The sequence below is a fragment of the Mobula birostris genome, chromosome 5 (assembly GCF_030028105.1).
Source record: "Mobula birostris isolate sMobBir1 chromosome 5, sMobBir1.hap1, whole genome shotgun sequence".
In the NCBI taxonomy this organism is placed as follows: Eukaryota; Metazoa; Chordata; class Chondrichthyes; order Myliobatiformes; family Myliobatidae; genus Mobula; species Mobula birostris.
The window spans coordinates 188,534,798-188,678,976 of record NC_092374.1 but is presented as its reverse complement, the minus strand read 5'-3'; the positions used below and the strand labels follow the sequence as shown (position 1 = coordinate 188,678,976).

The window sequence follows — 144,179 nt, the reverse complement described above, 5'->3', positions numbered from 1 at the left end:
ACTTCACAAGCTCTTGATCTTTTCAATGTTTTCAAGTTCCCTGGCCTTGAGCATTTTATTTTCACTCTGGATGTCCAGTCCCTAGACACCTCCATCCCCCATCAGGCAGGCCTCAAAGCTCTCTGTTTCATTCTGGACACCAGACCCAGCCAGCTCCCCTCCACATCACTCTCCTCCGCCTAGCGGAACTTGTCCTGACTCTCAAGAATTTCTCCTTTGGCTCCTCCCACTTCCTTCAAATAGAAGGTGTAGTCATGGGCACTCGCATGGGTCCCAGCTATGCCTGTCTTTTTGTTGGCTATGTGGAACAGTCTATGTTCCAAGCCTACACTGGTATCACTCCCCAATTTTCCCTGTGCTACATCGACGACTGCATTGGCGCTGCTTCCTGCACGCATGCTGAGCTCGTCGACTTCATCAAAGTTGCCTCCCTCCAACTTCCATCCTGCCCTCAAATTTACCTGGTCCATTTTCAACACCTCCCTCCCCTTTCTTGATCTCTCTGCCTCTATCTCTGGAGACAGTTTATCTACTGATATATTTTATTAACCCACTGATTCTCACAGTTATCCAGGCTATACCTCTTCCCACTCTGTTACTTGTAAAAATTCCATCCACTTCTGTCAATTCCTCTGTCTTCACCACATCTGCTCTCAGAAAGAGGCTTTCCATTCCAGAACTAAGGAGAAGTCCTCCTTCAAAGAAAGGGGCTTCCCTTCCTCCACCATCAACGCTGCCCTCAACTGCATCCCTTCGATTTCACGCATGTATGCCCTCATCCCATCCTTCCACCACCCCACCAGAAATAGGGTTCCTCTTGTCCACACATACCACACCACCAGCGCATAATTCTTGATAACTTCTGCCATCACCAATGGGGATCCCACCACCAATTTTCCCTCTCCCCGCCCCCCCAACTTTCTGCTTTCCATAGGGATTGCTCCCTACGCGTGTCCCTTGTCTATTCATCCGTCCCCACTGATCTCCCTCCTGGCACTTATCCTTGTAAGCAGAACAAGTGTTATACCCGCCCCTACACCTCCTCCCTCAGTATCATTCAGGGCTCCAAACAGTCCTTCCAGGTGAGGCGAAACTTCACTTGTCAGTCTTTTGGGGTCGTATACTGTGTCCCATGCTCCTGGTTGGGCCTCCTGTATCTTGGTGAGACCCGACATAGATTGGGAGACCTCTTCGCTGAGCACCTACGCTCCGTCTGACAGGAAAAGCAAGATCTCCCAGTGGCCACCCATTTTAATTCTACTTCCCATTCCCTTTCCAACATAGTAGTTCATGGCTTCCTCTACTTCTGCAATGGGGCCACACTCAGATTCGAGGAGGAACACCTAATATTCCGTCTGAGTAGCCTCCAATCTGATGGCATGAACATTGATTTCTCGAACTTAGGGTAATAGGGCCCACTTCTGCTTCACCATTAGTTGTTGTGATGAGAGATTTTAACTTTCCTCAATTGATTGGCATCTCCTTAGCGCAAGGGATTTAGATGGGGTGGAGATTGTTAGGTGTGTTCAGGAAGGTTTCATGACACAATATGTAGATAAGCCAACTAAAGGAGAGGCTGTATTTGATCTGGTACTGGGAAATAGACCTGATCAGGTGTCAGATCTCTTGGTGGGAGAGCATTTTGGAGGTAGTGACCATAACTCTATCTCCTTCACCATAGTGCTGGAGAGGGAGAGTAGAAGACAATTTGGGAAAACATTTAATTGGTGTAGGGGGAAATATGATGCTATTAGGCAGGAACTTGGGAGCAAATATTCTCAGGGCATGGCAGAAATGTGGTAAATGTTCAGGGAATATTTTCATGGAGTTCTGCATAGATATGTTCCATTGAGGCAGGGAAAGGTTAAAGAACCATGGTGTACAAAGGATGTAGGATCTAGTTAAGAAGAAAAAAAAAAGCTCGTGAAAGGTTCAAGAAACTAGGTACTGTTAGAGCTGTAGAAAATTACAAGTTTGCTAGGAAGGAGCCTAAGAATGGAATTAGAGAGCCAGAAGGGGCCATGAAAAGTCCTCGGTGAGCAGGATTAAGGCATTCTACAAGTATGTGAAGAGCAAGAGGATGAGCTGTGTGGGAATGGGACCAGTCAGGTGCGATAGTGGGAATGTGTGCATGGAGTCGAGAGAGGTAGTAGAGTACTTAATAAATACTTTGCTTCATTATTCACCAGGGGAAAAGACTGTGGCAATTGTGGGGTTGACTTACAGCAAATGGAAATGCTTGTGCATATAAACATTAAGAAAGAGGATGTGTTGGAGCTTTTGAAAAGCATGGTTAGATAAATTACTGGGACCAGATGAAATATAACCCAGGCTACTGTAGAAAGCGAGGGAGGAGATTGCTGAGCCTCTTACGATGATCTTTGCATCATCAATATGGGCGGGAGAAGTACCGGAGGGTTGGAGGATTGCAAAGGTTGTTCCCTTGTTGAAGAAAGTGAGTAGAGATAACTCAGAAAATTATAGACCAGTGAGTCTGACTTCAGTGGTGGGCAAGCTATTGGAGAAGATCCTGAGAGGCAGGACTTATGAGCATTTGGAGAGACATAATCTGATTAGGAACAGTCAGCAAGGTTTTGTCCAGGTTGTGCCTTACGAGCCTGAATGGATTCTTTGAGGAAATAACAAAACACATTTGAAGGTAGAGGAGTTGATGTAGGGTTTATAGATTTCAGGAAGGCATTTGATAAGATTCCCTATGCAAGGCTCCTTCAGAAAGTAAGAAGGCATGGGATCCAAGGAGACCTTGCTTTGTGGATCCGGAATTGGCTTGCCCACAGAAGGCAAAGAGTGGTTGTAAATGGTTCGTATTCTGCATGATGGTCAGTGACTGTTGGTGTTCCACAGGAATCTGTTCCGGGACCCCTCCTCTTTGTGATTTTTATAAATGACCTGGATGAAGGAGTAGAAGGGTGAGTTAGTAAGTTTGCTGATGACTTAAAGGTTGGGGGTGTTGTGGACAGTGTGGAGGGCTGTCAGAGGTTACAGTGGGACATTGATAGGATGCAAAACTGGGCTGAGAAGTGGCGGATGGAGTTCAACCCGGATAAGTGTGAAGTGGTTCATTTTAGTAGGTCAAATTTGAAGACAGAATATAGTATTCATGGTAAGACTCTTGGCAGTGTAGAGGATCTAAGAGATCTTGGGGTCCATGTCCATAGGACACTCAAAGCTGCTGTGCAGGTTGACAGTGTTGTTAAGAAGGCATATAGTGTGTTAGCATTGATCAACCACGGGATTGAGTTCGAGGTCATGCCGTAATGTTACAGCTATATAAGACCTTGGTCAGACCGCACTTGGAGTACCGTGTTCAGTTTTGGTCACCTCACTACAGGAAGGATATGGATAAAATAGAGAGAGTGCAGAGGAGATTTGCAAGGATGTTGCCTGGATTGGAGAGCATACCTTATGAGAATAGGTTGAGTGAACTTGGCCTTTTCTCCTTGGAGCAACAGAGGATGAGAGGTGATCTGATAGAGGAGTAAAGGATGATGAGAGGCATTGATCGTGTGGATAGTCAGAGGCTTTTTCCCAGGGCTGAATGGGCTAACACGAGAGGGCACAGTTTTAAGGTGCTTGGAAGTAGGCTCAGAGGAGACGGCGGTGGTACATTTTTTACGCAGAGAGTGGTGAGTGCGTGGAATACAGTGCCGGCGACGGTGGTGGAAGCGGATACAATAGGGTCTTTTAAGAGCCTCTTAGAAAGGTACATGGAGCTTAGAAAACTAGAGGGCTATGCACTAGGGAAATTATAGGCAGTTTCTAGAATAGGATACATGGTCGGTATAACTTTGTGGGCCGAAGGGCCTGTAATGCGCTGTAGATTTCTATGTTCTATGTTCTTTGTTATATATTCTCCATTTTCATTTCCCTCTCTCACCTTATCTCCTTAGCTGCCCATTGCCTCCCTCTGGTGCTCCTCCTCCTTCCCTTTCTCCCATGGTCTCTTTTTCTTTCCTATCAGATTCCTCCTTCTCCAGCCCTGTATCTCTTTCACCAATCGACTTCCCTGCTCTTTACTTCACTCCTGCCCCTCTCCCGGTTTCACCTATCAGCTACTACCTTGTATTTCTTCCTCCCCTTCCCCAGCCTTCTTACTGTCACTTCTCATCTTTTTTAGAAACATAGAAAATCTACAGCATAATACAGGCCCTTCGGCCCACAATGCAGTGCTGAACATGTCCTTACCTTAGAAACTACCTCGGGTTACCCATAGCCCTCTATTTTTCTAAGCTCCATGTACCTATTCTGGAATCTCTTAAAAGACCCTACCATATCCACCTCCACCACCATCACCAGTAGCCCATTCCACGCACTCCCTGCATAAAAAAACTTACCCCTGACATCTCCTCTGTACCTGCTTCCAAGCACCTTAAAACTGTGCCCTCTTGTGTTAGCCATTTCAGCCCTGGGAAAAAGTCTCTGATTATCCATACGATCAATTCCTCTTATCATCTTATACACCTCTAGCAAGTCAGCCCTCATCCTCCATCGCTCCAAGGAGAAAAGGCCGAGTTCACTCAACTTATTCTCATAAGGCATGCTCCCCAATCCAGGCAACATCCTTGTAAATCTCCCCCTGCAGTTTTTCTGTAGTTTCCACATTCTTCCTGTAGTGAGGCGACCAGAACTGAGAACTCCAAGTGGGGTCTGACCATGGTCCTATACAGCTGTAGCATTACCTCTCGGTAATATCAGAGTCATAGAGATCTTCTTCAGTCCTGAAGAAGGGACTTGGTGCAACTTGTCGACTGTTCACTCTTTCCCGTTGATGCTGCCTGGCTTGCTGAGTTCTTCCAGCATTTTGTGAGTATTGCTCAATATTTCCTGAACAGCTTCTTCCCATCTGCCATCAGATTTCTGAATGGACAATGAGTCCGTGAACACTGCCTCACTATTTCTTCCTCTTTTCCCATTATTTATTTAATTTTTTACATCTAGTTCTTACTAAAAGTTATTGTTCTTTTTTAAACGTCATGTATTTCAATGTACTGCTGCTGTAAAACAAAGAATTTCATGACATGTGCCAGTGATATTAGATTAGATTAGATTATGAGGACACGTAGTCCTCTTTTATTGTCATCCAGTAACGCATGCATTAAGAAATGATGCAATGTTTTTCCAGAATGATATCACAGAAACATATGACAAACCGATTTTAAAACTGACAAAAACCACATAATTATGGCATATAGTTACAACAGTGCAAAGCAATACTGTAATTTGGTAAGAACAGTCCATGGGCACGGAAAAAAATCTCAAAGTGTCTAGAAAGTTCCATCATCTCACGCAGACGGTAAACCTCCAGCACTGCAAACTTGCCGGTGCAGCATCCTGGAAGCATCTGACCACAGTCCGACTCCGAGTCCGTCCGAAAACTCCAAGCCTCCGACCAGCTCTCTGACACCGAGCACCGAGCACCATCTCTGCCGAGATATTAAACCTGATCCTGTTTCTGATCTTCTTGCAACCATGGCACAGTACATTACTGACATGAGTTTGTTCATTACAAATATCATGGGGCCATAGAGCCCAGAAACAGGCCACTCGGCCCATCACTAAGATAAGTTATGCATAACTGGCATTTAAAAAACATAATAACACTAGATTAATGTAACAGAGAGGTAAAGAATTATAGTCCGAGGTAGTGTTAGGGTTTTTCAGGTCAGTTCAAGAAAACCTGGAGGCAATGAGGAAGGGGCTGCATTTGAATCCTTCTGGTCTCCATGAAGTGTTGCTGGCCACTGACTACAGTGTATACGGACATGGTGCTGTCACCTCCAGAGGTATTATGACCAGACAATGCCAGGATCCAGCAGACTGATCTTAGCGATGGGGAGGAAGGTCCTGCACCAGAGTCCATGTCCCAGGGGAAATAGATGGGGGATGAAAGCCTCTTTTTACTCTGTTGAGGGAATTGGTGGTAATATCATAGTCACAGTCATCGTCATACTTTATTGATCCCAGGGGAAACTGGTTTTTGTTACAGTTGCACCATAAATAATAAATAGTAATAGAACCATAAATAGTTAAATAGTAATATGAAAATAATGCCAGTAAATTATGAAATAAGTCCAGGACCAGCCTATTGGCTCAGGGTGTCTGACCCACCAAGGGAGGAGTTGTAAAGTTTGATGGCCACAGGCAGGTATGACTCATAGACACATAGAAACTCAGAAAACCCACAGCACAATACAAGCCTTCCACCCGCAAAGCTGTGCTAAACATGTCCTTACCTTGGAATTTACCTGCGGTTACCCGTAGCCCTCTCTGTTTTTCTACGCTCCATGTAGCCACTTGGCTTTTTCAATGAAATCACGTCTCATTCACTAACAGCATACCCAAAATGCTGGAGGAACTCAGCAGGTCAGGAAGCACCTATGGAGGGAAATAAACCATAATGTTTTGGATTGAGACCCACCATCCTGATGAAGAGCCTTTCCTCAAAGTTTCACAGAGTCATAGAACACTGCTTTATACTTTATTGTTGCCAAACACTTGATACTAGAAAGTACAATCATCACAGAGATACTTTTTTTCTTTTTCAATCTTTTTATTAGTTTCATAGAATATAAACATAACATAACAATAATACGAAGTTGTTGGGAATACATTGTTATACTTAACATGAGTAATTATAAAACCAAATAGTATTTAATTGACAAAACTCCCAATCATGTAGGATACCAATGAATAATACAGGACAAAAAGAAAATATGTAGACAAAAATCATGGAAAGAGAAAAAAAAACCCTCAAAAAAAAACAATCGAAACAGAATTAATCAACTAAACTAAAAAAAGACCTGGGTAATTTTAACAACGTAAAAATGGAAGAAAAGAAAAGAAAACCTGGTGTCGACGACTCTGTTCCTCTCAGCCAACACTACAGAGAAGTAAAATAAGTTTGGAAATGGTCAAATTACATCATATGAAAATGCTGAATAAATGGCCTCCAAATTTTTTCAAATTTAATGGAAGGGTCATAAACCACACTTCTAATTTTTTTCCAAATTTAAACACAACATAGTTTGTGAAAACCAGTGAAATACAGTAGGAGGGTTAATCTCTTTCCAATTCAGCAAAATAGATCTTCTAGCCATTAAAGTAAGAAATGCAATCATCCGACGATTAAATGATTTGATTCTATCATTGGTAATCCAAAAATAGCAGTAATTGGGTGAGGTTGTAAGTCTGTATTCAAAACCATTGAAATAATATCAATAATATCTTTCCAATATTTTTCCAACAAAGGACATGACCAAAACATGTGAGTTAAAGAAGCAATCTCGGACTGACATCTATCACATATAGGAATAATATAAGAATAATAATGAGATAGTTTGTCTTTGGACATATGAGCCCTGTGCACTACTTTAAACTGTATCAATGCATGTTTAGCACATATAGAGGATGACTTAACTAATTGAAGAATTTTTCCAATTTTTCAATCGGTATAATAAACTTAAGTTCTCTTTCCCAATCAGTTTTAATTTTATTAGAAACATCAGGACATAAATTCATAATTATATTATAAATAATTGCTACAACACTTTTCCGAGAGAGATTTAAATCTAAAATTTTTTCCAAAACATCCATTAGATATGAGTGTGGAAAATTAGGAGAAACAGTAACTAAAAAGTTTCTAATCTGTAGGTATCTAAAAAAGTGAAATCTGGGTAAATTATATTTATTAGGAAGTTGATCAAAGGACATGAAACAATTATCCAAAAATAAATCACGAAAACGTACTATACCTTTGATTTTCCAGTCAAAGTAAGCTTGATCCATAGTGGAAAGTTGAAAAAGGAAATTAGATATAATAGGAGAGCGATATTTGATTCTGCACTTCACGCTCCCTGGAGTACAGGGATAGGCCCTACAACACAGGGACAAGCCCCTCCGCCCACTTCATCTGTGTGGCCTAGTTTTTGCCTTGTGCCATTAACCTATACGCAGACCATGTCACTTTATACCCCTGTTGGTCATTTACCTTTCCAACTGAACCCACACCTACCACTTCCATTGGCAACTCAATCACCATCCTCTGAGTGAAGAAGCTTTACCCCACCATAGCGTATTTCCCTTAAATATTTCATCTCTTACTCTAAACCTGTGACCTCTCTCACCCAACCTGAAGGGGAAAAAGCCTGCATGTATTCATCCCATCTATACCTCTCATCCTTTTGTATACCTCTATAAAAATGTTCACATTTCAAGGTCCAATAAACATTCACATTTATTATCAAAGTATGTATAAATTATACAGCCTTGAGATTCACCTCCGTACAGGCAGCCACAAAACAGGAAACCCGAAAGAACCCAATTGAAAAACAACTCACAAACACCCAACGAGCAGAGGGAGAGAAAATGAAACACGAATTGTGCAAACAGTGAAAGCAAGCAACAACATTCAGAGCCAAAGTGAGTCCATCAACACAAAGCCTGGAGCAGCCGGAGCAGGACACCACCTCGGCCTCAGTTCATCACACAGCAGAGCGACTCGTCGCGGAGCTCGCAGACACGAAGCCTGGAGTAGCTGGAGCGGGTCTGCAGCCTCTGCCTCAATGCTGAGGAAAACTGCGAAAACATTGCATAGCAGTGGGCAGAACCGGCCCCCGATATTGATTGCCGACGGTTTATTTTGCTGCACGGTGCTGCCCGACCTGCTGAGTTCCTGAAGCGTTCTGGGTGTATTGTTCAAGATTTCCAGCACCTCTTGGGCTTTCAATTCAAGTTTTGTTTCAGTCTTGGCACAACTCACCCTGGACCTGAGGATAACCACCAGTCTTGCCCCAGGGTCTGATGAGTATGGGGGCTTGTGAAACAGAGCACAATGCTTCCTCATCAGCTGAAACCATTTCAAGGAGACACATTCTGCTTTGCAATCCATGAACTTCACATGTAGGAGGTGAAGTCAAAGAGGAAAGCCTGTCCGGGCTACAATTATCTGTTAAGAGTAATCAGAAAGAAAAAAAAAATGTTCACACATTCCTCAGCAATGGATTCTGATTAGAAAACCTCATTTTGAAGTAGGTTGAAAGGTCAACACAATGTCGTGGGCTGAAGTGTCTGTACCGTGCTATTTATGTTCTGCTTCTTGTAACATTCACACATTCTTCCGCATCGTTTAAGGGGGGACTGGGGTTCACAATCTACCAGCTTTCTCACATGCACTCTAGAAAGAGGGCTATTACAGCAGCACAGCCATTAGTGTTGTGCTTCAGAGCACCAGTGACCCAGATTCAAATCCTGCCACTGTCTGTAAGGAGTCTGTATGCTCTTCCTGATGGTTGCCACTGATGTCAGATTGGTAGATGGACCGGAGAGACCACTATCCTTCCCCACTATTTCTCTGACATGTGATCGAGCACACACTACTTCAGAGTACTTAAAACTAAGCTCCTATAACTTCTATGCATTTACTTTGAAACCCAGCATTTCAACAACTGGCACATTGTGTGATATCTCTTGTACTTACTGTGACTCACTGTGATCCTCCCCCCTCTCCTCACAGACTCATTGTGATCCTCCCCCCCCTCACAGACTCACTGTGATCCTCCCCCTCGCCACACAGACTCACTGTGATCCTTCCCTCTCTCCTGACAGACTCACTGTGATCCTTCCCTCTCTCCTCACAGACTCACTGTGATCCTCCCCTCTCTCCTCACAGACTCACTGGACCCCTTCCCACTCTCTTCACAGACTCACCGGAGCTCCTTGTCACAGTGCATATAAAGTCAGCAGGGCCTCATCCCCATGTTCCCTGTTGTGTACATACATCTATTGCTGTTTCTGGACACATCTTCAGTGATGTTCCTGGAATCATCGGGTGTTTCGGGTCTTTCAACATCATACAACCTCCTCCAGGTGACCCAGCTGGGGCTGATCAGACCCCAGCTTGTGTCCAGATGGCTAGCTACTTATGACTCCATGGCTCCCCTCTTTTGAGCCACAGCCATCTTGAGGCCCTTTCTGCCGCATTGGTGGTACTGAGGATGGCTCTCCTCTTCCTCTGTAAACTTGCTGTCTTCAAACTCACTGTTTTTTTATAAATCATTTATACTCCTGTGGATCAGCTAAATGGAATGATTTGTGAGTGGGTTGTCTTCTTAGGGAGGTAATGTCACATAGCCTGGAAAATCTGCCCGCGAGTTCTCAACGGTGGGAGGTTACTGCACAATGATATATAATATTCTCTTGACCTGTGATATTTATCTGTCTTTTGCAAGCAATTGTAACGCTCAGCTATATTGGCTTGTATTTATCTAGGGGAAACGTCGACCTCCGCCCACCTCGTCTCCTGGTTATGTCGGTTGCGGTACAAATGCCACCGCACTCAGCTTCAAACATCAATCATCAGCCAGCACACAACGTACGTTTTTCCAATTACACTTTATAGATATTACTAAGTCTATGAGATTACTAGTTGGACACGTTGGAGCTCGGGGGCCTCTTTGGGACCACTCTGACCCCTTCGACTCCCAGTCCGGGACCACCCGGAGTGATCAATCTGAGCTTTCCCGCACGTCCGCCATCCTCACGGTCTCTCCTCTGACTCCCCGCCAAAGCCCCCGGGTTCCCAGTCATACGAGACAGCATTTCCCCCCAAGAAAGAATAACATGGACACCCATTGGTTCATAGTACATCTGTTATCTATATTATAATCCAAGCAAAGTGCCAGCTGGAGACTTTATCAGCATTTAACATAACAGAGAAGCCATTTTAATTACCATACACAGTAACATTAAAGAAGAAACCCCTTACACAATTAATCATGAAACTGTTCTCATTTTCTTGTCTTAATAGAGGTCTAACAGCAACTGGACCGACAGGGGATGTGGTCAGGGAAACAGTGCAAGTATCAAGAAAACCAGAACTCCATTTGTCCAAAGAGGAAGGATGTCACTGGGACTTGAGAAACCTGAGTAAGAAGGAAAGATTTTAATTTTATTCTCTGGAAGGCAAGAGAACCAGTAGAGTGCCTCTGGAGGGACACACAATTATACGGGTTATAGTTAGGGTGGTGGGTTAAAGTTACATCTCTACCAAAGGAGGTGTGAGGCATTCCTTCCCTCCACTAGCCGGCAGGTCACCCGTGCACAAGGCGTTGTAACTGCTTCGACCCCCGATCAGGGTCACGTGTATTGAATTGGCTTTACTTCTCACATCCTCCATTTGCATGAGGAGTGAGAATGTTTATGCTAAGTCTCCATCTGAACGTGGAATGTGCAATTTACAGTAATTTGTAATCGACAGGCCAGTCAATATAGCATAGAAATACATTGTATCGGTGTGAATTAAGCAGTCTGATGACCTGGTGGAAGAAGCTGTCCCGGAGTCTGTTGGTCCTGGCTTTTATGCTGCAGTACTGTTTCCCGGATGGTAGAAGCTGGAACAGCTTGTGTTTGGGGTGACTCGGGTCCCCAATGATCCTTCGGGCCCTTTTTACACATCTGTCTTTGTAAACGTCCTGTATAGTGGGAAGTTCACATCTACGGATGCGCTGGGCTGTCTGCACCACTCCCTGCAGAGTCCTACAGAGCAGGTTGCACACCAGGAAGCTGTGGAAGCAGATGGACGATGGTGGAATGAGCAGCTGGTGCGTATCACAAGTCCTGGTTATGCGACCACTGACGCCAGGCAGACAGTCTCTGAAGAGTATTGATAATGGCTAGGGTCACCCATCCTTTAAATGCACTGCCCAGAAGGAGGAAATGGCAGCCACTTGTGTAGAAAAACTTGCAAGGATCAACCATGATCCTGGAAAGAACACAATCAACATTCGAACAACAGATTGGGTGAATGCATGCAGGATTTTTCCCTTCAGGTTGCCTTCTCTGACAACCGTGCCCATACACTAAACTCACACCACTACCGTCCTATCAGCCATCACCTTGAACAGCAATCATGATGGCAAAAGGTTTGGAATGGGTGCAGAATACAATGCAGCCTATCAAAACAGAAAGCAGTAATTGCAAGAAGGCTAGTGCCAGACAGATGAAAACAATCTTAGTCCAGTTGAATCAGTCAAAGCTTGGCAAGCAGAAACTATTAGAGGCGCTTGCTTAAGCTGTTCTATCACTGTAGCGATCAGACATGCAGAGAACATTTCCTGCTCACTGTTCTAACTTTTCATGCCATGTTTATGTATGACTTCACTTTTCAGTTCTAATAATGTGATTCTGACTCTATGCTCCACCTCTGTGAGACACTATTACGAGAAGAGAGAACATTTCTTTTTTTTTTTCAGACCTAATGGGCCCTGCTTCCTTTTTGAAAGTTTTGAAAAGTTAATGATGTTCTTACAAAGGAAAATGGATCTCATGATACTAAAATAATTAAGATGGGAATCTGAATAAAATGGTAACATACAGGGACTTCGAGGTAAAAAAAAAATCAGGTTCCTATAAAATAAAGAAAATTCTTTAGGTTTTGTCACAGAGTCATAGAAAACTACAGCACAGTGGCAGGCCCTTCATCCTATCTAGTATGTGCCAACCCACTTAAACTGCCTAGTCCCATGGACATGCACCGGGACCATAGCCCTCCTTACCCATCCCATTCAAGTACCTATCCAAACTTCTCTTATACGTTGAAATCAGCCATGTACACTGACAGCGTGTTCCACACTTTCACCACCCTTTGAGTGAAGAAGCTTCCCCTCGCGTTCCCCTTAAACAATTCACCTTTTGCCCTCAACGCATTGCCTCTAGTTTGAGTCTCATCCAACCTCAGTTTGTCAAGCCTGCTTGCATTTATCCTACCAAATACCCCTCATAATTTTGTATACCTCAATCAAATCTTCCCTCAATCTTCTACATTCTAGGGAATAAAGTTCTAATCTATTCAATCTTTCGATATAAGTCAGGGTCTCCATTTGTGGCAACATCCTTGTAAATTTGCGCTGTACTCTTTCAATCTTATTGATATCTTTCCTATAGGTAGGTGACCAAAACTACACACAATATTTCAAATTAGACCTCAGCAATATCTTAGAAAATTTCAACATAACACCCCAACTGCTGTATTTGATACTTGGATCTATAAGGCCATTGTGCTAAAAGCTTTCTTTACAACCCTAACTACCTGACTTGTCCCATGACTGTGAGGAATGTTACTGATTACAATCTTTTCTGTTCCAATGGCTGCAGGCTGTTCTCTGAGCTGCTTGATAGAATTGTAAAACTGCCAAAAATATAGACAATGTAAATAGTTCCTTCCTATTGGAACTATTTTTGGATCGGGACTACAGAGCGGCGTGGGAGCTGAATTCTGAAGGAAGGCAGTTTTTTAAAAAAACTTCTTTGAGTGCAAGAAGGACAAGACTGTGCAGGCGCGTGACGTAACAGGACAGCGCGGAGAATTTAAAAAGGAGACCACCCTACACAGCGAGCAGCTGTCGGAGTGGGCAGCGGAGTGAGTGGTAGCAGAGTGTAGGGCTTTGGCTTCAATGGGCTTCAGCAGTAAACGGGAAGAGGTGACAGCGAGGCAACAACTCTTTTTTTTCTCCCCTCCCCCCTTCGCGAATCGGCCCGGACAGACAGGAGCAGCAGGGCTCTCACAGCTAACGGTACGAGCTAAAGGTTTAAAAAGTTCGTCTGTTTGGCGAGGTAAGTGGGTGAGTAGACTTATTTTTCCTGTTTCATTCCTGTATAATTAGATAGCATGCCTGCAGGGTTAGTGCTTTGTTCAGGGTGTCAGATGTGGGAATCCTGGGAGACTTCCAACCTCCCTGATGGCCACATCTGCACCAGGTGCACCAAGATGCAGCTCCTCAGAGACCATGTTAGGGATCTGGAGCTGCAGCTTGATGACCTACTGCTTATCAGGGAAAGTGAAGAGGTGATAGACAGGAGCTACAGGGAGGTAGTCATCCCTAGGCTACAGGGGTCAGAAAACTGGGTCACTGTCAAGAGAGGGAAGGCAAATGCCCGGATAGTGGAGAGCACACCTGTGGCTGTCCCCCTCAGCAACAAATATCTTGTTCTGGATGCTGTTGAGGGGGATGACCTGACAGGGGATGCCCACGGTGACCGGGTCTCTGGCACTGTTGTGCAGGAGGGAAGGAGGGAGAAGAAGAATGCGGTAGTCATAGGGAATTCCATAGTCAGGGGAATGGACAGGAGATTCTATGAGCCTGGCAGAGACACCTGCATGGTGTGTCGCCTCCCAGGTGCCAGGTTACGGGATGTCTCGGATCGGGTCCAGAATATTCTGAAGGGGGACGGTGAGCAGCCAGTTGTCTTGGTACATGTTAGTACCAATGACATAAATAGGACAAGAGAGGAGGTCCTGAAGAGAGATTTCTGGGAGTTAGGAAGGAAGCTGAGAAGCAGGACTTCCAGGGTAGTAATCTCGGGATTGCTACCTGTGCCACATGCTAGCGAGGGCAAGAATAGTGGGATCAGGCAGATGAATGCATGGCTGAGAGACTGGTGCAGGGGGCAGGGCTTCAGATTCTTGGATAATTGGGATCTCTTCTGGGGGAAGTATGACCTGCTCAAAAAGGATGGGTTACACCTGAACCTGAAGGGGACCAATATCCTGGCGGGGAAGTTTAATAGAGCTGTTAGGGAGGGTTTAAACTAACTTGGCAGGGGGATGGGAACTGGAATGATAGAGCGGAGGAAGGGGAAAACAGAAATAAATCTAAGATAGTGAGCAGTAAAGATGTCAGGAAAGACAGGCAGGTGATGGGGCAAATTTGTAGTCTTTGGGATGAGTTGCAGTGCAATAAAGTTACAGTGAAATCAAAGCGAAAAGTACCTAATACTGGTCTTAAGGTGTTATACTTAAATGCACGCAGCATAAGGAATAAGGTGGATGATCTTGTTGTACAGCTATAGATTGGCAGGTATGATATTGTGGCCATCACTGAGACGTGGCTAAAGGATGCATGTCTCTGGGAGCTGAACGTCCAAGGATACACGTTGTATCGGAAGGATAGGAAGGTAGGCAGAGGGGGAGGCGTGGCTTTATTGGTAAGAAATGATATTAAATCATTAGAAAGAGGTGATATAGGATCGGAAGGTGCAGAATCTATATAGGTTGAGCTAAGAAATTGCAGAGGTAAAAGTACCCTGATGGCAGTTATTTATAGGCCTCCAAACAGCTGCAGTGATGTGGACTACAAATTACAACAGGAAATAGAAAAGGCTTGTCAGAAGGGCAGTGTTATGATAATTGTGGGATATTTAACATGCGAGTGGATCGGGAAAATCAGGTCGGCACTGGATCTCAAGAGAGAGAATTTGTAGAATGTCTGCGAGATGGCTTTTTAGAACAGCTTGTTGTTGAGCCCACTAGGGGATCGGCTGTACTGGATTGGGTATTGTGTAATGAACCGGAGGTGATTAGAGAGATTGAGGTGAAGGAATCCTTAGGAGGCAGTAATCATAACATGATTGAGTTCACTGTAAAATTTGAAAAAGAGAAGCCGAAATCCGATGTGTCGGTATTTCAGTGGAGTAAAGGAAATAACAGTGTCATGAGAGAGAAACTGGCCAAAGTTGACTGGAAAGGGACACTGGTGGGAAGGACGGCAGAGCAGCAGTGGCTGGAGTTTATGCGAGAAGTGAGGAAGGTGCAAGGCAGGTATATTCCAAAAAAGAAGAAATTTTCGAATGGAAAAAGGATGCAACCATGGTTGACAAGAGAAGTCAAAGCTAAAGTTAAAGCAAAGGAGAAGGCATACAAGGAAGCCAAAATTAGTGGGAAGACAGAGGATTGGGAAGTTTTTAAAAGCTTACAAAAGGAAACTAAGAAGGTCATTAAGAGGGAAAAGATTAACTCTAAAAGGAAGCTAGCAAATAATATCAAAGAGGATACTAAAAGCTTTTTCAAGTATATAAAGAGTAAAAGACAGGTGAGAGTAGATATAGGACCGATAAAAAATGATGCTGGAGAAATTGTAATGGGAGGTAAGGAGATGGGGGAGGAACTGAACGAGTATTTTGCATCAGTCTTCACTGAGGAAGACATCAGCAGTATACCGGACACTCAAGGGTGGCAGGGAAGAAAAGTGTGCGCAGTCACAATTACGACAGAGAAAGTACTCAGGAAACTGAATAGTCTAAAGGTAGATAAATCTCCTGGAACAGATGGAATGCATGCTCGTGTTCTGAAGGAAGTAGCTGTGGAGATTGCGGAGGCATTAGCGATGAACTTTCAAAAGTCAATAGATCCTGGCATGGTTCCGGAGGACTGGAAGATTGCAAATGTCACTCTATTTAAGAAGGGGGCAAAGAAGCAAAAAGGAAATTATAGACCTGTTAGCTTGACATCTGTGGTTGGGAAGTTGTTGGAGTCGATTGTCAAGGATGGTGTTACAGAGTTCCTGGAGGCATATGACAAGATAGGCAGAACTCAGCATGGATTCCTAAAGGAAAATCCTGCCTGACAAACCTATTACAATTTTTTGGGGAAAATACCAGTAGGCTAGACAAGGGAGATGCAGTGGATGTTGTATATTTGGATTTTCAGAAGGCCTTTGACAAGGTGCCACACATGAGACTACTTAACAAGATAAGAGCCCATGGAATTACGGGAAAGTTACTTATGTGGATAGAGCGTTGGCTGATTGGCAGGAAACAGAGAGTGGGAATAAAGGGATCCTATTCTAGTTGGCTGCCGGTTACCAGTGGTGTTCCACAGGGGTCCGTGTTGGGGCCGCTTCTTTTTACATCGTACATCAACTATTTGGATTATGGAATAGATGGCTTTGTGGCTAAGCTTGCTGACGATACGAAGGAAGGTGGAGGGGCCGGTAGTGCTGAGGAAACAGAGAGTCTGCAGAGAGACTTGGATAGATTGGAAGAATGGGCAAAGAAGTGGCAAATGAAATACAATGTTGGAAAGTGTATGGTTATGCACTTTGGCAGAAGAAATAAACAGGCAAACTATTATTTAAATGGAGAAAAAATTCAAAGTTCTGAGATGCAACGGGACTTGGGAGTCCTCGTACAGGATAGCCTTAAGGTTAACCTCCAGGTTGAGTCGGTGGTGAAAAAGGCGAATGCAATGTTGGCATTCATTTCTAGAGGAATAGAGTATAGGAGCAGGGATGTGATGTTGAGGCTGTATAAGGCACTGGTGAGACCTCACTTGGAGTACTGTGGGCAGTTTTGGTCTCCTTATTTAAGAAAGGATGTGCTATCGTTGGAGAGGGTACAGAGAAGATTCACTAGAATGATTCCAGGAATGAGAGGGTTAACATATGAGGAATGTTTGTCCGCTCTTGGACTGTATTCCTCGGAGTTTAGAAGAATGAGGGGAGACCTCATAGAAACATTTCGAATGTTGAAAGGCATGGACAGAGTGGATATGGCAAAGTTGTTTCCCATAATGGGGGAGTCTAGTACGAGAGGGCATGACTTAAGGATTGAAGGGCGCTCATTGAGAACAGAAACGCAAAGAAATTGTTTTAATCCAGAGGGTGGTGAATCTATGGAATTTGTTGCCATGGGCAGCAGTGGAGGCCAAGTCATTGGGTGTATTTAAGGCAGAGATTGATAGTTATCTGAGTAGCCAGGGCATCAAAGGTTATGGTGAGAAGGCGGGGGAGTGGGACTAAATGGAAGAATGGATCAGCTCATGATAAGATAGTGGAGCAGACTCGATGGGCCAGATGGCCGACTTCTGCTCCTTTTGTCTTATGGTCTAGTGCAAAAAAACCGAGAGGCAGGTCCAGATATTTGGAGGGTACGGCCCAGATCCGGGTCAGGATCCGTTCAGCAGTCTTATCACAGTTGGAAAGAAGCTGTTCCCATATCTGGCCATGCGAGTCTTCAAGCTCCTGAGCCTTCTCCCGGAGGGAAGAGGGACAAAAGGTGTGTTGGCTGGGCGGGTCTTGTTCTTGATTATCCTGGCAGCACTGCTCCGACAGCGTGCGGTGTAAAGTGAGTCCACGGACGGAAGATTGGTTTGTGTGATGTGCTGTGCCGTGTTCACGATCTTCTGCAGCTTCTTTCAGTCTTGGACAGGACAACTTCCATACCAGGTTGTGATGCACCATAAAAGAATGCTTTCTACAGTGCATCTATAAAAATTAGTGAGGGTTTTAGGGGACAGGCCTGTCGGTGAAGTGTCGTCCCTACTATCTGCCATGGGAATTCACCTCGGTCACACTGACAGCGCTCTACATTCCCCCCCAGAATTTGCTTGGCCACAAAAGGCAAGGGATGGCAGTAGATGGAGTTGTCAGGCCTGCACAGGCAGGTAGCTTCCAGTCTCTGCACAGCTAACAGGAATCACCTGCCACCCTTGTCCATCACCTGCAGCCTATTTAAACCTAACTAACAGCCACAGTCCTTGTTCACCCATTGAACCAGACAGGCTCAACCAGTTGCTCCTAGCCTTAGTTATCTCATTGCCTTATCCTGTTAAGCATCTGTTCTCTCTTGTCTTGTGACTGTTAGTTTGCAGTTGATTAATAAAGTGATCACTCACCGCTAAATTGTCTGAGCTGATCTGTGTTTGTGTCAAGCCTCTTCTACATTTCGTGACAGGTATATTCTGCCTGCAGACTAATAGTTCGGGCTTTTCCATAGGGATCCATTCTTGGTCCCTTGCACTTCGTCATGTCGAGAAAATGACCTGGATGAGGGAGTGAAAGTTTACAGTCGATATGAAGGTTGGTGGATCGTGGAGAAAGTTGCTGAGCGTATCAACAGGACATTGATAGGAAGCAGAGATGGGATGAGAAGTGGCCGATGGAGTTCAATCTGGAAAAGTGTGAAATGATTCACTGTGCAAGGTCAGCTTGAAGACAAAATACAGGTTTAATGGTAGGATTCATAGCAGAATGGAGGAACAGAGGAATCTCGGGATCCACATCCATTGGTCCCTCAAAGATATTGTGTGAGTTAAAAAAGGTGTACGGTGTATTGACCTATATTAGTCAGGGGATTGAGTTCAAGAGTGTGAGATAACGTTACAGTTCTATAGAGCTCTGGTTAAAACACACTTAGAATATTGTGTTCAGTTCTGATTACCTCATTATAGGAAGGATGTTGAAGATCTAGAGAGGGTGCAGCAGAGATTATTGGGACTGGAGTATTATGAGAGTAGGTTGAGCTAGTTAGAGCTTTTCTCTTTGGAGCAAAGGAGGATCAGAGGTGACTTAATAGAGCCATACAAGACGTTAAGAGGCAAGTGGACAGCCAGAGGCTTTTTCTCAGGGTGGAAATGGGGGCATAAATTTAAGATGATTGGAAGAAGGTATGGAAGGAATTTCGGCGGTACGTGTTTTTCACGGAGAGGTAGGTGCGTGGAACGTGCTGGCAGAGATGATGTTCGAAGTAGATACATTAGGGACATTTAAGGAACTTTTAGATAGGCATATGGATGAAAGGAAAATGGAGGGATCTGTGGGAGAAAATGATTAGATTGATTTTCGAGTAGGTCTGAGTGCTACAGGTACCATGTAACCCAGTAGTACCTGTCGCATGGTTGGGTGGTCAGCGACTAAACCGGCTTTTCCACCCTCTCGTAGGGTCAACGGCCATCTAGCAAACACGTGCCGTGAAGCGCAGAAAGGGCATCCTTGCATCGAAGCTTGGTCTGGCCATTCACTGCAACAGAACTTTCCCCAGCCATCTTGGACCCCACCATGCTGCTGGATCCGGGAGGGGATGTCGAGAAGGTGGGTCTGGACCTGTGCAACCCCCTACTCACCTAAAATCCATTCACGCACACGCTGTTCCTTTCTGAGGAGTGGGGTATCACCCCCCTAACTGACTGAAAGGTACCATCATCATCCTATGGGATGGATAGCCAGAGAGAGAGTAGGTTAAAACATCAGCACAACATCATGGGCCAAAGGGACTATTCTGTACTCCCTTGTTTTAGATCTCAATGAAATTAAGAGATATAAAGTTACATCACAGCCGAGTTTGGAAACACCAATAACCTTGATGGAAAATTCAACAAAAAGTACTGGATATGGCCCAGTGCACCACGGGTAAAGTCTTCCCCACCATTGAGCACATCTACACAGAGCACTGTTGCAGCAAAACAGCATCCAGCGTCAGTGACCCCCAGCACCCAGGACATGCTCTATTCTTGCTGCTGCCATCAGGAAGCAGGTGCAGGAACCTCGGAATGCACAATCCAGCTTCAGGAACAGCTTTTACCCCTCAACCATTAGGGACATGAGGGGTAACTTCACTCACCCCATCACCGAAGTGTTCCCCTCAACCTATGGACTCACTTTCAAAGACTCTTTATCCCGAGTTCTCAATATTTATTGCTTATTTATTATTATTATTATTATTATTATTAATAATATTATTTTCTGATTTGTATTTGCAGCTTGTTGTCTTTTCCTCATTGGCTGTTTGTCCTGTTGCGTGTGGCCTTCCATGATTCTATTATCTTTCTTGGATTCACTGTGTATGCCCACAAGAAAATGGATCTCAGCGTTTTATATGGTGACAGGTATGCATTGTGATAATAAATTTATTTTGAACTTTTAACGTTGAAGTTAATGCGACAAAAGTGTGTCTCAGGAAAAATACACAAACTTGAGGAACTCAGCAGGACAGGAACGGAAAAGGGAGTTTTGGGCCAAGATTCCTTATCAGGACAAGGGTTTGAGATAAGATAAGATGGTTATTTTAGTGGTGGAACAAGGTGGAGCTGCTGGTCCGCTCCTCTATTTTCTACCTTCTTGTGAATACTTGAGGTGACAAATTCTGGATATAATTCCACAATAAATGGCATTCAAACTGACTAAACACTCAATGCTTTTGCCTTTCCCATAACACACCCCTGCTTGATGCTAAATCATGTGCTTGATAAGTGTAAGGGGTTTTTTCTTTTATGTTACTGCGTAGGCTAATTAAAGTGGCTTCTTTGTTATGTTAAATGCTGAGAAAGACCTCTTGCTAGCAGTTTGTTCGGGTTATATTATTGGTAACAGAGCGAATGAACAATTGGGATAGATGTTATGCTTTCTAGTGTGTCTGTAAGTTATTGTGATGCGTGGGTTTTTGGACAGAAGGCGTGAAAGAGAGAGGGAGCGAGAGGATGGACAAGGTGCTGTGAGCTGGCTAACGGGGTCGGACCATGTGCAGGAGTCCCAGGTCCAGGATTTTCGGTGAGGAGAGGAGACGGAGACAGACTCGTGTGGAGCGTCTGGTCAACCACCGTGGTTGGTTCCAGGCGGCAGGTCGGGGTGGTCAGAGGGGATCAAATGGTGAAGAGAGGATCATTACTAGAGTTCCAATTGTTTGTGCACAAAGAGATTGAACTTTGATAAGTGTGACGCCTTTTATTTTCTTTTTATATTTTATCTCTATTATAGTCATAGTCATAGTCATACTTTATTAATCCCGGGGGAAACTGGTTTTCGTTACAGTTGCTCCATAAATAATAAATAGTAATAGAACCATAAATGGTTAAATAGTAATATGTAAATTATGCCAGTAAATTATGAAATAAGTCCAGGACCAGCCTGTTGGCTCAGGGTGTCTGACCCTCCAAGGGAGGAGTTGTAAAGTTTGATGGCCACAGGCAGGAATGACTTCCTATGACGCTCAGTGCTGCATTAATTATATAGTTCCAGTAATATCTATAAACTGTAATTCATTTAATCGTATATGGTGTATTGTCTGTTATTTGGCGGGGTGGGGTATATCACACAGCATCTACACAAACTTAATTACCCAGTTTGGCGGGGCCGAGGCCTGTTTCCCTAGATGACAGCGAGTTGAGCGACCCTGAGGCTTGCCGGGCGGGGGGGTACATAAGTATGAAGAAATTTCCAGTGAGTTATTTTAGACAGTGGTGAAATGGAGAATATTATATCATATAATAGAAAATATTATCCTCTTTCAGAGAATATTATAGTTGTGGGTTCTATTTGGTTGATTAAAACTAAAGGACAGAGATCACAAACAGCTCTTTCCAAGTGTCTCTTGACGATCACACTGAATCTGTTCTTCAGGAATGTTCCCTCTTCTCCCACCATCTAGATGTTCACAAATATTCTCTGGACCATGATGAGGTTGTCACAAATAGAGCCTGTTCTGTCACTTAATAATCTGTGCCTCGGGTCTATCCTTCTTAAGTAGGAGTGTTCAGTGCAAGGAAGGACAAAGTGGCGGGGGTCAAAGAAGGACGGAGGGGGGTGTAAGAAGTAAGGAGGTCCACATGAGAGTTGGAAGATGGGAATCCTACTGATGGTTAGGGTGGGGGCACTGAAGGACAAGCAGATTCATGGGGGGGGAGTGGTTTTAAAGGGGCACATAGATATCAGAAGGAGGGAATGGACAAGGGGATCTGTCCCTGAGCCTACCTGTGTGTACCTGTATAGAAGTAGATAAGTAGATAACAGGTGTCATGCCTATCCCTGCTGAAATCCGATGGAAAACACACAGAGGGAGATCACAATCGGAGGAAAGAGGACCGGGTCGAGACAACAGCGACTTTTGGAGAAGAGGAGTTCGGTGGGTAATACCATTCTGGCTGACAGGAAGTGCACTGAGAGCGGTAAGCGTAAAGGAATTGGGAGCTTACTGTTCTGGCTAACAATGGATGGTGCAATCCGGGGTATATTACGATCAAGAAACGTGTTTGCAGACTGGATATTGAACTTTTTACTGTTGGACTTCGGCCACATTCCACCGTGATACGATACTTGGCGGCACGGGAGGTCGTTCCTGTCTGTGTCCATCGAACGTGCAGCTCCTCCCGTGGAGGTCCTCCCGTGGAGGGTCAGACACCCTGAGCCAATAGACTGGTCCTGGACTTATTTTCCATCTGGCATAGTTTGCATTTTGGTGTTTGATTGTTTGTGGTTTTTGTATTGCTATATTTACGCTCTATTCTTGGTTGGTGCGGCTGTAACGAAACCAAATTTCCCCCGGGATTAATAAAGTATATCTACCTATCTATCTATCCACTTATGTGTGAGTTTTAGTATCTGTTCAGCAGTCTGGTCTCGAGTTGCAGCAACCCCTCCCTCCCACTGACACCGGATCAGGATCCACTGTAACAGTCTTCAGAACGTTTCTAAAGGTTTGATATTTAAAGCTCGGCACGGTAGCAAAGTGGTTAGCACAACACTTTGCAGTACCAGCGACCCACCTTCAATTTCCCCACTGCTCCCCGTAAGGAGTTTGTACGTTCTCCGCATGATTGCTTGGGTTTCCTCCGGGTGCTCCAGTTTCCTCCTGCCTACCAAAGATGAACCGGTTGATAGGTTCACACTCAAACTGCTGGTGGAACTCAGCAGGCCAGGCAGCATCTATGGAAAAAAAGTACAGTTGACGTTTAATGCCGAGACCCTTCTCTGCAGATTTTCTCTTGTTTACCAGTTAATAAGTTAATTAGTCATGGTAAATTGTCCCGTGATTGAGCTAGGATTAAATTGGGGGATTAGGGGAATTGCTGGGTGGTGCAGCTCGAAAGCTGGGCCTACTCCATGCTGTATGTCAATAAAAATAAATTCCAAAGAGGGCTGAGCCCACTGCCAATTTCCCTGGAAACTTGGAAGCAGGCACAGGCTGGAGTCTCATCAATGGATTCAGACAGCTTATGTATAGGGTAATGGACGCCCAGCATTGAGAGACAGGCTGGAATCTAATTGAGGGGTTTAGGTGGTCTATAATGGATACCCAGACTGTGCTATGCACTGGAATCTACCTAATGTCCCATATAAAGGGATCAGCTTCTATTGGTTGCAATCAGATTTATACTTTATTGTCGCCAGACAATTGGTACTAGAATGTACAATCATCACAGTGATATTTGATTCTGCACTTCACACTCCCTGGATTACAAATATTAAATATTAAAAATAGTTAAAATTAATAAATATTAAAAATTTAAATTATAAATCATAAATAGAAAATAGAAAAATGGGAAGTAAGGTAGTGCAAAAAAACCGAGAGGCAGGTCTGGATATTTGGAGGATACGGCCCAGATCCGGGTCAGCATCCGTTCAGCAGTCTTATCACAGTTGGAAAGAAGCTGTTCCCAAATCTGGCCGTGCGAGTCTTCAAGCTCCTGAGCCTTCTCCCGGAGGGAAGAGGGACAAAAAGTGTGTTGGCTGGGTGGGTCTTGTTCTTGATTATCCTGGCAGCACTGCTCCGACAGTGTGCGGTGTAAAGTGAGTCCACGGACGGAAGATTGGTTTGTGTGATGTGCTGCGCCGTGTTCACAATCTTCTGCAGCTTCTTTCGGTCTTGGACAGGACAACTTCCATACCAGGTTGTGATGCACCCTAGAAGAATGCTTTCTACGGTGCATCTATAAAAATTAGTGAAGGTTTTAGGGGACAGGCCAAATTTCTTTAGTTTTCTCAGGAAGTAAAGGCGCTGGTGGGCCTTCTTGGCAGTGAATTCTGCTTGGTTGGACCAAGTCAGGTCATTTGTGATATTGACCCCGAGGAACTTAAAGCTTTTGACCTGTTCCACTTGCACACCATCGATGTAAATTGGGTCGTGCGGTCCGCTACTCCTTCTGAAGTCAACAACCAATTCCTTCATCTTGCTGACGTTGAGGGATAGGTTATTGTCTTCACACCATGCAACCAGGTTCTTAATTTCCTCTCTGTACTCAAACTCATCATTACGCGAGATACAGCCTACAAATGTTGTGTCATCAGCAAACTTGTATATTGAGTTTGATAGAAACTTGTCTACACAATCATGGGTGTACAGTGAGTACAGCAGGGGACTGAGTACACAGCCTTGTGGGGCACCTGTGCTCAGAGTGATTGTAGAGGAGAGCTTGTCCCTTATTTTTACAGCCTGGGTCCTGTCTGTGAGGAAGTTGAAGACCCAGCTGCAGATCTGAGTGCTAAGGCCCAGGTTCCGGAGCTTAGGAATCAGTTTTCATGTATTTGGAATGATGGTATTAAAGGCAGAGTTGTAGTCAATGAAAAGGAGCCTTACGTATGCGTCTTTGTTCTCCAGGTGTTCTAAGGAGGAACATAGGGCCAGAGAGATGGCATCTGCCATTGACCTGTTGCTCCGTTAGGCGAATTGTAAAGCGTCGAGGTTGACGGGTAGGCTGTGGTTGATGTGTGCCATAACCAATCTCTCGAAGCACTTCATAGCAATTGATGTCAGAGCCACAGGTCGATAGTCATTCAGGCATGCCACCTTGCTCTTCTTCAGCACTGGGATTATTGTTGCTTTCTTAAAACACGAGGGGATCTTAGACTGAAGCAAGGAGCAGTTTAAGACGTCAGCAAATACTCCAGCTAGCTCGCTTCCACAGGCCCGGAGAACCCGTCCTGGGACGCCATCAGGTCCCGTCACCTTCCTTGGATTTATCTTCAGGAAGGGCCTTCTAACGTCCTCCTCGGTGACGATGAATCTCGATGCCACCAGGTCCGGTTCATCCGGAGGGAGCGGGACGCTCCTCTTCTGTTCAAATCCTGCATAGAATACGTTACGTTCGTCAGGAAGAGAAGCGCCACAGTTATTGATATTTCCAGCCTTTTCTTTGCGCCCAGTGATCTCATTTAGACCCTGCCATAGTCTACTGGCATCCCTTTGGTTAGCCTGGGCTTCCAACTTGGCTCGATATTGCCTCTTGGCACCCTTAATGGCTTTCCGGAGTTCACGCCTGGATTCCGTGTAGCGACTGGCATCACCGGACCTAAAAGCTGCAGCTCTAGTCTTTAAAGGGGACTTGACCTCATAATTCATCAAGGGTTTCCGGTTAGGGAATACCCGGATTGTCTTGCGAGACACACAGTCCTCCATGAATTTCCAAATAAAGTCCGTGACAGCTGAGGCATACTCATCGAGGTTAGCTGCCAAGTCCTTGAATACTAACCAGTCCACCAATTCAAAGCAGTCACGGAGGACATACACTACATCCACTGCTCTACCTTCAGCAATTTGTTTTGTTACTTCCTCAAAGAATTCAATCAAGCTCATGAGGCGCAACCTACCCCTTACAGAGCCATGCTAACTATCCCTAATCAGACTGTGCTTCTGAAAATGTTTATAAATCCTGTCTCTAAGAGTCTTCTCTGATCATTTTCCCACCATTGATGTCAGACACGTAAAAATGCTGGAGGAAATCTGTAAGTTAGGGAAGTGAACAGCCTGACCTGCTGAGTTCCTCCTGCATTTTGGCTCAGGATTTCCAGCATCTGCAGAATCTGTTGTGCACCAGAAACAGCCCCAATACCGCAGGATCAGAAGCGCTCCTTTGTTCATCATCTCCCCACCATGAATTCATCTCTTCTGCCTTTCTTGCTCTGTACTCATTGGCCAGTGACACTGGCAGCAATCCAGAAATTTTAAAGACTTCTTTTTACTGTAGCATTGATGAGTGGACTCAGGTATCTTTGCACTGCCTTGACCTCCTTTCTGTATGGTGGCAAAGTAAGACATAGAAGCAAAGTTAGCCCACTTGGCTCTTTGATCTTCTCTGCCAGTCAATCATGGCTGACTTATTGTCCCTCTCAACTATGTTCTCCTGCCTTCTCCCAGTAACCTTTAACACCCATTCTAATCTAGAACGTATGAACCTCTGCTTTAAATATACTCAAAGACTTGACCTTCAAATTCAACACCCTTTGGCTGAAGAAATTCAAAGTTCAAAGTAAATTTATTATCCCCAACACTAAGATTCATTTTCTTACAGGCATTCGTAGTAGAACCAAGAAATACAATAGATTCAATGTAGAACTACACAAGCAATGAATGTGCAATAGAAGTCAAACTGTCCAAATACAGACAGACAAACAAATAAATAATACTGAGAACATGAGTTGTTGAGTCCTTGGGAGTGAGTCCACAGGTTATTCAATCAGTTCAGTGTTGGGGTGAGTGAAGTTATCCACGCTGGTTCAGGAAGCTGATGGTTGAATGTAATAACTGTTCCTGAGCCTGGTGATGTGTGACCTAAGGCTCCTGTACCTCATTTCAGATGGTAGCAGAGAGAAGAGAGCATAGTCTGGATTGGATGCCCTAGTATTCTGAGTCTGTGCCCTCTGGTCCTGGACTTTTTCTATTGGAAACATCTTCTCCTGATTCACTCTTTCTGGGCCTTTCAGTATTCAGCAAGTTTCAAAGAAATCCACCCCCATTCTTCTAAACTCCATTGAGTACAGACCCACAGCCAGAAAGTACTTCTTATACATTAACCCTTTATTTCCCACAAACATTCTCATAAACCTCCTCTGGACCTTCTGCAATATCAACATATCCTTTCTTAGATATGAGGCATAAAACCACCCACAAAAAAAAAAAACAAAAGTGGTTGACCAATGCCTTATGTTGTGTTCCATCTATGTAAGTAACTCAGGCTGGGTACTGACTTTCCAACAATATTCAATATTGTTGCTGGAAACCCAGAGCAACACATGAAAATGCTGGGAGAGCTCAGTGGTTGGACAGCATCTATGGAAATAAATAAAGAGCCAGCATTTCGGACTGAGACCCTTCATCAGAACTTATTGTGTCCAATAAGAACACAACATTAATCATGGGTTTTATTAATCTATGTACGACTGACAAAACTATTCCTGGAATGTATGGGCATAATTTTTTTCAGGATTATTTGTTGACCAGCCAAATAGGAAACAGGCTATTGTACACTGTCCAATGAGAATGTGTTTTCTGATGTGACATCTAAAACTTTGATAAACTTTAAGATGTGTGGTGCAGAGTCCATTGACTGGTTGCATCACAGCCTGATATGGAAACACCAATTCCCATAAATGGAAAATCCTACAAAAGGTAGTGGATATCACCAAGTCCATCACAGGTAAAGGCCTCCCCACCATTGACCACATCGACACAGAGCGTTGTAGAAAGCAGATCTATCTTCGGGGACCCCTACTACCCTGGCCATGTTCTCCTCTCACTGCTGCCATCAGGAAGAAGCTACAGGAGTCTCAAGACACTATTCAAGAACGGTTATTACCTCTCAACCATCAGGCTGTTGACCAGTGGCAATAACTTCACTCGACTTCACTTACCCCGTCACTGAACTGTCTCCACAACCTGTGGACTCACTTACAAGGGCTCTTAACCTCATGTTCTTGATATTTAATACTTATTTTTTTCTTCGCTTTTGTATTTGCGCAGATTGTTATCTTTTGCGCAATGGCTGTTTACCCATCCTGTTGTGTGTGGTCTTTCATTGATTCTATTATATTTCTTGGATTCACTGAATATGCCTGCAAGAAAATGAATCTCAGGGTTGTATATAGTGAGATATATGTACTTTAACTTTTCTTTGAACTTTGAATTACTTGTTGGGTGATTATGGAAGAACTACCAAAATGTGATAGCACTCATAACTGAGATCGAACATCAGTGGTGCAGTCAAAATTATGGATCGATTTGAGTGATAATTGAACTGGAAAAGGTCCAATGTAGCCAGGAGAAAAGCTTTAATGTGCTCCATGACCAGCCCCTTGTAGTTTGTAATCCTCTGAATTCTCTGCCGCCTGTGCCTCGTGACTTTGGTATCAAGGAAGTGGTTGTATATTCTCTGAGAACGCTCCCATTTTGCTTTCCTGTTGGAGTGGGAAAGCACAGCGCTTGCTTCCCTGAGAGCTGTTGCATCTAAAGGCAGCATCATGATCCCTCAACTGTGCATGGACCTCTACAGTAAGCCATTTGCCCTCACATGGGTGTGTTTCATGGTGGGAACTTCCTCAATACACTTCTCTATATAGCTGGGTCACAGGATCCACATACTCCTCGATATTAATATGGTTGTAACCTCACTGAATATCCGATTCGTGTTTTCAAAGCTGTTCTGAAATGCTGACATTGTCCCCCCCAGGCCAGGTTTTTACCACCTTTAGAGCTGGTTTTGTGCTAAGTGGTATTAATTCATAAAACACACACAAAATGCTGGAAGAATTGAGAAGGACAGGCAGTATTTATAGACAGGAATAAACAGTCAACGTTTCAGGCTGAGACCCTTCATCAGGACTGTCATGATGAAAGGTCTCAGCCCAAAATGTCAACTATTTATTCCTCTCCATAGATGCTGCCTGACCTGTTAATTTCCTCCATCATTTTGTGTGTGGTACACTGGATTTCCGGCAACTACAGAACAAATTGTCTTATTGGCTAGTAAGAAATGCCGGAGAAATTAATGGGACTAAAACAGGTGGGTAATGGTTGTCATCTTCCAAAGTTCTATTTTTTACAGCACAGATCCTATAGGTTGGAGTGTGGTAAATATAATCCACTATTTACAAAAGGCTGAGGCAGAAATCTCAACTATAGACGAGTTAATTAAACTAACAGTCTTTAGAGTCTAAGATATAAATGTGCTAATGATCTGTCAGAAAATGTCAACAAGATAAATTTTACATGGATCTATGAAACAGAAACCATCCCTGATAAATTGCCGGAGTTTTTTGAGAACGTTGTGGTAGAAGTGAAACTGTGGTCTACGTCAAGATCATTATTCAGACTTAGTTGTCTCTTTTGGGGTCAGAGAGGGGAGATAAGGGTCAGGTTAGTGTTTAAGGACAGGAATGTGAAGGAGTTATAGGTCAGGTAGGGGTTTAGGCACAGGAATGTGGGGGAGTTATAGGTCAGGTAGGGGTTTAGGGACAGGAATGTGGGGGAGTTATAAGTCAGATTGGGGTTTAAGGACAGTGATATAGGGGAGTTATGGGTCAGATTGGGGTTTAGGGACAGTGATGGGGGAGTTATAGGTCAGATTGGGGTTTATGGACAGTGATGTGGGGTGTTATAGGTCAGATTGGGGTTTAGGGACTGTGATGTGGGGTGTTATAGGTCAGATTGTGGTTTAGGGACAGTGATGTGGGGTGTTATAGGTCAGATTGGGGTTTAGGGATAGTGATGTGGGGAGTTATAGGTCAGATTGGGGTTTAGGGACAGTGATGTCGGGGAGTTATAGGTCAGATTGGGGTTTAGGGACAGGAATGTGGGGAGTTATAAGTCAGATTGGGGTTTAGGGACAGTGATTTGGGGTTGTTATAGGTCAGATTGGGGTTTAGGCACAGGAATGTGGGGGAGTTATAGGTCAGGTAGAGGTTTAGGGACAGTGATGTGGGGGAGTTATGGGTCAGGTTGGGGTTTATGGACAGTGATGTGGGGAGTTATAGCTCAGGTAGTGGTTTAGGGACAGTGATGTTGGGGAGTTATAGGTCAGGTAGGGGTTTAGGGACAGTGATGTAGGGAGTTATAGGTCAGGTAGGGGTTTAGAGACGGTGATGTAGGACAGTTATAGGTCAGATTGGGGTTTAGGGACAGTGATGTGGGGCAGTTGGAGGCCAGGTTAGAGTTTATGGACAGGTGTGTGGGTGAGTTACAGGTCAGATAGGGGTTTAGGGACAGTGATGTGGGGCATTTAGAGGCCAGGTTAGGGTTTAGGGACAATGATGTAGGGGAAGTTATAGGTCAGATTGTGGTTTAGGGACAGTGATGTGGGGAGTTATAGGTCAGATTGGGGTTTAGGGACAGTGATGTGGGGCAGTTGGAGGCCAGGTTAGGGTTTAGGGACAGTGATGTGGGGAGTTATGGGTCAGATTGGGGTTTAGGGACAGTGATGTAGGGGAGTTATAGGTCAGATTGTGGTTTAGGGACAGTGATGTGGGGCAGTTGGAGGCCAGGTTAGGGTTTAGGGACAGTGATGTGGGGAGTTATAGGTCAGATTGTGGTTTAGAGACAGTGATACGTGGAATTATGGGTCAGATTGGGGTTTAGGGACAATGATGTGGGGGAGTGACAGGTCAGGCTTCCTGAAATCCAGGAACACTAATGGTGATGAGGAAGGCCTGGAGTCCCAGTCTCTGCTCCATGCTCAAAGTCCTGTGACGTGGACATGGTGACGAAGGCCATCCAGAGTTTCACCCTCTGATCCGCCCTGAAAGGCCCCTGACATGGCTGTGTGAGGAAGGACATTCAGGAATGTTGGACTGTCCCAGGTTGATGGGTCCGAGGATCTGATGTCTGTGGGAGCAGGAGGCATGAGGGTCGGTCAGTTGGCAAGCCCTGACTTTGAGCCTGGAGTTTGGCATCCCATTATTTACTGATCTGAGGATCGATACCGAAGATTGAAGCCCAAAGGCTGATCAGAATTCTGGAAGTTGAAGTCCAATCACTGAAGCCTGGAGACTTGTGGCTCATGGAGGTTAGAGGACTGTCTGAGTCTGTGACTGATGAGAGGGAGCAAAGGGCTTTTTATTTTGTGGTTTTAGTTTTGCTTTGCGTGTGATGGTTGTTAATTTATTTTGTTTCCACGTATGTGGGATAAATAAATCTGAAATATGACCTTTGGTTAAGGACCTGCAATAAGATGTTAGCCTGCAAAAGTAAAGCACATGATATGAGTGTACTATATTTGGATAAATTGAATATAGTTGATAAATAGGAAGCAAAGAGGTGGAAGAAATGTTTTTGCTTTGCACGAGTGGTAGTTGCTGGCTAACTGTGTAATGAAGGGACCATTGCTTGTGCCCAGATATTCACAAAAGCATAGATAGAGCAGAGCCATTGACTTGACCCCGGTCTATCATGGGCATTAGCCCCACCACTCCCCAGCACAGAGGATATCTCAAAAGGCAGCATCCATCTTTAAGGATCTCTATCACCCCGGACATGCCCTCCCCTCATTTCTGCCATCAGGGATTTGGTACACGAGGCTGAAGACACACACTCAGTGTTTTAGGAACAGCTTCTTCCTCTCCGCCATCAGATTTCTGAATGGACAATGAACTATGCCCTCACTTTTCTCAGTTTGCACAAATTCAATTTAATTTATATATACATATATTTCTTTTAGCAGTTTAAAGATTTTTATTCTGTACTGCAATGTACTGTTGTCACAAAATAGATTTCATGACAAATGCCAGTGATATTAAACTTGATTCTGATTCTGATTCAGTGCAAATGGCTCTCAGTGCAGGAGCAAGCGTGGCAAACTCATCTGTAGAGAACTTTAGTCAGATCACAACTGGAGCTTTCCATTCTCAACAAAGTACAAAGTACTCTCTCACCACAGAGAGAATGTAACAGGGGAATTTGAGTGGATCTCCACGAAACTTACAAATATTTTACAGTGTTAGGTTGATGTATCACCAAAACATATATTAATACACACACACACACACACACACACACACACACACACACACACACACACCTTACATATATACACCTTATATTCCGTCTGGGTAGTCTCCAACCTGATGGGATGAACATTGACTTCTCAAACTTCTGCTAATGCCCCACCTCCCCCTCGTACCCCATCTGTAATTTATTTATATACACACATTCCTTTTCTTTCTCTCCTTTTTCTTCCTCTGTCCCTCTGACTATACCCCTTGCCCATCCTCTGGGCTTTCCCACCCTCCCCCTTTTCTTTCTCCCTGGGCCTCCTGTCCCATGATCCTCTCGTATCCCTTTTGCCAATCACCTGTCCAGCTCTTGGCTCCATCCGTCCCCCTCCTGTCTTCTCCTATCATTTTGGATCTCCCCTTCCCCCTCCCACTTTCAAATCTCTTACTAGCCCTTCCTTCAGTTAGTCCTGAAGAAGGGTCTCGGCCCGAAACGTCAACTGTACCTCTTCCTAGAGATGCTGCCTGGCTTGCTGCGTTCACCAGCAACTTTTATGTGTGTTGTTATTAATATCCTAATCTGAAATTTGTATTCTCCAGATCATCACGTGACAAAGAAACAGCATGAAAATCAGTCAGAGAGCGACATCAAATCCACCCTCCCCATACAAAAAAGAGCAGCCTCGTGATCACTAACTCCCCAAAAGTCCCTCCCCCCACAGGAAATGGAACAGGAATATCAACCACCAAAAAACCCCTCTTCCACACAAAAATACTAACAGAATATCAACCCCCCAAACACCTTCCACTCACATAATTAAAGGAGAAGGAACAGGTGATAAACAACACAGAATATTAAAACCACAAAAAGTTCACGGTTCATGAACACAACAGTGCAATCCATAAAGGCAGAACCACAATACCATCCTCTGATATCACTGACACGTATCCAAAGAGAGGGAGACCACACGAAGGCAGAGAGGCCTACCTGACTGCCACAGCGAGCCACACAGTGACAGGCCTCACACAGATTCCCTCCCCGGCAGCAATCAAAAGGAAGGTAGTCGGCACTGAAACTCTCGTTTGCCTTCCACATTTGTCTCGATGTCTCAATCTTCCTCGACACCGAAGTGGAGTGATGATTGTCTTTCTGGCCTTGGCACATGGAATGAGAGGCCACAGTCTCGGGATACAAAATATGATATTTAGGACTGAGCTGAGGATACAGTTCTTCACGCTGAGTGTGGAGAATCTGTGCAATTCTAAACCTCGTACTCCCCATTTCTAAACCCATAAGGCAAAAGTAATAAGAGGAACATAGAAGGTTGGCCAGTCCTGTTCATGAACAGGCTCTTCTGACTATAGTGTCTATGCTGAACACGATGCCAGATTTAACAACATTTCTTCTGCCTGTACATGATACACCTCCCTCCACTCTGCGTTTGAAATCCAGCAACATGGATGGTGATGAGGAACGCCTGGAGTTCCGGCCTTTGCTCCATGCTCCAGGTCCTGTGATGTGGATGTGGCAATGAAGGACATCCAGAGTTTCGGCCGCTGCTCTGCCTTCAAAGGCCAGTGACATGGCTGTGTGAGGAAGGACATTCATGGATGTCAGGCTGTCCCACGTTGATGGGTCCGAGGGTCTGATGTCTGTGGGTGCAGGAGGCATAGGGGTTGGAGAGTTGGCAAGACCTGACTTCGAGCCTGGAATCTGGGTCCCCATCTTCTACTAGTCCGGGGATCGATACTGAAGATTGAAGCCCCAAGGTTGATCAGAAGTCTGGAAGTTAAAGCCCAGTCACTAAGTCCAAGGAAGTAGAACACTTCTCAGTTCTCAGATCACCCCACTGGCTTCCTGTCCATCAGATGATTAACTTTAAAATACTACCACTGGTTTATAAAGCACTGAATGGTCTGGGGTCAAAATACATCTCTAATCTCCCGCTGCATTATGAAAATTCCCGAGCTCCCAGGCCATCTGCGGCAGGTCTGCTTACCGTCCCCAGGGTCAAAACTAAACATGGTGAAGCAGCTTTTAATTACTATGCTCCACATATTTGGAATAATATTCCAGAGGATCTGAAGTCTGCTTACAGTCCCCAGGGTCAAAACTAAACATGGTGAAGCAGCTCTTAGTTACTATGCTCCACATATTTGGAATAACATTCCAGAGGATCTGAAGTCTGACTCAACTTTCAGCTCCTTTAAGTTAAGGCTTAAAACTTTTCTTTTCACTGTAGCTTTCAACTAGAATCTCCTGCACTATAACTTTTATTCCTATTTAATCTATTTATCTTATTTTTACATGATTTGATTCTCCTTTATATTATCTGAAATTTGATGTTTGATTTTTCTATCTTGTTCTGTGTAAAGCACTTTGAACTATCTTGTGTTTGAAAAGTGTTATACTGTACAAATAAACTTGCCTTGCCTCGAAGCCTGGAGACTGGAGGCCCATATTAAAATTGGAGGACTATCTGAGTGTGTGTTTAGGTGAGAGAGAGCAAAGAGGCTTGTTGTGGTTTTAATTGCTGTCCACAGCGCATCCTTGGATGTGATGGCTGTTAATGCAAATGACTCATTTCACTGAATGATTCCACGCACATGGGATAAATAGATTTGCATTGAATCTGAAATCTGATCTCTTGCTGAGTGTGCAAAATTAAAGTGCGCAATATTACTCTAATATATTTGACTAAATTGATAATAGTTTGATAAATGGGAAGCAAAGAGGAGGAAGATTCTTTTTTGCAAGAGTGGGAGGTGCTGACTAGTAGTGTAGTTAAGGGACCATTGCTTCTGCCCTGGACATTCACAATATATATCGATGACTTGGATGAGGAAAGCAGGCGTACTGTTTCCAAGTTTGTTGGTTCTGCAAGACCCGATGGGGTTGTGATTTGTGAGGAGGAAGGAAAGCAACTTCAAGACAACTTGTCCAAACTATGCTGGGATTAGAGACACACATAAAAGTTGCTGGTGAACACAGCAGGCCAGGCAACATCTCTAGGAAGAGGTACAGTCGACATTTCGGGCCCAGATCCTTCCCGAAACGTCGACCGTACGTCTTCCTAGAGATGCTGCCTGGCCTGCTGCGTTTACCAGCAATTTTTATGTGTGTTGCTTGAAATTCCAGCATCTGCAGATTTCCTCGTGTTTCTGGGATTAGAGAACATGTTTTATGAGGATAGGTTGAGTGAGCTAGGTATTTTCTCTTTGGCAAGAAGGAGGATGAGATGTGAATTGATAGAGGTATACAATATGATTAGAGGCATAGGTAGAGTGGACAGCCATTGATATGGTTAATACGAGGGTGCATAATTTTAAGGTGATTTCAAAGCTCAAAGTAAAATTTATTTTCGGAGTAAACACATGTCACCACATACAACCCTGAGACTCTATTTCTGCGAGCATACTCAACAAATCTATAGAACAGTAACCGAACTGTAAACTGTAAACAAACTGGGCAAATGCAGATATAGATAAATAGCAATAAATAATGTGTATGAAACTACAATATAATAGAGTCCTTAAATGAGTACAGTCACCCCCTTTTGTTCAAGAGCCTGATGGTTGAGGGGTAGTAACTGTTCTTAAACCTGGTGGTGCCAGTCCTAAGGCACTTGTACCTTCTACCTGATGGCAGCAGCGAGAAAAAAGCACGGCCTGGGTGGTGAGGATCTTTGATGATGGATGCTGTTTTTCTACAGCAACGTTTCATGTAGATGAGCTCAATAGTTGAGAGGGGTTTTGCCCATGATGTACTGCACCAAACCCATTACCTCCTGTAGGATTTTCCACTCAAATGCATCGGTGTTCCCATCCCAGGCTGTAATGCAGCCAGCCAACACACTTTCATCACTCATCTGTACATATAGTGGGATATAGAAGGCAGGGTCTCTTTTTTTTACATATAGGGTGCTGCCAGGGGTAGTGGTAGAGGCAGATGTAGTCGGCACATTTAAGAGATTCTGCGATAGGCACGTGGATGAAAGAAAAATGAAAGGTTACGTGTGAGGGAAATTTAGTTTGATCTTGGAGTAGATTACAAAATCAGCATAGCATTGTGGGCCAAAGGGCTGGTACTGTGCTGCAGTGTTCCATGTGATATGTTCTATTTCCATCTTTAATATCTTTATTTTTCCCTTTCAGGGTTCTATTGAAGACCCTCACCTGGAGTTGCACACTGATTTCGGTTCTTTGCGGGAATGGGACCCGCTCTCGGGGGTTCAGGACTGGCCATTGTTCGGCCCACCAAGGGTTCGGTCTGAGAGTCTGGCTCGGATTTGAAAGCTTAAAAGCTTGGGACTCTGGAGACGGGCAGATCGACGGTCGGTGTCGCGGCAGGAGACGTCTGTCGTCGGGGAAGTCGGAAAATCTACTGATGTGGGCCTGAAGACCTGAGATCTTGGCGATCTTCAGGCGCAGAGCCTGGAAAAAGCAACGTAACAGACTCTTAACATCGTAAGGCAGCGAGTTGTTTCTTATGTCGCCCTGCTCTCTGGGAAAATGGAGACACCTCTTTCCCCCTTATTAGGGAGAGAGAGAGAGAGAACCTGCGGTATGTCAAATACCGGGGGGTAACTGCAAGTCCGTGTCTTTGCTATTGCTTTGCTCGCGCTGAGTGCTCAGCGGCAGTGCCGATGCTCGCCTTTTTTTGCCAGTGGGGGGAGGGGGGATTGTTGCTCACCGCTGCTTACGCGCAGGAGGGAGGGGAGGTGGGGGGACTTTGGGGTTCTTATGTTTAACTGCCCTTCATTCTTTGGGGTACCCCTCTGTTTTCGTGGAAGTTTGTGAAGAAAAAGCATTTCAGGATGTATATTGTATACATTTCTCTGACATTGAATTGGAGCTCTGAAGTTTTTAAATTGAGTGAATGGGCAAATAGAAGTAGCCACTGTAACACAGGTAAATGTGAAGTTGTCTATGTTCAAGCCAAATCAAATCAAATTCGTCTTTAATTATTGTTCAAACATACATGAGTACAGCCAAACAAAACAGTATTCCTCTTGGGCCAAGGCGTAAAACAAACAACAGTTCATGCAAAACAGCGAGCAAAAATAAAATCATAGTCACATCAAAAAACCCATATATAGCCCAAGACCCTGAGCATCATGTTCCTCAACTTGATGTTACAGTGAGCAGACGCAGAAAATCTATACACTTGCTTTGTATAAGCAGAAGAGTATTATTGAGAGAGTACTGTATAGTGAAAGGAGAAACATTAATATGGAAAGGAATTTTGGTGTCCCTTTACACAGGTCACTGAAAGGAAACTAGAAGGCATGAATTGAATTGACTTTATTACTTATATCCTTCAAATACGTGAGGAGTAAAAATCTTTACATTACATCTCCGCTCAAATGTGCAATGAGCAATTATATAATTTATGATAAATATTATGTACAACAGGATAGTCAATATAACATAGAAATACAGTTTCATCAGCATGAATTAAGCAGTCTGATGGCATTCAACACCATCATGCCTTCAGTACTAATCAGCAAACTCCAAAACCTGGGCCTCTATACCTGAATCTGTAAAAGGCCCACCGACTGCACCATCGTCACAGCATGGGGCTGCAGTGCCGAGTGACGGTGTAAGCGGTACAGGAGATGTTGATAATCAGAGCAATGAAAATAAGAAGAACAATTCTACTCAAACAGATGGTGATAATGATGACCAAACTTTGTTTGATGAACAAGCGCCACAGCAAGATGGCAGTCCTACAACTGAGACAGGTGAGGGAGATGCCGCCACCAGCCCACCAGACAGAGAGAAAGCCCCACGAACGTTCACAGAGACCAGGACTACACAGGAACAGGCCCTTATGACCATAGTGTCTGTGCTAAACATGATGACAAATTAAGCAACACCCCTCCTGTCTGTACATGATGCACCCTCCTCTCTGTGTATTCATGTGTCTATCTAACAGCCTCTTATACGGCTGCTACTTTATCTAATTTCACCACCACACTGGCAGCCTGATCCAGATACTCAATTCTCCTGTAAAAAAAAACCTTGCCCCATACTTCTCCTTTAAAGTCCCCCACCGCGAACTTAAATACATGCCCTCTTGTATTTGACAGTTCGACCCTAGGAAATAGATTCTGACTGCCTACCCTATCAAGACCTCTCCTAATTTATTCACTTCTACCAGGGGAGTGGAAATTTGATATTGGAAGGTCAACCACAATCTTGTTCAATTTTCTAGCAGGATTGAAGGGCTGAATGGCCTACCCCGGCTCCTATTTTTTAAGGAATTAAAACATCATAAGGCATAGAAGCAGAATCAGGCCATTCAGTCCATCGAGTCTGCTCTGCTACTCCATCATGGCTGATTTATTATCTCCCAAAACCTCATTCTTCTGCTCTCTCCCAGTAACCTTTGACACCCTTAGTAATCAAGAAGCCACCAGTCTTCACCTTAAATATACTCAATGACTTGGCCTCCACTGCCATGTGCGGCAATAAATTCCACAGGTTCACCACATTTTGGCTCTTAGGGCACTACAGCACAGACGCAAGCTTTTTAGCCCATCTAGTCCATGCTGATCTGCATTTCTGCCTAGTCCTTGTTGCCCACACCCAGGGCGTAGCCCTCCATACCTCTCCCATCCACGTACCTATCCAGACTTCTCTTCAATGTTGCAATGGACTCTGCGTTTATCACTTTCGCTGGCAGCTTGTCCCGCACTCACGCCACCTCCTCTCCTTTAGTACCAAGGTCTCTGTTTGATTTACAACATCACCGCTTTATAGTTCTGTCAATGTTTTGGTGGTCTGCTTTACTACAGCTCTGAGCTGCACGCTCAGACTCTGCTCACCATTACTGTTATGATGCATTACTGAATCACCAACGGCTGATCTTGAGGACTGACACTCTCAGGACCTCAAATACTCTTCCCTCTCTCACAATCATCGCCCCCCCCCCCCGCCCACACACCCACTTTGTCTTTACTTGGCGGGCGTACAGTGTCATTCCAACGGTGACAATGTACGGTGAGGTTTCCCACAGGTCGGTGCGCTCGTTTTAAAGAACTTCCGTGTCATTGTGGTCGTGAGAGTGGCAGTGTCAGGCTTTAGTTCAAAAGAGGCTTCAGCTCGGAGGAGGCATTGGTTCTGGGTAAGTTATCCAGGTAAGTTTTATTAAATTTCCATTTTTTTCTGATGCGGGGGTGGGGAGGGCTTCAGGTTCTTGGATCATTAGGACCTTTTCTGGGGGAGGTATGACTGATAGGAAAGGGTCGGGTTGCACCTGAACCTGAGGGGAGGGTTTAAACTGAGCAGGATAGGAATCGGAGTGAAGGACCCCAGGACAGAAAAGACAACGTGCAGTCAAGCCGTCAGGAAGGGCAGGCAGATGATAGGATGAAATTGCAGCCAGCAGGGTGAGTATCAGCGCATTAAGGATGTAGAACCAAAAAGGGTAGCAAATACAGTAATCAAAAGTGTTACATCTCAATGCGCGGAGTGTAGAAATAAGGTGGATGACCTTGTTTCACTTTTACAGATTGCCAGGTAAGATGTTGTGGCCATCACTGAATCGTGGCTGAAGAATGGTTGTAGTTGGGAGGGGAGTGTCCAAGGATACATCCTGTATCAGAGGCATAGAAAGGTAGGCAGAGGGGGTGGCGGGACTCTGCTGGTAAAAATGGCATCAAATCAGTGCACAGAACATAGAACATAAAAATCTACAGCACATTACAGGCCCTTCGGACCACAATGTTGTACCAACCATGTAACCTACTCTTGTCACAATGGGGGGAGGCATTGGGAACGGACCCAAATGCAAGGCACAGACACTGAAGTACTAGGGATAGGATTAGGATGCAGGACCTGGGCAAGCACATGGACAAGAAACTAAGAACTAGGAGCCTGGGCTTGGGAAGGCGGGACCAGGACTAGAAACCGTGGACTAGGAGCCAAGGCTTGGACTCCGAGCCAGAGACTGGACACGGACCCAGAACCTGGGTCTTGCCTCGGGCTCGGACCCCAGAACCAGGCAAGGACAGGATGTGGCTGGGGTCTAGAGGTTTGAGGCTTGAGGCTGATAACTCAGAGACTGGAGCTCGGAGACAGACTGAACATCAACATACAGCTGGGACTTACCCTTCAAAAAGCCAGGATTCATCTTTATCTCCGCACCAAGGTGGGACAGGTCCATCCGACGAGTAATGGCAGAACGGCCGGACTTACCCCACAGAGGTGAGGACAAGACAAGACAGATCCCCCCACAGGGCAACGGTAGAACGGCCTGACTTACTCCACAGAGGCAAGGACAAGAAGAGACAAACACCGAAGAATGACAGACAGTTCCATCTCTGCATTGGGGTTGCTCCAAGTCACAGTTACAGCCAGCAACCTCGGCTGGCTATGGAAATAGCCGGATCCCTACTTAGCTCGGAGCGGCTGACGGCCACTCAGCTGGCTCGGGAAACAGCCAAATCCATACAGCAAAGTCAGTTCCGACTACCGACAGCAAGACTCCATGAAGCAATGGTTCACCAATGCAGCCGAAAGATGGCAAGTGGCTGCTCTAGGGACAGTACTAGGATGCAGGACCTGGGCAAGGACATGGATAAAAAACAGGGAACCCAGACAAGGAACTAAGAACTAGGAGCCTGGGCTTGGGAAAGCAGGACCGGGACTAGGAACCATGAACTAGGAGCCTGGGTTTGGGAAAGCGGGACCAGGACGAGGAACCCTGAACTAGAAGCCTGGGCTTGGACTCCGAGCCAGAGACTGGACAAGGACCCAGAAACTGGGTCTTGCCTTGGGCTTAAACCCCAGAACCAGGCAAGGACATGACTTGGCTACATGTCAGGAAGTGGCCGGGATCTAGAGGCTTGAGGTTTGAGGCTGGGGTCTTGAGGCTTGAGGCTTGAGGCTGCGGTCTTGGAATACGGAGGCTGGTAACTCAGAGGCTGGAGCTTGGAGACAGACTGGGAACTGAACATCAACACAGAGCTGGGACTTATCCTTCGAAAAGCCGGGACTCATCTTTATCTCCACACCAAGGTGGGACAGGTCCATCCATCGGATAACGGCAGGACAGTTGGACTTACCCAACAGAGGCAAAGACAAGACAAGACAGGTCCCCCCGCAGGGCAACGGCAGAACAGCCTGACTTGCCCCACGTAGGTGAGGACAAGACAGATCCTCCCACAGGGCAACAGCAGAATGGCCTGATTTACCCCACAGAGGTGAGGACTAGAAGAGACAAACACTGAAGAATGACAGACAGTTCCATCTCTGCATCGGGGTTGCTCCAAGTCGCAGTTATGGCCAGCAACCTCGGCTGGCTATGGAAACAGCCTACCTTGCTTGGAGTGTCTGACGGCCACTCAGCTGGCCCAGGAAACAGCCAAATCCATAGAGCAAATCCATATTGCAAAGACAGATCCGACTACCGACCGCAAAGCTCCATGAAGCGATGGTTCACCAATGAGGCCGAAAGATGGCAAGTGGCTGCTCTAGCCTTCCACCGGCAGGTTGCTCCCCGGGAATCTTGACAAGACAAACCAGCAGCCCACACTCAACCCCAAGGCTACTTATATTCCAAGCTCCAAGATGAGAATCAGGTGCCTATGATTAACCCAACCGAAACAAGGGACAGCCGGAAGACCCAGAGTCCACAGACCAGACCATGAACCGGAATGCGGACTTCACAGACTGGACCATGACAACTCTAGAAACTGCCTAGGATTTCCCTTGCACATAGCCCTCTATTTTTCTAAGCTCCATGTATCTATCTAAGAGGCTCTTAAAAGACCCTATTATAGCCATTTCCAGCACCACCACTGGCAGTGTATTCCACACACCTACCACTCTCTGTGTGAAAAACTCATCCCTGACATCCTCTAGGTACCTATTTCCAAGCATCGTAAAACTATGCCCCTTTGTGGTAGCCATTTCAGCCCTGGGAAAAAGCCTCATGCTGTCCACATGATCAATGTGCCTCATCATCCTATACACCTCTATCAGGTCACTTCTCATCCTCCGTTACTCTAAGGAGAAAAGGCCAAGTTCACACAGCATATTCTCATAAGGTACGCCCTCCAGTACGGGCAACATCCTTGTAAATCTCCTCTGCATTCTCTCGAGAGTATCCGCATCCTTCCTGTAGTGAGGTGACCAGAACAGAACACAGTACTCCAAGTGAGGTATGACCAAGGTCTTATATAACTGCAACATTACCTCTGACTCCCAAATTCAATTCCACAATTGATGAAGTCCAATGCACCGTATGCCTTCTTAACCACAGAGTCAACCTGTGTAGCAGCTTTGAGCATCCTATGGACTCGGACCCCAAGATCCCTCTGATCCTCCATACTGCCAAGAGTCTTACCATTAATACCATATTCTGCCATCATATTTGACCAACCAAAATGAACCACCTCACACTTGTCTGGGTTGAACTCCCTCTGCCACTTCTCAGCCCATTTTGCATCCTATCAATGTCCCGCTGTAAACTCTGACAGCCCTCCACACTATCCACAACACCTCCAACCTTTGTGTCATCAGCAAACTTACTAACCCAACCCTCCACTTCCTCATCCAGGTCATTTATAAGAATCACCAAGAGGAAGGGTCCCAGAACAGATGCCTGAGGCACTCCACTGGTGACCGACCTCCATGCAGAATATGACCTGTTTACAACCACTCTTTGTCTTCTGTGATCCACAGAGCAATGTCCCTTTGGATCCCATGCCTCCTTACTTTCTCAATAAGCCTTGATTGGGGAACCTTATCATGGAGTACCCTGTTTTCTCTGGAGCGTCGGATGCTGACGGGAGCCCCGATAGACACACACAGCCAGCATCTTTAGCGCATACATGATTACGCTAGGCATTGATATACAGCCAGAATCAGGGTAAAACGATCTAATACTAAAGGGCATGCATTTAGCGTGTGTGTGCTGGTGGGAGGGGTGATGGAATTTCAAAGGTGATGTTTTTTTTACACTGTTGGAAGCCCGGAATAAGCAGTCAGGGGTTTTATAAACTCTTCGGCACGGGCAGAGAACGGGCGCATATGGGCATTGTGTAGACAGAAATTAGTTCGGCATCTGATTACTAGTTTAATTTTTGCCACAGCGCTGTGAACTGATGGGCCTGTCCTATGTTCTGAAAGAATTAAAGGCTCGAGCAGGAGTGGAGAGAATGGGTAAAATCAAAGGTAGGGGAGGGTGTGGCGATGACACAGAGGGCGGGAGAACACGGCCCTCGTCCCTTAGTAGCTGCTCTACTATTTCCCTGTCGAGACACTTCCTCCCCGCGCCACCTGCTTCTGCTTAGCCGCTGGCCCCGGCGTGTTTCTCCTGCTTTCAGTTTATGCCTATTCCCTCCTTGCAAAAGTAAACAGAACCCGCGTCAGCAAAGATAAATGTAATTGCGCTTGAGTTTCAAATTTGTGATTATGCAATCGACGTATAACTGCAAATGTATGTATATATATAAGCGAGCGCATTAAATGCCAGTAAATGCTAGTAACTGGTGTATTATCTCGGTCATACAAGGAATATTAATAGCCACTAGCTTTGAAAGACTGATGCTCATCTCATTTCAGTCACGACCATTGGATACCTCATATAATTAAACTGGTATATATCCGGTAAATCTTGGATTTACATCTGATAACTCAGCCTGCGACAGCCGCACTGTGTTATCGGGAGGCTTCAGCACCGCTGAAACGTGAAGGAATTTGCAAAGCAAGTGTCGTTTCAGTAATGTCCAAATACAGTTTCTACGCTGTCGCCGTTTTATTCCTTCGCCCTGACCTCATTGCTTCTGCAGGTAAGCTACATGGGCGTTTTAAAACAAATCTCGCCGTTTGTGAAAGTTGTGAGAGGTAATCTCCAAGCGCGCTGCAGCGGAAGGGTACACCCTTTTCTTACAGTTCGCCTTTCCCTATCTAACAGCGGGACGGAATTTCAAACTTTCTGCTTGAATGGTGTTCAGGTAGATGCCCCCTCGCTACAGTTTGGTCATTGTAACTGTTCTCTCTCATCGACTTCTGGGTTGTCATTTCATTCATTTTGAAACAAAACCTGCTTTGGGCGGCACTCGGGCATATTAGTTTTCCACACTTGCCGCCTGACATCACTTTGCGCGCAATCCCCATTATCACCTCTTGCAGGGTTCCATTTGGTCCCGCTGCTATGGGCATTTTATTGCTATGTCCAGGCGTAAATTCGGATTTCTCATGCCACCTTTGTCACAGGGGTAATTTGTAATCTGTATTCTGCCGCCGTTGCTTTAAAACTTTTTCCGCTGAGAACAGGTCGAAAAGCGGAGATGGAACCTAGGACATGATCATACGTGTTAAGGGTGAATTGAGTGTAAATTCTTTACCTGGGCAAGTCTGATGAAACACGGCGAACTGAGCAAACCTAGTCATGGGTAAAGTGTAGAGTTTTATAATACTGTATAAAACACTCAAAAAAAGTCAAACGTGATGATGAACCTGGAAAATGGGGGCGATAGATAGAACTTCAAATGAAAACTGTACAGAATGTAAAATTTAGTAAAAGGAAACTGGAAATGAATTTTATTGCTCATGCAAATTTGAACAAAATATATACAGATATTTACAGTTTAATTAAGGATGCAAGAATGAGATATAAATCCTTAAAAGAGATTAGCGAAATTTAAATAAATAACACGAAGAAACACTTTGAGGCTTAGTTTGAGGTCTCATTTTAATATATATTATTTCTGTTTTTTGCATGATTTTTTAATCTATTCTATATAGTTTAATTGATTTGCTTATTTATTATTATTATTATTTTATTTTGTTTTTTTCTATATTACATATTGCAAGTTACATATTATATAACTGCTGCTGATAAGTTAACAAATTTCACAACACATGCCGGTGATAGTAAACCATATTTTTTAGATTAGATTATGAGGACACACAGTGCTCTTTTATTGTCATTTAGTAATGCATGCATTAAGATGCATTCTTACTACTCAGAATATTCTGATTCTGAGTATTATGTTCATTTCTGCTCACCTTCCAACGGGAAAGACATCAATAAGATTGAAAGAGTTCAGAGAAAATCTACAAGAATGTTGTAAGGACTTGACCTGAGTTGTTGTGGAAGGGTGAATGGATTAGAACTTTAATCCCTGGAGCAGAGAAGAATAAGGATTGATTTGATAGGGTGGTGGGATGGAAGTGTGTCTCTACAAATGGAGGTGTAGGTGCTCCTTCACTCCGCTAGCTTACAGGTCACCTTTGGGTAAGGTGTAGCACCCGCTTAGCCCCACTACCAGGGTCAGGTGAAGCCATAGGATGGTTGTATGAGCAGCTGGTGCATATCACAAGTCCTAGTTATGCAACCATTGACACCAGGCAGACAATCTCTGAAGAATATTGATAATGGTTGGGGTCACCCATCTTGTAAAGACACTGGCCAAAAGAAGGCAATGACAAACTGCTTCTGCAGAAAAATTTGCTAAAAACAATCATGCTCAAAGACCATGATCACCCATGTCATACGATACAGCATATAACGAAATTGATAATACAAAATTATGAGGGGTATAGATAGGGTTAATGCAAGCAGGCTTTTTCCACTGAAGTTGGGTGAGGCTAAAACTGGAGTTCATGGGTTAGGGGTGAAAGGTGAAATGTTTAAGAGGAACTTGAGAAGGAATCTTTGACTGAAAGTCACCTTTCACCCTTAAACCATGAACTCCAGTTTGGGTGGTGAAAGTGTGAGTGAGCTGCTGGAGGAAGTGGTAGATCCAGGTTCAATGTCAACATTTTAGAGAAATTTGGATAGGTACATGGATGGGAGAAGTATGGAGGGGCATGGTCCAGGTCCAGGTCAGTGGGACTAGGTAGTTGAATAGTTCAGCATCTTTCTGTGCTGTAGACTTCAATGACTCAATGACTCTATAGCAGAACAGCAGAGGAACAGACCCTTATGTCCACAATGTGTGTGTGAGAACATAATGTCTGATTCAGTTGATCCTTTCTGATGAAGAGTCCCATCCCAAAATGTTATCTGTTTGTTCCTCTCCATGCATGCTGTCTGATCTGCTGAGTCCCTCTAGCATTTTGTATATTGTCGTTCAAGATTTCCAGCATCTGCAGAATCCATTGTGTGACCTCTTCTGCCTGCACATGATCACTGCCCCTCCAGCCCTGCACAATCATTTGCCATGTCCAAATGTCTCTTAAATGCCAGGAGTTTATTAATCAAAGTAGAGTTTATTGTCATATGCAAGTTTACTTACAATTGGATCATGGGCACATATAAGCATAGAAGCAACATTCATAAGAAATAAAACATAAATTAAATACAAATTATGCACAATAATTACAAGAAATTGGAATAAGACATTGCCTAATTTGAAGTATTCAGTTTTGGTCACCTACATACAGAAAAGATGTAAATAAGGTTGAAAGAGTACTGAGAAAATTTACAAGGATGTTGCCGAATTTGGGGGATTTGAGTTGTAAGTAAAGATTGAATAGCTTAGGAATTTATTCCTTGGAATGTAGAAGATTGAAAAGAGGTAGATAGAGTAAATGCAAGCAAGCTTTTTTCACGAAGGTTGAATTAAAATATAACTAGAGGTCATGGGTTAAGGGTGAAAGGTGTAAAGTTTAAGGGGAACATGAGGGCAGACATCTTCACTCAGAGGGTCGTGAGAGTGTTTTATGAGTTGCCAGTGAAAGTGAAGCATGCAAACGTAATTTCAATATTTAAGAGAAATTTGTATAGGTATAGAGATGTTAGGGATATGGAGGGCTGTGGTCCCAGTGCAGGTTGATGAGCAGGGCAGATTAAATAATTGGCATTGACTAGATGGGCTGAAGGGTCTGTTTCTGTACTTTATGTTTCTATGACTCTATGAAAGAAAGCAAATAGAACAGAAAGTCTATTTTAATACAATGTGGTTAAACTGCAAAGATTAAAGCAGGCTGGTGTAATTCTGTCACAACTTTAAAGTTGTGAATAACAATTGCCTAACAAAAGGGATGATGTAAAGTCATGGACATTCTTTATGATCAGCACTCCTCCTATAATTAAAAAAAATATTTTCAAAGTAGGCATATGTTATCATATACTACCTTGTGATTCATTTTCATGCAGGCATTTACAGGGAAATTAGAAATACAAAAACTATGCATAAGTGGACAAAGATTGACAAATAACCAATGTGCAAGACAAATTTTGCAATTGAAAATAATACCGACAACCTGAGTTGTAAAGTGTCCTTGCAAGTGAGTCTGTAGGTTGTAGAATCAGTTCAGAGTAACGGTGAGTGAAGGTATCCATGGTGGTTCAGGAGCCTGATGGCTGGAGGGTAAAAATTGTCCCTGTACCTGGTGGGGTGGGACCTAAAGCTCCTGTACCTCCTGCCTGATGGTAGGACCTAGAAGAGAGCATGGTCTGGACGGGGCCTATTTTTGATGATGGATGCTCATGTGAATGTACTCAATGGTGGGGAGGGCTTTGCCTGATGTGTATTTGCCTTTAAATTTCAGCTATTAAATACTTTATTCACATTGCAAAAGAAATGTATGTAAACTTAGAGAAGCTAGGTCAAAGTCTCATTGAACCATGCCTTGTGTTTTCCATAAGATTTAAAATTGATACTGATGGAGGAAAACAGGTTTCAGGGGAAATCACTTCCCTTTCATCGTAGATTCATGACTTCCTAGAGGTTATCAGAAGTAGACAAGGGTTTGGTGAGAGAGTGGTGGAAATGTTTGAGCCACAGTGGAGTCCAAAGTCAGGACCCATAAACATAAGCCAATCACCTGTAAGGAACACAGGAGTTCCAAGCCTGGATTGATCAGCACAATAGTATTTGGGATATACACAGGAAATATTTGGGGCAAACAGAGTGGAAGTTCTTTAGAGTAAAGTTGGATGAGTATTTGAGGGAGAAAAGGATATAAGTGTATTCTTGGACAGCAGTATGCTCATATGATACCAGCCTACATCAAAAGGGCCAACTCCACACTGTAAATTTAATATAATTCAGATCCACTTTTTACAAATATTCCTACTTTTATTTCTAGTTTTTTTTTCAACTGCTGTTCTAACTTCTCACTTCTGGTTCCTCCACTTAATATTCTGTAAAGTACCTACATTACAAATGCTACATGAATGCAAGTTTTTGATCTCTTATTATCAACAATAATTACGCTACTATTTTTGCTATGGAACTTTCTCTTCATTTTTGCCTGTTGCTACTCCTCTGCAAATTCCTGATTCATAAGACCAAGGGCAGAATTAGGCCATTCAGCTCATCTAGTCTGTTCTGCCATTCAATCATGGCTGTTTTAATGCTATTCATTTACCTGATCCCTGAAAACCTTAATTCCCTTTCCCATCAAGATCCTATTAATCTCTGCACTTTAATTCCTATTAATCTCTGCCTTAAACATGCCCAATAACCTAATCTCCACAGCCCTCCATGGAAATGAATTCCACAGACTCACCACCCACTGGCTGAAAAAATTCCTCCTCATCTCATTTCTAAAGGGTGCCTCTTTATTCTGAGTCTGTGCCCTCATACCCCAGACTTTCCTACTAAAGGACACATCCTCTGTACTTCCACTTTATCTAGGATTTGCAGTATTTCAAATGCTTCAAACTTCACCAACTACAGGCCCAGGCACATTAAACACCACCTAGTATGTTGAACCTTTCATTCCTGGGATCATTTCTGTGAACCTTCTCCAGACCCTCTCTATGGCCAGCACATCAATCTTTAAGTATGGGGCTTAGAATTGCTCCCAATATTTCAAATGCGTTCTGATAAATGCCTTATAAAGCCCCAGCAGTACATTTTTGATTTTATATACTAGCCCCCTCAAAATGAATGCTAACTTTTCATTTGCCTTCTTTACTACTGACTAACCTCAAGGGAATCTTGAACTATGAGACCCAGGTCCCTTTGCACCACTGATGTCTGAATTTTCTCCCCATTTAGAAAATACTCGGCACCTTTATTCTTCTTACCAAAGGGCATGACCACACACTTCCTACACTGTGTTCCATCTGCCACGTCCTTGCCACTCTCCCAACCTTCCCAAGTCCTTCTTAAGACTTCCTGTTTCTGCAACAGTGTCCATCCTTCCACCTATCAAGATTCATTCATTGGTTATGTGCCTTGTCATATGATATGGGCGATCACAGTCTTTCCATGACCAGGGTTGTTCTTGCAAATTTTTCTACAGAAGTGGTTTTACCACTGCCTTCCTCCGGGAAGTGTCTTAACAAGACAGGTGACCCCAGCTATTATCAATGCTCTTCAGAGATTGTCTGCCTGGCGTCAGTAGTCATATAACAAAGTCTTGAGATACGCACCAGTTACCCATACGACCATCCACCACCTATTCCCCTGATCGGGTGGGGGGGGGGGCGCGGTGGTGGTAAGCAAGTGCTACACCTTGCCCAAGGTCAACAGAGGGAAGCACCTCGTCTGATAGAGGCATATCTCCACACCGCCACCACCTATCATGGTATCTGCAAAGTTGGCCGCAGTGCCGTCGGCTCCACTATCATGATTATTTGTGATCCAAGATCCTAATCTGACTTGAGCCAAGTTAGTGCTTGAATAGGAGATGATATCTATTAGGAAAAGAGTCAGCAAAAGTCAACCTGCAAACAGCCTGCTTCTGTGGAAGTGTATGTGGCGAGATCAGCCTCTACGAGGACCTTGGGTTTAATTTTAACTGTATCTTTTCAGAATTGGAATCAGGTCTATTATCACCGGCACGTGTCGCGAAATTTGTTAACTTAGCAGCAGCAGTTCAATGCAATACATGATAGTATAAAAAGAAAAAGAAGGAAATCAATTACAGTAAGTGTATACTTAGTGTAAACAGTGTATGTGTGTGTGTATATATATATATATATATATATATATATATAAGATGGTGCAATAACAGAAGTAATATACATTTTTAAAAATGAGGTCGTGTTCATAGGTTCAATGTCCATTTAGGAATTGTCTGGCAGAAGGGAAGAAGATGTTCCTGTAGTGCTGAGTGTGTACCTTCAGGCTTCTGTACCTCCTTCCCGATAGTAGCAATGAGAAGAGGGCATGTCTTGGGTGATTGAGGGTCCTTAATAATGAATGTCATCTTTCTGAGGTACCACTCCTTGAGGATGTCTTGGGTACTATGGAGGCTGGTACCCAAGATGGAGCTGACTAATATTGCAACTTTCTTAGCTTCTTTCAGTTCTGTGCAGTAACACTACCCCTACCTCCACCCCCACCGCTCCAACCCCCAACCAACATACCAGACAGTGATGCAGCCAGTCAGAATGCTCTCCACAGTACATCTGTAGAAATTTTTTGAGTGTTTTAGTTGAAAATCCAAATCTCTTCAAACTGCTAACAGAATATATCCGCTGCCTTGCCTTCTTTATAACTGCATCGATATGCTGGGACAAGGCTAGATCCTCAGAGGTCTTGACAGACAGGAACTTAAAACTGCTCACTCTCTCTACTTCTGATCCCTCTGAGGATTGGTATATGTTCCCTCCTCTTACCCTTCCTGAAGTCCACGATCAGCCCTTTTGGCTTACTGACATTGAGTGCAAGATTGTTGCTGCGACATCACTCCACTAGTTGGCATATCTCACCCCTCTATGCGCTCTCATCTCCATCTTATAGCATTTCATTCTAACAGCATCAAGCAAACATTCCCACCATTTTACATCTGTTAACAAATTTCGTACTGTTTCTGCTGTTGTATCGTGAACCAAGTTACCGGGGAGACACAGAAGCTAGTGGACATAGAATCAGAATCAGGTTTATTTTTCAGATCTCCCCCTCCCACTTTCAAATCTCTTACTAGCTTTTCTTTCAGTTAGTCCTGACGAAAGGTCTCGGCCTGAAACGCCGACTGTACCTCTTCCTAGAGATGCTGCCTGGCCTGCTGCGTTCACCAGCAACTTTTATGTGTGTTGCTTAAAAAGGTCATCTGTTAGTTGACAACTGTAATGAGTGGCTGCAGAGAAACTGCAGTTGATTTCAACAACAGGCAAAATTATGCAAATAAAATAAAACATAGGGGTCAGGACAATTGGCTTAAATGTAAACAGTGACAGAATTGGTGAGTGGGCAAGAAGTTCATAAATTAAATATGGTGTGCATCAGAGGGCAGTGGCAGGAAGAATGATGAATTGGTGAAATATTGATGCAGGTGGCAGGATGATGCTTTGGATGTGAAGGCGGAAGATGAGGCCCGCGGGAGCTCCATTCAGGAGGAGAGGAGATTAGAGAGGGGCCCATGAATCAAAGGAGAAGTGGTTACTATGGTGGAGGGAATCCAGGGTTCAGGAAGAAAGAAGGCAATTCAGAGGCATCTGGGGCATCTCATCATTGGAGAGAATACATTGAGATGGGGGGGGTGAATGGGGAAAGTGAGGCATGTTTGGAGGGAATGTGTGGACTTGTGCGGACAATCAGAGACTGGATGAAGATGGAGAGATCCAGAAAAGAAAGGGGTGAGAATGGAATAAATAAAGGTAATGATCTGGTGAAAAAATGGCAGCAAAAATGTTGCATTTCTGAGTTTGGTACAAGCTGCAGGAAATATTATGAATACAGAGTCGCTGACTCTTCCAGAGATTTTGAGGAGTGAACTTGAGCAGGACCGAGGCAAAGCCTCCTCCACAGTGTCAATGAGGCCACTCACTCACGTTGGAGGAGCGACACATTTAGTTTCTACCTGGGTTGTCTCCAACCTGATTACATACACCGTACATCTATTTCTCTGACTTCTGGTAACTTTTCCCTTCCCCCTCCCTTCTGCCATTTACAACTCCGGGTCCCCTCTTAACTCTTCTTATCATCTACCTCCCACCGCCCTCTGGTGCACTCCTCCTTCAAATCAAAAAACTGAAAGAGAAATGCATTAGTTTATCTAACCTCTGGCAATTTCCCCCCTTATCCTTCTCCCCCTTTCTCTTCCCTGTTCTGGCTTCCCTTTTGCTTCTCCACTTCTCTCTGGTGCTTCTCCTCCTTCCCCTTCTCTTAAGGGAGGGCACTGGGAGTGGACCCAAATGCAAGACAGAGACAGTGAAGTACTACGAACACGACTTGGGCTAGGACATTGGCTCGGCAAGTGGGACCAGGACAAGACACTGGGAACTAGGAGCCTGGGCTTGGACTCTGAGCCAGAGACTGGACAAGGACCCAGAACCTGGGTCTTGACTCGGGCTCGGACCCTGGAACCAGGCGAGGACATGACATGGCTACAGGACTGGACATGGCTTGGGTTCTTCGTGGCGAGGACATGACGAGGCTTGGGTTCCTCAAGGCGAGGACATGACGGGGCTTGGGTTCCTCGAGGTGAGGACATGACGGGGCTTGGGTTCCTCGAGGTGAGGACATGACGGGGCTTGGGTTCCTCGAGGCGAGGACATGACGGGGCTTGGTTTCCTCGAGGCGAGGACATGACGGGGCTTGGGTTCCTCGAGGCGAGGACATGATGGGGCTTGGGTTCCTCGAGGCGAGGACATGACGGGGCTTGGGTTCCTCGAGGCAAGGACATGACGGGGCTTGGGTTTGGACTCTGAGCCAGAGACTGGGCAAGGACCCAGAACTTGGGGGGTCTTTACTCAGGCTCGGACTCCAGAACTAGACGAAGACATGATGTGGCTACAGGACTGGACGTGGTACTCCTGCACAGGACGAGGATGCAAAGCCTTGACCTGGACAGGACAAGGTTCTTGGACGTGGCTTGGACAGGACGAGGTAACCCCAGCACTGGGCTGGGCAAGGCACATGGACAGCACAAGAACACGAAACCTTGACTAGGTCGAGGGAGACAGGAGTGCAGAACCTTGGTTGGGGGAGGACAGGAACACAGACCCTTGGTCTTGAGAGGACAGGAATGCAGAGACATGGAACACAGAGCCGGGACCTCTCCTTGGAAACAGGACTTGGAGCCAGGGCTCTACACAGAGTCAGGACCCCTCCTAGGGAGCAGGACATAGGGCCGGGACTCATACACAGAACACAGAGAGACAGTTCCCAACACAAGGTAGTGGCAAACGGCCGGACCGACCAAGCAAAGGCGTGGACACAGATAAGTTTCCTAACACTAGGTAGCGGCAAACGGCTGGACCTACTTAGCGAAGGTGTGGACACAGAGAGACAGTTCCAAACAATGACAGACAGTTTCTTATCCTGACACAGAAAAGCTCCGGTCCTTCTCTGATGGTTGAACTTGACAGTGGTGCAGACGAGGCAAGGCAAGGCTTCAGGAGGAAGGTGAAGGGAAGGGAAGGGAACAGTCCAGCAACTGAAGCTGAACCCAGGAGCTGTTTATGTAGGCAGCCCAGGATCAGAATCATGTCCCTCAATTAAGGCACACAACAGGACAAGGGAAAACCGTAACACGTGGAATACAGATCGATGGACTGGACCGTGAACCCCAATGCAGACTTCACGGACCAGACCATGACAGTATCCCCCCCCCCACTCTATGAGAGCCTCCTGACAAACAAACAGGCTCTCCAGGACTAAGGACGACATGGATGGGTAGGGAGGAATTCAACAGCAGAGATCCCAGGATAGCAAGAGTTAAATGGCACGTCTGTGTCTCTGGGCCCATATTTGGCTGGACTGTTCTGTCATGGGGGGGGGGGGGTGGCATTGGGAGCGGACCCAAATGCAAGACACAGACACTGAAGTACTAGGAACAGGACTTGACTAGAGAACTGGGACAAGAACGCAGACTTGGGCTCGGACATTGGCTCGGCAAGCGGGACCAGGACAAGGAACTGGGAACTAGGAGCCTGGGCTTGGACTCCGAGCCGGAGACTGGACAAGGACCCAGAACCTGGGTCTTGACTCGGGCTCGGACCCCGGAACTAGGTGAGGGCATGACGTGGCTGCAGGACTGGACATGTCTTGGGTTCCTCGAGGTGAGGATGTGACGAGGCTTGGGTATGGACTCCGAGCCAGAACCTGGGTCTTGACTGGGGCTCAGACTCCAGAACTAGAAGAAGACATGATGTGAAACTCCTGCACAGGACCAGGCACACAGACAGGACGAGGATGCAAAGCCTTGACTTGGACAGGACGAGGTTCTTGGATGTGGCTTGGACAGGACGAGAAACTCCTGGACAGGATGAGGGAACCCCAGCACCGGGCTGGGTGCGGTACTCCTGGGCTGGGCGAGGCACATGGACAGGTCGAGAACACGAAGCCTTGACTAGGTAGAGGGAGACAGGAATGCACAACCTTGGTTGAGGGTTGACAGGAACGCAGAGCCTTGGTCTTGAGAGGACAGGAATGCAGAGACATGGAACACAGAGCTGGGACCCCTCCTTGGGAACAGGACTTAGGGACGGGGTTCTACCCAGAGTCAGGACCCCTCCTAGGGAGCAGGACATAGGACTAGGACTCATACACAGAACACAGAGAGGCAGTTCTCAACACTTGGTAGCAGCAAATGGCCGGACCTACCTAGCGAAGGTGTGGACACAGAGAGACAGTTCCAAACAATGACAGACAGTTTCTTATCCTGACACAGCAAGGTCTTGCTCCGATGGTTGAACTTGACACTGGTGCAGGCGAGGCGAGGCTTCAGGTGAGGCGAGGCGAGGTGAGGTTTCAGGCAAGGCAAGGTGAGGTGAGGTTTCAGGTGAGGTGAGGCAAGGCAAGGCAAGGCTTCAGGCAGGGCTCCGGGATGAAGGGAAGGGAAGGGAACAGTCCAGCGACTGAAGTTGAATCCAGGAGCTGTTTATGTAGCCAGCCCAAGATCAGAATCATGTGCCTGAATTAAGGCACCAACAGAACAAGGGAAATCCGGAAAACCTGGAATACGGATCGATGGACCGGACCATGACAATACCCCCCTATCCCCACCCATGGGAGCCTTTTGGCAACCGAACAGGCTCTCTAGGACTAAGGACGACATGGGTGGTTGGGGTGGGGGGCATTCAACAGGAAAGAAGCCAGGATAGTCAGAGCTAAATGACAGTGTCTGTGTCGCTCGGTCCATATTTGGCTGGACTGTTCTGTCATAATGGGGGCGTTGGGAGCGGACCCAGATGCAAGACACAGACACTGAAGTACTAGGAACAAGACTTGACTAGAGAGCTGGGACAAGAACACAGACATGGGCTCGGACATTGGCTCGGCAAGCGGGACCAGGATAAGGCACTGGGAACTCGGAGCCTGGGCTTGGACTCCAAGCCGGAGACTGGACAAGGACCCAGAATCTTGGTCTTGACTCGAGCTTGGACCCCGGAACTAGGCGAGGACATGACGTGGCTACAGGACTGGACATGGCTTGGGTTCTTCATGCTTGGGTACTTCATGGCTTGGGTTCCTCGTGGCGAGGACATGATGAGGCTTGGGTATGGACTCCGAGTCAGACTGGGCAAGGACCCAGAACCTGCGTCTTGACTAGGGCTTGGACTCCAGAACTAGACGCAGAGTGGACGTGGAACTCCTGCACAGGATGAGGCACACAGACAGGACGAGGACACAAAGCCTTGACTTGGACAGGACGAGGTTTTTGGACGTGACTTGGACAGGACGAGGTTCTTGGACGTGATTTGGACAGGACGAGGGAACCCCAGCACCGGGCTGGGTGTTGTTCTCCTGGGCAGGGCGAGGAACTTTGACAGGATGAGAATACGAAACCTTGACTAGGTTGAGGGAGGCAGGAGCACAGAACCTTGGTTGAGGGAGGACAGGAACGCAAAGCCTTGGTCTTGAGAGGACAGGAACACAGAGACATGGAACACCAAGCCGGGACCTCTCTTTGGAAACAGAACTTGGGGCCGGGGCTCTACACAGAGTCAGAACCCTTCCTAGGGAGCAGGACGTAGGGCTGGGACTTGTATACAGAACACAGGGAGACAGTTCCAACACAAGGTAGCAGCAAACAGCCAGACCTGCCTAGCAAAGGCATGGACACAGATATGGTTCAAAACACAAGGTAGCGGCAAACGGCCAGACCGACCTAGTGAAGGCGTGGACACAGACACAGTTTCCAACACTAGGTAGCAGCAAACGGCCGGACCTACCTAGCGAAGGCATGGACACAGACACAGTTCCCAACACTAGGTAGCAGCAAACGGCCGGACCTACCTCGTGGAGGTGTGTACACAGACACAGTTCCCAACACTAGGTAGCGGCAAATGGCCGGACCTACCTAGCGGAGGTGTGGACACAGAGAGACAGTTCCAAACAATGACAGACAGTTTCTTATCCTGAAACAGCAAAGCTCCGGTCTTGCTCCAACAGTTGAACTTGACAGTGGTGCAGGCGAAGGTTGCAGGCAAGGCTTCAGGCGAGGTGAGACACGGTTTCAGGCAAGGCGAGGTGAGGCAAGGCTTCAGGCAGGGCTCCAGGAGGAAGGGAAGGGAAGGGAACAGTCCATCAACTGAAGCTGAACCCAGGAGCTGTTTGTGTAGCCAGCCCAAGATCAGAATCATGTACCTGAATTAAGGCACCCACAGAACAAGGGAAATCTGGAAAACCTGGAATACGAATCAATGGACCGGACCATGACAGTACTGCCCCCCCCCTCCACCCCCACCCATGGGAGCCTTTTGGCGACCAAACAGGCTCTCTAGGACTAAGGATGACATGGGTGGTTGGGGGAGCATTCAACAGGAGAGAAGCCAGGATAGCGAGAGCTAAATGACATTGTCTGGGTTGCTGGGTCCATATTTGGCTGGACTGTTCTGTCATACGGGGTGCGTTGGGAGCAGACCGAGATGCAAGACACAGACACTGAAGTACTAGGAACAAGACTTGACTAGAGAGCTGGGACAAGAACACAGACTTGGGCTCGGACATTGGCTCGGCAAGCAGGACCAGGACAAGGCACTGGGAACTCGGAGCCTGGGCTTGGACTCCAAGCCGGAGACTGGACAAGGACCCAGAATCTGGGTCTTGACTTGGGCTTGGACCCTGGAGCTAGGCGAGGACATGAAGTGGCTACAGGACTGGACATGGGTTGTGCTCTTCATGCTTGGGTTCCTCGAGGCGAGGACATGATGAGGCTTGGGTTCTTCATGCTTGGGTACTTCATGACTTGATCTCCTCGTGGTGAGGACATGACGAGGCTTGGGCTCCTCGAGGTGAGGACATGACGAGGCTTGGGCTTCTCAAGGCGAGGACATGACGAGGCTTGGGTATGGACTCCGAGCCAGAGACTGGGCAAGGACCAAGAACCTGGGTCTTGACTTGGGCTTGGACTCCGGAACTAGACGAAAACATGACATGGCTACAGGACTAGATGTGGAACTCCTGCACGGGACGAAGCACACAGACAGGATGAGGACAGGACAAGGTTCTTGGACATGACTTGGACAGGACGAGGGAACCCCAGCACTGGGCTGGGTGTGGTACTCCTGGGCAGGGCGAGGCACATTAACAGGATGAGAATACGAAACCTTGATTAGGTTGAGGGAGATAGGAACGCAGAACCTTGGTCGAAGGAGGACAGGAACACAAAGCCTTGGTCTTGAGAGGACAGGAAAACAGAGACATGGAACACCAAAAAGGGACCTCTCCTTGGAAACAGGACTTGGGGCCGGGGCTCTACACAGAGTCAGAACCCTTCCTAGGGAGCAGGACGTAGGGCCGGGACTTGTATACAGAACACAGGGAGACAGTTCCCAACACAAGGTAGTGGCAAACAGCTGGACCTACCTAGTGAAGGCGTGGACACAGACACAGTTCCCAACACTAGGTAGTGGAGGTGTGGACACAGAGAGACAGTTCCAAACAATGACAGATAGTTTCTTATCCTGACACAGCAAGGCTCTGGTCTTGCTCCGACAGTTGAACTTGACAATGGTGCAGGCGAAGGTTACAGGCAAGGCTTCAGACAAGGCAAGGCGAGGCAAGGCTTCAGACGAAGCAAGGCGAGGCAAGGCTTCAGACGAGGCAAGGTGAGGCAAGGCTTCAGATGAGGCAAGGTGAGGCAAGGCAAGGTGATGCGAGGTGAGGCAAGGCTTCAGGCAGGGCTCCGGGAGGAAGGGAAGGGAAGGGAACAGTCCAGCAACTGAAGCTGAACCCAGGAGCTGTTTATGTAGGCAGCCCAAGATCAGAATAAAGGCACACAACAGGACAAGGGAAAACCAGAAAACCTGGAATACGGATCAATGGACCGAACCGTGAACTGGAATGCGGACTTCACGGACCAGACCATGACACCCCTTCTCCTATGGTTCACTCTCCTCTCCTATCAGACCCTTTCTTCAACCCCTTTACCTTTTCAGCTTATCACCTCCCAGTTTCTCACTCCATTCCGCCTCCCCCACCCACCAATCTTACCTCTCACCTATCATCTTCTCGCTTGTACTGCTTCCACTCCCACCACCATCTTATTTTGGCTTCTTCCATCTTCCTTTCCGGTACAGAAGAAGGTTCGCGCCCTGGAACATTGACTATTTGTTCCATTCCTTGGCTGTTGCCTGGCTGAGTTCCTCCTGCATTTTGTATCTGTTGTTCTGGATTTCCAGCATCTAAAGAATTGCTTGAGTTTCTGAAACTAAGACAACGGTTCCTTTTTCCTCTTTCTCTCCCACAAGCAAAGTAGCTTGCACCCATAATGACACTTTTGACCTAGAGGAAGTGAGTGAAGGTGGAGTCTCTTAACGTGAAGAGAAACGCAGCTGCCAAATTAGTTTGTTTGAAAAGGTTAGGCCTCCATTCAGGGAAGAAGCAAATTCCCTGGATCTGGAGCGGAGGCATAAAGGGGCTGTGCATCCTGACTGTGGTGGAACCAGTTAGGAATAGGGAACTGGAGAGCTTAATTAGCAGAGGGCACCCTGGTCTCGTGGCTGCAAATGGGAGGGAAAGGTATGTTGTCAATACTGCTTTAGTACTTCCTGTCAGGTTAGCAGAAAAGGTCATAGGCTGCAGTCTACCATTTCTGTAGGACCTGCATGTGTCCAGGATGAAAAAAATGGGCAGGAAAAGTCATTGTGAGCCTGTAAACTACCTTTTCCAAATGTTCCTTTCCGGAGAGCACCATAAGGATATTAAAACAAAAACTTAATATTTTCTGAAAAGTTTCTTCATCTCCAGTTCTACTTGCATTTTGTTTACCAATTTCACGAGTGCTCCAGCTATTTTAATTTGTGCTGACTATTCAGGATTCTGCAGTGCAGAAGCAGACCATTCAGGGCAGTTGCCCTGTGGTTTAGAGTCACAGAATCATAGAGCACAACAGCTCAGCAACAGGTTTTTCCAGCCCAACTGCTCCACAGCACAGGTCACATCTCTGGAAAGAGAAACAGGCTGAAGGCCCTTTTTCAGATGAAGGGCCTCTGACAGAAAAGTTGACTGTGCTTCAGAGATGATGCCTGAGCTGTTGAGTTCCTCCTGCATTTTGTGTATGTTACTCACCCAGTGACAATGAGTAATAGAATCAAATAAGAAAATTCCCTAACTTCTAGTAAATATTTCCCATGCAAGTATTTACGTGGGAAGTATTCTTTTTTCTCTTTTTCCATTCTCAATAAGAAAGCAATTTTGACCACTTTCTTCAAATACTCAGTCACCCAGTATTGCAGGTAACCTCCCATCTCCCCAGTCATCTGAGCATTTTCACAACAATCAGCCCCACTCTGGCGAAATACCTCTTCATTCTCTTCAGCACGTTAAGAGGTGAACTGGAATCTGCCCAAGGTGAAATCAATGCTCCTACCTGGAAATGTCTGTGCCTCCTTCATGATCACTTCTTTCCTTGGCCACCAGGACACCAGGAAACATGGAAGGTAAACCAGGAATTCTCCTGTGCCATTGGTGGATCCATTTTGTTGCCTGGTTTCAACGGTGAAGTTAAGAATGTACAGCATATTCGGTGGGAGTTCGGCGATACACGGATTCTAGATTACTATGATAAATCAAAAAACGCCAGCTTCACCAACCCATACAGGAACCGATGTACCTTCTTCTCTTCCAATGGATCACTGCTATTGAAAAATTTAGTGAGCCACGATGAGGGACTCTACAAAATTACCATCAATTTAGAAGCCAACAGCAGCAAAGTCATAAAACTGAATGTTATTGGTAAGTGCAGAGTCTATTTATTACTGTGTTGCTTCAACTCGAGACTCGTGGCAAGCCTGCTATTCCATTCTTCACAGTCAATGTGCTTCAAAGAAGAAAAACTTGCATTTATAACATGTCTTTGATATTAATCAAAAATGCTGTACCTAATATATGAGGTCACGGAGTGTATGTTCATGGACTTCAAGATTCGATGTGCATGTTCAGAAACATACACCGCTGTTGTAACACATGGTTATCTGAGTTACTGTTGCCATCCCGTCAGCATGAAACAGTATGACCATTCTCCTCCAACCTCTCTCATTAACAAGGCACTTTTGCCCACAGAACTGCCACCCACTGGATGTTTTTTTTTCCAGTTTCTGTGAACTCTAAGACTGTAGTGCGTGAAAATCCAAGGGAGTCAGCAATTTCTGACATATTCAAACCACCCCATCTGGCACCAACAATAATTCCACAGACAACATCGCTTAGGAGACATTTCTTTCTCCCATTTTGATGAAAAGAGGGTGTTGCCTGAACAATAACTGAAGCTCTTGATCATGTCTGAATACTTCTATGCATTGAGTAGCCGCCACATGATTGGCCAATTAGATATTTGCAATTGCTTGGAATCAAATTACCTTGCCTGGTGTCTCAGGACTGGGTGTGCTGCACCAAGGCCGCATCCTGCCCTGCACTCCTTCTCTGCCACTGGTCCCACACCCCTCCTATGGCTCTTCACTATACAGTGGCATGCAAAAGTTTGGGCACCCCTGGTTAAAATTTCTGTTACTGTGAATAGTTAAGCGAGTAAAAGATGACCTGATTTCCAAAAGGCATGAAGTTGAAGGTGACACATTTCTTTAATATTTTAAGCAAGATTACTTTTTTACTTCCATCTTTTACGGTTTCAAAATAACAAAAAAAGGAAAAGGGCCCGAAGCAGAAGTTTAGGCACCCTGCATGATCAGTACTTAGTAATACCCCCTTTGGCAAGTATCACAGCTTGTAAGCACTTTTTGTAGCCAGCTAAGAGTCTTTCAATTCTTGTTTGGGGGATTTTCGCCCATTCTTCCTGCAAAAGGCTTCTAGTTCTGTGAGATTCTTGGGCTGTCTTGCATGCACTGCTCTTTTGAGGCCTATCCACAGATTTTCGATGATGTTTAGGTCGGGGGACTGTGAGGGCCATGGCAAAACCTTCAGCTTGCGCCTCTTGAGGTAGTCCATTGTGGATTTTGAGGTGTGTTTAGGATCATTATCCTGTTGTTGAAGCCATCCTCTTTTCATCTTCAGCTTTTTTACAGACGGTGTGATGTTTGCTTCCAGAATTTGCCTGTATTTAATTGAATTCATTCTTCCCTCTACTAGTGAAACGTTCCCCGTGCCACTGGCTGCAACACAAGCCCAAAGCATGATCGATCCACCCCTGTGCTTAACAGTTGGAGAGGGGTTCTTTTCATGAAATTCTGCGCCCTTTTTTCTCCAAACATACCTCTGCTCATTGCGGCCAAAAAGTTCTATTTTAACTTCATCAGTCCACAGGACTTGTTTCCAAAATGCATCAGGCTTGTTTTGATGTTCTTTTGAACATTTTGAATAGAACTTTTTGGCTGCATTAATATAATGTTGTGAAGTATTTGGTCATGCATTTTGTTAGAAGGAACAAAGGCATAGACTATTTTATAAACAGGGAGAAAATTCAGAAGTGCAAAGGGACCTTGGAAACCTCGTGCAGGATTCCCTAAATGTTAACTTGCAGCTTGAGCAGGTGGTAGAGAAGGCGAATGTGATGTTAGCATTCATTTCAGGAGGACTAGAACATATGAGCAAGGATGCGATGCTAACACCAGACTGCACTTTGAGTACTGTGAGCAGAGTTGCGCCCCTTATCGAAGAAAAGTTGTGCTGGCATTGGAGAGGGTCTAGAGGAGGTTAAGAGAATGATTCTGGGAATGAAAGAGTTAACTTATGAGGAGTGTTTGATGGCTCTGAGTCTGTACTGACTGGAGTTTAGAAGAACAAGGCGGGGGGGGGGAATCTCATTGAAACCTATCGAATGTTGAAAGGCCTAGATAGAATGGACATGTAGGGGGTATTTCCGAGCGTGAGGGAGTCTAGGACCAGAGGGCAAAGCCTAGAATACAAGGACACCCCTTTACAAAAGAGATGAGGAGGAATTTTTTTAGCTGGAGGGTAGCGAATCTATAGGATTCATTGCCATAGATGGTTTTGGAGGCCATGTCACTGGGTATATTTAAAATCGAGGTTGGTAAGTTCTTGATTAGTCAGGGTGTCAAAGGTTATAGAGAGAAGGAGGTTGAGAGGGATAATAAAAGAGCTATGATGAAATGGCAGAGCAGACTCGGTGGGCCAAATGCCCTAATTCTGCTCTTATGCCTTGTGATCTTATGGTCTAACTACTCTTCCACAGACACATCAAAGGAATCTTGCTTAAAAAATGCAATAGCCTATGATCCCTATCAGAGTCTCTGGTATATTCTGATAGACCCATATTTTCTCCAATTACTTGCGGAAATTCATCATAAATATGGTCTTTTTTCAATATTCAGTATCCTAACACCACAAAGCCTAAAAGAAGCATGTTCCCTGTCATTCTCTGCCTATGTATTTCGAAGGGAGAACTCTTTGATTCCTTAATGTACAAAGGAATATGCTAATATTGGGGTCACAGAACAAGTTATTATAGATTCTATATATTCATGTCAATGGTTAACGTTTACTGGATGCAGTCTCACACAGATAAAACTACTACAAAGCACATAGATAATAACAAAAGTATTTTGTATGTGATCTGCAGGTTGGGCAGCATCTATGAAGCAAGAAGCAAAGTTAAAATCTTTTGTCAGTAATATTTCAGACTGGAAAAGTGAGAAAAAAAGTATTGGAAAAGACCATGAGATATCGGAGCAGAAGTAGGCCATTTTGCCCATTGAGTCTGCTTTGCCATTTCATCATGGCTAATCATTTCCCTCTCAGCCCCAGTCTCCTGCCTTCTCCCCATAAGCCTTCGTGCCCTAACTAGTCAAGAATTTATCAATCTCTGCCTTTAATCTACCCAATGACTTAACCTCCATAGTTGCCTGTGGCAATGAATCCACAGGTTCACCACCATCTGATTAAATAAATTCCTCCTCATTTCCGTTCTAAATAAACGTCCCTCTATTCTGAGGCTGTGTTCTCTGGTCTTAAGCTCTCCCATCGTAGGAAACATCCACTCTACTGAGGACTTTCAACGTTCAATAGGTTTCAATGAGATCCTCCCCTCATTCTTCTGAACTCCAGTGAGTACAGGTCCAAAGCTATCAAATGCTCCTCATAAAAGTGGTACATTGGCATGTTATCGCCGCATATACCAAGACACATTGAAAACTCGCCTTGCATACCATTCCTACAAACAAATTCTTTACAACATTGCGTTGAGGTAGCACAAGGTAAAACAATAACAGTGCAGAACAAAATGTTACAATTTTAGAGGATGTATAGTGCAGGTAGACAACCAGGTGCAAGGTCATATTGAGATGCACAGTGAGGTCAATAGTCCATCTTATTGTAAAAGGAAATTATTCAATTGTCTTGTGTGTGGTAGAAGCTGTCCCTGATCCTGTGGGTACGTGTTTTACAGCTTTAGTATCTTCTAGCTGATGGGAGGGTGGAGAAGAGAGAGTTCCTGGGGTGGGTGGGACTTGGATTATGCTGGCTGCTTTATCAAGGCAGTGAGAAGTAAAGCCAGTCCATGGACAGAAGGTTCCTGTGATAATGTTGACGCCTCTGCAAGTTCTTGCAGTCCTGAGCTGAGCAGTTTTTTTTTAAATTTCAAAATATACTTTATTCAAAAATAAAATTATATACAATAAACCATTCAATAACTTTCCATCCTTTACATGCGTTTCCATTATAGTCTGTACATATCCATACTTATGGCCACCCACGTGACACTCCAGTTGTTCACCTTACCACATCATTGTTGAGGGGTATACTCCCCGCCCCCCTGACCCCTCCCACTCCCACAGGTGAAGAAACCTAAACTGTGGTCCTTCCCCACCGGGCCCTTGTGGTGGCTGCACCTGGGCTGAGAGTTGCCATGGCAAAGTAAAACAGTAACAGGGTTCAGACTCAAACATGAGGAAATCTTCAGATGCTGGAATTTCAGGCAACACACATCAAAGTTGCTGGTGAATGCAGCAGGCCAGGCAGCATCTCTAGGAAGAGGTACAGTCGACGTTTCGGGCCGAGACTCTTCGTCAGGACTAACTGTAATAAGAGATGGTAAGAGATTTGAAAATGGAGGGGGAGGGGGAGATCCAAAATGATAGGAGAAGACAGGAGGGGGAGGGATGAAGCTAAGAGCTGGAAATTTCATTGGCAAAAGGGATATGAGAGAATCATGGGACCTAGGGAGAAAGAAAGGGGGAGGAGGGAAGCCTAGAGGATGGGCAAGGAGTATAGTGAGAGTGACAGAGGGAGAAAAAGGAGAGAGAGGAAAAAAAAATATAGATATAGGATGGGGTACGAAGGGGAGGTGGGGCATTAACAGAAGTTAGAGAAGTCAGTGTTCATGCCATCAGGTTGGAGGCTAATCAGACGGAATACAAGGTATTGTTCCTCCAACCTGAGTGTGGCTTCATCTTGACAGTAGAGGAGGCCGTGGATAGACGTATCAGAATGGGAATGGGACGTGGAATTAAAATGTGTGGCCACTGGGAGATCCTGATTTCTCTGGCGGACAGAGTGTAGGTGTTCAACAAGATGATCTCTTAGCCTGTGTTGGGTCTCATGAATATATAGAAGGCCGCACCGGGAGCACCGGACGCAGTATATCACCCCAGCCGACTCACAGGTGAAGTGTTGCCTCACCTGGAAGGACTGTCTGGGGCCCTGAATGGTGGTGAGGGAGGAAGTGTAAGGGCATGTGTAGCACTTGTTCCGCTTACAAGGATAAGTGCCGGGAGGGAGATCGGTGGGGAGGGATGGGGGGAAACGAATGGACAAGGGAGTTGTGTAGGGAGCGATCCCTGTGGAAAGTGGGGGGGGGGGTAGGGAAAGACTAAAGTGCTCCAGTTATAGCAAAAGTGCAGGACAGGTGGACAGTGAGGTGCAAGGTCATAACGAAGTACACCTGGAGATCAAGAGAGCATCATATAGAGATGGAGAACAGAGGAACGAGGGATAGGGTACGAACCATGGCTGTACATATAACAGAAATGTTGTTATTTACAGTTGATCTGTTGATTTAAGATGGGGGGGTGGGGTGTGTGCCTGGTACAGAGGTGAACGAGGGCAGTCAAGAGAAAAATGCAATCTTGAAACAGAAGAGAATCCTAGCGACATCGAGCAGACCAAGTAGCATATGTGGAGGGAAAATCTAAGCTCTGTCCAATCAGGGAGGAGGCTGCATAATATCCACTTCAGCACAACCAGACTCAAAAACAGTTACTTTCCCCAAGCAGTAAGGCTGATCAACACCTCCACCCACTAACCCACCCTACCACCACTACTTTGTCATTTCCTGTCAGAGTCAACTTTGTACAGACAATCCTATGCCTAGTCACTTTATGTACATAAAATCAATCTATCTGTACAAGCTATCTTGTGTATTTATATTTCTTGTGTTTTGTTATTATTGTGCTCTTTATTGTGTTTTTTGGGTGCTGCATCAGAGCTGGAGAACAATGATTTTTTCTCCTTTACACTTGTGTACTGGAAATAACATTCAGCGATCCTGACTCTAAAGCTCGGATAAATAACACAGTTTTTCACAGATAAGCCCTGTGGTACAAAACCATAATGTGACCTTAATGCTCAGACTATTTATTTTCATTAATTATCAGAACGACTGTCAAAACCTTTAATCAGCGGTAATTCTACCTTTGTGGACACCGACATTGCACTGGCTTGCCAAGTACCTATGGGAATTCCACGTTCCATTCTCTGGATGAAAGATAACGAAGTGATAACCAGTGGCCAGTACCAGTTCATGGAAGACAATCGCACGTTACTGATTTCTCAAGCCAAGAAATCGGACTGTGGGATGTACTCCTGCTTAGTAGAGAACGCTGTGAGCCAGGAGAACAGTTCTTACCAGCTTGATGTTTACGGTGAGTGAAATCCATTTCTTGTTGAAAATCAGTACATATGCCTTTCCACTGGACTCAAAGGATATTCAAGGATACACTGTGTGTTGTCATAGACATTTACTTGGCAGTTCCCCACAAGATGCCTTGAAATTCCTGTTGAGAAGAAATGAGGCGCCAGGGTAGCGGTTAGCACGACACTCTTAAAGCTCAGGCCATCAGAGCCTGGAGATCAGTTCCGGCACAGTCTGTAAGGACTTTCAAAGTTGTCACGTGACACACAGATTTCCTCTAGGTGCTCAGAGACATACCGGTTTGTAGGTTAATTGGTCACTAAATAGTCTTGTAATGAGGCTACTGTTAAATAGGTGGGTTGCTGGGCGGAGCTGATTATCAGACATTTAGACTGCCTGTTCCTTTCTGTATCCCGAAATAAATGAAAATATATTAAAAAGAAATATTTTGGTCGTGTCCACTTTCAGAGTATACATTACTTACGTATTGTAGATACTATAGAAACGTAGAAAACCTACAGCACAATACAGGCACACAATACAATGCTGTGCCAAACATGTACTTACTTTAGAAATTACCTAGGGTTAAATATAGCCCTCTATTTTTCCAAGCTTCATGTACCTATCCAGGAGTCTCTTAAAAGACCCGATCGTATCCGCCTCCACCACCGTCGCCGGCAGCCCATTCCACGCACTCACCACTCTCTGTGTAAAAATAACTCGCATCTCCTCTGTACTATTTCCAAGCACCTTAAAACTGTGCCCTCTTGTGTTAATCATTTCAGCCCTGGGAAGAAGTCTCTGATTATCCACATGATCAATGTCTCTCATCATCTTATACACCTTTCATCCTCCGTCGCTCCGAGGAGAAAAGACAGAGTTCACTCGACCTATTCTCATAAGGAATGCTCCCCAATCCAGAAAACATCCTTGTAAATCTCCTCTGCACCCTTTCTATGGCTTCCACACCCTTCCTGTAGTGAGGCAACCAGAACTGAGCACAGTACTCTAAATGGGGTCGGACCAGGTTCCTGTATAGCTGCAACATTACCACTTGGCTCCTAAACTCATTCCCATGGTTGATGAAGGCCAATGCACCATATGTCTTCTTAACCACTGAGTCAACCTGTGTAGCAGCTTTGAGTGTCCTATGGACTCGGACCCCAAGATCTCTCTAATCCTACACACTGCCAAGGATCTTACCATTGATACTAAATTCTGCCATCATATTTGACCTACTAAAATGAACCACCTCACACTTATCTGGGTTGAACTCCATCTGCCACTTCTCAGCCCAGTTTTGCATCCTATTGATGTCCCACTGTAAACACTGACAGCCCTCCGCACTATCCACAACACCTCCAACCTTTGTGCCATCAGCAAATTTACTAACCCATCCCTCCACTTTCTCATCCAGGTCATTTATAAAAATCACAAAGAGTAAGGGTCCCAGAACAGATCCCTGAGGCACACCACTGGTCACTAACCTCCAAGCAGAATATGACCCATCTACAACCACTCTTTGCCTTCTGTGGGCAAGCCAGTTCTGGATCCACCAAGCAATGTCCCCTTGGATCCCATGCCTCCTTACTTTCTCAATAAACCTTGCATGGGGTACCTTATCAAATGCCTTGCTGAAATCCATATACACTACATCTACTGCTCTAAGTTCATCAGTGTGTTTTGTCACATCCTCAAAAAATTCAATCAGGCTCGTAAGGCACGACCTGCCTCTGACAAAGCCATGCTGACTCTTCTTAATCATATTATGCCTCTCCAAATGTTCATAAACATCTCAGGATGTTTTGCATCAGCTTACCAACACTGAAGTAAGACTCACTGGTCTATCTTTTCCTGGGCAATCCCTACTCCCTTTCTTGAATAAGGGGACAACATCCACAACCTTCCAATCCTCTGGAACCTCTCCCATCCCCATTGATCATCCAAAGATCATCACTAGAGGCTCAGCAATCTCCTCCCTCGCCTCCCACAGTAGCCTGGGGTACATCTCATCCGGTCCCAGTGACTTATCCAACTTGATGCTTTCCAAAAGCTCCAGCACATCCTGTTCCTTAATATCTACATGCTCAAGCTTTTCAGTCCACTGCAAGTCATCCCTAAAATTGCCAAGATCCTATTCTGTAGTGAATACTGATGCAAAGTATTCATTAAGTACCTCTGCTATCTCCTCCGGTTCCATACACACATTTCCACTGTCACGCTTTATTGGTCCTATTCTCTCACATCTTATCCTCTTGCTGTTCACATACTTGTAGAATGCCTTGGGGTTTTCCTTAATCTTACCCACCTAGGCCTTCTAATGGCCCCTTCTGGCTCTCTAATTTCATTCTTAAACTCATTCCTGTTGGCCTTATAATCTTCTTGATCTCTATCATTGCCTAGTTTTTTATAACCTTTCATAAGCTTTTCTTTTCTTCTTGACTTGATTTTGAACAGCCTTTGTACACCATGGTTCCTGTACCCTACCATCCTTTCCCTGTCTCATTGGAACACACCTATGCAGAACTCCACACAAATATCCCTTGAACATTTGCCACATCTCTGCCGTACATTTCCCTGAGAATATCTATTCCCAATCTATTCTTCCTAGTTTCTGCCTGATAGCTTCATATTTTCCTTTACTCCAATTAAACGCTTTTCTAACTCGTCTGTACCTATCCCTCTCTAATGCTATGGTAAAGGAGATAGAATTGTGATCACTATCTCCAAAATGTTCTCTCACTGAGAGATTAGATACCTGACCAGGTTCATTTCCCAATATCAGATCAAGTACAGCCTCTCCTCTTGTAGGCTTACATACAAACAATTGTGTCAAGAAACCTTCCTGAACACACCTAACAAATTCTGCTCCATCTAAACTCCTTGCTCTCGGGAGATGCCAATCAATATTTGGGAAATTAAAATTTCCCACCACGCCAACGCTGTTATTATTACACGTTTCCAGAATCTGTCTCCCTATCTGCTCCTCGATGTCCCTGTTACTATTGGGTGGTCTATAAAAAACCCCAGTAGATTTATTCACCCCTCCCTATTCCTGACTTCCACACACAGAGTCTCAGTAGACAATCCCTCCATGACTTCCTCCTTTTCTGCAGCCGTGACACTATCTCTGATCAACAGTGCCATGCCCCCACCTCTCTTCCCTCCCTCCCTGTCCTTTCTGAAATATCTATAGCCTGGCACTCCAAGAAACTATTCCTGCCTTCTAAGTCTCTATAATGGCCACCACATCATAGTTCCAAGTACTGATCTAAGCTTATCTGCTATGTTCATAATGCATTAAAATAGACACAACTCAAACCATCGGTCTGAGCACATCCCTTCTCTATCACTTGCCTATCCTCCCTCTCGCGCTGTCTCCAAGCTCTCTCTATTTTTAAGCCAACCACCACTTCCTCCGTCTCTTCAGTTCGGTTCCCACCCCCCAGCAATTCTAGTTTAAACTCTCCCCAGTAGCCTCGGCAAACCTCCCTGCCAGGATATTGATCCCCCTGGGATTCAAGTGCAACCCGTTCTTTTTGTACTGGTCATGCCTGTTCCAAAAGAGGTCCCGATAATCTAGAAATCTGAATCCGTGCTCCCTGCTCCAATCCCTCAACCACGCATTTATCCTCCACCTCATCTTATGCCTATTCTCACTGTCATGTGGCACAGGTAGTAATCCTGAGATTACTACCTTTGAGGTCCTGCTTCTCAACTGCCTTCCTAACTCCCTGTAGTCTGTTTTGAGGACCTCCTCCCTTTTCCTGCCCATATCATTGGTACCATATGTACATGTCTGTTCTCCTTCCCACTTCAGGATATCATGGACACTATCGAAAACATCCCGGACCCTGGCACCTGGGAGGCAAATACCATCCGTGCTTCTTTCCTGCATCCACAGAATTGCCTGTCTGACCCTCTAACTATAGAGTTCCCTATCACTGCTGCCATCCTCTTCCTTTCCCTGCGCTTCTGAGCCACAGGGCCAGACTGTGCCAGAGGCACGGCCACTGTTGCTTCCCCCAGGTAGGCTGACCCCCCCCCCCAAAAACAGCACTCAAACAGGAGTACTTATTGTTAAGGGGGACAGCCACAGGGGTACTCTCTAGTATATGACTCTTGCCTTTCCCTCTCCAGACTGTAACCCACTTATCTGTATCCCAAGGCCCCGGTGTGACTACTTCCCTATAGCTCTTATCTATCATCTCCTCACTCTCCCAGACATCCCACATCTGACTCCCAGTACAGAACACTGGCCTCACAGATATATTTCCTATTCCTATTCTTCACAGATATCCTACCTCGCCTCGACCCGTTACCACCAAAGCCCTCCTACTCTGTGTCTCTCTACTTGAGCGCCCGCTCTATAAAGCTGCTCTTCTTTTAAAACTCTTCTCACTGTTCCAACTCACTGATGTCCACACACTTGCGCAGTCGTGCCTCGATCAAAGAGAGAGAGTGCAGAGGAGGTTTACAAGGATGTTGCCTGGATTGGAGGGCATACCTTATAAGAATAGGCTGAGTGTGCTTGGCCTTTTCTCCTTGGAGATGGAGGATGAGAGGTGACATGATGGAGATGTATAAGACAATGCGGGGCATTGATCATGTGGATAGCCAGAGGATTTTCCCCAGGGCTTAAATGGCTAACATGAGGGGGCATAATTTTAAGGTGCTTGGAAATAGGTATAGAGGGGATGTCAGGTGTAAGTTTTTCACACAGAGAGTGGTGGGTGCGTGGAATGCACTGCCGTTGGCGGTGGTGGAAGTGGATAACTTGGATAGATACTTGGAGCTTAGAAAAATAGAGGGCTATGCACTAGGGAAATTCTAGGCAGTTTCTAGAGCAGGTTACATGGCTGACACAACATTATGGACCAAAGGGCCTGTAATGTGCTGTAAATTTCTATGTTCTATGTTATTCTACACAGGGTGGAAAAGTAAGAAGAAAATCATAGGCCCAAGAGATTCTGCCGATGCTGAAAATCCGCACAAAATGCTGGAGCAACTCAGCAGGTCAGGCAGCATCCTGATGAAGAGTTTATGTTCTGAAATATTGACTCCATTCCTGTTCCTAGATGTGGCCTGTCCTGCTGAATTGCTTCAGAATTTTGTGCGTTACTCTGAGAAGGAACTCACGTTTTTAAGTTAGTATTTTAGAGAACGTGCATCTTTCACATAACCTGCTAGTAGGAAATTTTCCCATTATTTTCACATACCTCCAAACATTGTTCAGCTGAGAACTGTGGGAAATGCTGATAACAGTGTTCTTTCTGAAATCGAGTTCACAATAAAATTAGCATCGAAGGATCCCAACAGAGGGCCTGATGTTGATAATGAAAATTTCATCCTGCAAAATTTATTTCTGAGGACTGAGTCTTAGAATAGAGCTTCACCTACACTGGACTCACTTCCAGGGAAGGTGGGACCTGTACAGAAGAGACAGCTTGCACTGGAACGAGAGTGGGACTAATATCCCAGCAAGAAGGTTTACTAATGCAGCACGGGGAGTGTGGGGAGGTTAAACTAGAGTTACAGGGGGATGGGAACCAGAATGCCAGAACAGCTACAGTAGGGGAGAAGTTATGGAGACAGATGTTGTTAAGCCCTCAGACAAGGTCAGGAATCAAAAGATTGAGCATGGTGTGACTAATGTCATACTTATTTAGCCAAGTCCTAACGCTGTTTTTGTGGAATATGGTTTGTACAAAACTTAGTCGCAAATGTTTGTGCAAAACCATGAATACTTTTATTGTTCCATGCATTGGGTTGCTTTATGTTGGCATTTATCTTTATATTGGACATGAATATTCAGTGCAACATACTCATAGAGCTCTCAAACAATCTCACTCTTTCCGTATCATCCAATCTGCTTTCGCCATCCTTTCAGGTATTGAATTTTGGATCAGAAGAACTCACAGCTTGAACAAGTCTGCTCTGTGATTTTTTTACATGGTTTACCTTAAATTTGTATCCACTAGTTGCAGACCCCATCCTGTCATCAAAATTCCTCATAATTTTAATTACTTTGAGTAAATCCAATTCAAAGTACACATATGTCATCATATACTTCCCTGAGATCACCCTTTTGCCCTTTCTACTCTGAGTGTTCATAGTTGTGCTATTGAGAAAAACACATCCCTGTAGCAATTTGCAATGTTGTTTTGAACTAAAATGTTTAATATAATATTCACTCTTTCAGGTTTTTCAACTCTGCATCTCTCTACCTTGAAGCTGTCCATTGTAGCACTAATTTGTGGAGTTGCTGTCTTTGTCAGCATAATAAGTTTCTGTTTGCATGAAAAAGGCACAATCAGTAAGAGGTTTTTGTTATTTGTACTGTTGAAATTTTTAAATGTATTACATTTTAAACATTGAGCCCTGTATAAATTGGCTTATGACATCCAAATGGTCTGAAATTCTTGTCTTTGGGTGTGAAGTGATTAATTTGAGTGTGTGGATGATCTATGTTTGGAAAGGCTGTGGGCCTTAAGACCAGGGGTTCCCAACCTTATATTGCCATGAGCCCCTCCCATTAACCGAGGGCCAGTGGTGTGCATGGACCCCAGTCTGGAAACCCCTGCTTAAGATCATAAGACATAGGAGTAGAATTGGGCCATTCAGCCCATCGTGTCTGCTCCGCCATTCATTCACAGCTGAATTGTTTTCCCCCTCAACCCAGTTCTCTTGCCTTCTCCCTGTAACCTTTGACACCCTTACCAATCAAGAAATTATTAACCTCTGCTTTAAATATACCCAAAGACTGTTGGCCTCCACAATAGTCTGTGGCACTGAATTCCACAGATTCATTCCCCGGCTAGAACCAGATTTGATCATAGCTTTCAAGTGGCATTAGATCAATAGAAAAAGCTTGTAAGAATAAACTGAAAATGGTTCCCAATTTGAATTTCCATATCAGAATTGGTTTATTATTAATGAGGTACAGTGTCTTGCATGCAGTTCATGCAAATTGTATCATTACAGAGTACATTGAGGGTAGTACAAGGTAAAATGATAATGGATGCAGAATAAAGTGTAACTGCTACAAAGAAATTGCAGCTCAGGTAAACAATAAGTCGCAAGATCATAACGAGGTAGACTATGAAATCAGGCGTCCATGTTAACGTACTAGTGAATAGTTCAATAGTTCTATAGTAAGCGAGTAGAAGCTGTCCTCGTGCCTGGTTCGTGCTTTCAGACTTGATGGGCCAAATGGCCTATTTCTACTCCTATTTCTTGTGGGCTTTTGTATCTTCTGCCCAATGGGGGAGGGAGGAGAGAGAACGGCCAGGATGGGTGGGGTCCTTGATTATACTGGCTGCCTTACTGAGGCAGTGGGAAGCGTAAACAATGTTTATGGGGGGGGGGGAGTGAGTGGGGGAGGGTTGGACATGTCGCTTTTCAATAAAAAGTAGACAGGACCAGATGACTGAGCACATTCTGAATGGTAACATTGTATGATCCTAGGTGTAATGTTGAAACGGAATGCTTATTTTTTCCAGCTCTTCCTTTGCAAAAAAAGATGCTGCTATTTCACCTTTGTGCCGGAGCACTTTCCCTCATTGTTCTCTTGGCTGCAATTTCGTGCTGGGGAGCAACTGCAGGTACAGTATGCGCATCTGTTTCTCTCCTAGCTGATAACCTGTTATCTAATCTTGTAGGTATAATAGTATGGTCAGCATTTAGTATAGGAACACAGCTACAAGGAGCCCTGCCACAAGTAAGCAGCATCCATCATCAAGAACCCCCACCATCCAGGCCATACTTTCTCCTTGCTGCCACCAGTGAGAAGGAGGTACAGGAGCCTTGGGTCCCACTCCATCTGGTTCAGGAACAGTTATTACCCATCAACCAGCACGGACAACTTCATTCACCTCATCACTAAAGTGATTCCACAACCTTTGGATTCACTTCCAAGTACTCCCCAACACATGGCCTCAATATACCTATCTATCCATCTATGTATCTATTCTTATGGCTTTCTTTGTTTGTCATTCTTTTTGCATAATTTTTCATTGATTCTATTGTATTTCTTTGTTCTATTGTGAATCCTGACAAGAAGATTATTCACAGCGCAGTATATGACACATACACACTTTGACAATAAACTTACTTTGAACTTTGAAGATAAGTGTGGTCAAAATCCTGCACATTCCAATTGTAATTGCTACACTGCAGGATTTTCTTTGGTTGCCATGGCATTAAACCATGTACGAGGGTGATTGATAAGTTTGCAGACATCCTACCCTGCAAAAACTCATTTCAGGGAGGTCTCAACCGGAAGTCTCAACCTTATAGCAGTCTGTGTCAATGAATTTGTTAATTTTGCAAGACATCAGATTCACAAGTGTTTTGTGAGACAGCTGACTTCTGAATTCTCTCTTAATGTACCATGTTCACAATAGCTACTGTCTTGGTTGACGAGCAGGCATAGTTTTTTTGCTATTTCTGAATCAGGAAGCATCTTCCTGAATAGCTTGCCTGTGTGCTTACACACCTGGAATGGCAGGTTATACTCAACGATGAAAGATGTAAAGTACACCTCAGCTCTAGTGACCTTCTCTGTCAGACCTTGGTTTTCTGCTGAAAAAAACTGTGAAATACTTGAGCAGCCTTCCCTGCGCTTCGCCTCCCTAATATGTTGTAGTCCCTAATAAAAGCATAAGGTGTATCTTTATTACTGGTGTGCGCCGCTTAACGTCCATTCGGACAATGTCCGATCGCATATATATCCGTAGTCTCACACTCAGACACAGACACACACACACACAGACAGAGTCGGGACTTCTCTGTGGATTGTCACCTTGTCGTGGTGGAGAAGCTTGTGTGGTCCTGTGATCCCGAGAGCAATGCTGTCTGGAGCTATGCTCCTGGTAGGGTCACCCATGGCGGTAAGGTCGAGGGTGAGGTCCCTGACAAAGAACAATCCAACCAAGACCTCAACGGTGGAACAGGCGGATGAACTCAACACCTGTGAAGGCGGATGAAGGCTGCAACAAATCGATCAGCTCCAATCGCCGTGGTTTCCATGCCACTGGAATCAGTTGGTTGATTTGTGAAGTATTGTGTGCTTCTTGGAGTGCAACATCAAGTACACGTTAAGCAAATACACGCACAGGCACCTTCGCTCTGTGGGCCACTTCTTATAGATCAATAGAACGAAGGCCATCATCCTCGATCTCGAGGGATAGCCACGACGACGACGAATAGTTGGGATCAGAACTTACTTTTTTACATCGAAATGGGTGATTTTAAATGAGTGATTTAGAAGTCCTGTATCTTCAAGTTCAAGTTGATTGTCATCTGGCTGATCGTCCACAAACGAAACAACCTCTGCCCGGACCACGGTGTAGCCACAATACATATATCACACACACCACATAAAACAATATATTACCATATTATTTAATAAAGTGTAATTCAAAATGCATATAAAGTGCGCAGCAGAGGTAAACAGTTCGCTGTCCTAATGACGAGACCTCGGTGGGGGCTGGGTATTTATTAAAATTGTTTTTTCTTCTGAAAACGGCTGCGCTTAAACCCAACCCATCGCGGGCTTCGATGTACCTGTAAGTGGAAGTGTTTCAGGAAAAAAAAAACAAAGAGTTTGTTTGCTGCGAGCGCATTTTTAAAGATGTCTTAGTGGACGATTTTGGAATTTCGCTCCAATTTAAACCCTGCTCTAATCCCCTTTAAGACGCCAACGCGCCCCGCCTTGATAGGACAGCCTTGCATAGGCAGGTTGCCACCGCCAGCCTTGGGAATTTCTTCACCTGGCTTTTGTACTTCATCACCGACAGTTGTCTGGATGATTTCAGCGTCATTACAGGCGGCAGTAACTGAACTGATGGACTATGGAAGAGAGAGAGAGAGGTTGACTGTAAAACCCGCCCACAGAAAAAACTGATAGGTTTACCTAGCACAAAGAGACATCAAGCAGGATTCATCCATTTTCTTTCTTTCTTTCCCTCTCCCTCTCCCTCTCTAAAAAATAGATTTCCAGGATGTTGTATATAAATTGAGGGCATCAGGGAGCCGCTGTCGATATGCGGGAGACTCCCGGAACTCCCGGAGAGGTGGGATGTCTGAGTTTGTGGCCTAAGGCACAAGGAGTCAATTTTAGAAAACCTAGCACATTTGTTTTTCAGCAAGTCCCCACCTACATTTACACACTTAGTCCAGCAGTCGTGGAACTTACGGATCTTGGACCTCCAGAAAGTGTCCACAGCAGGTGTAATATTAAGTTCATGGCCTAAGGTAGAAGGAGATGAGTTATACAGCTCTCGATAAATGCACATGCAGATCAATTCTTTGAGTGATTATGCAGAAATTTTGAAGTTAATAACTCATCAGTTAATAGCACATCAGGGGTGATTAATAAATTCGTGGCCTAAGGTAGAAGGAGATGAGTTATTAACTTCACACTTACTGCATAATCACTCAAAGAGTTGATCTGCATGTGCATGTAACGAGAGCTGTATAACTCATCACCTTCTACATTAGGCCATGAACTTATTAATCACCCCTGCTGCGGACACTTTCTGGAGGTCCAAGATCCGTATGCTCCAGGACCACTGGATTAAGTGTGTAAATGTAGGAGGGGACTATGTTGAAAAATAAATGTGCTGGGTTTTCTAAAATTGACTCCTTCTACCTTAGGCCATGAACTTATCAATCACTGCTTGTAATTCTTTTATCATACCCTCTCTTTCCTGATTTAAGTATGCTCTCTTGACAATGGTTTCAGTTGGTTTTATATCTCCTTCAGGGGTGTTTGCATCAGATCATGTTTCGTAGCACTTACATAGGGATTTGGGTTATTCTACTACCTTGTATATGTTCTTTAATTACAGCTGACAGAGTTGGTGATATCCGATAGTTAACCATAAAAGAATAATGTGGCTTTATACAGTCCCTTTCACTCCTTTCCTGCTGAAGAGGTATTTTTGAGTGTGGAAACAGCTAGCACTGAATTAATTTCAAGTTGAAAGTTCGAAGTAAACTTACTATCAACATACATATACACCACCATTCACTACTGAGATTCATTTTCATGCAAGCATTATTAGCTGAACAACGAATGCAATAGAATTAATGAAAGCAATGATACACACAAAGGCTGACAAACAACCAATGTGCAAATGAAGACACACTGGCCAAATATGAAAAAAATAAACAAATTAATTAATTAATAATACTGAAAACATCAGAATCAGATTTAATATCATCAGCATATTTCATGAAATTTGTCAACTTTGTGGCAGTAGTACCAATGCAATACATGATATTAGAAAATACCTATAAATTACAGTGTGTGAGTGTATGATATATTAGTCAAGTGAAGTTTATTGTCATTTAACAACATATAATGTATAAAAAAGAGATGTTTCTTTGAGCCAGGGTGTAAAACACTTAACATTTGATTACTTGTGAAGGTAAGGATAAAATCTACAGATAAATCACACATAAACCAGATGCTGAAGTGCATTAATATTAAATATTGTAAGGTTTGGAATAGAAAAAGCGTGTCAGAAGGAAAATGTCAAGATAATTATGAGGGATTTTAATATGAAAGTGGATTGGGAAAGTCAGGAAGGTACTGGATCTCAGGAGAGGGAGTTTGTAGAATGCCTACAGGATGGCTTTTTGGAGCAGCTTGTCCAGAAGCCCACCAGGGGACCGGCTGTTTTGGATTGGGTGCTGTGTAACGAACCTGAGGCGATTAGGGAGCTGGAGGTAAAGGAACCCCTTGGAAGTAGTGATCATAATATGATTGAGTTCAGTTTCAAATTTGAAAAGGAGAAGCTGGTATCAGATGTATCGATGTTTCAGAGGAACAGGGGAAATTACAGTGGTATGAGAGAGGAACTGGCCCAAGTCGATTGGAAAAGTAAGCTAAATGGAGGGACAGCAGAGCAGAATTGGATGAAATTCCTACATGAGATAAGGAAAATGCAGGAAAAATATATTCCATGAAAAAAGAAAATCATGAATGGAGAAATGGCACAAATGTGGCTAACGAACGAGGTTAGGGCAAAAATAAAAGCAAAAGAAACGGCGTACGAGGAAGCAAAAATTAGTGGGAAAAATGAGGACTGGAAGACTTTTAAAAACTTACAGAAGGAAACTAAGAAAGTCATTAGGAAATAAAATTATGAATTATGAAAGGAAGTTGGCGATTAACATAAAAAAGGATACTAAGAATTTTTTTTAAATATATGAAGAGTAAAAGAGTGACAAGGGTAGATACAGTTCCGATTGAAAATGATGCTGGAGAAATTATAATGGATAACAAAGGAATTGAATGAGTATTTTGCATCAGTCTTCACAGTGAAAGACATGAGCAATATACCTGATAGCCAGAGGTATCAGGGAATAGCTGTGTACATACATCTATTGATGCTTCTGGACACATCTTCAGTGATGTTCCTGGAACCGTCGGGTGTTTCGGGTCTTTCAACATCATACAACCTCCTCCAGGTGACCCAGCCGGGGCTGATCAGACCCCAGCTTGTGTCCAGATGGCTAGCTACTTATGACTCCATGGCTCCCCTCTTTTGAGCCACAGCCATCTTGAGGCCCTCTCTGCCGCATCGGTGGTACTGCGGATGGCTCTCCTCTTCCTCTCTCCCTCAATGCCCAAAATGCTGAAGGCTCTAACTAAAGAACGGGCTATGAATCCCCTACAATCAACCTCTACTGGGAGAATTAGAATAGAATAGAATAGAATTAGGTACAGTCAAGATTACTAGAGAGAAAGTGCTTGGAAAGCTAAGTGGACTAAGAATAGATAAGTCTCCCGGCCCGGATGAGGTGCACCCAAGGGTTCTGAAGGAGGTGGCTTTGGAGATTGTGGAAGCATTGGAAATAATCTTCCAGGAATCAAAAGACTCTGGCATGGTTCCGGAGGACTGGAAGGTCGCAACTGTAGTTCCGCTATTTAAGAAAGGAAGGAGGCAGCAAAAAGAAAATTACAGACCTATTAGTCTGACATCGGTAGTTGGAAAGATATTGGAGTCAATCCTAAGGACGAGGTTATGAAATACCTCGAGGTGCATGACAAGATAGGCCGAAGCCAGCATGGTTTCAGGAAGGGAAGATCCTGCCTTACCAACTTATTGGAATTTTTTGAGGTAATCTCGAATAAGATTGACAAGGGAGAGGCTGTGGATGTTGTGTATTTGGATTTTCAAAAGGCCTTCGACAAGGTGCCGCATATGAGGCTGCTTAATAAGATGAGAGCCCATGGAATTATAGGAAAGATATTGGAATGGGTGGAGCATTGGCTGATAGGCAGAAAGCAAAGGGTGGGAATGAAGGGATCCTATTCTGATTGGTTGCCGGTTACTAGTGGCGTTCCGCAGGGGTCGGTGTTAGGGCGGCTTCTTTTTACGATGTATATCGATGATTTGGATTATGGATTAAATGGTTTTGTGGCCAAGTTTGCGGATGACACCAAGATAGGTGGAGGAGCAGGAAATGTTGAAGAAATGGAAAGATTGCAGAGAGACTTAGTCAGTTTAGGAGAGTGGGCAAAGAAATGGCAGATGAGATACAACGCTGACAAATGTACGGTTGTACATTTTGGAGGAAGAAATAGTCGGGCAGATTATTATTTAGATGGGGAGAAAATTCAAAAATCGGAAGTGCAAAGGGACTCGGGGGTCCTCGTGCAGGATACCCTAAAGGTTAACCACCAAGTTGGATTGGCAGTAAGGAAAGCGAATGCTATGTTGGCATTCATTTCGAGAGGAGTAGTGTATAAGAGTAAGGAGGTGTTGATGAGGCTCTATGGGGCATTAGTGAGACCTCATTTGGAATACTGTGTGCAGTTTTGGGCCCCCTATCTTAGAAAGGATATACTGATGTAGGAGAGAGTTCAGAAAAGATTTACGAGGATGATTCCTGGAATGCAGGGGCTAACATATGAGGAGCATTTGTCGGCTCTTGGACTGTATTCATTAGAGTATAGAAGAATGAGAGGGGATCTCATAGAAACATTTCAAATGTTGAAAGGGTTGGACAGAGTCGATGTGGAAAGGTTGTTACCCTTGGTGGGTGAGTCCAGGACAAGAGGCCATTGTCTTAGAATTAGAGGGTACCCAGTTAAAACAGAGATGAGGAGAAATTTTTTTAGCCAGAGGGTCGTGGATTTGTGGAATTCGTTGCCACATGTGGCTGTGGAGGCCCGATCATTGAGGGTGTTTAAGGAGGAGATTGACAGGTATCTAATTAGTCAGGGTATCAAGGGATATGGGGAAAAAGCCGGAAATTGGAACTAGATGGGTGACTAGTTTAGCTCATGGGGGAGCTGCGGAGCGGAGTCGATGGGCCGAATGGCCTACTTCTGCTCCTTTGTCTTGTGATCTTGTGAGATTAACCAGTGACACTTTGAATACAATGTGGCCTGGAATTTAGTATATCATGGCCCGGGGGAAGAAATGGGTTCTCATCCTGACCAATAAATAAAATAGTTAAATTAAAAGTAGTGCAAAAATAGAAATAAAAAAAGTAGTGAGGTAGTGTTCATGGGTTCAATGTCCATTCAGAAACTGTTGCTGAATTACTGAGCAAGTGCCTTCGTGCTTCTGTACTTCCTTCCTGATGCTAGCAATGAGAACAAGGCATTACCTGGGTGGTGGGCTCCTTAATGATAGACGCCACCATTTTGAGGCAAAGCTACTTGAAGATGTCCTGGAAACTACAGAGGTTAGTGCCCATGATGGAGCTGACTAAGTTTATAACTCCCTGCAGCTTGCTTTGATCCTGTGCAGTAGATTCCACCGCCACCCCCCCCCCCCCCCACCATACCAGTTAGAATGTTCTCCATGGTATATCTGTAAAACTTGTAAGTGCTTTTGGTGACATACCAAACATCCTCAAGCTCTTTGAAAGTCCTTGAAAGTGAATCCATAGTTCCTAGTATCAGTTCAGTTGGATGTGAGTGAAGTTATCCACACTGGTTCACGAGCCTGATGGTTGAGGGGTAATAACTGTTCCTGAACCTGGGGATGCAGGTCCTGAGGTTCTGTTACCTCCTCCCTGATGAGAGCAGTATGAAAGGAGCATGGCCTGAATGGTGGGGATACTTGATGATAGATAGATGCTTCTTTTCTTTGACACTGCTCCATGTAGATATTCTCAGTGGTGGGGAGGTTGTGACAGACTGAGCTCTACAATTTTTTGTGGGCTTTTCCACAAAAGAGAATTGGAATTTCCATACCAGACCATGATGGAACCAGTCAGTATACTCTCCACTGTGCATCTATGGAAGCCTGCCAAAGTTTTAGATGACATACTGAATCCGAGCAAACTTCTACAAGGTAAGGTTCTAAGGAAACCCTAAAGTTTAACTTTCAGGTTGAGTCGGTACTGAGGAAGGCAAATGCAATGTTAGAATTCATTTCAAGATGTTGAATATAAGAGCAGGGATGTGATGCTGAGGCTTTATAAGGCACTGGTGAGGCCTCACCTTGAGTATTGTGAACAGTTTTGGGCTCCTCATCTTAGAAAAGATGTGCTGGTATTAGAGAGGGTTCAGAAGAGGTTCACAAAGATGATTCCAAGAATGAAAAGGTTCTCATATGAGGTATGTTTGATGGCTCTGGGTCTGTACTCGCTGGAAATCAGAAGGATGAAGGGGGATCTCATTGAAACCTTTCTAATGTTGAAAAGCCTATACACAGTAGATGTGGAAAGGATATTTCCCATGGTAGGGGAGTCTAGGACAAAAGGGCACAGACTTAGGATAGAGAGGCATCCATTCAAAACAGAGATGCAGATAAATTTCTTAAGTCTGAGGGTGGTGAGTTTCTGGAATTTGTTACCACAGGCAGTTGTGGAGGCCAGGTCGTTTGGTGCATTTAAGATGATGAGTGATAGGTTCTTGATTAGACATGGCATCAAAGGTTATAGGGAGAAAGCCAGGGAGAAGGGCTGAGGTAAGGAATAAAGGATCAGCCATGACTGAATGGCGGAGCAGATTTGTTGGGCTGAAGGACCTAATTCTGTCCCTGTGTCTTATGGTCCTCTGGTCTTGTACAGGACAGGGACACTGCCATGCCTGCTTCGTAATGGTACTTGTACACTAGTTTCATGAGAGTGCTGAGAAATTTAATGTCACTGAGGTGGTAAGCAGATGGGTTGGGAAGAATCTCCTCCATACCAAGATTATTGAACCATATTCAGTTTATTATCTGAATGGTGGCCGATTAGGAAAAGGGGAGGTGCAACGAGACCTGGGTGTCATTATACACCAGTCATTGAAAGTGGGCATGCAGGTACAGCTGGTGGTGAAAAAGGCGAATGGTATGCTGGCATTTATAGTGAGAGGATTTGAGTACAGGAGCAGGGAGGTACTACTGCAGTTGTACAAGGCCTTGGTGAGACCACACCTGGAGTATTGTGTGCAGTTTTGGTCCCCTAATCTGAGGAAAGACATCCTTGCCATAGAGGGAGTACAGAGAAGGTTCACCAGATTGATTCCTGGAATGGCAGGACTTTCATATGAAGAAAGACTGGATGAACTGGGCTTGTACTCGTTGGAATTTAGAAGATTGAGGGGGGATCTGATTGAAACGTATAAGATCCTAAAGGGATTGGACAGGCTAGATGCTGGAAGATTGTTCCCGATGTTGGGGAAGTCCAGAACGAGGGGTCACAGTTTGAGGATAGAGGGGAAGCCTTTTAGGACCGAGATTAGGAAAAACTTCTTCACACAGAGAGTGGTGAATCTGTGGAATTCTCTGCCACAGGAAACAGTTGAGGCCAGTTCATTGGCTATATTTAAGAGGGAGTTAGATATGGCCCTTGTGGCTACAGGGGTCAGGGGGTATGGAGGGAAGGCTGGGGCGGGGTTCTGAGTTGGATGATCAGCCATGATCATAATAAATGGCAGTGCAGGCTCGAAGGGCCGAATGGCCTACTCCTGCACCTATTTTCTATGTTTCTATGTTTCTATAACCTTGGCTGGAGCACTAAGACCACGGTACATTCTCAGGGAATATTAGGGGGTCTGTGGTGAATCAGCAGGGTGAAGCAATTCAACATAGAACTGCTACACGTCCCATGGGTCAAATGAGTTGTATCTCTACTGTCAATGTGCAGTTCAGGATACAAAATAATCATCATTCCTTCTCATGAAATTACAAATGACAATTCAATATCAAATCTTTAAAAAGTATTCCCATTATAAGACAAAGGAGCAGCATTAGGCCAACACCCCATCAAGACCGTCCCACCATTCCATCATGGCTGATTTATTAACCCGTCCTCTTGCCAAACCCTTGCCCTTACTAATCAAGAACCTATCAACCTCTACTTTACATATACCCAATGCCTTGACCTCCACAGCTGTCTAGGGCAATAAATTCCACAGATTGATCATCATTCGGCTGAAGAAATTTACCCTTCATCTCTGTTCTAATGGGACATCCTTCTACTCCGAGTCTGTCCCTCTGATCCTCAGCTCTACCACCATAGAGAACATCCTTCCTCTATCCACTCCATCTGCGCCTCTCAACATTTGATCAGTTTCAATGAGATTCTCCTTCGTAATTCTCATTCCCCCTCGTTAGGTGTACCAATGGTAACAGGAAATTGGTGATCCCCGCTGCAGACTGTGCCCAGCCACTTCACAAAGCGATCACCCAAGTGGTTTCTGAGTTTAGAGAAGGCCACACTTCCGAAGATCAAATTCAGTTCAGCAGACAGGAAGAAGGACAGGTAGATCACTGTCTCCTCTCTATATCGGAGAGGACAGGCATAACCTGTTGGACCACTTTGTGAAGCACCCACGCCCAGTCCTCAGAAGTGAACCTGAGTGTCTGATTGCCTTCTAATATAATTTACTGTCCCACTTTGTCCTTGTCTTTGGCTCCTTGCACTGTTACAAGGTCCAACCAGCTCCTTTAACATCACTTCAGCTTTTAACTGGGCACAAAGCACCTACTGGACATCACGTTCACTGCTCAATTTCAGATACACTCAGTTCCCACTTTATTAGGTACAGGAGGTAGTGAATAAAGTGGGTATTGAGTGTAACTTTACTTGCAGTTCCTTTGGTTTCTTCTCTCGTTGACCTTACTGCTGTTTTAGCATATAATATTATCGAGCTAGGTTGCCTAAGACTTTTGAATAATACTGTATTTGTAAGGTAGAGCAGAGAGCAAGTTTGAAATCTGATGGGAGCAAAGGATGTTGGGAATGGCAAAGATGGAGCAGTGAGAGAGGGTTTTGGGACAGCAGTGCCAGGGGCCAGAGTGTGGGTGCAGACACACTAGGCAAGGCCATTTGATTCCAAACCATTGGTTTATTGATCATTACACAATGTCACAAACAAGAGAAAGTCTGCAGATGCTGGAAATCTGAGCAACACCCACAAAATGCTGGAGGAGCTCAGCAGCCCAGGCAGCAACTATGGGAAAAAGTACAGTCGACGTTTCGGGCCAAAACCCTCAGGCAGGACCCTTCTGTTTCCTGCTCGCTCTCCTCTCCCCTCTCCATTTCCCTTTTCCCAACCATGATTCTCCTCTCCTGAACCCTTCCCACTCTCAGTCCACAACAGAGACTCATATCAGAATCAGATTTATCATCACACTCGTATGTGAGCTCCCTTACCTGTGAACTTAACAGCTCACTTAATGGCTACAATATTTCATCGTATCACAGCAATTCGTTTCGTTCTACTGGTTGGCCTCCCCTACCTTATCTGCAAATTTCACTAACTTGTTTCCTCTTTCTCAGTTCCGATAAAGGATCTTCGAACAGCAATGTGAATTATTTCTCTTTCCGCAGATACCGCCTGACCGACACTTACTCCGGCATTTTGCTTTTATTTCAGGTTTTCAGCTTCTGCTTTCTTTGATTATTCTTTAATGTAGTGCTTAGTGTTCTCTGTAGTTTTAAATTTCATGTATAAAGTAGCTTCATCTTGTTCTTTTATTAGGATATTCTGACGTCCCAGTGACCTTGATGGTGATTTTGTGCCTTCTGCTAACACTGGTTATATTGGCGATGTGTAGTATGAAGGAATATCACACGAATTGGATCAATAAAATGTTCTCAACCAAATGTAAGTTCAAAAAAGAGTTATCATATTTTTGAAAAAGAAGCCACTCTCAGGCTGAAAGAACAATGTCTCATATTCTGTCTGGGTCGCCTCCAACATGGTGGCTTAAACAACAATTTCACTAAACTCTGTTAACTTCTTGCCCCTTCCCCTTCTCTCTTATTCCATTGCACATTCTCGCTTCCTTCTTCATCCTTCTCCTCTCTTCACTTGCCCATCACCTCCCTCTGGTACCCCACGCCCTTTCCTTTTCGGCATGGTCCACTGTCCTCTCCTGTCAGAGTCCTTCATTTTCTGCCCTTTACCTTTTCCACTTCTCACTTCATCCCCTCTCCTCCATCCAACCACTTCTCCCCTCCCTCGCCTGGCTTCAAGTATTAGCTGGCAGCTTGTACTCATTCCCCTTCTCCCCAGCCCACCTTCTTAATCAGGCTTCTTCCCCCTTCCTTTCAGTCCTGATGAAGGGACTCTGCCTGAAACATTGACTGTTTCTACCCCTCCATCGATGCTGCGGAGTTCCTCCAGCATCTTGCGTGTGTTCCTCAGGATTTCCAGCATCCGCAGAATCTCTTGTGTGTATTATATCTTGCAAAACATGTTTAAAAGCTAAGGTTAGATTTCTTCATAGTCTACTTATTTAGACTTCATCCTTTCCTACTTCTCTAAATGCTCTCTATAGCTTTAACCCATTCTCCTGTCGACTTCATCAGTATGTCTCCCAAAGCATTAATGAACACATTCCTGGCTTGGTTTCTCAAGAGAATATTCCCTTCAACAATTACTCAAACAGAATGACTATCTTCTGTAAACTTCTCCCAGGAAAGTTAACTTGCTTCCTCTACCTAGTTATCTCCCTCGTTATTGAGATGGTTGAGTCTGATGCTTAACAGATATGCACTGAAGGGAGCTCAATTATATTCCTGCTTGTTTGCGAGAGGCAAGATAAAGCCCAATTATTCTTGTCTCTTACAAACAAGCTAAGTAAAGCACGGGAGAATGAGGGGCGATGCCATAGAGGTACACAAAATGATGAGGGGCATAAATAGGGTGAATACATGCAGGCTATTCCCCTCGGGTTGGGTGAACTGTGAACTAGAGGTCATTGGTTAAGGGTGATTGGTGAAATACTGAAGGGACATCTGAGAAGAAATTTCTTCGTGCAGTGTGGTGCAAGTGTGGAACGAGCTGCTAGTGGGGATGGTGGATGTGGGTTCCTTTGTAACTTAAGAGAAGCTTGGTTAAGTACATGGCAGGGATGTGTGCAGGCAGATGAGACTAGGCAGAAGATCAGGCCAACATGGACTACATTTGGACTTTCAGAAGGCCTTTGACAAGGTACCACACATGAGGCTGCTTACCAAGTTAAGAACCTATGGTATTACAGGAAAGTTACTAACATGGTTCGAGCATAGGCTGACCGGTAGGAGGCAGCGAGTGGGAATAAAAGGAGCCTTGATTAGTTGGCTACCAGTGACTAATGGTATTCTGCAGGGGTCGGTGTTGGGACCATTTCTTTTTATGCTGTACATAAATGATTTAGATGATGAAATAGATGGTTTTGTTGCCAGGTTTGCAGACGATATGAAGATTGGTGGAGGGGCAGGTAGTGTTGAGGAAACAGGTAGGATGCAGAAAGACTTAGAAAGAGTAGAAGAATGGGCAAGAAAGAGGCAAATGAAATATAATGTTAGAAAAATATATGGTCATGCATTTTGATAGTAGAAATAAATGTGCGGACTATTTTCTAAACGGGGAGAAAATCCAAAAATCTGAGATGCAAAGGGACTTGGGAGTCCTTGTGCAGAACACTCTAAAGGTTAACTTGTAGGTTGAGTCAGTGGTGAGGAAGGCAAATGCAATGTTAGCATTTATTTCAAGTGGTCTAGAATGCAACAGCAGGGATATGAGCTTAGGGTTTATAAGGCACTGGTGAGGCCTCACCTTGAGTATTGTGAACACTTTTGGGCCCCTCATCTTGAAAAGATGTGCTGGCATTGGACAGGGTCCAGAGGAGATTCACAAGGATGATTCCTGGGAATGAAAGCGGTATCATATGTTGAATATTTGATGACTCTAGGTCTGTACTCACTGGAATTTAGAAGGTTAAGGGGTGATCTCTTTCAAATGTTCAAATGCTGAGACAGAGTAGTTGTGGAAAGGATGTTTCCTATGGTGGGAGAGTCTCGGACAAGAGGCACAGGATAGAGGAGCATCCATTCAAAACAGAGATGTGGAGAGATTTGTTTAGCCAGAGAGTAGTGAATTTGTGGAATTTGTTGCCACGTGCAGCTGTGGGGCCAGGTCGTTGGGTGTATTTAAGGCAGAGATTGATAGGTTCTTGATTGGACATGGCATCAAAGGTTATGGGGAGAAGGCCGGGAAAGGGGTTGAGAAGGTAAAAAAGGATCAGCCATGATTGTGTGGTGGAGCAAACTTGATGGGCCTAATTCTGCTCCTGTGTCTTATGATTTGATGGATGAGATGAAAGACCTGTTTCTGTGCTGTAGATTTCTGTAACTCTATGACCCTGCTACTGAAGAGAGAAATGATGTATAATTGCTCACTTTCACAGTCATTCAGTCAGCACACATCAACCAAGACTGATAAAATCCACTAGGAGAACCACAAATGAAAGGTCTACACTCTCCACAGGTAGACTTTCATTGTGCAGATTCAGCAGCCTCCAGGCCATTAAAGCTGCCCTTATCCAATACCCTACTGTTCACAATGTGCACATTCCCAGTCCGACTGCACCACATTGACAGCTGATTTGATTCCATCACAATTCTAATATTCTCACCTAACTTTTCTTGTAACCTCCCGCTCTCCATTGTCTCACCATTTTGCATATCAAAGTTCTATCACTGCCATGGTGACGTAGTCTCTTTGTAACTCTTGGGCTTAGCCTCCTCTCTAAACATCTCCACTTCTATATTCCTTACGGGAGGGTATTTTTGGATATCATAATTCACAATGTTAGCCAAGATTGACTGTCTTCCTAAGTGTCTCACTGTAAGCCTCCATTCACATTCTGTTTGGTAAAGATTCCAATGAATTATTTTGTGATGTTGAATGACATCAAAGTCGCTACAAAAATGCGAGCTTTTGTGAAGGTCAAAGTCAAGTTTATTGTTGTGTGCATGTATGCACAAGTGCAATGAAAAACGAACCTGCAGAGTACCCCAGGCACATGGCATCATATAAACAGCATTCACAAGAAAGGCATAAGCTAAACAGAATCCATACGCATTGGCTACAAGAGAGAACTCAATTAGAACAAGAAATAGCGAAACCCACTTTAGTGGAAACTTGTTAAAGTGGTCACAGTGTTGCTAAACTGCGGAGATTAGACGTGCTGGCTGGACCTGGTGACGTGGGATCTCAGACTTCGGTACCTCATGCCCCATATGTCTGTATCACCAGGGACAGGCTATTCTGAGTGGGTTTCATTAGTTCAGGCATCTGTCCTCAGCTTATTAATAAACCCCATCCATCTGGATACTCCCCAAACCTGGACTGGAGGCAAGGGTCAGGAAGAGCCCGAAATAAAGAGCAGAGATTTTTTTAAACCAGTAGCTAGGGACCATGTATTCAACTTGGAAAAGGAGCAACAGACCAAGTGGCCTCAGACTTCAATTCAGAAAAAAAACTATTGAAAACAGAATTCAAAGTTTAGACGATGAACACAGAAAACCCAAAGTAACCTTCAATGTTAATGTCATGATGGCTGTGATATCAAGAACAGACTTTGAGCCAAGAGGAAGCTCTTTTTAGTGGTGGCAGAGGCAGATTCATGAGGGACATGTAAGAGACTCTTAGAAAGGCACAATGATGAAAGTAAAATGGAGGGCTGTGTGTGCAAGGAAGGGATAGACTGACCTTGGAGAAGGTAAAAAGGTCAGCACAACACTATGGGCCAAAGAGCCAAAACTGTGCTGTATTGTTTTATGGTAATTCAATGATTGAATGCATCCAGATTTAATCTTGGTATGCTCCCACCTTCTGCACTGCAGTGTGCAGGAAAACAAAGTCCAGAATCCTTTGTACCTTCCAGGAAGTCAGTAGGGTTAGCCAGTATCTGGCAGAACAAGTAACAAATCGATAAGAATTAGCCAGAGTGTGAGAGGATTTTTTGGTCATTACTTAAACATTCTTCCCATTTTCTATGCATCCACCTGACTCCTAATTGTCTAGTAAACACCTTCTGTCCTCAGCAAACAACTTCTCCCTCATGCACTGGTGGAAACAGAGTTTAGTGTTGTGGAGACACGAGACTGCAGATGCTGGAATCAAGAAAAATGCACAAAGTGCTGGAGGAGCTCAATTGGTCAGGTAGCATCTGTGGAGGGAAATGAGCAGTTGACGTTTCAGGTTAAGACCCTTCATCTGGATTCAAGTCTCAGTTGGAGACTTGGTATGTCCCCTTCAGCCCTCTTCAATTATGCTATCGATGTACCAGAGAAAGCATCCTATCTGGGTGCACCATAACCTGGTATGGCAACTGCTCTGCCTGTGACCTCGAGAAACTGCAGAGAGACGTGGACACAGCTCAGCACATCACAGAAACCAGCCTCCCCTCCATGGACTCTGTCTATGCTTCTCACTGCTTTGGTAAGGCAGCCAGCAAATCGAACAACCCAGACGAGTCCTGCACTTCCTCTCTTCTCGCCTCTCCATCGGGCAGAAGATACAAAAGCCTGAAAGAATGTACCACCAGGCTTAAGAACAGCTTCTACTCCACCGTTAGACAATCACTGAATGGTTCCCTAATGCGCTGCGCAATGAGTCAATCTGTATGAACAGTATGCAAGACAAACTTCTTGCTGTAACAATAATAAATCTTCCATAGTTGCTGCCTGGCCTGCTGAGTTCCTCTTGCACTCTGTGTTTTGGTTTAGGATTGGGTGCATTTGTTGAGAATACTGTAACACTTACTGTTTTATTTGGCAACAGTTTGCAGGGTCATTCTGGATGTCGTAAGCCCCCTGAGTGGAATCATCGTCATCTGTTCATCTTCAATCCTGATCTCAAAAATAACAAAAGAAAGCGGTGAGTGTTAACTGGTGGTCGCCCTAATCATAAGATTAATTCTTAAAGTAACAGTCCATGAGATAGTAGAGAAACTGCCATGGTAATTCTTGAGAGACGTTGCGGAAAGACCTAAAACCAATATTCAGCACCTTGGAGGGGGCTATTCGACTTGCTGCGCCTGTGCTACGCTTTGCTGGACTAATCAAAGCACAGCAGTGCTCAACCGGACTTTCTCCTTAGTCCTGTGTTATCTTTCCTCTTATCAGGTGCAATGATCCCCATCTCAGCCACTCCTTGTGACAGTGTGTCTGGTGAAGAAGGTTTTCAAACCTCTTCACACCCCGACTAAAGTTCATTATATTTCAAAATCTTTATTCACAATAATACAAACATACAAAAGAAGATGCAGTGTAAAACTATTGCATTCAGTAGTGTTACCGTGTTTTTAAACTCTAACACCATTGCCACTCATGAGGCCCCCCCCCCCGTGGTAACACAGTACATTGATGTTTGAGGGGGGTTTCCACCCCACTCAGCCCATCCATGTGCGGTAGTGGAAGGCACCAATCCTGTAGTTCTTCTCCACAGAGCCTCAGTACGTACTCCCATACCCGGAAATGTATCCAGTCAGCAGCATTCCCTCATGGGTATGCCGCTGCGCTGGAACACCGCAGTAAGTTTCGGGCGGACCAGAAAGCACCCATCACTGAGCTGATGCCACTCCAACAGCAGATGATGTCTGTCTCAGTGTGTGACCCTGGGATCAGCCCGGAGATCAGGGAGTCCTCTTATTCAGCTGCCGGGGATGAAGCACAGCACGGACCCTTGCACGCACCTCCACAACATCTTAGCAGGAGCACAGTCTGCCGAGACGTGAGAGACTGTCTCTTCTCTGCCACAGTTGTCCAGAGGCCAGTGTGCATTGGCGAAGGTATGTCATCTGTAGGGGGAAGCTCTGACAGGGAGGGGCACCACTCACTGTCAGCCAAGTGTGGTCTTGGTGAGTTCTGGCAATGAGGCAATGGTTTGTACAGTGTACTCAGAAATAGACTTACGATTCTAACCCTTACCTTCAACATTGGGGTGCACAGTGCATAATGTTCCCTCAATTCTACGCCCCTCATTTTATCACTGGCTCCAAGATGAGGCCACCCTCTTATCAAGAGTTGGAATTTGCATGTGTTTTTTTTTTAACTGGTAAATTGCAAACAATATGCAGTTTGTTTATTGACATGATGCTCTCTGTTGGCAGGAAAAGGGTGCAAAACACCGGCCAATTTACAGACAAGTATCATCCTTACTGTGGTGGTACCATTGATAGTTCTGGTGATCATCTTCACAGTTTATGCCTTATTTTGTAAGTAACCTTACCACAAATACAAAAAAAAAATTATGTCACAGCAACCGTGTATGTATGATGCAGAGTAATATGTTTCAAGATAATTTAGAACACAGATCATGAAGGATCCCACCCACCCTGCTCATGGACTGTTTGTTCCACTCAGATCTGGGAGGAGGCTCTCTAGTATCCACAACCGAACCACCAGCCTTTGATAAGGCTTGTCAACACCTCCATGCCCCAAACATCACTACCTTATCATTTCCTGTCAATCGCCTCATGTACAAGCACACCCTGCGTCTACCGTTATTTTGTGGGCATGCTCTCAATCTATGTGTATAAGCAATCTTTTGTATTTATACTTATTGTGTTTCTTATTATATGGCTCTTTATCTTAGTGTGCTTTTTACAACTGGAGTAACAACTATTTTGTTCTCCTTTACACTTGTGTACTAGAAATGACATGAAACAATCTTGAATCTTGAATTTTAAATCTTGAATTACAGCACAATATAGGCCCTTTGGCCCTTAATTTTGCACTGAGCATTTAACCTACTCCAAGATCAATCTAACCCGTCCCTCCGACATAACCATCTAGTTTTCTATCATCCATGTATCTATCTTAAATGTCCCTAATGTATCCGCCTCTGCCACCAGCCTTGGCAGTGCGTTCCATGTACCCACCACTCTCTGTGTTAAACAAAAAGAACTCATCTCTGACATCCGCTATATTTTTCTCTGATCACCTTAAGATTATGTCCCATCATATTTCCCATTTCAAACCCGGAAAAACAGTCTCTGGCTATTCACTCGCTCTGTGATCCTATCATCCTCTACACCTCCATCAAGTTGCTTCGCATATTCCTTCACGCCAAAAAGAAAAGCCCCAGCTCGCTCAACCTTTCTGCATAAGACGTGCTCTCCAATCCAGGCAGCATCCTGGTGCATCTCCTCTGTGCCACCCCTAAAGCTTCTACATCCTTCCTATAATGAGACAACCAGAACTGAATGCAATATCTCAAATGTGGCCTAAGTAAAGTTTTATAGAGCAGTGACATTGCCTCATGGCTCCTGAACTAATGAAGACTACCACTCCATGTGGTTGCTTACTTTGACCTAGGAATTGATGTACACTTGGAAAATAGAATGGGGACAACACATATTTTGTGCATGAGTTCACATCACAGAGCACTGTTGCATAACGGCCCTGATCATATCCACCTTTGACATTTTGCACCTCTCGGTCACCCTTTCCTGTCGTCAGGCAAGAACAAGGATCTCCAGGATGAGCTGAACATCTGCATGAGAGCTGGAGACGTGATGCGCTAGGAGACCATTGTGGTTGTGATGGGACGGTGAGGAGGAATTGGGAATTCTGGTGGTAGTTGTGGAGGTGATGGAGGCAGAAGGACTCGGATACATGGTGAGGGGCAAGTAGGGAATGTAGTGAGGACCCAGCCCCTCCAGTTATTCAAAGGCTCGAGACTCCTCTTTTGTCACATTTGATCAGGCAAGCAACCTGAAGCAGGTCTCTCACCCATTGTGCTGGCCGCCTTCTGTTCTAGATCCCAGGTCATGAATCCACAGTTCACTTTGGTGAAAGGTGAAAGGTCAGAAAAGCTGTGCATTTACCATTGTTTGGATACCTTTGTAAAAGTACATACCTATGAGTTTCTTAAGTATCCCTCGAGTTTCTGCCTCTGCCACACTCCTGGCAGCATGTTCCACACCCACACCAAAATAAAAGAATAGCAGAACAAGTTAAAATAAAGTACCTAATTCTGACATGTGGCAGAAAAAAAAAATTCTGACATGTGGCACTATACTTTTCTCCAATTACCTTATAATTGCTATCATTATCATCATCATCATATGCAGTGTTGTATGACGTTGGCAGTCATGGTCCACATGATTGTTCTTGACAGATTCTCCTGCAGAAGTGGTTTGCTACTGCTTTCTTCTGGGCAGGGTCTTTACAAGACAGGTGACCCCAGCCATTATCAGTACTCTTCAGAGATTGCCTACCTGGCATCAGTGGTTACATAAAAGTAAATTACAGTAGAAAGCGGCCAGTGAGTGAGTGGGCCAGTGAAGGAGTGGAGCTTTGAGGCTTTGACTCGAGAGGCTTCGACGAGAAGAGGCAGAGGACAAGCTAGCTCGCAATTAGTTTTTACAATGTCTCCTGAGACGGTGATGTGCCTCTCATGTGAGATGTGGCCGTCATGGGGGAACTCCCCTCTCCCGCAGAGTCACATCTGCCAGAAGTGCATACGGCTGGGCGATCTGGATGACTGTGTAAGGAATCTGGAGCAGCAGCTGGATGACCTTCAGCTCATAAGGGAGAATGAGGCAGTCATAGATGAGAGCTACAGGGAGGTAGTCACACCTAGGCTGTCGGAAGCTGGTCATCGGGTGACAGTCAGAGGGGAGAAAGCGAAAGTGAGCAGACAGGTAGTGCAGAGCACCCCTGTAGCCATTCCCCTGAATAATAAGTTTACCGTCCTGGATACTGTTGGCGGGGACGACCGACCAGGTGTGAGTCATGGTGGCAGGGCCTCCAGCACTGAGTCTGAGCCTGTGGTGCAGAAGGGTGGGACGGAGAAGAGGAGAGACATCGTCATTGGAGACTCCATAGTTAGGGGAGCAGACAGGAGATTTTGTGGACGTGAGAAGGACACCCGCATGGTTTGTTGCCTCTCGGGTGCCAGGGTCCGGGATGTCTCTGACCGGGTGCACGACATCCTGGTACGAGAGGGAAAGCAACCAAAAGTCGTGATACATGTTGGGACCAATGACATAGGCAGGAAGAGGGATGAGGTCCTGAAGTGTGAGTTTCAGGAACTAGGCAGAAGGCTGAAGAACAGGACCTCAAGGGTGACGTTCTCAGGATTGCTGCCAGTGCTACGTGACAGTGATGGTAAGAATTGGAGGAGATGGCAGTTGAATGCGTGGCTGGGGAGTTTATGCAGGGAGCAGGGTTTTAGATTTTTAGATCATTGGGATCTCTTCTGGGGAAGGTGGGACCTGTACAGATTGGATGGGTTGCACCTGAACTCGAGGGGGAGCAATATCTTTGCAGGTTGGTTTGCTAGCATGGTTCGGGAGGGTTTAAACTAATTTGCGACGGGGATGGGACCCAGAGTAATAGAGCAGTGAAAGAAATGCATGGAGTAAAGCCAGATCTAACATACAGAGAGGCTTTGAGGAAAGAGAAGCAGAATAAACGGTGTAAAGACAGTAAGGTAGAAGGGCTGAAATGTGTGAAGAGTCAGGGGATGTAGTGTACCTGGACTTTCAAAAAGCCTTTGATAAAGTCCCACATAGGAGATTAGTGGGCAAAATTAGGGCACATGGTATTGGGGGCAGAGTACTGACATGGATTGCAAATTGGCTGGCTGACGGAAAACAAAGAGTAGCGATTAACGGGTCCCTTTCGGAATGGCAGGTGGTGACCAGTGGGGTACCGCAGAGTTCAGTGCTGGGACCGCAGCAGTTTACAATATATATTAATGATTTAGATGAGGGAATTAAAAGTAACATTATCAAATTTGCTGATGACACAAAGCTGGGAGGCAGTGTGAAATGTGAGGAGGATGTTCTGAGAGTGCAGGGTGGCTTGGACAGGCTGGGTGAGTGGGCAGATGCATGGCAGATGCAGTTTAATGTGGATAACTGTGAGGTTATCCACTTTGGTGGTAAGAACGGGAAGGCAGATTATTATCTAAATGGAGTCAAGTTAGGAAAAAGGGAAGCACAACGAGATCTAGGTGTTCTTGTGCATCAGTCACTGAAAGCAAGCATGCAAGTACAGCAGGCAGTGAAAAAAGCTAATGGCATGCAGGCCTTCATAACAAAGGGAATTGAGTATAAGAGCAAAGAGGTCCTTCTGCAGCTGTACAGGGCCCTGGTGAGACCACACCTGGAGTATTATGTGCAGTTTTGGTCTCCAAATTTGAGGAAGGACATTCTTGCTATTGAGGGAGTGCAGCGTAAGTTCGCAAGGTTAATTCCCGGGATGGCGGGACTGTCATATGTCGAAAGATTGGAGTGATTGGGCTTGTATACTCTGGAATTTAGAAGGCTGAGAGGGGATCTTATTGAAACATATAAGATTATTAAGGGATTGGACACGCTGCAGGCAGGAAGCATGTTCCTGCTGATGGGTGAATTCAGAACCAGAGGCCACAGTTTAAGAATTAGGGGTAGGCCATTTAGAACGGAGTTGAGGAAAAACTTTTTCACCGAGAGAGTTGTGGATATGTGGAATGCTCTGCCCCAGAAGGCTGAGGAGGCCAAGTCTCTGGATACTTTCAAGAAAGAGATGGATAGAGCTCTTAAAGATAGCGGAATCAAAGGTTATGGGGATAAGGCAGGAACTGGATACTGATAATGGATGATCAGCCATGATCACAGTGAATGGCAGTGCTGGCTCGAAGGGCCAAATGGCCTACTCCTGCACCTATTGTCTATTGTCTATTGTCTATTGTGTGTACCTCAATGCAAGAAGCATCAGGGACAAAGGTGATGAACTGAGAGCTTGGATACATACATGGAATTATGATGTAGTGGCCATTACAGAGACTTGGCTGGCACCAGGGCAGGAATGGATTCTCAATATTCCTGGATTTCAGTGCTTTAAAAGGGATAGAGAGGGCAGAAAAAGGGGAGGAGGGGTGGCATTACTGGTCAGGGATACTATTACAGCTACAGAAAGGGCGGGTAATGTAGCAGGATCCTCTTTTGAGTCAATATGGGTGGAAGTCAGGAACAGGAAGGGAGCAGTTACTCTACTGGGGATATTCTATAGGCCCCCTGGTAGCAGCAGAGATACAGAGGAGCAGATTGGGAGGCAGATTTTGGAAAGGTGCAAAAATAACAGGGTTGTAATCATGGGTGATTTTAACTTCCCTAATATTGATTGGCACCTGATTAGTTCCAAGGGTTTAGATGGAGCAGAGTTTATTAAGTGTGTCCAGGACAGATTCCTGCCACAGTATGTGGACAGATCAACCAGGGGGAATGCCATACTAGATCTAGAACTAGGTAATGAACCGGGTCAGGTCACAGATCTCTCAGTGGGTGAGCATCTGGAGGACAGTGACCACCGCTCCCTGGACTTTAGCATTATCATGGAAAAGGATAGAATCAGAGAAGACAGCAAAATTTTTAATTGGGGAAAGGCAAATTATGGGGCTATAAGGCTAGAACTTGCGGGTGTGAATTGGGATAATGTTTTTGCAGGGAAATGTACTATGGACATGTGGTCGATGTTTAGAGATCTCTTGCGGGATGTTAGGGATAAATTTGTCCCGGTGAGGAAGATAAAGAATGGTAGGGTGAAGGAACCATGGGTGACAAGTGAGGTGGAAAATCTAGTCAGGTGGAAGAAGGCAGCATACATGAGGTTTAGGAAGCAAGGATCAGATGGGTCTATTGAGGAATATAGGGAAGCAAGAAAGGAGCTTAACAATGGGCTGAGAAGAGCAAGAAGGGGGCATGAGAAGGCCTTGGCGAGTAGGGTAAAGGAAAACCCCAAGGCATTCTTCAATTATGTGAAGAAAAAAAGGATGACAGGAGTGAAGGTAGGACCGATTAGAGATAAAGGTGGGAAGATGTGCCTGGAGGCTGTGGAAGTGAGCGAGGTCCTCAATGAATACTTCTCTTCGGTATTCACCAATGAGAGGGAACTTGATGACGGTGAGGACAATATGAGTGAGGTTGATGTTCTGGAGCATGTTGATATTAAGGGAGAGGAGGTGTTGGAGTTGTTAAAATACATTCGGACAGATAAGTCCCCGGGGCCTGACGGAATATTCCCCAGGCTGCTCCACGAGGCGAGAGAAGAGATTGCTGAGCCTCTGGCTAGGACCTCTATGTCCTTGTTGTCCACGGGAAAAGTACTGGAAGATTGGACAGAGGCGAATGTTGTCCCCTTGTTCAAAAAAGGTAGTAAGGGTAGTCCGGGTAATTATAGACCGGTGAGCCTTACGTCTATGGTGGGAAAGCTGTTGGAAAATGTTCTTAGAGATAGGATCTATAGGCATTTAGAGAATCATGGTCTGATCAGGGACAATCAACATGGCTTTGTGAAGGGCAGATCGTGTCTAACAAGCCTGATAGAGTTCTTTGAGGAGGTCACCAGGCATATAGATGAGGGTAGTGCAGTGGATGTGATCTATATGGATTTTAGTAAGGCATTTGACAAGGTTCCCCATGGTAGGCTTATTCAGAAAGTTAGAAGGCATGGGATCCAGGGAAGTTTGGCCAGGTGGATTCAGAATTGGCTTGCCTGCAGAAGGCAGAGGGTGGTGGTGGAGGGTGTACATTCAGATTGGAGTATTGTGACTAGTGGTGTCCTACAAGGATCTGTTCTGGGACCTCTACTTTTCGTGATTTTTATTAACGACCTGGATGTGGGGGTAGAAGGGTGGGTTGGCAAGTTTGCAGACGACACAAAGGTTGGTGGTGTTGTAGATAGTGTAGAGGATTGTCAAAGATTGCAGAGAGATATTGATAGGATGCAGAGGTGGGCTGAGAAGTGGCAGATGGAGTTCAACCCGGAGAAGTGCGAGGTTGTACACCTTGGAAGGACAAACTCCAAGGCAGAGTACAATTAAATGGCAGGATACTTGGTAGTGTGGAGGAGCAGAGGTATCTCGGGGTACATGTCCACAGATCCCTGAAAGTTGCCTCACAGGTGGATAGGGTATTTAAGAAAGCTTATGTGGTGTTAGCTTTCATAAGTCGAGGGATAGAGTTTAAGAGTTGCGAGGTAATGATGCAGCTCTGTAAAACTCTGGTTAGGCCACACTTGGAGTACTGTGCCCAATTCTGGTCGCCTCATGATAGGAAAGATGTGGAAGCATTGGAAAGGGTACAGAGGAGATTTACCAGGATGCTGCCTGGTTTAGAGAGTATGCATTATGATCAGAGATTAAGAGAGCTAGGGCTTTACTCTTTGGAGAGAAGGAGGATGAGAGGAGACATGATAGAGGTATACAAGATAATAAGAGGAATAGATAGAGTGGCTAGCCAGCGCCTCTTCCCCAGGGCACCACTGCTCAATACAAGAGGACATGGCTTTAAGGTAAGGGGTGGGAAGTTCAAGGGGGATGTTAGAGGAAGGTTTTTTACTCAGAGAGTGGTTGGTACGTGGAATGCACTGCCTGAGTCAGTGGTGGAGGCAGATACACTAGTGAAGTTTAAGAGACTACTAGACAGGTATATGGAGGAATTTAAGGTGGGGGCTTATATGGGAGGCAGGGTTTGAGGGTCGGCACAACATTGTGGGCTGAAGGGCCTGTAGTGTGCTGTACTATTCTATAACTAGCACATGGGATATGCACCAGATGCTCGTATGACTATCGCAACCTGCTCCCTATAGCTTCACGTGGCCCTGGTCGGTGGGTGGGTGGGGGGAGGCTAAGCCGGTGTTGCACCTTGCCCAAGTGTGACCTGCAGGCTAGTGGAGAGAAGGAGCACCTTCCACCTCCTTTGGTAGAAATGTATCTCCACTCTGCCAGCCCCTTAATATCATGCCCCCTCATGTCAACCATTTCTGCCCTGGAGGAAAAAAATATCCCTGGCTGTCCACTCAGTCTATGCCTTTTATCATCATGTACACCTCTATTAAATCACCTTTCATTGTCCTTCGGCCCTAAGAAAGCCTATCCTCAGAAGACATGCTCTTTAATGTGGGCAGTACCTGATAATTCTCCGCTGCTCCCTCTAAAGTTTCCACCTCCTTCTCATGAGGCGGTGATCACAATACAACACAATACGAGAAAAGGTGTTGTCTAACTATGCTTTTATAGAGCTGCAGCATTACCTGGCGGCTCTTGAGCTCAATCCCCCGACTAATGATGGCAAACACACCAAATAGCATACTTCAGTGCAGAAATGGAGTGTAATTTACCATCTTCCATGGCCTGTGCAGGCAAGCAGGATGTCAGTTGAAATCTGTTGCATAGCACACAAAGCTGTTGTGACTTTCTTCAGCAACTTCATCTAGTATTCTTGGAGATTCTCTTAAAGCTAGCTATCAGGACTGTACCGTCTGCTTATTGCAGTTTGTTCAGATTGCATCCACCCATTATCATGCCTGGAATACTGCTAACTTCTTTAGGATCTTCTCCCTATGAAGATTGAATAGGTCGGGCAAGAGAACACAACCCTGTCTGTTTCCCCTCTTAATCGGGACAAAATCACTTGTTCCATTTTCAACCCTCATTCCTGCTCTTCGTTTCCAATACAAAGAGTGAGGCTCCAAAAACTGAGAGCTGTCATAAAATGAAATTGAAACAAACACAAGTTTACACGGAGATAAATCAGCTGAGTGGTGTGATAGAATTGCGCGGGCTTGGGCTTCTGATGTTATCAAACTAGTTCCCAGAATTGTACTGTGGTGAGTGCTGAGAAATGTATCATGGTTATGCGGATGTGTAGCTGTTTGTCAAGTCTACATTGAGCATTGGATGAAGCTGAATCGGGACCAGTAAGAATGGAGCAGAGGAGCCGAGCGTGGGCATGTCACTTGCAGGTTTCCCCCGGCACATCCCTGGGGGTCACTGCACATGGAACATTTTACTGTATGTTTTGAGCTCAGTCCGAATCTGAATCATGAGTCTGGAAGCTCAGGGTTGCACCTGCAGTTTGAACAGAGATGGCTATCTTTCATGGGGAAGGGCAGAGTATCATCTCAGCCTAAGCCCAGTCATGGGTGGTAGGGAGCGAAGCTAACTGATGTTTTAAAGTTTTCGTGAAAGGTAAAACAATCTAGAGAAAGGGTTCCCAACCTTTTTTACGCCATGGGCTCCAAGTTGGGAACCCTGGATCTGGGAAGTTAACAGCTCACCAACCTTCCCCTAAAAAATGTAAATAAGGAGCCAGGAAGTTATTTGTTCACTGCAAAGTACCTAGCCTCTGACCTGGCATCTCTCCTCAATCAATGGTTTCCTGGGTTTTGATAATGGAAGGCTCAGTAATGCTCTGGTTTGTGAATATAACATATAGTCCCCCTCTTCCCCTCCCCACTTCACCTGATCTCACCTATCACTTGCCAGCTTCTTTTCCTCCCCACTACCCCCCAACCACCTTATCCTGGCTTCTGCCCCTTTCCTTTGCAGTCCTGGTGAATGGTCTCAGCCCAAAACATTGACTCTTTGTCCCCTCCAGAGATGTTGCCTGACCCACTGAGTTCCTCCGGCCTTTTGTGTGTCGCTCTAAATATTGCAGGCAGGTGGTTGGACACTTACACATTGGAGACGAAAGCTTTGCACTTCCCTGGCTGGCATGTGACATGCCCCATATATCAGCACATCCCGAATGCCCCCCTAGCCTCACTGATGTGGGGTGTCCAGACCATTTCCCCACAGATTCCTCACTGTTTGCAGAAGGACGGTGCTTTTTTTTTTTGGCTCAACTTTCAATGACTCTGCTGTAATTTATCTCACTTTGTTTTGACATCAATCTTCCAGTGAACAAATCCTCCTCGCTGGCTTCCACTTTGTTTGTGTCTCGTCCAGTTTCCTTTACTCATGTCACTGTAAACCACTGTTTAAAGTGGAGCCATAGAGCACTGTGGCATAGAAAAAGGTCCTTCGGCCCATCTAGTCCAGACCAACCCATTTCTCCGCAAGGTCCCATCTACCCATAGTCCTCCACAGTCCTCTCATTGATGAACCTATCCAAAGTTCCTTTAAGTGTGTTAACTGAAGCTGCATCCACCATGCCTGTTGGCAGCTTAATCCACACTTGCACCACACTCTGAGTGAAAAAAATTCCCCTATGGTTGCCCTTAAGTTTAAAATGAATGTGAAATACCTATGACCTCTAGCTCTACTCTGACTCAACCTCAGAGGAAAACACCTTGTGCTTAATGAGGAAGGGTTAATTAGCAATCTTGTCGTGAGAGGCCCCTTGGGTAAGAGTGACCATAATATGGTGGAATTCTTCATTAATATGGAGAGTGACATAGTTAATTCAGAAACAAAGGTTCTGAACTTAAAGAGGGGTAACTTTGAAGGTATGAGACGTGAATTAGCTAAGATAGACTGGCAAATGACACTTAAAGGATTGACGGTGGATATGCAATGGCAAGCATTTAAAGGTTGCATGGATGAACTGCAACAAATGTTCATCCCTGTTTGGCAAAAGAATAAATCAAGGAAGGTAGTGCACCCGTGGCTGACAAGAGAAATTAGGGATAGTATCAATTCCAAAGAAGCAGCATACAAATTAGCCAGAGAAAGTGGCTCACCTGAGGACTGGGAGAAATTCAGAGTTCAGCAGAGGAGGACAAAGGGCTTAATTAGGAAGGGGAAAAAAGATTATGTGAGAAAACTGGCAGGCAACATAAAAACGGACTGTAAAAGCTTTTATAGATATGTAAAAAGGAAAAGACTGGTAAAGACAAATGTAGGTCCCCTGCAGGCAGAAACAGGTGAGTTGATTATGGGGAGCAAGGACATGGCAGACCAATTGAATAATTACTTTGGTTCTGCCTTCACTAAGGAGGACATAAATAATCTTCCAGAAATAGTAGGGGACAGAGGGTCCAGTGAGATGGAGGAACTGAGCGAAATACATGTTAGTAGGGAAGTGGTGTTAGGTAAATTGAAGGGATTGAAGGCAGATAAATCCCCAGGGCCAGATGGTCTACATCCCAGGGTGCTTAAGGAAGTAGCCCAAGAAATAGTGGATGCATTAGTGATAATTTTTCAAAACTCATTAGATTCTGGACTAGTTCCTGAGGATTGGAGGGTGGCTAATGTAACTCCACTTTTTAAAAAAGGAGGGAGAGAGAAACCGGGGAATTATAGACCGGTTAGCCTAACGTCGGTGGTGGGGAAACTGCTGGAGTCAGTTATCAAGGATGTGATAACAGCACATTTGGAAAGAGGTGAAGTGATCGGACAAAGTCAGCATGGATTTGTGAAAGGAAAATCATGTCTGACGAATCTCATAGAATTTTTTGAGTATGTAACTAGTAGAGTGGATAGGGGAGAACCAGTGGATGTGGTATATTTGGATTTTCAGAAGGCTTTTGACAAGGTCCCACACAGGAGATTAGTGTGCAAACTTAAAGCACGTGGTATTGGGGGTAAGGTATTGGTGTGGGTGGAGAGTTGGTTAGCAGACAGGAAGCAAAGAGTGGGAATAAACGGGACCTTTTCAGAATGGCAGGCAGTGACTAGTGGGGTACCGCAAGGCTCAGTGCTGGGACCCCAGTTGTTTACAATATATATTAATGACTTGGATGAGGGAATTAAATGCAGCATCTCCAAGTTTGCGGATGACACGAAGCTGGGTGGCAGTGTTAGCTGTGAGGAGGATGCTAAGAGGATGCAGGGTGATTTGGATAGGTTGGGTGAGTGGGCAAATTCATGGCAGATGCAATTTAATGTGAATAAATGTGAAGTTATCCACTTTGGTGGCAAAAATAGGGAAACAGATTATTATCTGAATGGTGGCCGATTAGGAAAAGGGGAGGTGCAACGAGACCTGGGTGTCATTATACACCAGTCATTGAAAGTGGGCATGCAGGTACAGCAGGCGGTGAAAAAGGCGAATGGTATGCTGGCATTTATAGCGAGAGGATTTGAGTACAGGAGCAGGGAGGTACTACTGCAGTTGTACAAGGCCTTGGTGAGACCACACCTGGAGTATTGTGTGCAGTTTTGGTCCCCTAATCTGAGGAAAGACATCCTTGCCATAGAGGGAGTACAGAGAAGGTTCACCAGATTGATTCCTGGGATGGCAGGACTTTCATATGAAGAAAGACTGGATGAACTGGGCTTGTACTCGTTGGAATTTAGAAGATTGAGGGGGGATCTGATTGAAACGTATAAGATCCTAAAGGGATTGGACAGGCTAGATGCAGGAAGATTGTTCCCGATGTTGGGGAAGTCCAGAACGAGGGGTCACAGTTTGAGGATAGAGGGGAAGCCTTTTAGGACTGAGATTAGGAAAAATTTCTTCACACAGAGAGTGGTGAATCTGTGGAATTCTCTGCCACAGGAAACAGTTGAGGCCAGTTCATTGGCTATATTTAAGAGCAAGTTAGATATGGCCCTTGTGGCTACGGGGGTCAGGGGGTATGGAGGGAAGGCTGGGGCGGGGTTCTGAGTTGGATGATCAGCCATGATCATAATAAATGGCGGTGCAGGCTCGAAGGGCCGAATGGCCTACTCCTGCACCTATTTTCTATGTTACCCTATCTATATCTCTCAATTCTGTATACCTCTATAGTTTTTAATTAATTTCCTGCTATGCTGCTGGCATTTAGAGCAGCAATGAAGGTTCTCCATCTCTCTCTGTCTTTAGCCACGTAGAATGAATGTTCATTGCTGTTTTCGTAACAAATTTTTGTTTGACCATTCAGGGTTGTTAGCCCTGAGCTGAACCTCCAGACCTGGAGGACAAGTGGACCACTCTTTAGTCTGGCCTTTACCCTTTGACCTGCTTGGCATGGGTGACCCTAAAACATAAAGCCCCAGACTCCTGCCAATATAGCTCTCGGGGTCCTTGAGACACTACTACTACTACTACGTCGACTCAGGCCTAGGGGACACACAAGCCTCCAAACCCTACAATAAGGGTCAGAGGAAGCTTTCAACATTTTGTACTAAGCTCCAACATGATCCTGAAGCCTCAAAATAAAATTTTTAAAAACTGAAGTTTAAAAGAAATCAAAGTACTGGAGGAACTCAGTGGGTCAGGCAGCATCTGTAGAGGCAACGTCCAGGCAAGACCCTGCTTCAGGGCTTGACTGCACTCCGTTATGTCTTTCGGCATCGTCAGTCTCTCGTGTCCACTCTCCTTTCGCTTATGCAGATCAAAGTTCAAAATAAGTTTATTATCAAAGTGGATTCTACCTTGAGATTTGTTTTTCTGGCAGGCAAATATAAAGAAGTGCAATCGAATTTGTGAGAAGCTATAAACTGCAAAGACTGACAAACAACCAGTATGCAACAGAATATAAATCATGCAAATAATTTAAAAAGCAAATAAGTTAGTCCTACTCCCGTCAAGGAGGAGGCTATGTAGTTACTTTCCTTAAACAGTAAAACTGATCAGTACTTCCACCCACTAACTCACCCCTCCACATCCCCAAATAGCACTGCTTTATCATTTCCTGTCAGTCGTCTCACGTACAGACACTCCTGTGCCAGGCCTCACTTTACAGAAGTACAATCAATAAACATGCATAAGCTTTCTTAAGCACCTATAGTCTTTGTTTTTTTTTACATTATCTTTGTGTTCTTTATCTTACTGTGGGTTTTTTTTCATCCTGCATCAGATCCAGAGTAACAATTATTCCGTTCTCCTTTACACTTTTACTGGAAATGACATTAAACAATCTTGAATTACGTGAATAATACTGAGTTGCAGAGACCTCGGAAGTGAGTCAATAGGTTGTGGAGTCAGTGTTGAGGGGAATCAGAATCAGGTTTAATATCACTGGCATGTGTCATAAAATTTGTTGACTTTGCAGGAGCAGTAAAATGCAATACATAATAATAGAGGGGAAAACCCTCTATTAATATATGTATATATAAGGTGTCGCTCCTTGAAGAGGTCCTGGATGATATGGAGCAGAGTGAGTTTACAACGCTCTGAAGCTCACTTCGATCTCTACAGTAGCCCCCCCTCGCCCCATACCAGACGGTGATGCAACCAGTTAGAATGCTCTCCGCTGTACAGCTGTAGAAATTTTCAAGTGTTCTTGGTGACAAACCAAATCTTCTCAAACACCCTATGAAATAGAGCCACTGTCTTGCCTTCTTTATAGCTGCATCAATATGTTGAGTTCAGGTTAAATCTTCAGAGATATTGACACCAAGGAACTTAAAATTACCCACTCTTTCCACTTCTGATCCCTCTATGAAGACTGGTGTGTGTTCCTTCATCTTATCCCTTCTGAAGTCCACAATCATTTCTTTGGTCTTACTGATGTTGAGTGCAAGGTTGTTGCTACGACACCACTCAACTAGCTGATATATTTCACTCCTGTACTCCCTTTTGTCACCATTTGAGATTCTGCCAACAATGATTGTATCACCAGCAAATCTAGTCATGGGTGTGGAGAGAGAGTAGAGCAGTGGGCTAAGTACACACCCCTGACGTGCGTTAGTGTTAATTTTCAGTGAGGTGGAGATATATTTCCAATCCACACAGATCATGGTCTTCCAGTTAGGAAGTCGAGAATGGAATTACAGAGGGAGGAACAGAGGCCCAGGTTCAGAATCAGAATCAGGTTTATTGTCACCGACACGTGTCATGAAATTTGTTAACTTAGCAGCAGCAGTTCAAACATCTCTTAAATGTCCCAAATGTATTTGCCTCTACCACCATCCCAGACACCACGTTCCCCAGGCACCCACCATCTCTGTGGAAAAAAAAAACTTCCTCTCACATCTCCTTTGAATTTACTCACTGTCACCTCAAATGCATGGCCTCTGGTATCAGACATTTCAACCCTGGGAAAATGATATTGTCTGCCAACTCTATCTATGCCTTCATAATCTTATAAACCTCTATCAGGTTTCCCTTAGCCTCTGATGCTCCAGTGAAAGTAACCCAGGTTTGCCCAGTCGTTACAATCGAGGCATCATCCCGGTAGACCTATTCCGCACCCTCTCTTAAGCCTAAGCATCCATCCTATAATATACACAATACTCCAGATGTGGCCTAACTAGAGATTTATAAAGCTGCAACGTAATTTTCTGACCTTTGAAATCCGTGCCTACAAATAATAAAGGCAAGCGTGCCACAGGCCCTGTTAACCACTCCATCAAACTGTGTAGACACTTTCAGGGAGCTATGAACTTGAACTTCAACACCCTCATCAATACTGTCCTGAACAGTGTACTTTCTCTACATTTGACCAGCCAAGGTGCAAAAGCTTCAGACATTTGTGTCACGTACCCCGTGACGGGGATAAAGAACCAGCAGAAATAGAACCCACTTTGGAGTCTTGTATTGCTATAAACTACTAATATTTATTAGGAACTACGCAATACAGTAATATCAAAGTAAATAAATCATGCAGGTTAGCAATGATTATATATAAAAGTAAGTGTGGAATATATATGTATGAAAAAAAACAAGCTTCTTTAAGTCTAGGGGTAAGAAGATACAGTCTTACAATGTTGAGTAAAGTTCAGTTCAGTTCATTTCGTGGTATTTAGTTGAGTAGTGATGGAGAGAGAGAGAGAGTGAATTGAGTCTTCAGGTGAGCTGATGCCGTCGATCTTCTCGACGTCCTCCGAAATCCTTTACAAGTCACCGACTGTGACTTTAACCGGGGGACCGGTTTTCCTGTGGTGGAGCTATCATCCCGGCAAGGGTGGACACATGGACAACTCCCCACCAGTCAACCCCTTCTCCTACGTTGGAATTGCAACTTGGAATCGATCCGCCTGATCGATCCTCCAAAACCCACTTTCTCTGCGGGCACAACAACGCTCATTCAGTGTCCAGATCATGTGTCTGAGGTCTGTATCATCTGACCTCCCATTTATCCCACCAGGCTGAGCATCACCTGTCAATCAAATAGTCCCTCCCTCCTTTGTCTGTAAAGCAGTGCAAGCAGGCAGCAAGTCCCTGAAAGTAACATCAACAATCTGCCTTCGGTCACCATAGCAACCTTCGAGCTGCTCGGTGCTGTGTCCGACTCCAAACTCAGTAGAAATCCAAAGTTACTTCCAATGCCTTAAAGTGACAGTCCAACTGTTAATCTTCGTCTCTCTCTCTCTTCAAAACAAACCATCAATGATGAAGGTCTCTCTCTGTCTCTCTTTAAACAGTTAATAGGGGCACTCCAGGATCCCCTCACACTCCCCTTCATCAGGGAAAAAGAAATTGTTGAAGATGATTTTTTTTAAATGTCCATCACAGGGTTTTAAACAATACAGGGGAAAAAAAACATCAGATGACAAAGCAAAAAAAAATGTGTACAATTTCCTACTTAACATCTGGATAACTAATGGGCTATAACATTTTCAGTACCTTTTACACGTTTGATTTTTAAGTCACCTTCCTGCAATACTAGACTCCAATTTAACAACCTTCTATTCTTATCCTTCATTTTATTTAAAAACACCAGCGGATTATAACCCATGTAAACCACAAGTGGTTTCAGAGCAACAGAAAGGTTTTGAGGTCTCTGATCATAGGCCTCAAAATGTTGTAAAGCCAGAATAAGTGCTAGTAATTCCTTTTCAACAGTTGAATAATTTTTCTGGTGTACATTAAAGTTCTTTGAGAAATAAGCTACTGGATGTTCAATGTCATTCACTCCCTTCTGTAACAGTACTGCCCCAGCAGCTTCGTCACTAACACCAGTTGCTATAGAAAATGGCTTCGAAAAATCAGGTGCTTTGAGCACAGGATGATAACGCAGGATGGTTTCCAGACGTTCAAATGCCTCCAGGCAAAGGTCACTCCATTCAAATCTTTCACTCTTCCCCAGGCATTTTGTTAGGGGGAAAATGATGTCAGCAAAGTTCTTACAACACTTATGATAATACCCAACCATCCCTAAAAACCTTCTCAAAGCTTTCTTGCCGGTCGGAACAGGAACTTCAGCAATAGCTTGAACCTTGGCCTGTACAGAAGCCAGTTGGCCTTGGCCCACCACATAACCCAGGTATGTGACCGTGGCATGGCCAAATTCACTTTTAGCAAGGGTCACCTTAAGATTGGCCTTAGACAGTCTATCAAACAGTTTCTCTACAACTGCAATATGTTCTTCCCATGTGTCATTCCAGACCACTAAATCATTGATATGAACTCCTGTGCTTTCTAACCCTCCAATCACCAAATTGATTATCCTTTGAAGTGTTTCTAGAGCATTCTTCATCCTGAAGTGTAAAACATTGTATTCATACAGTCAAGATGGTGTCACAAATGCTGATATCTCTTTAGCCCTCTCTGTTAAAGGAACACCCCAGTATCCTTTTAACAAGTCAATCTTAATAAGGTATTTAGCCTTCCCCACTCTATCAATACAGTGATCCATTCTCTTTCTTTGTTCTTTCTTGTTTATAATTTCTTCTTCACCCATTTTACTTTCCTCAAAGTTCACTCTGTGAAGATACCATTTCATAGGCTGGGCTAAATTCATAATGATGTGATGCACTGCACCTGTGCACCATTTCAAAACACCAATTAGTTTTTTGGTTTTGGATCCAACTGGTGGACCTTATCAGTAATATTTTTCAAAACAATGGAATTCTGACATCTTGGTGAGTCTAGATTCAGTGGGTAAACATGCCTTTCCCTTCCATTATCAGATTTCACGATTCCATTTAGTACTACAACAATTCTCCCAGCTGCAATTCCAGTAAACAAGTGCCTTATTTTGACTCGACCATTTTGTAAACCTTCCTTAGCAAAGTCACAAAGCTTACTAAATCCCTTCCAGTGTTCTCTGAGTAGGGTCAAAGGTCCTTTTGGCCTGTAATTGAACACAGGTTCCAACAAACTACCCTTCACTGCCTTCTGAATCAAATCTCCAACAATAAATAAAAGGAGGGGAACCCCCTCGTTCCCATTTTCCTCATTTCTCACACAATGATGTCCACCTAAAGGCATACTGTAAGCCATGTTGAACATTTCAACCCTATAACCTTTCAAAACCACCACGTGAATTGCAGGCACAGTGGCTGGTCTCCACTTCCTCATCAACACCTCATCTTTAAGGTAACGTTCCACTGACTATCTCTGAACCTCCTTTCCTGTGAGAGCCACCATTCCGGAATCTCGCTTCTGTTCCTAGATACATTCCTTTCTCAACAAAGACAAACCTTTCTTATACACCTTACCCTTATCACCCCACGGATCTCCCACCTGGCACTTATCCCTGTAAGTGCAAGTGCTACACCTGTCCCTACACCTCCTCTCTTGCTACCATTCAGGGACCGAAACAGTCCTTCCAAGTGAGGCAACACTTCACTTGTGAGTCTGTTGGGGTCATCTATTGCATCCGGTGCTCCTGGTGCGGCCTCCTCTACATCGGTGAAACCCAACGCAGATTGGGGGACCGCTTCGTCGAGCACCTCCACTCCATCCTCCAAAACAGACAGGATCTCCCAATAGCCACCCACTTCAACTCTGCTTCCCACTCCCATTCAGATATGTCCATACATGGCCTCCTCTACTGCCATGATGAGGCTAAACTCAGGTTGGAGGAGCAACACCTCATATACCGTCTAGGTAGTCTCCAGCCCCTTGGTATGAACATAGAATTCTCCAACTTCCGGAAATTCCCTCCCCCTCCCTTCCTCTATCCCTATGTCACTCTGCCCCCTCCCCCAGCTGCCTATCACCTCCCCCATGGTTCTGCCTCCTTCTACTACCCATTGTGTTTTCCCCTATTCTTTCTTCACCTTTTCTGCCTATCACCTCCCTGCTTCCCCTCCCCCACCCCTTTGTCTTTCCCCTTACTGGTTTTTCACCTGAACCTACCAGCCTTCTCCTTCCCACCCTCCCCCCACCTTCTTCATAGGGCCTCTGCCCCTTCCCCCTGCAGTCCTGACGAAGGGTTCTGGCCCGAAACATCGATGGATCTTTTCCACGGATGCTGCCTGACCTGCTGAGTTCCTACAGCGTGTCAGCGCGTTGAGAGTGTTGCTTTGACCCCAGCATCTGCAGATTATTTTGTGTTTACCTTGTCAGCTGTACGACTCTCTAAGTCCTGCTGAAATCTGGAAGGTAGAAAAGTCTCTGACACTTCATAATAATTTAAACCTTTGGTCTTGCTATAGGCCTCAGCAGCAGCATTGCTCATTAGCTGAATTGCTGAAACACTCTTATCTTGGAGAGCTGTCAACATGTCTCCATTGTTTATCAAACTCAGTACCATCATCAGGCTGATGAGAATATGAAAGAGGCCAAACAAACTCTTTATCAACTTTCTCCGACCTTCACTACGCCTTGCTTCCATCCCATTACACTGAATAACAGCATCAGCTGGCAGGTGCTCACTTCCACATGTCCAAACAAAATCCAACAAACTAGCACATCCTGTCTCAGCAGGCCTTTATCCTGCAAGCAGGGTCAAAGGTCGCACAACCAATCCAACCTTTTCCAGCACTTTATCCAAAAGTCCAGGAACAGCACTTCTCCCATTACTTCCAGCAACATTGACCTCATCAGCTTCCAAAACACGGTCCACTACAAATGACTGAGAATCCTCACTTTCCACTGGTACCAAGGTTAACCCCTTACTCACTGAACCAAGATCATCTGACACACAAGGACTGCATTTCCTTTCAACCAAGTCAGGCACCTCAGACTTCAACTGAGCCTCAACATAAGGTTCAGAATCCTGTGAACTCACAGGTACTTCAACAACCTGAACACATTCAATCGGGACAACTGCCTCTTCTGGGCTGTCATCACTTGTCCCAGTTTCAAATTCAAGGTCATCTCGAACCTCCCAGCTATTCTCTGGCCAACTCCTTTCTGGAGTAAACTCAACCTCGTGGGTTAAAACTTCTCCATCTGCTTTCTCAGCAGACCCCTGCAGGGTAGGGGCATCCTCTGCCACTGGGTATACCCTTACCTCATCAGGAACACCACTTGCAAATTCATCACACAAAACTAGCCCTTTCGAGCCATAAAAATCATCAGGGTCTGACACTAAACCTCTTTGCTGCAACCTCTCCCTTTTAAACTGTCTCTGCCTTTCTGCCACGTGATCTTCACGTTGCCATTTCTCCCTCTCGAGCTGTCTCTGTCTTTCTGCCTCTCTAGCCTCATGGACCCTCTGTTTTGCTGCCTCTCTGGCCTCCCTCTCGAGCTGTTTTAATTTCAGTTCATGCTCCCTGTTTACTATTTCCAACAGAAGCTGAAGCTCATCCTCAGTAGGTTCACCTTCCACGAACAACTCTAACGCCTCCTCATCAAATGTTCCCTTATCTATATAATATTCAACTATTTTCCTTTGAATTTCTACCTTACTCACACCCTTCTTTACCTCAATTCTCAATCCTTTAGCAATGTCCCGCAACTCATACTTTTTAGCAAACTTCGAAGTCACCAGGTCTGGTGATTTCAGAAAGTCCCTAACATCCATTTCTGCTGTTTTTCCACACAACCAAATCAAAAGTCCAAATCAAAAAAGATTTTCCCCAATCAATTCAAACCAGCCTCCCGACCAATTTGTTCATATTGCGGATGCAGGCCCCAATTTATGTCACTTACCCCGTGACGGGGATAAAGAACCAGCAGAAATAGAAACCACTTTGGAGTCTCGTATTGCTATAAACTACTAATATTTATTAGTAACTACGCAATACAGTAATATCAAAGTAAATAATTCACACAGGTTAGCAATGATTATATATAAAAGTAAGTGTAGAATATATATGTATGAAAAGTAAAGTTACGATGTTAAGTATAGTTCAGTTAGTGGTATTTAGTTGAGTGGCTATGGAGAGAGAGAGAGAGAGAGAGAGAGAGAGAGAGAGAGAGAGAGAGACGAGTCGAGTCTTCAGCTGAGCTGATGCCATTGATCTTGTCGTCGTCCTCCGAAATCCTTTACAAGTCATCGACTGTGACTTTAACCAGGGGGACTGGTCTTCTGTGGTGGAGCTATCACCCCGGCAAGGGTGGACACATAGACAGCTCCCCACCAGTCAACCCCTTCTCCTACATTGGAATTGCAATTTGGAATCGATCCGCCTGATCGATCCTCCAAAACCCACTTTCTCTGCAGGCACAACAATGCTCATTCAGTGTCCAGATCATGTGTCTGAGGTCTGTATCATCTGACCTCCCATTTATCTCACCAGGCTGAGCATCACCTGTCAATCAAAGAGTTCCTCCCTCCTTTGTCTGTAAAGCAGTGCACAAGCAGGCAGCAAGTCCTTGAAAGTAACATCAACAATCTGCCTTCGGTCACCATAGCAACCTTCAAGCTGCTCGGTGCTGTGTCCGACTCCAAACTCAGTAGAAATCCAAAGTTACTTCCAATGCCTTAAAGTGACAGTCCAACTGTTAATCTTCGTCTCTCTCTCTCTCTCTCTCTCTTCAAAACAAACCATCAATGATGAAGGTCTCTCTCTGTCTCTCTTTAAACAGTTAACAGGGGCACTCCAGGATCCCCTCACGTTTGGTCCCTTCTACAGGCAAGCCAGTTCTGAATCCAAACAGACAATTCACCATTGATCTCATGCATCTTAATATTTTGTATAAGCCCCCCACCATGAGGGACTCTCAAATGCCTTCCTAAAATCCATGTAGACGACAACCACAGCTCTACCTACATCAGTCACCTGAGTCTCCTCATCAGAAAACTCAATCAAGTTCACTTCCATAGATGCTGCCTGACCTGCTGAGTTCTTCCAGCATTTTGCATGTGTTACTCGAATAAGACACAAGCCATGCTAGCTCTCCCTAATTAGGCCACGGTGTTCTAAATGCTCCTAAATCCTATCCCTCAGAATACTTTCCAGCAATTTCCCTACCACTGAGGTAAGACTCGGAGATCTTTGGTTTCCAGGATTATCCCTAATTCCCTTCTTGAATAATAGATCAGTATTAGCTGCTCGTCAGGCCTCTGGGACGTCACCTGTGGCATAAGGGGAGAGAAAAATATTGTTCTTATCTCTCCCAATAACCAGGGGTATATTTCATAAGGCCCTGGGTATTTATCCACCTTAATGCTCCCTAAGAGAAATCAACACCACCCTTGTCCTTTACCTTAAAATGCCCTAAAATATCAATATGGTCAGTTCCGATCTCCCTCTCCATGTCCTCTCCTTGGTAAATGCCAATTTAAATTACTCATTAAGGACCTTAACCAATCCTCCGCATCTGAGCATCTTTATTCTTGAGTGGTCCTACCCTCTCCCTAATTATTCTCTTGCTCTTGACGTATGTTCAGAATTCCTTGGGATTCTCTTTAATTTTACTTTCCTGGTCTCTTGGCCTTCCTAATCCCTTTCTTGAATTCTTTTCTAGTTTCTTTATAATCCTTCAGGGCTCTGTTTGATTTTAGCTTTTTTAAGTTTAACATTCACAGGACATAGAACATAGAAGTTTACTGCACATTACAGGCCCTTTGACCCACTAAGTTGTGCTGACCCTGTAGCCTACTCTACAGACGGCCTAAAATTTCCCTAGCACTAATTCCTTTTCTTTCTTCTATTTGACTAAATTCATCACCTCTCTCAACACCCGAAGATCTCTTTCCTTGACATCCTTGCCCTTCCTTCTGACCTGTCCTGTATTAGAAACATAGAAAACCTACATCACAAAACAGGCCCTTCGGCCCACAATGATGTGCCGAACATGTCCTTACTTTGGAAGTTGCCTAGGGTTACCCATTACCCTCTGTTTTCCTAAGCTCCATGTATTCTGTGTAGTTGGTCTTTTAAGGACCCTCCCTGTCAGATGAGGACTTGCCTAATAACAGCTATTCACAATTAGCTCTCCCTAGTTTCTGATTCTCTTCCACAATGTCAATAAGACAAAGGAGATGGCTATCAACTTCAGAAAAACTTGCCCCACTCACAGCCCTCTAACAGCTTTGCAGCAAGCAGTTTCATGCTCCTGGGAGTGCCCACCTCGCACGACCTCTCATGGGCCCTGAACACACGCTACACAATCAGGAAAGCTCACAAATGCCTCTACTTTCTAAGTCAGCTGAAGAGAGCTGGACCATGTGCATCTATATCCCCACTCTCCTACGGATGTGCAGCGGGGAGCACCCTAACAAGCTCCATCAATGGGTGGTGTGGAAGTTGCACTGTAACGGACAGGATGGCTCTGCAAGAGGTAGTCAAAGCATGACGGGCACTGGCCTACCCGTCATCAAGGACATACATACAGAACGGTGCCAGCAAAGGGCCAGTAACATCATGAAGGATCCCACCCACCCTGCTGATGGAAATGGCAGCAAAAATAATTTTACAGGGAGGTAACACATATCAAAGTTGCTGGTGAACGCAGCAGGCCAGGCAGCATCTCTAGGAAGAGGTACAGTCGACGTTTTGGACCGAGACCCTTTGTCAGGACTAACTGAAAGGAAGCGTTAGTAAGAGATTTGAAAGTGGGAGGGGGAGGGGGAGATCCGAAATGATAGGAGAAGACAAGAGGGGGAGGGATGGAGCCAAGAGCTGGACAGGTAATTGGCAAAAGGGATATGAGAGGATCATGGGACAGGAGGCCCGGGGAGAAGGAAAAGGGGGAGTGGGGTAAAAAAGCCCAGAGGATGGGCAAGCGGTGTAGTGAGAGGGACAGAGGGAGAAAAAGGAGAGAGAGAAAGAATGTGTGTATGTAAATAAATAATGGATGGGGTATTAAGGGGAGGTGGGGCATTAGCGGAAGTTAGAGAAGTCGATGTTCATGCCATCAGGTTGGAGGCTACCCAGACGGAATATAAGGTGTTGTTCCTCCAACCTGAGTGTGGTTTTATCTTTACAGTAGAGGAGGCCGTGGATAGATATATCAGAATGGGAATGGGACGTGGAATTAAAATGTGTGGCCACTGGGAGATCCTGCTTTCTCTGGCGGACAGAGTGTAGGTGTTCAGTGAAACGATCTCCCAGTCTGCATCGGGTCTCGAGGTGTTAGATTAGATGAGCTCTATGTGTCTCATTTGTGTCGACACATACAGTGAAATGTGTCACTTTGTGTCAAGTCAAATCAATAATGATTGTACTTGGCATCCCTCGAGTGTCGCTGTGCTTATGGTGCCAACGTAGCATGCCCACAGCTCACTAACTCTAAGTGATTCGCGTCTTTGGAATGTGGGAGGAAACCAGAGCACCCAGGGGAAACCCTCTCACCCACGGGGAGAGCACACGAACTTCCCAAACGTCAGCGGCAGGAATCGAACGCCGATCTTACAGCTGTAATGCATCAGGCTCACCACCGCAGTCCCGTGCCGCCTCATGGTACTCGATCCAGAAGCGAGAGGAGCTCCCACAGCTCTACCTCGTGACTGAAGCTGAGCTCGGTACTGCAAAAGAGCCCTGGGGTCCACAGTTTTAAGCAGGGCATTTTTGTTTTCATGAGAGAGTATATGGGAGAGAGTGGCTCTTTGAGAACAGTTTGTAATCAGTGTACTGGCCAGGAATGAGCAAAATCAAACCATTCATTCCACAGCCGATGGGGGGTGGGGGAGGTGGGAGGGTGATGTTCTCACACACATAATCCTGGATAAGGGCAGCCGTGGGTCCCTCACAGCAGAGGACACAATCCAACCACTCATTACAAGGTCATGGAAATTAAACTCTGCCAATTCAAAAATCCGTTTGGCTGCTGCCAAAGGCTCAGTTTGCCGGAAATCATAGCATTTCAATAAGGCGGCATGTTAAAGACTTTAATGGGATAGACTGGTAGACTTTCCGTTAAACCCCATTAACACCGTCACACACACTTTTTGCTTCAGATTTACGCAGGTTAGAAGGAACAGCACCTCCAGCACGATAAAGCAGCTGCAAGCCTGCTGGATACAGGGCCATATTTAGTGGGGCCAGGGCCCCTGGGTTGGAGGCCCTGATGGGCTCCTGCCAACACCGTAAGATGCTGCTGTACCAAGCAAAAAAAAGGCAAGAACAAGAGCAAAGGTCGTACTGGTCTAACTATCACAGCTGTGGACCAAGGCATTAGTTTAGTACAATACGTAGGCTATAAATGTACAGGCCTTAAGAGAAAGTAATGCAGATTCTTAGTTTGAAGGACAGCATCTAAAGCACTCAAAAGTGACCTAGACTTAGTTGGCTTAGTAAAGTTATGAGGGAGACGAAGTATGATGTACCCAATCTTAAATCTTTATTTTGCTATTGCTGCACATACCATATGCCTTATCTCTCAAACAATGCCAAAACATTTTTATCTAGGTATTTTTCTCAACCGTGTGTTCTGAGAAAGTAAAATGGAAATGAGAGACAAAAAGGCCGAGAGAGATGGCACTATGGCAAACTAGGAAACTGGACAATACTCCCAACAATCTTTTTGAAAAATGAGATCTAGCACATACTAACCTATTGCTGTACTGTGTGGCTTGCAGAGTAAAGACCACTTTACTAGGTTTGTAAACAGTCAACTATTAGCCTATTGCCACAAAAACAGGAACAGAACTGACACGCAAGCCTAGACATTTACAAAGTCAGATGCTTGTTTTTCAAAATTAAAGCCTAGTTCTTCTGGATTTCTTCGCAGCAAAGTCCTTGATCAGATCATTAAAATCCAGTTTCCGAACAAGATCACTTTCGAGTGACATCAGAGTAAGACGACTCAGCCTGTCCTGTCCCATTGTGGATCTGAGCCTATGTAGTTGCTGTTATCAGGCCTGCCAAATATGTCACTGCAGCCTCGGATAGCCAGTACCCTCTCGACCAAAAATTTCACAACCACCAACACTCTTCTCAATACGTTGGTCCAGTAGACACTCTCTGACTCGAACTGTTTTTGCAGTTCTGTATCTATTCTTCTGCTGTCAGATGCCAGTGTCAGTATCGTTTTCCTGCGGCGTTCGCTATTTTCATGCTTTCCTATGCGCTCAGCGGCATGTTTCCAGTCACTAAAGCCAGTTTCGAAGATGGACTGACAGTTACCATCACTGAAGATGCGACACGCAAAACAAAACACACAGCCGGTGGGAGGGGAATATAAGAGCCATTGCCTTGATATGTACTCACCATTTACAAGCTTGCGTTTGAAGTGAAATTTGGAGAAAAAATGTCTCTGCTGTTTGTATACTCATTCCGAAGCTTTGATATCCACACCCTTGTTCTGGCAGGACTCCGGCTCTTTCTTAGCCCAGTGTGCTCGGATTGAATCATCTAACGTTTCCTTTCCCCAGCGAGCAGGATCAGTGCTGTAAGGATCCTCAGTAGCAGAAACGTTGACGCTAATGGCAGCCCGACTTGGTTGTTTGGAGACCTCTGTGGTCGGGAATCCCAAAGTCATGCTCTGTGCCTATTCAACGTTAGCTGCTGACTGTGGCGAGGATGGTGACCCTGTGCTAACGCTGGTGCTAGTGCTAGCTGTTGTACAAGTCTCCGTTTGTCCACCGGTCTCAGACTGTGACAAGAACGATGGTGCACCATCAAGAACAGGTTTAAGAAATTCTGTCAATTTCAATGTCTTTTTTAATGCTCCTTTCTCATGGTCCTCTTTTTCTTGTTTCCTTTTTCTTTTCTGTGCTCCACTCTCGTATTTTTTTTGTCCGCCATGATGATAGCTACCTGTTTTGGGCCCCTCTACAGCTTGGGCCCTGGGCTGCAGCTCAGCCTAGCCCTGCCTAAAATCCGGCCCTGGCTGGATAGGCCATGTCGTTCGGACACCCTAGCTCACATCTTCCCCCAACAGATCCCTGGCTCCCAGTTGAGGGAAGGTCAATGAGCCCTTGGTGGGCAAAGGAAACACTTCAAAGATCACATCAAAATCGGCCTGCAATTCTACACTGCATCTCAGATGTTCAAACATTCATTTTTCATCAAAGCATTCAACGTGAAATTCTTCTTCTCCAGGCAGCCATTAAGTCAAGGAAGAAAAGAAAGGCAGCACGATCATCAGCCCGCAAATCCCCCTCCCTGCTCAAAAAAAATGAACAAAACAGAACAGGCACATCAACCCCCAAACCCCACTCTCTGCACAAAAAATAAACAAAAACAGAATGGACACACCAACCCCTAAATCCCCCTCCCTGCACAAAAAAACACACAGAAATGGAACAGCTATGAAAGCTGTCTGGGCATGTTGTAACCTTCTGGACTCCTCTGGAATAGGAACTGCGATGGGCCTCACTGCAACAGTACTGGAGCCCAGAAGCTGTCAGGTCAGAGGGAGAGTAGAATGATGAATTAAAGTGGCAGGCAATAGAATCAACGTATAGAAAAGGCGGGAGGAACTCAGCGGGTCAGGCAGCATGTGTGAAGGGGAACAGTCAACATTTTGGGCTAAGACCCTGCTTCAGGACTGGAAGGACACATGGCTGTGAAAGCAGGAATGCGTGAGCACACAGTCGAAGTGTCGGAGAGCGTCAGAGATCACAAAGGGGCAAGCAGTGAGTGAGGGTCTCACAGAACAGCCGTCGAGGAGAAGAGGAGATCTTTAGAGTTGGCAGCAGGGTTGCCTCTGTAGAACAGACACAGGTTGGGAGATTCTGCAGGTGTTGGAAATCCGATGAACGTACACAAGATGCTGGAGAAACTCAGCGGATCAGGCACCGTCTATGGAGTCACATGAACAATTAACAATTCGGGCTGTCATCCTTCACCAGGACACTCGCAGAGGAGGGGTGCTGTGACAGACTGTCACACAGAACTTCCACTGAAGAGAGAAGGAAAACTTAATTCCAGGGGGGGGTTACAGGGTTGTGCCTGCAGATTAAATTAGGTGCAGTTGTTCAACAAAGTGTTTCCTATAAGAATTAGCTTCTCAATTTATAGAGGAGACCAGATACAATGCTTTCTTCCTTGTAGGCAACAAACTCAGAAATCAGAGAATGTTTTGACATTCCAATAATATTACAAATCCTTCTTAATTCATTGCCTTTCTTTGAAACCACAGTGAGCGGCCAGCTGATCTTCCTCAATTTGTCATCGGCTCATGATAACTTTCATTATAATATGAAACTTATGTGTCATCTGAGCAACATAAGTTTCTAAAAACAAATGTACGAGGAAGTTCTATATGAATTTGTGGCATATGATTGTACATACTGAAAGTTCATGTCAGAGTTTACTGGAAATGAGCAGTTGGAGCAGATTTTCCTGTTCTTGTCTCCAAGCCAAACTGGAGTAGAAGGTGAATGTAAATTGGTAAATTGGTTTATTGAGGTACAGTGAACAATTTTCTACTGAGCATTTATTCACATTGAGGTAGTACAAGGGAAAACAATCACAGAGTGCAAAAGGAAGAGTTACAATAGTGGAGAAAAAGCTGTGTAGGCAGACAAAAACTTTCAAGGCCATTACAAGGTAGATTGTGAGGTTAAGAGTCCAACTTATTGGATGGGGAGGGGTGGGTCTGTTCAATAGTCTTTTAATGGTGGGATAGAAACTGTCCTTGAGCTTGGTGGTGCATGCTTTCAGGCTTTTGTACCCCCTGCCCAGAGGGTAGGAGGGAAAGAGAGATGTCCGGGGTGGGAGGAGCAGTTGATTATGTCTCGCTGCTGTACTGAAACAGCGAGAGACGTAGACAGAATCCATGGAGAGGAGGGTGGTTTCTGAGTTGCGTCCACAGATTTCTGTCGTTTGTTGGGGCCTCAGGCAGAGCAGATGTCGTACCACAGAACATAGAACAGTACAGGAACAGGAACAGGCCCTTCGGCCCACAATGTTGTGCTGAACCAGCTAAAAAGTAAATCAACCTTCCCCACAAAAAAACTAATGCCTCCTACCTACCACAACCTGATCAGCCCAATAAGAAGGTGTAAAGGTCAGTCAGATGACCCATAGCCAATAACCCTGAAAAATAACATAGAAATAAACAGCACAATACAGGCCTTTTGGCCCACAAAGCTGTGCCGAACATGTCCCTACCTTAGAACTACTAGGCTTACCCATAGCCATCTATTTTTCTAACCTCCATGTACTCATCCAGGAGTCTCCGACCCAGGTCTGAACAGTGCCGATCCGGGTCGAACGCGCCAATCCAGCTGGTAACCGTCTCTGCTGGGAGACATCTCTGACCACCTCAGCATTCACCTCATTGCTTCGATCTTCCTCGCCGCTCCAAGATGTTTCATGACCCCTCACCTCATCTCTGGTCTTTTCCACAAGTCAGCTTGTGTTCTCAGTCCTTCTTGCACCGCCGCCCCACCCTCCCCCCACCTCCGATCTCCAGGAGGCTGCTCTCCGGACAGGGCAGCCTGCTGCATCCTTCAGTCGAGTTCCCAACTGTACCTCACATGCACCAACATTTTCCGTAACACAGACAAGACAAAAAGAAAAGCAAAAGGTGTAGAAAAAGTGAAAATTCAGATGGATTTGCTATCTGAAAGGTGTCGCCCAGGGAATCGTTCGCTGGTGCCATCTTGACCAAGAGATATTGTATTGAAGGCTGAGTTGTAGTCAATAAGTAGTTTAACAGAAGTGCCTTTACTGTACAGATGCTCCAGAGATGGGTGTAAGGCCAAGATGTCATCCACTGTAGACCTGTTCCGACGGTAGGCAAATTGCAGTGGGTTGATGTTGTTTGGGAGGCTGGAGTTACTGTACATCACCAGCCTCTTGAAGCGCTTCATAATGGTGGATATCAGGGCCATAGGGCGGTAGTCATTAAGGCACGTAACCTCTCTTTTAGGATCATAAGGCGTAGGAGCAGAATTAGGCCATTTGGCCCATTGAGTCTGCTCCTGCATTTCATCACGTTTTCTCAAGTGGGGGAGTCTAGAACCAGCGGGTACAATCCTATAATAGAAGGGTGACCCTTTAGTACAGGGATAAAAAAGACTTTCTTTAGACAGAGGAGTGTGAATCTATGGAATTCATTACCACAGGAGGCTTGGTCATTGGGGAAGTCTAAAGTGAAGGTTGATAGATTCTTAATTGCTAAAGACCTCAAAGGTTACGGGAAGGCAGGAGAATAGGGTTGAGCAGGACATTATACATCAACCATAATGGAATGGCAGAGCAGACTCGATGGGCAAATGACTTATTCTGCTCCTGTGTCTTATGGTGTTATAATCATCAACGTTGGTGTCAATGGCCTGGTCATTAGCTGGTAGTATGCTGGGTCTGCGGTGGTTGCGGGGGAGGGTTATGCTTGAATCCTTGCTGAACTGTGTGTGCCAGAGATCCAAAATAAAATCAGAACGTGATGAGGTCAGAAAGCATTGATGGGGAACGAAGCAGAGAGAACATCACAAACCAATGACTTTCCAATAGGGGGAACTCTTCTTCTTCAACCCATCAGCTCTGCTGGGGCACGGACCACCAACAGCAACTCAGTTCTGGGCCAGTCTTTCAAATCGCTCCCAGGTGTAGCCCATCTTCGAAGATCCTTTCTCTTCCAAGGATGAGATCTTTGGAGCTTCTGTTGGTGTTTTTGTAGCACTGGGTTTTTATGGGATGAGGTTGCTTGCCCAATGTCCAGCCCTCCTCCTATTGCAACCAGGCTGAGGACTGCCCATGGTGGAGTTGGAGGATACCCGAGGAGTCTTCAATTCCAAGTACAAATATTTTCCAGTATTGCAATATTCTTGGGGAGTTGGAAATCATAAATTCTGCAGATGCTGGAAATCCAAAGCAGCACAGACAATATGCTGAAGGAACTCAGCAGTTCAGGCAGCGTCTATTGAAATATTATTGGGGAGTTGTGTCTTTTTTTCCAACTATCCAAATGTTAAAAAGAAAGTTTGGTAAACTTAGGGATTAAAATAACTTGTTATGTGGTCTAATTGACAGATGCAAAAGACAGGAAGCAACAGAGGGGAAATCGGACGGAGCAACAACAAGATGCCGCGATCCCCCTCACAGCAGGGTTAGTACCTGGCAGGTGCCAAGTCCGTAATGTGTTGAAAACGGTATCACGTGTAGAAGGGGTCATAAAGAAAGCTTTTGGTACATTGGCCTTCATAAGTCAATGTATTGAGTACAGAAGACAGGATCTTATGTTGAAGTTGTATAAGACATTGGTGAGGCCTAATTTGGAGTATTGTGTGCATTTTTGGTCACCTACCTCCAGGAAAGATGTAAACAGGGTTGAAAGAGTACACAGAAAATTTACAAGGATGTTGCCAGATCTGGAGGACCCAAGTCATAAGGAAAGATTGATTGGATTAGAACTGTATTCCCTAGATTGTAGAAGATTGAGAGGAGATTTTTTTAGAGATATACGAAATTATGAGGGGTATTGACAGGGTAGGTACAAGCAGGCTCTTTCCACTAAGATTGTGTGGGACTGCAACCTGAGGTTATAGGTTAAGGGTGAAAGGTGAGAAGTTTATGGGGAATATGAAGGGAAACTTCTTCGTTCAGAGGGTCGTGAGAGTGTGATATGAGCTCAGTGCAAGTGGTGCATGCAAGCTTAATTTCAATGTTTAAGAGAAGTTTGGAGAGGTGCAAGGATGGTAGGGTATGAAGTGCTATGGTCAAGCGGAGTAAGCGCTTAAATGGTTTTGGCATGGACTAGATGGGCTGAATGGCCTGTTTCTGTACTGTACTTCTCCATAACTCTATGATTCTACCGTGTTTCATTTTTGCTATGAATGCCCTCAAGAAAACGAATATCATGGTTGTATGTGGTAAGTATGTGTACTTCGATAATAGATTTACTCCGAACTTTGGTTTTTGAATTTGCTTGCCACCAGAGTTACAAATGGTCAGGCAAACTCTGCAGAATTTACAAGCTTGTTTTAACCTTTTCTTTTTATCTGGCCTTTAATTTCTTTTAACTCTGATGCCTGTTTTCTTTCAATTGCAGTGATCCTGTTAATGGAACAGAGCCATCTAATAGGACAGAGACTGGTGGACACGGGGAATGCTCTGCCCCAGAAGGCAGTGGAGGCCAAGGCTCTGGATGCTTTCAAGAAGGAGATGGACAGAGCTCTTAAAGATTGTGGAATCAAAGGTTATGGGGATAAGGCAGGAGCGGGATACTGGTAGTGGATGATCAGCCAGTGCTGGCTCGAAAGGCCAAGTGGCCTACACCTGCACCTATTGTCTATTGTCTATTGTCATCTTAAACACAGAACCCCAAAGGGATGAAAGGCGGCACAATCAAGACTCAGTGATCCTTTTCCAGCAACTAACAAAATCACTTACTACATTATTAATTGCACTAATTAACTAATCGTTTTTTTTCTGGCAAACAACAGCCTGTAACTTCCCTTTGTGAGTTGTGCTTTTTAAGACGACAGTACACCTTGGCATTTATGCTGTGTTCTGGGGGATTCAATGAACTGAAGTCCCTGGGGTACTATGCTGCAGCAGACTTGGGGATGGATCGAGGCTACTGGTCCCAGGCCCAGAAGTGTAGTCTGAACCAATGTTTGGTCATTGCCGGAGGAGACTTGGGGATGGATCGAGGTGGTGGGGCCTAGGCCTGTGAGCAACAAATGTGCCGATGTTTAGCCATTGTTGGAAAGGACATGGAGCAGATTGAAGCAGCAGAATCCAGATCCGAGAGTGAGGACTGAGCTGATGTTTGGACAATTTAAGATTCCCGCTAGATTGGAAAGTTTGGGGGGTGGGGGATGATGTTCAGCTCACTGCTCCATGAGGTTTACTTTCATCTGCTCTGAACTGATTTTGCTCATCAAGCTCATTGACTGGCTCCAGCGGTGCATCTGCTCTGTGGCCGTGCTCTCACTTTCCATTTTCGTGGACTCTGCATCTTCTGTTCTTGAGGAAACCATGCTGACAATGGTCTATTTTATCATGTGCCTCCAAGTACCCCAAAACCACATCCTTAACTATCAACTCCAACATCTTCCCAATCACTGAGGTCAGACTAACAGGCCTATAATTTCCTTTATTCTACCTCTTGCCTTTCTTGAAGAGAGGAGTGACATTTGTTGTACACACTCAAATATAATGCCTTCAGTCCTATATTCTGGGGAAGGTGGGACCTGTACAGATTGGATGGGTTGCACCTGAACTCAAGGGGGAGCAATATCCTTGCAGGTAGGTTTGCTAGCATGGTTCGGGAGGGTTTAAACTAATTTGCAAGGGGGATGGGACCCAGAGCGATAGAGCAGTGAAAGAAGTGCATGGAGTAAAGCCAGATCTAACGTATAGAGAGGCTTTGAGGAAAGAGAAGCAGAATAAAGGGTGTAAAGGTAGTAAGGTAGAAGGGCTGAAATGTGTGTACTTCAATGCAAGAAGCATCAGGAGCAAAGGTGATGAACTGAGAGCTTGGATACATACATGGAATTATGAGGTAGTGGCCATTACAGAGACTTGGCTGGCACCAGGGCAGGAATGGATTCTCAATATTCCTGGATCTTAGTGCTTTAAAAGGGATAGAAAGGGGGGGGGAAGGGGGGGAAAGGGGAGGAAGGGAGGCACTACTTGTCAGGGATACTATTACAGCTACCAAAAGGGTGGGTAATGTAGCAGGATCCTCTTTTGAGTCAGTATGGGTGGAAGTCAGGAACAGGAAGGGAGCAGTTACTCTATTGGGGGTATTCTATAGGCCCCCTGGTAGCAGCAGAGATACAGAGGAGCAGATTGAGAGGCAGATTTTGGAAAGGTGCAAAAATAACAGGGTTGTTATCATGGGTGACTTTAACTTTTTTTTTTCCAAAAATACTTTATTCAGAAATATTACACAATAAAAATAATTACATACAGAATAAGAAACCCATTCGTTGACTGTGAGTCCTTATTCAATACAGTTATTAACAATAAAATTTTGCGTTGACTCTGTTCATTTACAAATGAAAGATGTTTACAGTAAATCATGCGTTTACTCTCAACTCTTGGTCAAGTGTTAAGACTTATTAACAATCAAAATTTTCAACAATAAAGGCAGGCAATGGCTCTAACACTTTCCTAAATTAACAATTGCACCCACTCCTTGGGCACCATGTTGATTATCTGTCCACACCGCTGATGAGGGTAGGTCTCCTCCCCACCCAACCTCTCCCCCTCCTACGGGTGATGAACGTTAAACTGTGGTTCTTCCCCACCGGGCCTTCGCGGTGGCTGCATCAAGTTTGAGTGCATCCCTCAGAACGTACTCCTGCAGACGAGAGTGTGCCAGTCGGCAGCATTCAGTCACGGACATCTCCGTCAGCTGGCAGACCATCAAGTTTCGGGCCGACCAAAGAGCGTCTTTCACCGAGTTGATGATCTGCTAGCAGCACCGGATGTTGGTCTCCGTGTGCGTCCCCGGGAACAGCCCGTAGATCACGGAGTCCTCGGTTACGCAGCTGCTGGGCATGAATCTTAGTACTGTCCCTTCCATTCTCTTCCACACCTTCTTTGCGAACCCACAGTGTGCAAAGAGGTGAGCCACTGACTCCACCCCATCACAGTCCTCCCGTGGGCAGTGGGGTGTGGAGGAAATGTTCCGGGCGTACAGGAGGGATCTGACTGGGAGGGCCCCTCTCACCGCCAGCCAGGCGAGGTCTTTGTGCCTGTTTGTGAGATCTGGCGATGAGGCATTTTGCCAGATGAACTGGACGGTCTGCTCAGGGAACCACGCCACTGTGTCCATCACGTCCTTCTCCTGCAGTGCCTGCAGGACACTACGTGCCGACCACTGCCTGATGGCCCTGTGGTCAAATGCGTTGGTCTTGAAGAATTTTTCTACGAAGGACAGGTAAGGGGGCAACGACCAGCTGACGGGGGCGTTGCGCGGGAGTGGGGCCAGACCCATCCTTCGTAGCCAGGGCGACAGGTAGAACCTGGGCACATAGTAGTACTTTGTGCCCACGTATCTGGGATCCACGCACAACCTGATGCAGCCACACACGAAGCTGGCCATCAGGGTGAGGGCGACATTGGGGACGTTCTTGCCCCCATTGTCCAGGGACTTGTGCATGGCGGTCCGTCTCACCCGCTCCATCTTGGATCCCCAGACGAATCTGAAGACCGCCCGGGTGATTTCCGAGCTGTAGGAGCGGGGGACGGGCCAGACCTGCGCCAAGTACAGCAGCCCTGAGAGCACCTCACACCTGATGACCAGGTTCTTGCCCGTTTTCGACAGGGAGCGCGCTCCCCACAGTCCCAGTTTCTGTTTCACCTTGGCAGTCCGCTCCCGCCAGTTCTTGTTGCACGCCTCGGCCCCTCCGAACCAGATCCCCAACACCTTCATGTGGTCAGACCTGATGGTGAAGGGGATGCTGGATCGGTCTGGCCAGTTGCCGAAGAGCATGGCTTCGCTCTTCGTGCGGTTGAGCCTGGCCCCCGTCGCTAGCTCGAACTGTTCGCAGATGCTGATCAGCCTGCGAACTGACCTCGGATCAGAGCAGAAGACGGTGACGTCGTCCATGTACAGGGTGGTTTTCACTTGGGTCCCTCCACTGCCTGGCAGCGTCACCCCTCTTATGCCCCCATCCCTCCTGATGGCCTCGGCAAAGGGCTCTATACAGCAGACAAACAAGACAGGGGAGAGGGGACAGCCTTGCCTGACTCCAGACCTGATGGGGAAGCTGTCTGTTTCCCACCCGTTGACCTGGACTGCACTACCGATGTCTGCGTAGAGCAGTCTGATCCAATTCCGGATTCCCTCCCCAAATCCCATTTTGGAGAGCACGTCCGCCATGTACATGTGCGATATCCTGTCGAAGGCTTTCTCCTGGTCCAAGCTGACCAGGCAGGCGTCCACCCCCCTGTCCTGCACGTAGGCGATGGTGTCCCTCAGCAGCGCGAGGCTGTCTGAGATCTTCCTGCCCGGTACAGCACAGGTTTGGTCCGGGTGGATCACCTGTCCCAGAGCAGACCTGACCCTGTTGGCGATAGCCTTGGACAGGATCTTGTAATCCACATTCAGGAGAGAGATGGGTCTCCAATTCCTAATGTCCTCCCTTTCCCCCTTCTGCTTGTAGATGAGGGTGATGATGCCCTTCCTCATGGACTCAGACATGCTACCCGCCAGAAGCATAGCGTTGTACACTTCCAGCAGGTCTGGGCCCATCCAGTTCCACAGAGCCGAGTACAACTCAGCCGGTAAGCCGTCGCTTCCGGGAGTCTTACCCGACCCAAAGGAACGGATGGAGCCTGTCAGCTCGTCCAGGGTCAGTGGCTGATCCAGACTCTCCCGCTTACCGTCGTCTAAGACCTGCGTGATAGACGACAGGAAGTTGCGGGAGGCTGTGGATTCTGTGGCCTTTTCGTCGTACAGACCGGCATAGAAGGACTTGCAGATCCTCATTATGTCGGTCTGCGAGGTCGCGACTGAGCCGTCCTCTTCCTTAAGGTTGTGGATCACAGAGCTCTTTAACTTCCCTAATGTTGATTGGCACCTGATTCGTTCCAAGGGTTTAGATGGGGCAGAGTTTGTTAAGTGTGTCCAGGACGGATTCCTGTCACAGTATATGGACAGGCCGACTAGGGGGAATGCCATACTAGATCTAGTGCTAGGTAATGAACCGGGTCAGGTCACAGATCTCTCAGTGGGTGAGCATCTCGGGGTCAGTGACCACCACTCTCCGGCCTTTAGCATTATCATGGAAAAGGATAGAATCAGAGAAGACAGGAAAATTTTTAATTGGGGAAGGGCAAATTATGATGCTATAAGAGTAGAACTTGCAGGTGTGAATTGGGATGATGTTTTTGCAGGGAAATGTACTATGGACATGTGGTCGATGTTTAGAGATCTGTTGCAGGATGTTAGGGATAAATTTGTCCCGGTGAGGAAGATAAAGAATAGTAAGGGTGAAGGAACCATGGGTGACAAGTGAGGTGGAAAATCTAGTCAGGTGGAAGAAGGCAGCATACATGAGGTTTAGGAAGCAAGGATCAGATGGGTCTATTGAGGAATATAGGGAAGCAAGAAAGGAGCTTATGAAGGGGCTGAGAAGAGCAAGAAGGGGGCATGAGAAGGCCTTGGCGAGTAGGGTAAAGGAAAACCCCAAGGCATTTTTCAATTATGTGAAGAACAAAAGGATGACAGGAGTGAAGGTAGGACCGATTAGAGATAAAGGTGAGAAGATGTGCCTGGAGGCTGTGGAAGTGAGCGAGGTCCTCAATGAATACGTCTCTTTGGTATTCACCAATGAGAGGGAACTTGATGACGATGAGGACAATATGAGTGAGGTTGATGTTCTGGAGCATGTTGATATTAAGGGAGAAGAGGTGTTGGTGTTGTTAAAATACATTAGGACGGATAAGTCCCCGGGGCCTGACGGAATATTCCCCAGGCTGCTCCACGAGGCGTGGGAAGAGATCTGGCTAGGATCTTTATGTCCTCGTTGCCCACTGGAATGGTGCCGGAGGATTGGAGGGAGGCGACTGTTGTACCCTTGTTCAAAAAAGGTTGTAGGGATAGTCCGGGTAATTATAGACCAGTGAGCCTTACGTCTGTGGTGGGAAAGCTGTTGGAAAAGATTCTTAGAGATAGGACCTATGGGCATTTAGAGAATCATCTGATCAGGGACAGTCAGCGTGGCTTTGTGAAGGGCAGATTGTGTCTAACAAGGTTGAGAGAGTTCTTTGAGAAGGTGACCAGGATGAGGGGAGTGTAGTGGATATGATCTACATGGATTTTGGTAAGGCATTTGACAAGGTTCCACACGGTAGGCTTATTCAGAAAGACAGAAGGTATGGGATTCAGGGAAGTTTGGCCAGGTGGATTCAGAGTTGGCTTGCCTGCAGAAGGCAAAGGGTCGTGGTGGAGGGTTGTGACTCATGGTGTCCCACAAGGATCTGTTCTGAGACCTCTACTTTTCGTGATTTTTATTAGCGACCTGGATGTGGGGATAGAAGGGTGGGTTGGCAAGTTTGCAGATGACACAAAGGTTGGTGGTGTTGCAGATAGTGTAGAGGATTGTCAAAGATTGCAGAGAGTCATTGATAGGATGCAGGAGTGGGCTGAGAAGTGGCAGATGAAGTTCAAGCTGGAGAAGTGTGAGGTGGTACACTTTGGAAGGACAAACTCCGAGGCAGAGTACAAAGTAAATGGTAGGATACTTGGTAGTGTGGAGGAGCAGAGGGATCTCGGGGCACATGTCCACAGATCCCTGAAAGTTGCCTCACGGGTAGATAGGGTAGTTAAGAAAGTTTATGGGGTGTTAGCCCATAAGGGATAGAGCTGAGGGATAGAGTTTAAGAGTCGCGATGTAATGATGTAGCTCTATAAAACTCTGGTTAGGCCACATTTGGAGTACTGTGTCCAGTTCTGGTTGCCTCACTATTGGAAGGTTGTGGAAGCATTGGAAAGTGTACAGAGGAGATTTATTAGGATGCTGCCTGGTTTAGAAAGTATGCATTATGATCAGAGATTAAGGGAGCTAGGGCTTTACTCTTTGGAGAGAGGGAGGATGAGAGGAGACATGATAGAGGTGTACAAGATATTAAGAGGAATAGATAGAGTGGACAGCCAGCGCCTCTTCCCCAGGGCACCACTGCTCAATACAAGAGGACATGGCTTTAAGGTAAGGGGTGGGAAGTTCAAGGAGGATATTAGAGGAAGGTTTTTTACTCAGAGTGGTTGGTGCATGGAATGCACTGCCTGAGTCAGTGGTGGAGGCAGATACACTAGTGAAGTTTAAGAAACTACTAGACAGGTATATGGAGGAATTTAAGGTGGGGTTATATAGGAGGCAGGGTTTGAGGGCCGGCACAACATTGTGGGCCAAAGGGCCTGTAATGTGCTATACTATTCTATGTTCTATGTTCACCATTTTTGATTTTGTCTACCTTATACTTTGCAACTCATCCTGTTGACTGCAATTTTACCCAATCATCGCCCTCTCCTTGCTAGGAGTCTCACTACACATTGCCTTTATTTGTAAAGCAACTACCTCATCCTTAGCACTAACTCTCTGGTTCCCATTCCCCTGCCACATTAGTTTAAACCCACCCAAACACTGCAGATCAATCACAAAATTATCAAGGCACAATCATTTTTCATCCTTGTTGTATGTACACTGTTATTTGTGTAGCCCCTCTGGCCACCCTCAGGGTTGCTCGGCTAGCTGTCGTCTAGGGAAACAGCCTCGGCCCCGCCAAACTGGGTAATTCGTTTGTGTGGATGCTGTGTGAGGTACCCCACCCCGCCCAAATAACAGACAATACACCAGATGCAATTAAATGATTTACAGTTTATAGATATTACTAATTCTATGACATTAGTATGCATTTGATACAGAGAGGAAAGTAATGGAAAAAAAAAGGCGCCAACACTTATCAAAGTTCAATCTTTTCGTGCACAAAAACCGTTGGAGCTCAAGGACCTTCTTCTTCACCCTGCGACCCCCTCGGACCACCTTGACCGGCCGCCTGGGACCAACAACGGTGGTCGACCAGACGCTCCACACGAGTCCGTCTCCGTCTCCTCGCCGAACGTCCTGCTCGGGGTCCGACCCCGTTAGTGGACTCACAGCACCTCGTCCATCCTCTGTCTCTCTCTCCCGCCTTCTGCCCCAAAACCCCGCGCATACAATATCTTCAAATACACCAAAACCATAACAACTATCCCAATTGGTTAATAGCATCCTCTTATCACCCTCTAAACCACAATAAGCTGCTAGCGCAAACTTTCTCAACGTTAAAGCACAACAAAGCCGCATTCCCCAGATTAACATAACAAAAACGCCATTTTAATTAGCCTCCGCAGTAACATAAAAGTCGAAACCCCCTTACATTTGCAAAAAGCATTAAGGCTAAATGGGGTCTTTGCAATAAGCTGTCCCATCTGCCTTGATGAGTAGCATCTCCTGGACTTGAAAACTCTACCTCCAAGGATAAAACAGCATGGAAACACCACTATTTTCAACCTTTCCTCCGAATTATACACTGGTCTTGGAAATACACGCAGTAGCTGCTTTATTAGGTAGACCTGCTTGTTATGCAATTATTTAATCTTCCAATCATGTGGCAGCAAGTCAATGCATAAAGGCATGCAGGTATGGTCAAGAGGTTCACAACATGCTGGAGGAACTCAGCAGGTCGGGCAGCATCCGTGGAAACGATCAGTCAACGTTTCGGGCCGGAACCCTTCATCAGGACTGAAGAGGGAAGGGGCAGAGGCCCTATAAAGAAGGTGGGGGGAGGGTGGGAAGGAGAAGGCTGGTAAGTTCCAGGTGAAAAACCAGTGAGGGGAAAGATCAAGGGGTGGGGGAGGGGAAGCAGGGAGGTGATAGGCAGGAAAGGTGAAGGAGGAATAGGTGAAAGCACAATGGATAGTAGAAGGAGGCAGAACCAAGAGGGAGGTGATAGGCAGCTGGGGAGAGGGGGCAGATTGAAACGTCTGGGTAGTCTCCAGTTCCTGGGCATGAACATCGAATTCTCCAACTTCCGGTAATTCCCTCCCCCTCCGTTCCCCCATCCCAGTTTCACTCTGCCCCCTCTCCCAGCTGCCTATCAGCTCCCTCATGGTCCTGCCTCCTTCCACTACCCATTGTGCTTTCCCCTATTCTTTCTTCACCTTTCCTGCCTATCACCTCCCTGCCTCCCTTCCCCACCCCTTGATCTTTCCCCTCACTGGTTTTTCACCTGGAACCTACCAGTCTTCTCCTTCCCACCCTCCCCCCACCTTCTTTATAGGACCTCTGCCCCTTCCCCCTACAGTCCTGACGAAGAGTTCCGGCTTGAAACGTTGACTGATCGTTTCCACGGATGCTGCCCGACCTGCTGAGTTCCTCCAGCGTGTTGTGAGTGCTGCTTTGACCCCAGTATCTGCAGAGTATTTTGTGGTCAAGAGGTTCAGTTGCTGTTCAGACCAAGCATCAGAATGAGGGGCAGCACAGTGAGGATCTTGTTCTCTTTTGATTACTCCAGTGCCTTCAATACCATACAGCCCTCACTGCTGGGGGGGGGGAGGGAGGAGGGGTGGGTAGCTCTGTTCAATGCAGGTTGGCACTTCCAGTGTATCCTGGATAATGGACTAGCTGACTGGAAGAACACAGACTCTGTGGCTTCAGAGCTGTGTGTCAGACATGGCTATAAGCAGCACTGGGGCCCCACAGGGGAATATATTTACTCCCTTCCTGTTTACCCTGTATATCTCAGACTCTCGATACAACACTAAGTCATGTCATCTGCAGACTCTGCAATAGCTGGGTGTACAAAGGGAGGTCGGGAGAATTAATTCAGGGCCCTGGTGGAGAACTTTGTCGAATGGTGCAAGCTGAATCATGTGCAGCTCAACATCAGTAAGGCGAAGGAGATGGTGATGGACTTTAGGAAGAGAAAGCCTGCACTGCTCTCTGTTACTATTGATGGTGAGGACGTGGATGTGGTGAGGACCTACAAGTACCTGGGGGTGCACCTGGATGACAGACTTGAGTGGAGCACCAACACAGAGGCTGTGTACAAGAAGTGCCAGAGTCACTTTTACTTCCTGAGGAGTCTGAGGCCCTTTGAAGTATGCAAGCCTCTCCTTCACACATTCTACCAGTCTGTTGTCACCAATATGGTCTTCCATGTGGTGGTGTTCCGGGGCAATAGCATCAACAGGGGTGATGTCAACAGGCTCAATAAGCTGATTGCAAAGAGTTATAAGAGTTAAACTGGACACACTGGAGCCTGTAGATTCACAAGGTTAATTCCCCGGATGGCGGGACTGTCATATGTCGAAAGATTGGAGCGACTGGGCTTGTATACTCTGGAATTTAGAAGGCTGAGAGGGGATCTTATTGAAACATATAAGATTATCAAGGGATTGGACATGCTGGAGGCAGGAAGCATGTTCCCGCTGATGGGTGAGTCCAGAACCAGAGGCCACAGTTTAAGAATAAGGGGTAAGCCATTTAGAACAGAGTTGAGGAAAAACTTTTTCACCCAGAGATTGGTGGATATATGGAATGCTCTGCCCCAGAAGGCTGTGGAGGCCAAGTCTCTGGATGCTTTCAAGAAAGAGATGGATAGAGCTCTTAAAGATAGCAGAATCAAAGGTTATGGGGATAAGGCAGGAACTGGATACTGATTGTGGATGATCAGCCATGATCACAGTGAATGGCGGTGCTGGCTCAAAGGGCCGAATGGCCTACTCCTGCACCTATTGTCTATTGTCTATTGTCTGTAGTAGAATAAAGGACCCTATGGAAAATCCTGGCAATTCTGGACAATGTTTCTCACCCTCTGTATGCCACCTTGACTGAGCAGAGGAGCATCGTTAGTGATACACTAAGACAACTGTGTTGCTCCGAAGAGCATTATTTGAGGTCATTCTTACCCTCAGCCATTAGGCTCTATAATAAGTCAACCTATAGCTGAGGAAGTGATGACCAGCCACCCCACCCCCGCCGCCCCCCACGTTAGACTGCTTAAGGTAACTGATTTTTTATTCTTTCTTACTTCTCTTCTAATATTTGTATATCTGTACACTTGTAATGCCACTGTGACGGTGTAATTTCCTTTGGAATCAATAAAAGTATCTCTCTCGCTTGTGCATCCACATTCCCTGGTCCCTTTGTTCTATGGCTCACAAGGTGACAGGTGAAACGTGAAGGGAGAGGGATGAAGTAAAGAGCTGGGAAGTTGGTAGGTGAAAGGGATACAGGGCCGGAGAAGCGGGGTGGCTGACAGGAGCGGACAGAAGGCCACGGAAGAGAGAAAAGTGGGGGGGAGCTCCAAAGGGAGGCGATGGGTGGGAAAGGCGATAAGAGGGCAAAGGGGATGGGAAAAGGTGAATGGTGGGGGGCATTACCAGAATTTCAAGTTGTTGATATTCATGCCATCATATTGGAGGCTACCCAGGTGGCATATAAGGTGGTGTTCCTCCAAACTAAGTGTGGCCTCATCACGACAGTGGAGTAGGCCATGGATAGACATATTGGAATGGGAATGGGAAGTGGAATTCAAATGGGTGGCCACTGGGAGATCCCACTTTTTCTGGTGGATGGAGTGTAGGTGCTCAGCAAAGCAGTTTACCAATCTATGTCAGGTCTCACTGATATACAGGAGGCCAGACCAGGAGTGCCGGACACAGTAAATGACCCCAAAAGGCTCAATGGTGAAGTGTCATCTCACCTGGAAAGACTGCTTGGGGGCCCTGAATGGTAGTGAGGGAAGAGGTATAGGGGCAGGTATAATGCTTGTTCCACCTGCAAGGATAAATTCCAGGAGAGCAATCAGTGGGGAGGGATGAATGGACAAGGGAGTTGCGTAGGAAGTGATCCCTGAGTAAAACAGAAAGTTTGGGGGGAGGAAAAGCTGTCCTCGGTGGTGGGATCCCATTGGTGGCAGAAGCTGCGGAGAACTATGCGCTGGACGCGGAGGGTGGTGGAGTGGTAGGTGAGGATAAGTGGAACCTTATCCCTGCTAGAGTGGCGGGAAGATGAGGTGAGAGCCGACATGCGTGAAATGGAAGAGATGCGGTTGAGGGCAGCATTGATGGTGGAGGAAGGGAAGCCCCTTTCTTTGAAGGAGGAGGACATCGCTTTCGTTCTGGAATGAAAAGCCTCGTCCTGAGAACAGATGCGGTGGAGACGGAGGAATTGAGTGAAGGGTTGGTATTTTTACAAGTAACAGAGTGGGAGGGGGTATAGTCCAGGTAGCTGTGGGAGTCTGTGGATTTGTAACAGACATCAATAGATAAATTGTCTCCAGAGATAGAGGCAGAGAGATCAAGAAAGTGGAGAGAGGTGTCGGAAAGGGACAAGATAAATTTGAGGGCAGGGTAGAAGCTGGATGCAAGGTGAATGAAGTCGACGAGTTCAGCATGGGTGTAGCACCAATGCAGTCATCGATGTAGTGGGGGGAAAGTGTAGGACGATCACCAGTGTAGGCTTGGAACATAGACTGTTTCACATAGCCGAGAAACAGCCAGGCATAGCTGGGACCCATGCGAGTGCCTATGTCTACATCTTTTATACGAAGGAAGAAGAAGGGGTCAAAGGAAAAATTATTTAGGGTGAGGACAAGTTTCACCAGATGGAGGAGAGTGGTGGTGGAGGGGAACTAGTTGGGTCTATTGTCCAGAAAAAAAAACGGAGAGCTTTAAAGCCTTCCTAGTGGGGATGGAGGTGTATAGGGACTGGACATCCATCGTGAAAATAAGGTGATGGGGGTGAGTGGACCTGAAATTATTGAAAAAAATCCAGAGCACATGATGTAGATAGAAAGGATTGAACTGGGGGATAAAACAGAGTCGAGGTATGCCGATATAAGTTCAGTGGGGCAGGTTCAAACTGAAACAATGGGTCTACCTGGACAAGTGGCTTTGTGGATCTTGGGTAGGAGATGGAAACGGGAGGTGCAGGCCGTGGGAACTATGTGGTTGGTGGCGGTGGATGGGTGATCTCCAGAGCTAACTAGGTTGGTGATGGTGTGGGAGACGATGGCCTGTCCAGAAGGATATCTAATGGGAACTTTAAGTGACTACTTAAAGTTGAAAGGGGAGACCCAGGAAAGCATGGAGTATCTTGGACATGTGGGGGCCAAGCAGAGGTGAAGAATGAGTGCGGCACCTCCTGATCTACTCACTCTGGCAATGGAACAGAATGGGAACCATAAGCAAGTATCTCCAGGCACAACACGACCCACAAGGCTGAAGCAGAATCTTGTCAAAGTTAATCCTGCAAGGCTGCCAAATGAGAAAGCAACAGCAGTTTCACCACCTTAGCCTCTACGTTGTAACCACAGAGAGCGTTGACGAAGAATGGACTTATTCACTGCTTGTCGAGGTGATGCCAAGAACACATGGTTGGTAGGCATTGTTGTCTCAATCACAAATACCTCCTGGCTTCTTAACATTGTCCCGCACCACTTTCTGACCCACAACAACCGTGCCTGAGGGAAGTATGAAGGCTATAGACTGGGTATATGCAAGCTGCAGATGGTGAGGGTAGAACTGGAGTTCTTGACTAGGTGAAATAATTAAAGGGAACTTGAGGAGGAACTTCACTTAGAATAAGTGAAGAAATTGCCATTGGAAGTGGTGGATCAAGTTCAACTTCAAGTTTATTGTCATTAAACCGTGTACATGTAAATCACCTTTGTTGGGACCAAGCTGCACAACACAGTACATATAACTCAGCCACACCACATAAAGCTGCCAACCTGATAGCATGAATATTTATTTCTCCTCCCTTCCCCTTCCCCCTTCTTCTATTCCCCCACTCTGCTCTCCTACCTCTTCTCCTCACCCGCCTGTCCCCTCCTTCTTCCCTTTCTGCCATGGTCCGCTCTCCTCTCCTAACAGGTTCCTTTTTCTCCAGCCCTTTACCCTTCCCACCCATCTGGCTGCACCTATCATTCTCGAACATGTCCTCCTTCCCCTCCCCCACGTTTTATTCTGGCGTCTCCCTCCCTTCCTTTCCAGTCTTGAAGAAGGACTCAGCCAGAACTCTCGCCTGTTTCTTCATTTCCATAGGTGCTGCCCGACCTGCCGAGTTCCTCCTACACTTGGTGTGTGTAGCTTCACATGAATTCTGTAAGGGTAAGTTTCTGTACCCTGAATAACCATGTCATGGAGAGTGCCTGCATAGGCTTTCGCTCCTCCTTCCAGCATCACTGATCCAAGATACTGACTGCTTCCTCTCTCCACAGATGCTGCTTGACCAGCAGACTCACTCCAAAAGTTCTGTTTTTGTTGTTAACTCAACAATGAGTTAATAACACCACAGATTAGATTAGATTACATTCAACTTTATTGTCATTGTGCCGAGTACAGATACAAAGCCAATGAAATGCATTTAGCATCTGACCAGAAATGCAAAGAATAGTGTTATTTACAAAATAACTGTGAATAAAAAAAAGTGTTACCACAAACAAATATAAAAGTACTGAGACAGTGCAATACTGCTTAGCGCTGTGATGTGAGGTTCAGCACGGTCACATCCTCAGGAAAGAAGCTCTTCCTGTGCCTGCTGGGGCGTGAGCGGAGCTTCCTGTAGCACCTACCGCATGGGAGGAGAGTAAAAAGTCCATGCTTAGGGTGAGATGCATCCCTGATAATGCTTTTCACCCTGCCCAAGCAGCGTTTATGGTAGATGTTCTCAATGGTGGGCAATTGGGTGCCAATAATCCGCTGGGCAGTTTTCACCACATGCTGGAGTAGTATAGGGAATCTTTCCCCTTCACTTTACATACTAGAATCACTGGAAACTCATTCTAATGAAAACACAGGGGCTGAAATGTCTGGCTACAAAGAAATAGTGTGACATTGCTTTAAAATGTTACAGTGAGGAGCATGGGGAGTGTCCCTGCCTGTGACAGTCAGGGATATGTGCTGTCCAGCCCAGGGTTAGACAGGGTAATCTCCCCCTACCCACTTGCCTCCCCCATTATGACCATATCTGCGTGGAAGGGCAGGGTAACATAGTATGAATCTATCCAATGGGACTAAGGCTGAAACAATGGAATTTCTTGAGGATGACTTCATTCTGTGGTGTAACTCCCTCAAGCCCATTGCATGATGTTTAGAACACATCATCCTGCAAGGAACTGTCAACAACCTCCTGTTAATTCTTGTGTATGATTATCATCGAGTGACTTTTTCAGATCCCTTCTAATATTAGCTGAGACAGGTAGAAACCCCTTCCCAATAATTCCCATTCCCCATCTTTCTCCAAGCTTTTCTTTTCAATTAAATGTTCAATCAGGGTTTTCATACCTGTCACAGCACGAAGAGGCAAACCTTTGCAAGTCTCCACCTTTCCCATTTGCTCTGTTTCCCAATTTCTTTGTGTTCTGGTTCCCACCCATGTACTACTGGCAAAGTTCCCTGCTAATTACTCTGTGTATCTTTCATATAATCAGAGTCTCTGGACCTTTAAAGGGGATACACTTTCTGAGCCAAAGTTGTACTTCAAGTGGCAGTGTGACTTAATAGAAACATAGAAAACCTACAGCACAATACAGGCCCTTCAGCCCACAAAGTTGTGCCAAACATGTCCCTACATTAGAAATTACTAGGCTTACCTATAGCCCTCTATTTGTCTAAGCTCCATGTACCTATCCAAAAGTCTCTTAAAAGACCCTGTCGCATCTACCTCCACCACCGTTGCCAGTAGCCCATTCCACGCACTACCACTCTGAGTAAAAAACTTACCCCTGACATCTCCTCTGTATCTACTCCCCAGCACCTTAAACCTGTGTCCTCTTGTGGCAATCATTTCAGCCCTGGGAATAAGCCTCTGACTATCCACATGACCAATGCCTCTCATCATCATATACACCTCTATCAGGTCACCTCTCATCCTCCACCGCTCCAAAGAGAAAAGGCCGAGGTCACTCAACCTATTCTCATAAGGCATGCTCCCCAATCCAGACAACATCCTTGTAAATCTCCTCTGCACCCTTTCTATGGCTTCCAGATCCTTCCTGTAGTGAGGTGACCAGAACTGAGCACAGTACTCCAAGTGGAGTCTGACCAGGGTCCTATATAGCTGCAACATTACCTCACGGCTCCTAAATTCAATTCCACAATTGATGAAGGCCAATACACCGTACGCCTTCTTAACCACAGAGTCAACCTGCGCAGCTGCTTTGAGTGTCCTATGGACTCAGACCCCAAGATCCCTCTGATCCTCATGTTAATGTCAGGGCTATTAACAATGTAAAGGAATAGGGAGATCTTGAAGTCTTTGACGATAGTTCCCTCAAAGCCATCACCGCAGCTGTTCCAAAGGCTTTACCTATTGCAGATGATATTTCAATAGTTCAATAGTTCCATTTAATATCAGATCATATAGATCACATCCACTGCACTACCCTCATCTATATGCCTGGTCACCTTCTCAAAGAACTCTATCAGGCTTGTTAGACACAATCTGCCCTTCACAAAGCCATGCTGACTGTCCCTGATCAGACCATGATTCTCTAAATGCCTATAGATCCTATCTCTAAGAATCTTTCCCAACAGCTTTCCCACCACAGACGTAAGGCTCACTGGTCTATAATTACCTGGACTACCTTTTTTGAACAAGGGGACAACATTCGCCTCCCTCCAATCCTCTGGTACCATTCCCGTGGACAACAAGGACATAAAGATCCTAGCCAGAGGCTCAGCAATCTCTTCCCTCACCTCATGGAGCAGCCTGGGGAATATTCTGTCAGGCCCCGGGGACTTATCCGTCCTAATGTATTTTAACAACTCCAACATCTCCTCTCCCTTAATATCAACATGCTCCAGAACATCAACCTCACTCATATTGTCCTCACCATCATGAAGTTCCCTCTCATTGGTGAATACCGAAGAGAAGTATTCATTGAGGACCTCGCTCACTTCCTCAGCCTCCAGGCACATCTTCCCACCTTTATCTCTAATTGTTCCTACCTTCACTCCTGTCATCCTTTTGTTCTTCACATAACTGAAGACTGCCTTGGGGTTTTCCTTTACCCTACTCACCAAGGCCTTCTCATGCCCTCTTCATGCTCTTCTCAGCCCCTTCTTAAGCTCCTTTCTTGCTACCCTATATTCCTCAATAGACCCATCTGATCCTTGCTTCCTAAACATCATGTATGCTGCCTTCTTCCACCTGACTAGATTTTCCACCTCACTTGTCACCATTGGTTCCTTCACCCTTACTATTCTTTATCTTCCTCACCGGGACAAATTTATCCCTAACGTCACTGATTCTAATAAAATGGGGACTGATTGTAGGGATTACCCAGACTTCCTTTAATGATTTTTAGAGTGACTATTTTATATTTATGACCTCTGTTTGGATTCTCAGTACAGGTACAAATATATTCCGAACAGGAAGACCCAGGGGTTAAATTCATAGTTGAAATGTAGGTATCTGTAACTGGGACACAAGAGATTGGGCATAAGCTGTAAATTCACAGCGACACACACAATGCTGGGGGAGCTCGGCAGGTCATGCGACATCTATGGAGAGGAAAGAACAGTCAACTTTTTGGGCTGAGAACCCTCATCGGGAATGAAAAGTAAGGAGGAAGAAGCCAGTAGGTGGTGGGGGAAGGGAAAACGTACGAGCTGACAAGTGATATGTGAAAGCAGGTGAGGGGAGGTGAGGGGAGGTTAGGTTGGTGGGGGAGGCGGGATGATGTGAGAACCTGGGAGGGGAGGGTGGAAATAGTAAAGGGCTGAAGAAGAAGGAATCTGACAGGAGAGGGCAGTGGATCATGACATTAAGGGAAGGAGGTAAAGTATCAGAAGGAGCTCATGTGGCCGAGAGAGAAGAGAAGGGGAGAGAGGGCCACGAAAATGGGGGTCAACCTTCCTTTCCAGTCCAGATGAAGAATCTTGGCCCAAAACATCAACTGTTTGTTTCCCTCTGTGGATGCCTCCTGACTTGCTGAAAGCATTCATAAAGACAAGAGATTCTGCAGAGGCTGGAAATGCAGAAGAACAACCACAACCTGCTGGAGGAACTCAGCAGCTCAGCAGTTGAAAAATAAACAGATTCAATAATCTTTCAAAGTGGTGTGAGACATGCAATATTCTGCAATGAAGATAAATACAAGTATTTGTTTAATATCTTAGCCAAGTCCTTACTTAACACAGCATACAGAGTCTTAAAATCATTTTCATTACTTTACTCACATATGCTAAGTTTTCCAGCTCTGCAATTTGCTCTTTTTTGGTAATGTTATATTCCCGTTACTCCAAAGCTACCTGAAGTTACCTTTTACCATGGAAAGCTTATTTCTCAGAGTAATATTAATTTATTGAAAGGAGAGCATTTCTTAAAATTTTCTCCATCTCATATATTGCAAGGATTGAATCCATTTTCCCTTTTATCAGTATCACCCTCTACCCACGCGCTGCTACAGGAAAGCATCATCCCTCCTCAAGGGCCACCACCATCCAGACCAGGTTCTCTTCTTGCTACTACCACTGGGAAGAAAGTACAGGAGCCTTAGGTCTCACAGCGCCAGGTTCAGGATCAGTTATTATGCTACGTTGATCAGGCTCTGGGACCAGAGTCAGTATCTTCACTCACTGTAGCTCCGAGCTGAATCCACAATGTACAGACTCACTTTCAAGGACTCTACAACTCATGTTTTCAACAATGTTTTTCTAATTTGCACAATTTATTTTCTTTTGCACAATGGTGCTCCTTTATATTTTCTTTATGTATAGCTTTTCATAAGTGTTATAGTATTTCTTTATTTTCCTGTAAATGCATGATATATGATGATACGTACTTTGATAATCAAATTATTTTGACTAAGTTTGAGACTATGGTTTCCAAAGGAATCTTGTTCTTCCACCTTGGGGATCTGTACAGAACGAACAACAACTCCAGCAGGTTGCAACTTGCTTTCCCCAAAGGCTGTCATTATGTCATTACAAATATTGATGCAGTATAATATCACGAGGAACCAGACAAAGATTTGAATTTACACCTGATGCTCATTTGCAATCCAAATGAATGAAGTGCCCTTACGTGCATACAGCAAAACCCACACAGCCTGCAGGCATTTGATTGTAAAATCTACTCTGACATCTGCATATACCCCACCCACAGGAACTGCACTGTACTGTAAACACTTTAAACCACTTTTTATAATGCTGTTTACATTGTCAATACACACTGATATTTATGTGTTTACACACATTTTATTCCATATCCATACTTTAACCACTTAGTTTATTTTTATATAATACTTTATTCTTATATTTGTTGAACGTTGTTACTTTTTGTTGCATGTAGCAACAACACACCACAGCAAGTCCCGAATGCATGAAAATGTTTGATGTTGTACTGTTCGCCGAGCTTGGCGATTACAGTAGCTTGCAGGCATTCATTGCTAGTCAAGGTGACATCCTCAGTGCACAGATGTTGGTGTTTCTGTCTGGGAGTGCTCGCATTTATATGGTCCCCCATTCGCTTGTCTTAGTCCTGATTGGCTACCCCTTCAGCTGACCTTTGAATGCTATTGTCTCGTAGACACCATCTACGAGCCGCCAAAAGAAATGGGAGCCAGTAGAGTTCAAAAATCAACTGAAGTGCGGAGCCAATCAGAAACGAGACAAGTAAACAGGGGGTGGGGGTGAGGGGCTATATAAAGGCAAGCACTCCCAGAGCGGAACACCAACAGCAGCGCACTGGAAATGTCACCTCGGCTGGTGACGAAACGTCTGAAAGCTAATTGCCCAGCCCGGCAAACACGGCAACATCAAACGCCTCAACCCGAGCTACCAATATTCATCACCCTCCAACGTAAACATGAAAATGTTCATGGCAAATACAGCTGATCACTGTATGGATTCTATATCAGATAGAAAACGAGCTTTCTTACATTGATGTAAAAGGATCTTGGTACACTTTTTCGAAGGAGCAATTATTCATTTTTTTAAAATTTATTGATAATTTTGATCATGGAACAGGCCTCTCCAGCCATTCAAGTCGTGCTGCCCAGCAACCCCCAATTTAACCCAACCTAATCACGGGACAATTTACGATGACCAATTAATCTACCCACCGGTATGTCTTTGGAGTGTGGGAGGAAACTGGAGCACCCAGAGGGAACCCACACGGTCACGGGGAGAACGTATGAACTCCTTTCAGGCAGTGACAGGAAATGACCCCAGGTCGATGGCACTGTAAAGCGTTGCACTGGCCACCATTCTTCCAAAAGGTTTATTACTCAACCATATTGTAAAATGGACGTTATTGAAATTCTGCTTCAGGGGAGCCTGTTCTGCACAAACTGGTTGTGCTGCATTTTTAAGGTATCAATACAACTCCATCAGAGTCACGTAAACAGGAACAAAACTTAAATCTTTACATACAGCCTAACTAAATTAGTGCTCTTCTTTCACTTTTGTGTTTAGTTTCTTTACGCTAAGAATTCTAATGTCGGGTATCAGATTACTCATTTACTTGATAACACATGCCATTATTTTGTACGTCATAGATACTGAAACTAAAATTGGTAAATACTTTACAGTAATTTAATTAATAACTTTCAGGGCATAAACAGTGCAAGTTGCAGGAAAAGAGTAGGACAATGGGATTAGTCGTGGATTAATTTGATAAAATGGAAGAATATTTTGTATTGAAACCACAAGTGCCTCACATCTCCTGTAACCGAGTTTCAATTTTGACGTCGAGTGCTGGCTGTGTGGAGTTTGAGCATTTGCCCCGTAACTTTCCCCTCTGGTGCACCAATTTCTTTGTACGTGCTTGAGTCATGTGAATCATTATGGTCCCTCACCATCCGGGACATACCTTCTTATCCTTACAATCCTCCGGGAGGAGATACAGAAGCCTCAAGACCCACACTCAACAACTCAGGAACAGCATTTTCCCTCTGTCGTCAGATTTCTGAATGATTCATGAACCCATGAATACCAGCACATTATTCCTTTTTTTTTTGCAATGTCTATTTATTTAGTAATTTATAGTAGTTTTATGTCCTTGTCCTGTACTGCTGCCACAAAACAACAAATTTCACATGATACTAGACAGTGACAGTAAACCTGCTTTTACGTATAGATGCAAACACAAGGAAATCTGCAGATACTGGAAACTCGAGCAACACACACAAAATGCTGGTGGGACGCAGCAGGTCAGACAGCATCCATAGGAAAAAGCACAGTCGGCGTTTCAGGCCGAGACCCTTCGTCAGGACAAACTGAAAGAAGAGATAGCAAGAGATTTGAAAGTGGGAGGGGGAGGGGGAGGTCCAAAATGATATGAGAAGATGGGGGTGGGAGGGATAAAGCTAAGAGCTGGAAAGTTGATTGGCAAAAGGGATACAAGGCTGGAGAAGGGAGAGGTTCATGGGACAGGAGGCCTAGGGAGAAAGAAAGAGGGGGGAGTACCAGAGGAAGATATAGTGAGAGGGACAGAGGGAGAAAAAAGAGAGAAAGTAAGGGGGGAAAAAAAATAAATAATAAACAATTAAGTAAATAAATAAGAGATGGGGTATGAAGGGGAGGTGGGGTATTAATGAAAGTTAGAGAAGTCAATGTTCATGCCATCAGGTTGGAGGCTACCCAGACGGAATATAAGGTGTTGTTCCTCCAACCTGAGTGTGGCTTCATCTTTACAGTAGAGGAGGCCATGGATAGACGTAGCAGACTGGGAACGTGATGTGGAATTAAAATGTGTGGCCACTGGGAG

General features: G+C 45.2%; 1 protein-coding gene and 1 long non-coding RNA gene across 7 annotated transcripts; one reads left to right on the top strand and one right to left on the bottom strand.

The window, feature by feature from the left end:
- Positions 1-5,146: 5,146 nt before the first annotated feature.
- Positions 5,147-9,112, bottom strand: LOC140198148 (uncharacterized). The gene is made up of 3 exons (XR_011886111.1): positions 7,773-9,112; positions 6,255-6,396; positions 5,147-5,444 (listed from the first exon to the last, which is right to left on the bottom strand). It is a non-coding gene; the product is annotated as an uncharacterized lncRNA (long non-coding RNA).
- A 30,530-nt stretch (positions 9,113-39,642) lies between these two features.
- On the top strand, positions 39,643-124,948 carry LOC140198146 (SLAM family member 7-like). 6 transcript variants are annotated; one of them, XM_072259114.1, is made up of 11 exons: positions 39,643-39,660; positions 43,614-43,840; positions 59,771-60,085; positions 65,917-66,183; positions 72,376-72,489; positions 73,676-73,777; positions 85,120-85,245; positions 90,196-90,291; positions 91,526-91,630; positions 121,987-122,062; positions 123,005-124,947. In XM_072259114.1, exons 2-11 carry the CDS (start codon positions 43,774-43,776, stop codon positions 123,132-123,134), a joined length of 1,398 nt encoding a protein of 465 aa, XP_072115215.1. In that variant the 5' UTR covers positions 39,643-39,660; positions 43,614-43,773; the 3' UTR covers positions 123,135-124,947. The 6 variants fall into 6 exon arrangements, with proteins under 6 accessions (XP_072115215.1, XP_072115216.1, XP_072115217.1 ...); XM_072259115.1 differs by lacking the exons at positions 39,643-39,660; positions 121,987-122,062 and having other exon boundaries at positions 43,291-43,840; positions 123,005-124,948; XM_072259116.1 differs by lacking the exons at positions 39,643-39,660; positions 72,376-72,489 and having other exon boundaries at positions 43,294-43,840.
- The last annotated feature ends 19,231 nt before the right edge of the window (positions 124,949-144,179 follow it).

What these genes read in the sequence shown, in the direction of transcription:
- LOC140198146 (XM_072259114.1), top strand. Translation starts at nt 43,774, where the DNA reads ATGTCCAAATACAGTTTCTACGCTGTCGCCGTTTTATTCCTTCGCCCT. An exon ending in TGACCTCATTGCTTCTGCAG is followed by an intron (nt 43,841 to 59,770) that starts GTAAGCTACATG and finishes CTTGGCCACCAG; the next exon opens with GACACCAGGAAACATGGAAG. An exon ending in AAAAATAACAAAAGAAAGCG is followed by an intron (nt 90,292 to 91,525) that starts GTGAGTGTTAAC and finishes CTCTGTTGGCAG; the next exon opens with GAAAAGGGTGCAAAACACCG.